This window comes from Monodelphis domestica, chromosome 2 (assembly GCF_027887165.1).
Source record: "Monodelphis domestica isolate mMonDom1 chromosome 2, mMonDom1.pri, whole genome shotgun sequence".
Classification (NCBI taxonomy): Eukaryota; Metazoa; Chordata; class Mammalia; order Didelphimorphia; family Didelphidae; genus Monodelphis; species Monodelphis domestica.
The window spans coordinates 238650049-238794227 of record NC_077228.1 but is presented as its reverse complement, the minus strand read 5'-3'; the positions used below and the strand labels follow the sequence as shown (position 1 = coordinate 238794227).

At 39.4% G+C, this 144179-nt stretch overlaps 1 protein-coding gene and 1 long non-coding RNA gene across 3 annotated transcripts; one reads left to right on the top strand and one right to left on the bottom strand.

Moving 5' to 3' along the window:
• Positions 1 to 11916: 11916 nt before the first annotated feature.
• Positions 11917 to 34438, top strand: BIRC5 (baculoviral IAP repeat containing 5). Its single transcript, XM_001380392.5, has 4 exons — positions 11917 to 12094; positions 25443 to 25552; positions 28465 to 28582; positions 31491 to 34438. Exons 1-4 carry the CDS (start codon positions 11960 to 11962, stop codon positions 31578 to 31580), a joined length of 453 nt encoding a protein of 150 aa, XP_001380429.1. The 5' UTR covers positions 11917 to 11959; the 3' UTR covers positions 31581 to 34438.
• Positions 34439 to 45208: 10770 nt separating this feature from the next.
• Positions 45209 to 121315, bottom strand: LOC103102752 (uncharacterized). Of its 2 annotated transcripts, XR_008916456.1 has the most exons (6): positions 121225 to 121315; positions 83188 to 83278; positions 78503 to 78636; positions 48037 to 48135; positions 46373 to 46482; positions 45209 to 45345 (listed from the first exon to the last, which is right to left on the bottom strand). It is a non-coding gene; the product is annotated as an uncharacterized LOC103102752 (long non-coding RNA). The 2 variants fall into 2 exon arrangements; XR_001628146.2 differs by lacking the exon at positions 45209 to 45345 and having other exon boundaries at positions 46245 to 46482.
• Positions 121316 to 144179: the final 22864 nt, after the last annotated feature.

The following is a 144179-nucleotide window of genomic DNA, read 5'->3' as shown; positions in this document are numbered from 1 at the left end:
AAACCTTTTTAATTTAATTAATCAAAATTATTCATTTTACATTTTATCATATTCTCTATTTCTTCCTTGTTCTTAAAATCTTTCCTTTCCCATAGATCTGACAGGCACATTATTCTATGTTCACCTAATTTATAGTTTCCTTCTTTATATTTAGTTCATTTACCCATTCTATATTTATCTTAGTATAGGGTGTGAGATGTTGATCTAAACCAAATTTCTCCCATACTGTTTTCCAATTTTCCCAGCAGTTTTTATCAAAAAATGGATTTTTGTCCCAAAAGCTGGGATCTTTGGGTTTATCGTACACCATCTTGCTGAGGCTATTTACCCCAAGACTATTCCATTGATCCTCCCTGCTGTCTCTTAGCCAATACCATATTATTTTGATGATCACTACTTTATACTACAGTTTGAGATCTGGTACTGTTAGGCCCCATCTTTGACATTTTTTTCATCAATTCCCTTGATATTCTTATCTTTTGTTCTTCCAAATGGACTTTGTTATAATTTTTTCTAATTCTATTAAAAAGTTTCATGGTAGTTTGATAGGTATGGTGCTGAGTAAGTAAATTAATTTGGGTAGGACTGTCATTTTTATTACATTAGCTTGTCCTACCCATGAGCAATTAATGTTTTCCCAGTTGTTTAGATCTAGTTTTAATTGTGTGGATAGTGTTTTGTAGTCGTGTTCATATAATTCCTATGTTTGTCTTGGCAAATAGATTCCTAAATATTTTATATTGTCTAGGGTGGTTTTAAATGGAATTTCTCTTTCTAACTCTCGCTGCTGAGTTGTCTTGGAAATATAGAGAAATGCTGATGAATTAATGTGTGTTTACTACGTATCCTGCAACTTTGCTAAAGTAGTTGATTATTTCCACTAGCTTTTTAGTTGATTCTCTAGTATTCTTTAAGTAGACCACCATTATCATCTGCAAAGAGTGATAGTTTAATATCCTCACTGCCTACTTTAATTTCTTTTTCTTCAAGCCAAAAACCCAAATAAACAAGTTAAAAATCGGATGCTTTCATCTGCATCCTGACTCCAATAGTTCTTTCTCTGGAAGTGGATAGCATTCTTTGTCTTAAGACCCTCAGAATTGTCCTGGATCATTGTATTGCTAAGAGTAGCTAAGTCTAGCACAGTTGATCATTCTACAATATTGCAGTCACTGTATACATTGTTCTCCTGGTTCTGCTTATTTCCTTCTGCATCAGTTCATATAGGTCTTTCCAGCTCTTTCTGAAATCATTCTGTGTAGAATGAGAAATTAGTGTGCTATTCTCAAGTTATTAAAAGTTGTTAATATCTAAAAGTTGGTGTATACTGTGAATCTTTGGATTCAATACCAGCACATATTGATTCAGATAGAGGAAGTCATTTTACTGATTCTGTCCTAAATCAGATATATTCTTGCTTGGGAATAACTCCCAAATTTCATGTTCCATATCATCCCCAGAGCTCAGGACAAGTTGAGAGGATGAACAAAGAACTTAAAACTATGATTGGAAAATTATGCACTGAGACACATTTAAAATGGCCTGAAATTCTTCCTCTGGCCCTATTTTAACTAGAGGAGACCTACATATCTCACCATTTGAGATGCTTTTTGGACATCCGCCTATACAGGCTAAACCTTTTTCCCCTGCATATACCTCAGTATTAGGGAGAGATACTACTATTGCTTCCTATATACAGGAATTACAGCACAAACTGCATGAACTTCATGAATCCGGAGCTGCAGTACAAGCCGGACCACTAGATTTTTCTCTGCATGATCTGAATACAGGAGATAAAGTGTATATTAAAAATTTCAAGCGTACTAAAGCAACTCAGCCTTCATGGGAAGGACCATTCCAAATATTGTTAACTACTCCAACATCCATAAAGATTGGAGAAAAAGAATCTTGGATTCATTGCTCATATGTGAAGAAAGCATCTTCTGTTGAGACTGATTGACTGTATCTTATCATATGCATTGGAGATAATAATCCATAGACAAATGGATGATGTTTTTTGAGAACACATTGAATTACTGATTTTTTCCTTATTTTTATTATTGCTTTTCTTTATTTTGATTAGAATATTTGATTTTTCCTCATTTCTTGTACTAAAGGTACATATAATTAATATTAATATTATTTTTCTACAGTAATAGAAGTTTAATACATATATATTCTTGCTGTAATGTCAATGCACACCCAAAAGCTTTAAGCTATGGGAACCTGCCATTTATTGATAAAATATTATGGGACTGTGATTAATGTTTATGTATCTGATTCCAGAAAAAGGGATAAAACATAAGGAGCACAGACTTAACCTGAAAAGTGCCAAAAAGAGCACACAGGAAATTAGTGTGAGACTCAAGGTTGCGACGCTTGACATATGTTAAGTCGTAGGACTTCCTTGTATCTACACTCTTTGTGAAATACTCATACAAATACGAAGTTTGACTATCATGTTGGCTCCCTATATCCCTGAGAATGTCAAAATTCAGACAAAAATCAGACGCTTCCCTATCAAAATAGAATTTTAGTTCCTTTTCTTCTTATATTATGGCAACTTCCTGTAGTCTTGGCTACAAATGGCTACGTGAAATATTACTGCATTCTGTCCTACAGACTTGTGGATAAAAATTACTTTAAATTGGACCTATACAAGGGCCTATTTTGAATTTTTTTCCTTATGTTTTTGATTATTTTCTATTCTTTTGATAAACGACTCAAATGCCCCCATAACTCAGCATTGCATTCTGAGTTGAACTGTATGGTTTTTAACACCTACTTCGGGGGGGATTGTATTTTAATTTAAAATCTAAGAATTTTGATTTTTTTGTTTGAGATTGTATTTTTATGAAAATCCAAGAATTTTGATTTTGTTCAAGAAAATATCTTCAAGAAAGAAGCTTGAAACTCCTAAATCCAGAGAATGAATTGTTGCAGAAAGATGCCGGAAAACCTACACTACATCAATAAGATCAAGAATGAACTTTGGATATGGTTGATTGAACTGAACTTTGATTGAACATTTTTTGTAAATGTACACATTTATGCCAAAAGGGACTGCCCCTAATTTGGCTTTCTGTCAATGCGCCTAGCAAAACATTGGTTTTGCTTTCTTTCTTTTCTATTTCCTCCCTCACTATTCTAATTTCCTCTTAGAAAATTGAATATTGTGTATATCTATAGTTAGAAGTGCATTTAGAACTACAAGATGATTATGTTAAATGATCAATGGAGAGACTAGTCTCCCAATGATCAGCAGGGGGGATTGTGAATCTTGAAATTTCTCAGACTTGTGAATGTTAAAAAATTCCCCATTGGGGAATTTTTCATTGGGATAATTCCCTATTAGGAACCATTCCCCATCTAAAATGTGAGAACTCTACTTAGATCAGAAATGTGAAGACCTCTACTCCACCCGTACTTAAGACTGCTTTAGGGGAGAAAACTCCTTGCTGAACAATGAAAAATACTTACACCCATACTTAAGCCATGCCTATTTTTAGAATTAATTACAAAGGGGTGTGCTAAGTACCTATAAGGGTCAGGCAACTTGTGAACTTAAAAGGAGCAAAGAGGAAAAATCTTACACAGAGATTCTAACCTACTCAGGTGTGGATTACTAAAAGGATTAATCTACTCAGGTTTGAATTCAGAATGGGCTGTCCTTTGGAAAACGTCTACTGTGATTGGTAGATGGAAGAACTTAGGGGAGGTAACATAGGAGAAAACCCACTATATAAGAAAAAGGACAGACTGTTGAGAGAGTTCTCTTGAGATATACAAGCTCTTGAGAGACAATCTCTAAGGAGGTCTTTCAAGGAAGGCTGACTCTGGCTGGAACTCCCTCTGGGGACACTCTGTCCCCCTGAATCCTTGCTTGAACAGATCTTATGGTGAGTGATTAGGACTGACTGATCTTTTTTTTTTTAAGGGCTTAGGCCTGGGTTGGCCAGGGCTGCCTGGGCCTGTCTATTCTTTTCTCATTTATTTCCTTTTTCTCTCTCTCTTTCTTTGATTCCTCATTGTATTATTAATTAAAAATCTCTATAAAACCCAGTTGATGGGTATATTCATAATTGGGAATATTTCCCTGGCGACCACCTTAAATATTTGATTTAAAACAAGACACTGTGGTGAAAACATATTTCCTGCAGTCATAATTTACTCACCCACTCTTATATCTGTCATAATGTATATCTTCCACTACTTTATTCACTACAGTTTATAACATCAACCATTTTAAATATCACAGTTTATGACATCCAACTCTTTTAAATGTTACAGTTTATGGCTGACCACTATTTTAAATGCCACAATACCCCTCACCCCATTCTTTCCAAAGCTTTGCAGCTTTAAGGGAGCCTGCCTAGTGTTATGATAGGATTTGGGGTGAGGAAAGAACAAGAGGGAACATATAAAATAAATTAAGATTTATTTGTTTGGGAAGGGTAGGAAGGAACAAGGGTTTAGGAGTAAACTCTACTTATACTTAACGTAAAAGCTAATATATATAGAATAACTAAACTATTTTATTAAGCTAAGCATTAACTTTCCAATATCCGAGACTCACACCAGGAGTCCAATCAAATGGGCCAGGATCTTCAGTTGGTTGATATCCAAGCAGGTCCAGAGATCTTCTTACTGATGCTGTCAGCAGCCAGATCCAAAAACCTCTTTCCTCTGTTGATCTCAGGAGAAAAATCTTCCTCAAGCCTTATGTACTTCCAGGATAGAGAAGACTGAGATAAAGACCACTGTTGGGCATAGAATCTTTTCCTAAGATCTCTAGCCTTAGGCTTCCATGGGACCCTTAGTCACAAGCTCCTGTCAATCATTCTCTGAGGTTTGCATCTCTCAGTTTTGGCAAACCTTTCATCCTTCATCACATTCCCCCCTTTTGCACAAATCAATAATTGTGTTGGAAACACTATTTTTGCATTTGTGCACAATCTAAAATACTTACCAATTACCTAAACTAAGAAATCTACCCAAAATAACAAGCAACCTACACTCAGCTTTCTTATTCTAACTAATACTAACCTTTCCAGGGAATTTTAACAAGGAAAAGGGAAAAGGAAAACAAATTAAATAATGAACAAATACAAATGTCAAACAGAAGCAAAATCAAAACAGCAAATAACATCAAACAAAAGATGAACATAACATAACTTCCATGCAAACATCAAATTTAAAATACTCTTATCAGCTAATACAGAACATTGTACTACTATTGCAGTACATTTACATTAAACTTAGAGACATTTTTTGAAAATTACAATAAATACAACACTGCATAAGTTTTACAATGAAAATCAAACCAAACATTAAACTCACTTATGCAAATACATGTAACACTAGATATAAGTGAGCTATGTACATATATACATATATACATATAATATATACACGTATGCTATACGTATGCACATGTGTACACTTATGTATTGTAAACCTTAAAATTTCTTAGACTTATAAATGTTGGAAATTTCACCATTGGGAAATTTCATACTTGAAAAATTTCCTATTGATAGTGGGAACTCTATTGGAATGTGAACCCCATTGGCATGGGAGGTTCCTCCTCCTCCCTTCTTAAGATTACTTTAGGACAGAAACCTTTTGCTGAACAATGGAAAGGGCTTTGACCTATGCTTAAGCATAGAACAGGAATTTCTTTGAGTCATGATTGATTTTAGAATTGATACAATAGAGATACTTGGAATGACAGAACCAGGTCTTGGAAAATACAATTTCCACCCCACTCAGCCCTAACAGGATTTAGGAAGGGCTGCAGCAAAGGATCAAGATTTAATTATTGAGAATATGACCTTCAACAGACATGTGCAAAGCCACAGACCTCTGGGCGGTCCTGGGTTAAGCTAGAGCCACCATTGGCACAGGGAAGACATGGACAGTGATTGGTAGATGTGAGAACTGAGGGGAGGGAACTTGGATGGTTTCCTTAAAGATAGAGGGGTCTGAGGACTGAGGGGGGTTGGTTGGAGAGGTTTTTGGTCTGAGAGGTGGTGCTTTGAGAGTTGGCTCTGAAGGAAGCTGGAGGTGGAGGCCCCTGAGACTGTTTCTCCATTTTGGTCACGTGAGTAATAGGGACTGATCTCCTTTCTTTGCCCCAGCTATCTAAGGGCTTGGGCCTTTTGGCCCAGCCTAAACAGAAGGGGTATTTAAGCCCTATTCCCTTCTCTCCCCTTTTTCTCTCCCTCTCTCTCTCTATCTCTAATTCCTTTCTTCCTCCTGTTTGTAATTAAACTCTATAGAAGGTTGACCGCTGACTTGAGTTTTCATTTAGGAATTACATAGCTGAATTCCTTGGCGACCTTAAATTAATATATATCAGTCTTTTAAAGTGATTTCCTTGTCACAGTATATTTCATATTTATACATAGTTTACATATATACATATACTATAATACAATTAATTTACAATTCTATTATATACCCTATTTACATATATTTACATATTTACAATTTTGTTTGATATGTGATATATACTGTTTGTGTTGTGTATGATATAAAAGTCAGTATCTAATTTTCTTATCTTTTCTTACTTAATTTTATCTAACTAATCTCTATCTTCAAAATACTTCTCTTAACTAAATTTCAATACCTAAACTAAATATAAGTATGTAACTACATTTTTTTTTAGTAAATAACATATCTATAGCTAATCATAACACTGTTAGTACCATAACTATACATTGTTTCACTCATTTAAGTAGTGATTCAATGTAACCTAACAATGTTTATGTTTTGTGTTTATGTTTTATTATGTTGTGGAATTGCCCCAGGTAGGAGTCCCAGACTGATGATCTAAATTTTAAGAACCAATCTTGAGTAAGTACCCTTTTGCCTTAAGAGGACTCTCCTATTGTTTTTTTTTTGGGGGGGGGGATTGTATTTTTGTTTTGGGATTATTGAAGTTTCTAACAGGAGGTCAAGCCCAATGGTTTGATGTAACCTCTCCCCAGCCCCTCGTAGATAATTCAGTCCTGAACTTGTATCTGTCTTCAACTTCCTGGTCACTTCTTTAAAATACTGATTTCTTTGGATGTATCCAGTTTCTTGAAGATGTTAATGTAAACCTCAAAATTTCTCAGACTTATGAATGTTAGGGGTTTCCCCCATTGGGGAATCTTCTACTTAAAAAAATTCCCTAGCAGATGGTGAGAACTCTACTTGAGTGTGGGGGCTCCTAGCTATGGGAGTGTCCCTGCTCCACCCTACTTACGACTGCTTTAGGACAGAAAACTGTTTGCTAAACAATGAAAGTACTTTGATCCATGCTTATGGAAGGGACAGGAAGTTCTTTGAGTCATGACTGTTTTAGAATTGATACAATGGGATACTAAGTACCTATAAAGGTGAGGCAACTTGTAAACTATTTAAACCTAGAAGGGTGATAACTTATTCAGAGGTTTTTTCTTAATGAAATTTGTCGACACAGCAGCATTTTTTCCTGACTTACTAAAGAGATTAAAACTACTCAGCTGTGAATTCAAAATGGGCGGTTCTTTAGAAACATCTACAGTGATTGGTAGATGTAAGGACTTAGGGGAGGTGACAGAGGAGATTTTGCCCTTAAAAATAAGAGCTCAGAGAAGAGCAAAGATACTGGATTTCTGACTCTCATTCTGGAGGAGAGCTCCTTAAGAATCTCCTCTGAGGGACTCTGTCCCTCTGGGGTAGGAGCTCTGGAGGCCCTTGAGAGAGGCCCTTTGAAACAATCTCTGGCTGGAAGACTCTTTGAGGAAGGATGCTGGCCTGGTGTCACTAGTATCCTTGTTTAGTCAGACCTTGTGGTGAGTGTTAAAAAACTGATTTCTCTTTTAAGACTCAGGTCTAGGCCATATTGGCCTGAGGCCCTTCATACTTATTCCTTTCTTACTCTCTCTCTTTCTTTGATTACTCATTGTATTGTTAATTAAAAATCTTTATAAAACCCAATTGACTTGGGTATTTGAATAATTGGGAATATTTCCCTGGTGACCGCCTTATATTTGTTTTTAAAATCCAAGACACTGTAGTGAAACATATTTCTGCAGTAAAAATTTACTCACCCTCTCTTATATCTATCACAATTTATATCTTCCACTATTTTTAATCACTACAGTTTAAGACCTCAACCATTTTAAATCTCACATTAATAAGCTTAAATGTGTTCATCATGAAGTCATTGTAAAACTATTCAACACTCTGTCTCCAACTATTGTAAAATGTTATAATCCCATCTGGGAGACTTAATTGGATCAATATTCTCCTATTAGTAAGGATTTTTCTGTGAATTTTTGGGCATTCAGCTTGGGTCACAATTTGAGACAGTGTCCCTCTGCAATCCCTTGGAACGTCTGTCTTGGGTCTTTGAACTAAGACAATGCCCCTTCCTCCCCATCTCTCTCTCTCAATAAAGCCTTATATTTTAAATGATTGATTTCCACAGTCATATATTTTTTAATAAGTGGTAAAAGAGGATTAGATTAACTTTGAAATTTCCAAGGTCCCCTCAATTTCCATCCCACACAATCCTGTTGATCATTCCTTATAGTACAATAGTATTCCACTATCATCATATACCACAATTTGTTCAGCCATTCACCAATTGACGGTCAACCCTTCAATTTCCAATTCTTGGCCACCACAAAAAGAGCAGCTATAAGTACTTCTAACCCCACCCCCTTTTAAAAAATCACTTTGGGATACAGACTACTTAGTAGTGGTTTTACTGGATCAAAAGATATGTTTTGTTTTATAGCCCTTTGGACAGAGCTCCAAATTGTCTACTAGAATGGTTGGATCAGTTCATAACTCCACCAGCAGTGTATTGGTGTCCCAATTTTGCCACATCCCCTCCAATATTTATCGCTTTTCTTTAGAGTCATATTGGCCAATCTGATAGGTATGAGGGGTGGCTCCGTTGTTTTGATTTGCATTTTTCTAATCAAGAGTAATTTGAAACATTTTATATTATTATCCATAGCTTTGATTTCCTCATCTGAAAACTTAAACTGATATAAAAACTCAAGAGAAAAAAGAAATTGGAAGGAAAATAACTAGCTGAGAAAAGAAAGTAAAAATCTTATCTAAGTAACAGACTCCCTGAAAACTAGAATAAAACTAGAATAGAAGTAGATAGAATAGAATACAAAAGTAGAATAGATCAGTGACTTCAGCAAGAAATATTAGGGAAAGAAATTTTTAAATTGAAAAAATTTGAATAAAAGTACCAAAAACAACTGACCTGCAAAACAGCAAAGAAGAGATAATTTAAGAATCACTGGATTCAAAATAAGGGGAGTGCCACCTATGAAGCACAGTGGATAGAAAACCAGACCTGGAGTCTGGAGAACCTCAGTTCAAATTTGGCTTCAGATACTACTTAGCTGGTGTGTCCCTGATATGTGGAGTAGAAATTAAGGGGAACCTGGAAATTTCAAAGTTCACCCTCTTATATCACTTATTAAAAATATATGGCAGAGGAAATTAATAATTTAAAATGTAATATTTTATTGAGAGAGGGAGCAGGAAGGGGCACTGCCTCAAGTTATTGACCCAAGACAAAATGCCCAAAAATTCACAGAAAAATCCCTTACTTATAGGAGAATACTGATGCAATCAAGTCTCCCAGAAGGGATTATAACATTTTTATAATAGTTGGAGACAATGTCGAATAGTTTTATAATGACTTAACAATGAACACATTCAACCTAAAATCTTCAAGAAATTGGAGAATTGCTTCACTATGGATACATCCAAGCAAATCAAAACCACGCAGAGCCAAAGGCTCTGGCACTCTGGCAACAGTATCTCTGAGAGGATAACTGCTAGATCATCCTTAGAAGCACAATAGAATTTGGGGAACTTCTATACCTCCTGGGAAACTGGGGACAGAGAAGTATAATTTTTTTATCTTTATAAATGGCTACAAAGAAATGAGAAGTCCCAGACAGGATTATTATGAAGAAACTGATGCATTACAATGGATACAAAAGGGAAAGATCCAGCCAAGGGCTGGGCTATTTGAGAAAGGTCTTTGTTACAATGGGAGAAACTACCAGGACAAAAGGGTATTTAACATTTGATTAGGTTTGCTAGACCTTAAGGTCTATTGTTCAGTCTGAAACCCATGAGTCTGAGACCTCCCTTGGGGGAATTCTCTTGGGACCAGGGCAAACTTGGGGCCTCCAGATTTCAAGGTGACAATTCATATCTCTTAGAACCAAAGGGGAAAGTGAAGATAGAAAGAATCCACTGACTACTTGTAAGAAACCTCAAAAGGAACAGTCTCAGGAACATCATAACCCAAATCCAAAGCATCCACATCAATGCAAAAATTACTACAGACATCCAGCAGTTCAAGTACTAAGGAAGCACTATCAGGATCAGATAAGATCTAGTGCTTTCTATTATGAACAAGGGGAGATTGTAGAATATAATATTCCAAAAGGCAAAAGATAGAGGCTTATAACCAAGATAAAATTACAGAGTAAAATAAAACATATATTAATAGACTAGAATTTTCAAACATTTCTGTAGAAAAGACCAGATCTTAGTAGGAATTTTGAAACAAATCTAAAGTAAAATTTATCTGAGTAGTTAGGAAGGGCCATAGGATGATTCAGTGTTAACACCTAATAAAGGGAGGAGAAACAAGTGTTCTTTCAGAACCTTCATACCTTCAAAGGGAATTAAGAAAGTTAAATGAAAAAAGAAGAAGAAGGAGGAGGAGAAGGAGGAGGAGGAGGAGAAGGAGAAAGAGAAGGAGAAGGAGAAGAAGAAAGAAGAAAGACGAAGAAGACGAAGACCACGATGACCTAGGGGAAGGATTCATTTTGCCTGAAGAGGACCAAGAAAGTAATACTCTAAATACTCATCTAAAAAGATGAAATGGGGAGGTAGAACTTGATATTTCTCATAATTATGTAAGAAGTAGGAAACTGTGTAGAATGCAATTTGATGAATCTCACTCAACCAAAATGGACAAAGATGGAAAACATACAATATACCCACTCACTTACATAAAAAGAGTTTAGTGTATCCAACTCAATAGAAAACAAATTTAGCTAGAAAAGAGTTAAGATAGAGGCAATAATCATAGGCAAAACAAACAGTAGGGAGGATTAAAAAAAATCTAAGGGGATACTCATCAATTGAGGAATGACTGAACAAATTGTAGTATGCAATTGTTATGGAATACTTTGTTCTATAAGAAATGTTGAGAGAGATGCTTTTCAGAGAAACCTGGGAACAATTATAGAGAATGATGCAGTGAAGTGAGCAGAACCAACTGTGACTTAGTTACACTGATTAAGACAATCCCAAAGGTTCCATGATGAAAAATTCTCTCCATCTCCAGAGAAAACTGATAAGAAAACTGAGTGTAAACTGAAGTATAACTTCTAAACTGTTTTTTTTTTCCTTTGTGTGTTCTTTTCTTCTCGACATGGCTAATATGGAAATGTTTGCATGACTTCACATGTTTATAATTGATACACAAATATTTAAAAAATATTAAAAGAAATTTTATGTAATTGGGAAATATTTACTGAAATAAAAATATATTTAAAAAGGAACGTTAATGTTTTAAAACGTAATGGGGCAGGAGGAAGGGGGAGGAGAATAACAGCTAATATTATGTAGCCCTTGCTATGTGCTAGGCACTGTGCCAAGTGCTTTGCCATTTTGAAAAATGGGAAGGTGTTATTCACATATACAGCCTATATATCATTTTACTTGCAGTTTTGGGGAGGGGAGAGGAGTGGGAGGGAGAGAACATTGATCTCAAAATATCAGAAAATAATGATTAAAAATTGTAAAATAAAAATAAAACAAGAGACTACAATTCCCAACATGCCTTGCGACGCCGGTCCTCCAGTTCCCAGGAGGCTGTGCACTAAAAAAAGCCTAAGCGCTCCCGGCATGCCACGCGGCGGCTGAATTTGAAATGGTCTGCGTTAGCGGCACAAAAATGAGCGTCCCGCCGCTACCTCCTATGTGGCAGCTCTACCTGCTAGATACCCGCATCTCTACCTTCCAGAACTGGCCTTTTACGGAGGACTGCGCCTGCACACCGGAGCGGGTGAGACGGATGGGCTGGGACGCTGTTCCTTCCAGGCCAGTTAATTCAGGATTCCCTTTACCTCCCCCACTCCCTTCCGCTTCTTTCCCCTCCCCCCCTTCACGCTTCCCCCTTTCACTGCCCCACTTACCTCCCCCCCCCCCCTCTCTCTCTCCGTCTCCGTCTCTCTCTCCCTCCGTCTCCGTCTCCGTCTCCGTCTCCCTCTCCTCTCCTCTCCTCTCCTCTCCTCTTCCTCCACCCAATCCCTCTCCATAGTTCTCCACCCTCTACCACATTCCTCACCTTTCTCCCCACCTCGTCCCTCCCTCCTTTTTTCCTTTCTTTCCTCTCTTGCCCCGCCCCCTCATCTTTTCTCAAAAATCTCACGACTCCATATTTCGGTCCCATTAACTACCCATTTCTCCCACACATTGAGTGTTAAAGAGTGCTTTCTTTGCTCATTGCCAGGTAGTGTGTACTCTGCAATATCACTATTATTACCCCAAGAGAGCAAAGAATGAGGAAAAGGATCCATGTGTACAAAAATATTTATAGTAACTCTTTTTGTGGTGGCAAAAAATTGGTAACCGAGGGAGTGCCCGTCATTTGGGGAAAGTGAACAAGTTATGGTATACAAAATACAATGGAGTACTATTGTGGTATAAGAAATGAGAAAAGGGATGGTTTTGTGAAATGACAAAAGGGATGAGAAGCATCTTGTTTCCCATTAACATCCTCATCTGCAAAAACACATATAGATCTTCCCATAGAAGGCCTTTACTGGTCAGTGTGACTCCTAATCTTGAAAGGTATCTATCATATCTTTCCTAGTAATAGTTAATTGTGTCACAAAGGCTTTCAGGTTTAAGGGATTTGGAGAGTTTTTAATCATTTTAGGAATTACCGAGCTTTTTAATTGGAAGAGACCTTTGATGTCATCTAGTTTAACCCATTCTTTTTGTAAAGAAAAAAGCAGGATCAGATTCCCCCTGATTATATTTATTACATTAATATACTATACTATGTTTCCAGCCTATGAGGTGCTTCATTTCCCCATTTTACAAAATGTTGGGTTTTTTTCCCCCATCCTTTACCTTCCATCTTAGAATACTGTATATTGGTTCTAGGTCAGAAGAGTCATAAGGGCTAAACTACAGAGGTTAAATGATTTGCCCAGGGTCACGCACAACTGGGAAGGGTCTTAGGTCACATTTGAACCCAAGACCTCCCATCTCTAGGCCTGACTCTCAATCAATTGAGCCACTTAGCTGGCTCCCTGTTTCAGTCTGTTTTAAAAAAAAAAAAATTCTTAATAGAATTTATCCATGTGTCCCAACCCCCCCATCACAGAAGGTATCACCTGAGAAACAGATATATTCATACAAGTTATGTCCTTTATGTTTCTGCCTTTCACTTCACTCTCTGGAGGTAACATTCACAATTCTTTGAATATTAGATCTGTAGTTGTATATGGCATTCTCTTGCTTTTATTCATTTTGCTATTCATTATCCCATGCAGCTCTTTGCAATTTTTTAAATTAGCCTTCTATTTCTTAGCCAGTACTAGATAGTTTTGATAATTACTGCTTTATAATACAACTTAAAATCTGATACTGTTAGACCTCCTTCCTTTACATTTTTTAAAATTAACTCTTGATATTCTTAATTTTTTTCTTCCAAATTAATTGTTATAATTTTTTCTAGCTCAAAATACTTTTTTGGTCATTTAATTGGTATGGCATTGAATAAGTAGATTAGTTTTGGTAGAATTGTCTTTTTAATTATGTTGACTCTGCCCCTTCAATAACAATGACTATTTCTGCCGTTATTTAGATCTGACTTTTTTTGCATGTAAAAAGTGTTTTATAATTATGTTCATGTAGTACCTGGGTTTTGGCAGGTATATTCCCAAATATATTATTCAGAGTATCTATTGTTATTTTAAATGAAGCATCTCTATCTCTTCTTGTAGGACTTGTAATATGTAAAAATGCTGATGATTATATTTTATATCCTGCTACTTTGCTAAAATTTTTGATTTGTTTCAACTAATTTTTAGTTGAATCTGTAGGATTTCTCATATATATTATCATGTAATCTGCAAACAGATAGTTTTGTTGACTTTTTGCCCATTGTGATTCCTTCAACTTATTTTTTTCTTATTGTTATTGCTGGCATTTCTAATGCTTATGTTAAATAATATTAGTGACAATGGACATCCTTGTTTCACTCCTGATCTTATTGGAAAGACTTCCAGCTTATTCTTATTACGGATAATACTTGCTGATGGTTTTAAGTAGATGCTTCATATCGTTTTAAGAAAAAAAACATTTATACCTATTCTTTCCAGTGTTTTTACTAGGAATGAGTGTTTTTTCAAAGGCTTTTTCTGCATTTACAGATATATGTTTTTATTTTGTTATTGATAGAATCAATTATGTTGATAATTTTCCTTATATTGAACTATCTCTACATTCCTAGTTTAAATCCTGTTTGGTCACAATGTATAATCTTTGTGTGTGTATAAGCTTCTTTACCTGTTATTTCAAATATTTGTTTAATATTGGAATTAGTTGATTTTTAAATGTTTGATAGAATTCACTTGTAAAAATTCATTTGGTCCAGATGTGGAAGTTCATTTATTGCCTGTTCAGTTTTTTCTTTTAAAATAGGTTTATTTAGATTTTCTATTTCCTTCTCTAATAGTCTAGGCAGTTTATTTTTTGATAAGTATTCTATTTTTCTTCCATTACTAAATTTGTTTGCATACAAATGAGCAAAATGACTCTGAAAAATTGCTTTGATTTCATCATTATTGATGACATAGTCACACTTTTCATCTTTCATGCTAGTGACTTGGTTTTCTTCTCTCTTTTAAAAATCAGATTAACCAATGGCTTATCTATTTTGTTGACCCCCCCCCCCCCCCATAAAACCAACTCCTGGAATTATTTATTAATTCAATGGTTTCTTACCTTCAAGTTTTGTGATCTACAGTTTTTAAGATTTCTAATGTGGCATTTAGTTGGGAATTTAAATTTTTTTCTAGTTTTTTAAATTGCATTCCCAATTCATTGATCTTTTCTTTATTAATATAATATTAATATAAGTATTCAGAGATACAAATTGTCCTCTAACTATTGCTTTTGATGTATCCCGTACCTTTTGATATGGTGTCTTATTATCATTACCTTTAATAAAATTACTTTTGGAGGGGCAACTAGGTGACAGTAGATTGAGAGCCATTTTCTGGAGATGTGAGGTCCTAGGTTCAAATCTGACCATAGATATTTCCTAGCCGTGTGACCCTAGGCAAATCACTTAACCTCCATTCCCTAGCCCTTAGTGCTCTTCTTTCTTGGAATCAATTAATTCTAAGACAGAAAGTAAGAGTTTAAAAAAAAAAAGGGTTTATTTTTTTTTTTTATGATTTGTTCTTTAACCCTCTTATTCTTTAAGATTAAGTTATTTAGTCTTCAGTTAGTTTTACATTTTTTCCCCATGGTCCATTTTAACAATTTTTGTTGTATTATGGTCTAAGAAAGATGCATTTATTATTTTGGCTTTTCTACATTTAACGCTAATGTTTTTGTGCCCTGTTATATGCCATACCGTATCACTGAGTGGTATGACTGAGAAGGTGTACTGGTTCTCTTTAGACATCTATCATATTTAACTTATGTAAGATTCAATTCATCTCATTGATTTCTTTTTGTCTGCCAACTCCACTGGTATCCTTGGACACCTTGGTGCAAGCTCTCACCTTGTTAAGCAATCCTATGGATTAGTCTTGCCCACAAGGTTTGCTGCTTGCTGCCTGTTGATTTTGCTTTGTTCTAGGATGTTCGCACTAGCTGGGGGGACTGGGGTCTGTGAAGTCAAATATGTTCCTAACCTACTGTGCCCATGGCTGCTTATCTTCACTCCTGTCTTATCTGTTTTTTGCTGCTTTTAGTATTGATTCTGTGGAGTTATTTTTGATTATGTTTGTGTGTGGGGTTTCATTGATATGTGGTAAAAATCAACTGACCCTCACTCTGTAAGGGACAACAGAATGTTCCTCAACAGAATGTTCTGGGCAAGGTCCCAGGAATTACAGGCCCCCTGAAGTATGCCAGTAGTCATGTAGTCACCTACCTTTCATGTCTGTCCAAGAGCCCACCTGATATGCCCACCTTTCATGTCTGTCCAACATCACCCACCTGTTATGCTACACTAGCCAACATCATTAACAGAATGTTCCAGGTGTCCCCCATCAAGTAACTCAACTATGACTGCTTTAACCAATATAAACTCCACTCTGCCTCTGCCTTTTTGGAACCCCTTGATTGGGCTCCCCTAGCGTTGCTAGTAATAAACTTCCCCTTGCCTGAATTGCATTGTCTCTGTATGCTCCTTGGGGTGGTCTTCCACTCGGACCCTAACATATGGGGGCTCGTCCAGGATGGAAATGACCCCCTGAGGACCACCAGGACAAGGGAAGTTCTCTCCCAACTTTTGTGGTGAGCTAAGTGTCTGGGCTGTGTACTTGGTTGTTTGACTGTGATTTATGGGGAACAGATCATGGAATTAGAGCATTTGGCTAAATGGTCCAGCTAGCCTCTCTGCCTCAGGATTTATACGAGGGTACCTAAGCTAAGCTCAAATCCGCTAAGTGGTCTTGTTCCACCTGCGTGTGAGTGTGGACCGGTGTCTACCACATTTTCTATATCCCTCGAGGGACCAGGTTGGGAAAACTGGGAAGCGAGTCTATTTAGCTGGATGGAAAGGAAGTCCTGCGAAAGCTTGGAGACAAAGTTGGAACTTCAGGAGGTTAGAGTCCTTCTGCTTCAGGAGGTTAGAGTCCTTCTGACCCCCAGACAATAAGAGGGTGATCAGGGTTAAAGTCCCTGACATATCAAGGTTAGAGTCCTTGATGGTCAGGGTTAGAGTCCCAGGCGGAATTAAATTCCAGGAAGCCCTGTAGTGGACATACTACAGGCACAGACTAAGTAAAAGGGCACTGTGCACTGCAGGCACAGGACAAGTAAAAGGGACACTGGGTCTTTTTTTTTTTTTTAGCAGGACACCAGGGAAGGTGGGCTGGAGCCTTGAGCAAGCTCCAACCCCCAAAAGAGAATTCTTTCTTTGTCTTTTTGTCTGTCTTGTTCTCTTTGTTATCTGTGTCCCCGATCAAATGCCTTATATCCTGACCTGGCAGGACCTGGTCTTGGATCCTCCTCCCTGGGTCCATCCCCTGGTGTTGACCACCAACCCCTCTACCATCCTGGTGGCCAAGGCACTGACCCCAACCCCTCCCATGATTGACCCCCACCCCCGTACATCCCTAGGTTTCCTCTCTTCCCAGGCTTCAGCTACTGGTATAAAACTCTTGGTCGGCAGAAAAGGAGTTAAGCCAAAAACCCAGTGGAGCAATGAGCTGGCCCCCTGCCATGTCCTTTCTGCTCCACTGACACTCAGAGGAGCCCTTCCCCAGCCCCAGGTGTAACCCACTCAGAGCTGGATGGTCTAGATGGTGGGAGCTGGGGTTGTGTGGGCTGAAACGGAAGGACAAGTCCGTGGCCTGTGTGGATTTTTAGGACAATCGGTGGGAGTTTGGGGTTTCTGCCTGGGAAAATCTTCTCTCTCCCTAAGGGTTGGTGAGCCGGGAGAAGAAGGATAACAAGATTTGTCCTGTGCATGGCTGTAGATCCTTGGGTTTCCCTCCCCTCCATCCCGATGCCACCTCTGCCGCCTAACCCCCCTCTGAGAGCAACCCCCTTCTTCCACAATGGCTCTCCCCGTCCAAAAGATTAATTCTAAGGGTTGATACATGCAACTTGGGAGGATTGCTAATGATTTTGATATGGTACAAATGTAATTTTATATATTACTGTTTGTCAGTAAAATGTGAAAAGTTAGCCAGATTTTTATTGAACACAAAAAGTCATGGTTAGAAGTTTGTTTTGTTAGATCTTGCAATGTATAATGGTTTCAGTGAATTTGAGAATTGTCCAAATGTGATTGATAGCCAGGCTGACACAGAGAAGAAATGTTTTATTCTATGAGGACAGAAATTGTACTGGCTACTTAAAAAGATGTAAAAGTCATCCAGAAAGAGTTGTTATGTTGTTGAGAAGAACTTATTCTAGAATTTAAACTTGGGATTTTTCAAATCAGATGTTATTTTAATGTATGTGCTGTCAGAACTAGCAACAAGTACTCATATGACACACAAAAAGTTTTTAAAGTGGTAATCTGTGCATAGGATTTAATAATACCAGTACTGAGCTAAACGGTGTTTTCTTTGACTAAGATTATATGAATCATTTTTAAATGTGCAAAATGCATAGAAAGGAATTTGTGATCTGGAGATGAACATGTATTCAGATACAAATTATGTGTGCATTTGTACTATATTTGTACCACCTAAAAAGGTTAAGGGCTTATGATATGCAAACTGTATGTCCTTAACAAGACAAATTTGAACAGCCTTGAAATCAAGAAGGGCTTGAATTCTAGTGTGAAATAGATACAACAGATTATAAATTGGAATAATGTTGATGGAATTTAATGAGGTATGTGGTAATGTTTTGAGCTACAAGAAATCTAAACTGGAGGTTCTATTCTACTTTAGACAGAGGTTTGAGAGGAGTGCAGGTAAATGCTTTGAACTTCAGTTTGGTTACACATTAGTAGTAGCAGTAGCAGTTGTCTCTTGGTAACTGAGGATGACGGTTGTCTTTGTGTGCTTTCATCTATGATAGATGAGTGTGCACAAAGACACTTGTGCGTGAAGGAGATTTAAGTGGAAAAGTCGATGCACAGAGACAGTCCCACTCTCTCGGCATTGGAAGCCTGGGTCCAGTGGCACGAAAAATCGTTACACCTGGAGACTTTCTCAGCTGCATTGGATGGCCGTGTTGTCTTTTGTGCTCCAACACGCCCTAAGCACTCCACAGTGCTTTGCTGTGTCGCCCTCTCAGCCGTTGAACCTTCTTATTGGTTTCTTCCATCTGTTTGGCCAGCCGAAGCAATCTTCACATGCTGGGTGAGCAAAGCCCTGGTTCACCAGGGGTCGATGACCCAATGGCTACCCTCACAAGGTTTAGCCGGCCTGTCGAAGCCCTTGCCCGGGGTGTGGCTGCTGCCGCATGCTAGCAGCTACTAAGAGCCACAAGTGAGAGCTGGGTGTCAGGTGGGGGTCAGAGGCTGGAGAGCTGCCCTTGGAGGGCATGACAAGCCCTCCGTACCAAAGGTGCTACCCCTCCCTGAGCACCCCATACACCCCATCAGGTTACACACTGAGAGATTACTAAAGGATTTAATCAAAGTTATTTGGAAGTTGTGGAGTTCAAACTATAATCCACTGAGAGTAAATTATCATGAAGAGGGTTTGATGCAATCAAAATTTTAATCTAAGCCCACTTGTTAAAGATGGATGGGACAAGGTTAAAAACTAAGTCAAGTCAAGCAGTCTTGGGATAATTGCCCAGAAGCTATTAACCCCTTCCTTGCCCACAGGAAAGAGAAAGAAGTGCTTATAATTGTTCCAAATTGATACAATTTCTCTGGACAGTTACCCTGAAGTAATTCCTGTATGGTCTTGCCTTAGTCTTTTAGATGGCCTAGGTCCAAGAGATGATACAGCTCTGATTTATATTACTAGGGAGCTACTTAATTCAGCATTCATGTTCTTTATTTCAGGTTTTTTGACTAAAGTGTGATATGTAAATTATTGCCAGAATATGTAAGGATAGCTGCTATAAGGTAGACTCATAGGCTTTAAGGAATCCTTAGGGTAAATGATCAGAAAAGCTTGCTTGAGGTATATGGAAATTTTTATTGGCTGATAAGCAGAATTTCTCTCAGCTGAAATGGGTGAGACTTGTCTTTTAAGGAAGAAGAAGACTTCTGGGATTTAATGGTGACAAAGTGACAAAGTACACAAAGATAGAGAAAGCCCTGGGATGGTTACAGAGGCATATTCTGGGCTCACCTGGAAATGGACCTTGAGTGACACAATGATGGCATGAGCCAGTGATAGCTTTGGCCTAAATGTGAAGCCCTCACTATGTGTCCCCTGGGACATGAGGACATGTTTTCCCTGCCTTTCCTTGGTGACAAATTCCCACAATCAGCACATAATGCAAATTGTAAAATTAAAGTTTCCATTTCCTCAAACAACCTGTTAGGTTAATAATTGAAAATTCTTAAATTGTCAGGGAGCATACTTTGAGAAGTAGGTGAAATTATTCATAGATGGCTTATATTTGTAACCTTAATTTACTCCAGTTGAAGTTTGGATCTTGAGCTTGGAAATATAGCTCAAAGCTTTTTGAATTACCCCAAAATCTGAGATAAAGAAATTCATCTGTATAGTATTGTTATAGATGTTTATAGTTAATGTGTATTTTGCAAAAGGATATTCTTTAACAGAAACACCACATACCAACTCTGCAAACAACTCAGGAATCTGATTTCCTAAAGGGATCTATTACTGTCAGAAGACTTCTGAAGATAGAGTCTGTTGGAGAAGATACCCAAATGCAAATGTGTAATGCCAATTGCTATTAATTTTCTCTGTTTCTATTTGGTGTTCTAGTTTTTGCCCCAGTTCTGGTTTCTACACTTCTATCTTAGGGGATGACTCTCCCCCTTGTGGCCTGTCTGCCAATCAGGGGAAGCAGTTGCTGGACATCCTTCAGATCTCCAAGCAGGTCCCCACCTACCTAGGACCCAGGCATTCACTGAGGACACGCCTCTAAAGACCCTGTGTTTGCAGCCTTTCTCTCCCTGTTAACCTTGGCAACTATTCCAGCCTAAAGACCTGAACATTGCCTATAGTCAATCTCTCTCTCTCTCTTAACATTAGGCAGGGACAACTCTACAACCATTCTCAGCTCTGAAGAAGCTATAGAATACTGAGACCATCCTTTCCCCTAGATATTTGGAGAGAGGGGAGATGACATGGGCATTGTACCCCCAGAAACTCAGGCAGACTATTGTCAGGGAAATTCTTTTGCTCCCTTATATCCTCGTGACTCCTAGAAACAGTAAATACCTTCTCCCACCAGGAGGTGCCCAATGGTTGTGTGCATCCTCAGGTTTGACCCCCTGTGTAGCTCCTTAGACTCAAAGGTTTGGTTTGTGAAGGATCGCATCAACACTGTCCAGCTCATGGTACTAAGGCAACAGTGCCAACCCCCTAAGCTATGTAATAACAATATAGCCATGAATAAGATTCCTCATTATGAACAACCAGAAGTAGGGAATGTTATGTGGTAAAAATCAACTGACCCTCACTCTGTAAGGGACAACAGAATGTTCCTCAACAGAATGTTCTGGGCAAGGTCCCAGGAATTACAGGCCCCCTGAAGTATGCCAGTAGTCATGTAGTCACCTACCTTTCATGTCTGTCCAAGAGCCCACCTGATATGCCCACCTTTCATGTCTGTCCAACATCACCCACCTGTTATGCTACACTAGCCAACATCATTAACAGAATGTTCCAGGTGTCCCCCATCAAGTAACTCAACTATGACTGCTTTAACCAATATAAACTCCACTCTGCCTCTGCCTTTTTGGAACCCCTTGATTGGGCTCCCCTAGCGTTGCTAGTAATAAACTTCCCCTTGCCTGAATTGCATTGTCTCTGTATGCTCCTTGGGGTGGTCTTCCACTCGGACCCTAACATAATGACCTACTCTGCCATCTTCCCATCCTCTCATTTCTTTTTTCATAAAGTGGCAGGTAGGTTGCACAGTGAACCCTGGTTCCACAGACACTAATTGCATGACTGGACAAGTAATTCAGCCTCAAGCAACAACACTTAGTTGGCAGGATTGTTGTGAGGATCAAATGAGATTTTTAAATATATATATGTATATGTATATTTGTTTGTGTGATTATCCTTTGAATATATTGGGGTAGCCATCCGGTCCTCGACCCCTGGTGAACCAGGACTTTGCTCACCCAGCATGTGAAGACTGCTTCGGCGGAACAGACGGAAGAAACCAATGAGAAGGTTCAAAGGCTGACAGGGCGACACAGCAAAGCACTGTGGAGTGCTTAGGGCGTGTTGGAGCACAAAGGACAACACGGCCATCCAATGCAGCTGAGGAAGTCTCCAGGTGTAATAACCTTTCGTGCCACTGGACCCAAGCTTCCAACGCTGAGAGAGTGGGACTGTCTCTGTGCATCGACTTTTCCACTTAAATCTCCTTCACGAACAAGTGTCTTTGTGCACACTCATCTATCCATAGATGAAAACGCACAAAGACAATCGTTATCCTTGTACTACTAATCTGTTCTAGTGATCAAGTTCTCGATTTCTTATTCAATTTTCAGTTGTTTTGATGATTACAGCTTTGTGTAGTATACATAGTTTAAAATCTGGTGCTACTAGGTTCCTTTAAAGATTAAAATCCATATACAATAACTAAATATTATATTATAAAGTTTTATTATTAATAACTAAAGCAAAAGAACTACCTGAATTCGGCCCCTTCACAGGTCAAAGAGGGCGTGGGAGCAGCATACATCCACCTAAATACCAATAATGTGATTTCGCCAATGTGGGGAGATAGGAGAGATTATAGAGAATTTTGGGAAATACTAAGGACTTCTGGGGAATGAAGTCAGAGGTTAAAAATCTCCATTTATATACTCCCTTACTTCCCATTTTTTAAATTGCTTCCCTCAATACTCTTAATTTTTTGTTCTTCCAGATGAAATTTGTTACTTTTTTTATGCTCCTAGCCCATAATAGAGTCTACATAAATGTTAGGTATCTTTATTATTTTTGTTGTTGTTATTGAAAAAGGACACTAAAACATAAAATGGGGTTTTAACCTGAGGTTAAGCTAAAGAGAGCCAAAAAGGGGCTGAGCAAAGAGTAGAACTCGACTCTTATAATTCTTAGTCTAGTTTTCTTCCCTTTATACTGGGATGCTGCTTTCCAGTCCTTTAATTCTTGATACTTTTATGCCTGACCCAGAAAGGGTAATATATTTTCCCATTCTCCATACTCCAAGCCACGGCGCAGCGTGAGATCAGGAAGATCTCAAGACCGATGGTGGGAAAAAAAGGCAGAAGAAATCCAGCATTTTGCTGATATGAAAAACTACAAACAATTTTTCAGTGCCCTCAAGACTGTCTATGGACCATTAAAACCCACCACCACTCCCTTGCTATCCTCTGATGGTGACAGTCTCATAAAAGATAAAAAAGGCATCAGCAACAGGTGGAAAGAACACTTCAGTCAGCTTCTCAACCGACCCTCTTCAGTCGACCAAAGCGCCCTTGACCAGATCCCCCAAAACCGCACCATCGAACAACTTGACGTCCCTCCTTCAATAGAGGAAGTCCAAAAATCCATTAAACAAAGATGGGATCCCAACCGAGGTGTACAAGTCCTTAAATGGAAAGGCGGTCCAGGCATTCCATATAGTGCTGACCAGCATAATATGGGAAGAGGAAGACATGCCCCCAGAACTCAGAGATGCCTCCATCATAGCCCTATACAAGAACAAAGGCTCACAAGCAACCTGTGACAACTACAGAGGCATCTCACTACTCTCCACTTCTGGAAAGATCCTCGCCCATGTTATACTCAACAGACTTCTGTCATCTGTTTCAGAGCAGAACCTGCCTGAATCACAATGTGGCTTCCGACCAGATCGCAGCACTATCGACATGGTCTTCATGGTGAGGCAAATGCAGGAAAAATGCCTTGAGCAGAACCTAAGTCTCTACATTGTCTTCATAGACCTGACAAAGGCATTCGACACAGTGAACAGGGACGCATTGTGGGTGAGCCTCAGCAAGCTCGATTGCCCAGCAAAATTCGTCAAACTGATCCAGCTCTTTCATGTCGACATGACAGGGGAAGTCCTATCTGGTGGAGAGACTTCTGATCGCTTCAACATCTCCAATGGTGTGAAATAAGACTGCCTCCTCACTCCAGTACTATTCAACCTACTCTTCACCCAAGTATTATGACATGCTGTGATGGATCTAGACCTGGGCGTCTACATCAAATATCGGCTGGATGGCTCACTATTCGACCTTCGCCGCCTGACTACAAAAACAAAGACAAAAGAGACTCATCCTGGAAGCTCTCTTTGCAGATGACTGTGCTCTCATGGCCCACCAAGAAAATCATCTCCAAACCATTGTGGACAGGTTCTCTACTGCAACAAAACTGTTTGGCCTCACTATCAGCCTCAGCAAAACAGAGGTGCTGTTCCAACCTGCACCAGGGAGGCCAACTAACCTGCCATGCATTACAATCGACGGCACACAGCTTTCTAACGTCAACACTTTCAAGTACCTGAGCAGCACCATCTCCAACGACGGGTCCCTAGGCCACGAGATCAATGCTAAGATCCAAAAGGCCAGCCAGGCACTTGGGTGGCTGCGCTGCAAAGTCCTCCAACACAGCTGTGTAAGCACTGCAACGAAGCTCAAAATGTACAACGCAGTGGTCCGAAGCTCGCTCCTGTACGGTTGTGAGACATGGACACTGTACGGGAAGCACATGAAACAGCTGGAGCAATTCCACCAACGCTCCCTCCGGTCAATCATGAGGATCTGATGGCAGGACCGAATCACCAACCAGGAAGTCCTTGACAGAGCCAACTCCACCAGCATCGAAGTAATGGTCCTCAAAACCCAGCTATGATGGTCTGGACACGTCATCCGCATGGACCCACAGTGAATACCAAGACAGGTATTCTATGGTGAACTGTCAGCTGGACTCAGGAAACAAGGTCGACCAAAGAAAAGATTCAAGGATCAGCTAAAGTCAAACTTGAAATGGGCTGGCATTACACCAAAGCAACTAGAACTTGCTGCCTCTGTCAGAAGCAGCTGGCGAACCCACATTAACCATGCCACCACCACCTTTGAAGATGAACAACGTCGACATCTTGCCGCTGCGCGTGAATGCTGCCGACACCAGGCCACAACCGCACCTCCCGTTACAACTGGTGTCCCATGCCCCATGTGCCACAAACTTTGTGCCTCAGTCTTTGGACTTCAAAGCCACATGAGGGTACATCAATAGATGATAATGTACAAAGACAATAGTCATTCTTGGTCACCGAGAGACTACCACTATACTATACTCCTAAATCTCAACAAAGAGCTTGATTAGTTTTGGAGCATTTCCAAGAATCAGGAATTCTTTCCTTTCTTATCCTTTTTAGAGTTGGTAAGACATAACCCCTCAGCCCTCCAGAAATATGATACTTTGGGATCTAGTTTATCACTGTGCCCAAAACTAGAAATGAAACCAGTACTCTACTTACTTGGTCTGCCTTTCAGGATATTGTGCATATTGTTTCTCTTTGCTTTCTCAATCATCCTAACCTAATTTCTCTTGTAGATGGCTGAAGCTGGGTTCATCCATTGCCCAAGTGAGAACGAGCCTGATTTAGCCCAGTGCTTCTTCTGTTTCAAGGAACTAGAGGGCTGGGAACCAGAAGATGATCCTATGTAAGTCCTTGTCAGGCTGATTTAGCTTTGATCTGCATCAGAATTATACTCCTTACTCTTACATGTAAACTCTTATTTCGAAATCTTATTTTTATTTTGCAAGTTTCTAACTACATTAGCTAATTACCACTATAGCTTATTTGTGAAATATAAAACTTTCATGAGAAAACATTATCCTTTTTGATTACTCCTTTCTACTCTAGGTTCTTCTTAACCAATTAATATTTCAATCTTATGGCATTAAATATAAAGAAGCTTGATAGTGTATGTTTTATTTATTACTATTCAATCACAATGATATTGTATTAAAATTTTTTGAAGAATCAGGATGTAGTAAGCCTAGAGAAGATTTGAGGGGAAATATGAAAGCAGTCTTTTAAGTATATGAAAAATTGTCATGTGGAAGATCAAATATTTTGAAATGCCTACTATGTGCCAGATACTGTGCTAGGGGGTGGAGATACAAAGACAAAAAAGAAGCAATCCTGTCCTTACAGAGTTTATATTCTGTAGGGGGAGATAGCATATAGATATGCAAGTATATATTTTTTAATTTGTTTTTTTAAATGTTTAAAAAAATTTTTTTTAATGTTTTAATTTGTTTGAGGAGGATACATTGGAAACTGGAGGATTAGGAAAGGCTCAAGTAGCAGGTAGTGTTTGAGTTGAGTTTGGAAGGAAACTAAGGATTGTAAAAGGTGGAACTGAGGGTAGAGTATGTTCTTGGACAAAAACATAGAGATAAGAGATAGAATGTGTGTGTTAGAAATAGCAAGGCTAGTTTGGACTGCAGTCTATGTGCAGTTGATAAGTATGAAATAAAGCTTAAAAGATAGTTTGGAGTCAAGTTGTGAAGAGTTTTTTAAGTGCCAACAGGAGAATTTTTATTTTATTCTACAGGTAATAGAAAAGCCCTGCAATTTCCTGAATGAGGAAGTAATGTGATCGGATTTGTATTTCAGCAATACCACTTAATTGTAGTATCTGCCAATGAATGGCCAGATTTGCCATTCATTCCTTCTTCCTCTTTTTTCCTCTTATTTCTTCTTCCTCTTTCCTTCCTCCTCATTTGAACTCAGGCTCACCTCTTAACTGTTTGACTGCTCATTCTTGGTTATTTTTGCTGGTGATTTGTTTCTCCTCTTGCCCTTGTTTGTATTGAGGAGTGGTGGTAGAGTAGTGTTAGGACTGTCTTCCTCTCCTTTCACTCTAAATATATGCTTCCTTGGTGATCTCTATTCATTTTTTTCATGACATCAATTATCACCTTTATGCATATAACTTCCAAATACTTATTCCCTAGCATTAATCTCTTCCTTGAACTCTCCAATGATTTATTTTTATCTGCTAGACATATCTACCTTCAGGTTCTATCTCCAGCTCTGTAAGCCTCAAACTGAATTAATGTTCTCTCTAAAACCTTCCCTTCCCATTTTGACAATCTTCACAATGATGTGGGTTTAAAATTTTGGAGTTATTTTTAACTCTTTCTAAATGATCCTCATTCTCAACTAATTAAATAAAGCATTAAAATAAAATAAGTTAAAGGGAAGAGAAAAAAAAATAAATGACCCTCATTCACGTTCTATTTATTTTTAACTTTATAGTGTCCATATGTTTCTACTTTCAACACCTTGGTTGACCTCTTCCCTTGAGTATACCAATAGCTTTATTGATAGCCTTGCCTCTAATCTTTCTCTTCTCTTGCTTCCTTCCTTTGCATAGTTCCAAAAATAGTCATTTACATGGCCTTGTCTTCCTTCAATGACTCCTCATCTATAAGGTCGACACAAATTCTTCAGTCTGTTTTTTAAAGATATTCACAATGTCTTTAACCTAGGTTTCCAACCTTTAATTCACTCTATTCCCCTTCATACTCTTTATTCTTTATTCTACCATGTCTGGACTTTTCTCTATTCTTTAGTCATAGTTTGACTCCTTTTGTTTAGTTTAATGCTTATTTGTATAGGCTGCCCCCCATTTCTGGAATGTCCTCTTTCTGTTGTGGGGTGCAGAGGATAAAACCCTGGGGTTCGGGAAGGATACCTTTTGCAAGAATGCAAGACTCCGAAACTTAGTTCAGAAATAAAAAGAGAAATTTATTAATTTGGAAAGTAATGTTGAATCTGGGTAGGAGAGCAGCATAGGTGGAAGCCTGCCTCCTAGGTGGAATAGCATGGATAGAAAAGCTGTCTCCCCCCCCCCCCCCCCCCCAATTCTGGGGATTTTATACTCTTTACAACAATGAGCATGTGACTCGAGCAAGGGGTTGGGGGAAGGTTTGGAAAACAAATGAATGAAGTGTGTCTCTTTGTCCATATCAATTCAATGGGGCAATCAAAGGAGGATGATCTTCAAGGTCAGATATTTTGGGTTGGGAGTCATAAGGGTATAAGGGAGCAAAGGAATTTCTCTGATAATAGTTTGCCTGAATTTTTGGAGGTACAATGCCCATGCTATTTCCACATTTTTGCCTGTTGAAATCCTTTTAAGACAGATACTAATGTGAAGCAATCTGATTTCCTCTACCCCTTCAATAGAAAGTAATCTCTCCCTCCAATTTCTTATAGCATTTTATCTAAATGTTTACTTTGCCTTTATTTCATTCTGCCCACTTATTTATTTTCTCTATTCTCTATTATTTTCCTAGCCCTATTAATTTTTACATACCCCAAGATAAAGGTTTTTATTACCTTGCATCTATCTTCATATTTGGATATTGTTAAGTGCTTACTGTTTATGACATTTGAATATAAATCAGTGTTGGCTACCAAATGTATGGTTTTGGTGAACTTGAGAAGCAGGCTACATAGAATAAGGTATTACTAATAGACTGTAGAATTTGATAGGCTAAACATTACTTTTATATATAGATTGCCTTCTCTTAATGTTATTCTGTATTCATTTTCTAGGTTGGAACATAAAAAGCACTCATCTAGTTGTGCCTTCATTAGCATTAAAAAGAAGATTGAAGATTTAACACTCAATGAATTCCTGAAACTGGACAAAGAAAGAGCCAAAAACAAAATTGTATGTATAATTCAAAAGTAGAATTAAATATGAGCTCATATTTAGCTTCTCTAGGTCCAACTCTACCATACTGTTATTTAAAAAAAAAAAATTTCCTATAGCAGTTGAGTGAATACCTACTCTGTGCCTTGAGAATGTAGACCTATTCCCTGTCCTTAAAGAGCTTCAGTCTTCTTACATATTTTTAAAACTTAGACACCCAGTTGCCTTATAGTGGGGCAGTTACCAGTTATAAAGCCTCTTCTCAAGCAATCTGAACATAAAGCATACATTAAAAAGAACTTCCATGTTGGGAGAAATATTTGAACCATTGTAGTAAAAAAGAACAATGGACAAGGAGTCAGGATCTGACTTCTTAATCTAGACTTTACCACCAACTAGTTGTAACCATGAGTAAACTGAGGAAGAAGAATCTCAGAGAAATTCTCTAAGATAGCAAATATTGCACTAGATGATCTCTAAGAGGCTAATATTTGCTCTAAAATTCCATAATTCTCTAATTTTAATTCATTCATTTTGTATCACCTGTTTGGAGTTTCAAATTCCTCCCCCTCCTTCCCCCTCCAGTAAATGCCAAAAATATATGCTGCTATCAGTAATTGCTTTGCTAGAAGGAGAATAGAAAATAGAGGGAATTATTTAGAAGAGACTACTTGATCTATCTCTTAAAGGAAATAGAGTATTTTGGATTGCTGAAGATGATGGGGAGTGCATTCTGAATGGGAGAAATGACTATGTGCAGTGGCTCAGAGGAAGTAATGAAATTGAATTCCAGGAACAGTGAAGACATTGGTAACTTAGGTCAAGTTGTAAAGATAAGATTGGACATGTAGAATGGAAGTCCTTAAAAAACAGAGTAAAGGATTGTATTAAAATTATAAACATAGTATCATTGAATTGTTTTGACAAAGAATACCACAGTTTGTGAGAAGTCACAATTGGGAGTCTCCTTTTTGAGGCAATGGAAAGAGATGTGGTTGATATAGATAGGCGACAACATGTTAGTGATTCATCCTATTCAAAAAATAGCCTAAAGGTATCAGCTATCTAGAAAAGGAAGTAAGCCATTCATGTATGAAGACTGAATAACAGATGGATTGATTGCCTGTTTACTGCATTGGTAACCATTTATTATTATTATCATTTTTTAAACCCTTACCTTCTGTCTGTCCAGTGTATCTGAGCCTAGATTTGAACCTGGGACCTCCCCTCTTTAGTCCTTGCTTTCAATCCACTGAGCCACTTATCTGCCTTATAGTATATCCATATATTATTATGAGACTTAGATAGATAGACCCTCAGCATTTTGGGTAGAATGGAGAATTTATGGGAAGACTGTGGTTAAGAACTACATCAAGATGAAAGGAGCTGGATGACTTGTATTCTGCATCATTGGGAGGAATATTCATATTGAAAATTTCATAGATCCATTCAGCTATTGATGTTAAAGTAAAATAATTCAGTAAATCCTAAGTACCTGAATAGTCTCTTTTCAGTATTTTTATTGCCCTCAGCTAAGTGAATATGTAAAGAACATCTTTTTAAAGTACTATATATATTTCCGTTTTATTCCCCTAAAAAGGAGCCTACTTCCTCTTCTTCCCCACCCCAGTTGATTTCTGGAAATTTTTTTATTCCTGAATAAAGAGGGAGATTATAAAGTATAATTCTGTACTTGGTGATAAAGTTGTTACAGAGTTAAAGGGAGGTAAAATGTAGGACTGATCTGGGTGATTGGAGATTAGTACCATTTACAGAAATGGGAAATTAGGAAGAATGATAGTACTCATGAGAGTGGATAGGTAGGGTTGGGAAACAGCCAGTGTCTGATTTTCTTTGCCTTGGCTGCATATTCCTTTGTAAAGAAAAGACAGAAGAGTATTGAAGAAGGAAGATTTAGAGATGAACTAGGTTGCTGTAATGAGTAAAGAGGAGGAGGAGGAGTTTTAAGTAGTTGTTGATGGTGGGCATAGTGTTAGATATTTTAGAGTTAAGAATTCAGGCAGGGGGCAGCTAAGTAGCTCTGTGGATTGAGACCCAGGCCTATAGGCAATCAATCCCTCTAGAGCTGCCTAAGCCACTCCCCTCCTTATCCCCATTCTCCTCCAGCATACAAGAGAAGCTGGGTCCAAACTCAGGAGCCTCTTCAACAGTAAGGACAGAGACTTGTAGGCACATAGAGGATTGGTCCATGTTGGTCAGTGCTGGTCAGTCTGGTCAGCACATGGAGCTATTGCTCCTCAAAGGCTACCTTGCTGAGAAATTGTCTCTCCAGTTTTATCCCACCCTCTCATCTCTGCTGCCAGGGCTGCCACAGCAGAAGGGTCATGACCAATCTGAGGTCCTGTATTTAAATGTGGCCTCAGACACTTCTCACTGTGCAACCTTAGGCAAGTCACTTAACCTCCATTACCTACCCCTTATTGTTCTTCTGACTGAGCATGAGTACACAGTATTGATTCTAAGATGGAAGGTAAGAATTTAAAAATAAATGAATTCAGGCAGACAGTGGTTACTTATTGGGTTTCAAAGTTTTAGAAAAGTATTGTTAAGAACAGAAGCCTCACAGCAGGATGGAATTAGGTGATGAGGAAATGGAATGCTCTCCAAATCAAAAAGACTCTTTTAGAAAGATTTCTACTTTATAGTTTTTTACCACCAATGTCTTCCTTGGTAGGCTAACTTGATTTTGTTAATGGGAAAAACTCTAGGCTTCTCCATATTTTAAAAAAAAAATGAAATTGACTAATAGAATCTGAGTTGAAAAAAGTCTTCTCTCCTATTAAACATTGTGTCAATATTTGAATCATTGTCTTCCCCACAGTTCTAGAAAATATTTATTATTTAGCTCCTGAGATATGTCTTAAGCCTTTTGTACCATTATAATACCTTGCTACTTTGTTTCTAGGAAAAGGAGACCTCCCGGAAAAGAACAGAATTTGAAGAGCATGCAAAGGAAGTACGGCATGACATTGAGCAGTTGGCTGCTTTGGAGTGACTTCTCTCTCCTTGATAAATTATCTCACAGCTTAATCATTAATTCTGAGACATATTCTCCAAATATTAGTGTGGAATTCACTTAATGATACCTTTTAACAGGAAAGAACTGTGGGAATTTGACATTAGACTTCATCAGCTGTTTTTTGCTCGAAGATGGCGCCAGTTGCAACTTGATTCCCATAGTATTCTGCTTATGTTTATGGTGTTGGTGGCTTCTATCTTTTTTGAGCTATTTTAAAATTTTTGTATTTTTATATTGCTCCTCCCTGGCCTTGCCAGGGTGAGACCTGGATGAGAAGTAGAAGGGACTAAGCACTGAATCCATTTTTATTCCATTTTTATATTGCTATTCATGACTGATAAACTGTCTCATAGTTATTACTGTTATCTGTAGTATTTATTGTCTGGCTTTCTATCTCTGGATCCTGGAATTTGAGGACTAGAATGGTCTGTGTGTGGGTGAATTTATAATCCCATGGTAATTAAGGATACAGTATTTTTATACCTTGTATTATAATACTTTGGATTTATACTGTACCATTTTTGCATTATACACAAAGTAATTTGAATATTCATTTATCACAATGGTCTTTTGATGGTACTATTGCCTTTGTTTTATCTTATCAGGAGTATGCACGCTTCCAACATAAGACCTGAATGAAATATCACATAACAAAATTTGTACATGATGACATGTGTTTTAAAAATTAGCAGTCTAGTAGCTATTTGTAGTAATATCCATTTTTGGTAATAATACTAGTAAATACATTTTATGTTTCATTTATCTCAAATATAGAGAAATATGCTTTAAAAAAAACATCCCTCTTCCTCTTAGTATTTGTAATCAAGTCTTTTTCAGATAGCTACAGCATTGTAAAAGGTCTAAAGATTGTTGGAAAAGATCTCCTGTTTTCAGGGCAAAGTAAAACTGCTCTTCTGTTCTGCCTTACTTAATTTGTTATAAGATGCTTATTACAATAGAAAAGTCGAATAACCTCTACAAAATCAAATTCCCAAAAGGCCATTCAAACCTTTTCTAGGGTCTTGGCACACTGCTATTCCATTTCCCCCAGAAGAATTCCTGAAATATCTATTACTTTTGTAGGAGTACATCCATGGATGATAGCTGTGGTAGGTAGTATAGAAGAAGGATTCCTCTATGTTATTTTTACGTTTTCAGTAATGTTTAAAACCAAGCAGATCAGTATTTACCTAGCTTTCTAATAGAATATAGAATGTGGTTTCATGGACTTCAACATAGATTAGAACAAATTTTTTCTTTTAAGTCACATTTTTAGATTTGTACTCTACCTCAGTGCCTTGAAGGTCATAAAATTCATGAGTTCTGGACACACTCTTTAAAGCAGCAATATTAACTAACTTTGTGGTAGGTACAAGATTAGAAAAATTCATATACTAGCTCATAATGAAGACAGAAAAAGACTAGTGAACTTGAATCCCTAAGTATGGTATGTTTTCAACTCTTTCTGTGGTGAGTTTTGCTTTCAAGTTAAGCTACTTGCTTGAATCTTTTGTTGTCATTTAGAATGTAGGCCATTTGAGGGAAAGAACTATCTCAACCAGCATCTACCAGAGCATTAGACACAGTAGAAGCTAAATAGATGTTTCTTGAAAGACTACCATTTTAATTTATAGATTGGTAGGGGCTGGGCCCTTAAATAGCTCCTCAGGAAAGATGAGTCAGAAAAAGAATTTAAAGTTTAGATAGATATCCTCAGTTGCTTTGCATATTAAAAGAGAGGATGCAACAGTGGGTATCAGGAACTACACACATTTCCAGTCCTCTATTTTTATAGCATAGAGCATCATTCAAAAAGTTTTGATGTGCTTCATTTTTTTTTCTTTCTGTATTTCTGTATTGTAAATTTTCTAGGACATGACAAACTCTTATGTGAAAATAAGCACATTATTCCAAAGCCTTCTGATAAAGACATAGGCAAATAAATATCTGATGTTTGAAGAGAAAAGCCTTATCTGGCAGAAGTTGCCACTAGTAACAAAACTTACTAAGAGGTCAATGGACCTTGTGCTTATGGTCTAGGAATAGCCTATATGATTTATATTTTTTGGAGGATAACAGAAGCACCTAAGACCTCTCATTGGGTAAGTGTTATAGAGATTTATCTATTTTGAGAAATATTTTGGTCTTAAAGATAAAACAATGCCAACCTTACTTTCTCAATATTTTTCACTTTGCTACCATTTTCTAGAATCATTGTTATCTGAATCAGTTAATGGGAGAAATAATTTGTAATAACATGGGCTTTTCTCAGCATAAATTACCTTGGCTTTTCTATAACAAATTAAAAGGATCAATTTCATTTCACCTATCTCCATGAAGTTAAACTGAAGGTTATATTGTTTCTATGCTCCTGAAGATCCTTGAGGGTAATTTTAATTTTTTCAGAGAAATAAAAGAGAGGACATTTCCTTCCAAATATTACCACAGACCTTTTTTGAGTTTCAAAATCTTTTTCAGGCTTCTATTTGTGGTCCCATCTCAATCTAAATAACCTTTTTCTGATGCTTCAATTGAAACTGTTGATCAGTTCTGGCAAGAGAACTGAATTGGCCGTGGCCTGTTCTATAAGTTTCTGGATTGATTTGTGTTAATGTCATCAGGACTTATTTCCTTATAGAAAATTAATTATGAAAGATGTGTTCTAAGGTAATAAGAAAAAAAAAGAAAAACATCAGTGAAACATGTCAAAAAAATAAAAACAGGCTATATGAGAGAGATTCATGGTTATATACGGAATCATTTTTTCTGTCCTTTATATGTGGAAATATTCATGTTGAGTGTTAAGTTCATAATTAAAAAAGAATTAAAGATTACCCTGTCTTAATTTTGTGCCAGACCTCAGCTTGAGACTGAGGTCATTTTCTTCCCAACTTAGAGGATATTGCTCTTTTTTTCCAGTGGAAGAGGTGGGCAAACATCTTAGTTCCTTTCTCATAGGACTAAATGAAAAAAATATTAAGTGCTTACTGTGTGCCAAACTATGCTACTTAGCACATATTGAGGAGGAGGAAAGTAAGTTCATGGACACAATACAGTAACAGGACATGAAGATGGCTGGAAAGTGACTTGGCGGGGGGGGAGGGGGGGGACTAGTTCTCAGCAAGTTGAGGTGAATGCTCACTAGTCAAGGAACCAGCATCCCAAGGATCTTTTTTTTTTTCTTTTTAAACCCTCACTAACAATTCTAAGAGAGAAAGGCAAAAGCTAGGCAATTGGGGTTGCCAAGATCATACAGTTGAGAAGTGTCTGAGGTCAAATTTGAACCTAGGTCCTCCCAACTCCAGGTCTGGCTCTGTCCATTATGCTGCCTAGCAGTTTTTGTTGCAGGGTTCTAAATGTGAGTTTCAATGAGAGGAAGAGGATGTAATGTAGGTGGCAGATCACAGGGATGGTTGAGAAGTGCCAGTTTGTAAATTGGACAGTTTAGTTTAATAACTAGTTCTTATCAATTGACTTGTTAAGAAAGGGAGTGGGGAAAAAAGGAAAATTATGCCTCATTTTTATTCCTTTTGCAAACTAAGAAATAAGGATATAGTTTCTGGGCTTGACTAACTATATGGTAAAGCTAACTGGAGTTAATGACTTCAGCCTATCTTTCTAGTTTGTAAAAAAATTTCAAAGAAAGTTATTGAACATAATTGATCCTTTTAGCATCTGTTGTGACATAGTAGTAGTCTCTTGGTAACCAAGAATGACGATTGTCTTTGTGTGTTTTCATCTATGGTGTACCCTTATATGACTTTGAAGTCCAAAGACTAAGGTGCAAAGTTTGTGGCACATGGGGCATGGGACACCAGTTGTTACAGGAGGTGCGGTTATGGCCTGGTGTCGGCGTTCACGCGCAGGGGCAAGACGTTGACATCGTTTGTCTTCAAAGGTGGTGGCGGCATGACTGATGTAGATATGCCAGTTGCTTCTGACAGAGGCAGCAAGTTCTAGTTGCTTTGATGTGATGCCAGCCCACTTCAAGTTTGACTTTAGCTGATCCTTGTATCTTTTCTTTGGTCAACCTAGCTTCCTGTGTCCAGCTATCAGTTCACCATAGAATACCTGTCTTCGCTGTGGGTCCATGCGGATGACATGTCCAGACCATCATAGCTGGGTTTTGAGGACCATTACTTCGATGCTGGTGGAGTTGGCTCTGTCAAGGACTTCCTGGTTGGTGATTCGGTCCTGCCATCAGATCCTCATGATTGACTGGAGGGAGCATTGGTGGAATTGCTCCAGCTGTTTCATGTGCTTCCGGTATAGTGTTCATGTTTCACAACCGTACAGGAGCGAGCTTTGGACCACTGCGTTGTACACTTTGAGCTTCGTCGCAGTGCTTACACCTCTGTGTTGGAGGACTTTGCAGCGCAGCCGCCCAAGTACCTGGCTGGCCTTTTGGATCTTAGCATTGATCTCGTGGTCTAGGGACCCGTCGTTGGTGATGGTGCTGCCCAGGTACTTGAAAGTGCTGATGTTGGAAAGCTGCGTGCCGTCGATTGTAATGCATGGCTAGTTCGTTGGCCTCCCTGGTGCGGGTTAGAACAGCATCTCTGTTTTGTTGAGGCTGATGGTCAGGCCAAACAACTTTGTTGTGATTGAGAACCTGTCCACAATGGTTTGGAGATGATTTTCTTGGTGGGCCATGAGAGCACAGTCATCTGCAAAGAGAGCTTCCAGGATGAGTCTCTTTTGTCTTTGTTTTTGTAGTCAGGCGGCAAAGGTTGAATAGTGAGCCATCCAGACGGTATTTGATATAAACGCCCAGATTTAGATCCATCACAGCATGTCATATTACTTGGATGAAGAGTAGGTTGAATAGTACTGGAGCGAGGACGCAGCCTTGTTTCATACCATTGGAGATGTTGAAGCGATCAGAAGTCTCTCCACCAGATAGGATTTCCCCTGTCATGTCGACATGAAAGAGCTGGATCAGTTTGACGAATTTTGCTGGGCAACCGAGCTTGCTGAGGATCACCCACAATGCGTCCCTGTTCACTGTGTCGAATGCCTTTGTCAGGTCTATGAAGACAATGTAGAGACTCAGGTTCTGCTCAAGGCATTTTTCCTGCATTTGCCTCACCATGAAGACCATGTCGATGGTGCTGTGATCTGGTCGGAAGCCACATTGTGATTCAGGCAGGTTCTGCTCTGAAACAGATGACAGAAGTCTGTTGAGTATAACATGGGCGAGGATCTTTCCAGCAGTGGAGTAAGTTGTCACAAGCTGCTCATGAGCCTTTGTTCTTGTATAGGGTTACAATGGAGGCATCTCTGAGTTCTGGGGGCATGTCTTCCTCTTCCCATATGCTGGTCAGCACTATATGGAATGTCTGAAGTTCCTTTCCCTTTAAGGCCTTGTACACCTCGGTTGGGATCCCGTCTTTACCGGGTGCCTTGCCTGTACTCATTTGTTTAATGGCTTTTTGGACTTCTTCTATTGAAGGAGGGACGTCAAGTTGTTCGATGGTGTGGTTTTGGGGGATCTGGTCAAGGGCGCTTTGGTCAACTGAAGAAGGTAGGTTGAGAAGCTGACTGAAGTGTTCTTTCCACCTGTTGCTGATGCCTTTTTTATCTTTTATGAGAGTGTCACCATCAGAGGATAGTAAGGGGGCGGTGGTGGGTTTTAATGGCCCATAGACAGTCTTGAGGGCACTAAAAAATATGTTGTGACATATATTAATGAAATATTTCATTGAATTGGGTCAATGTTATCAACTGCAATTTGTAGATAAGTGCTGAGAGTGGTTCTTTAAGTAATTTGCAGCCCATTATCAACCTAAGTGTTACCCAGTAATTAAAACTCTGCATCATGTTACCTTGGGAACATCAGAATTCGACTCATTCTTAGTTTACAATGCAGTGGCTTTAGTTCCTTTGCAAGTACTAAGCTAACATGATCTAGAACAAATGGAATGAGGGTATTAGGCAGCTGCATAATGAAAATAGTCATCCAATCCCATAGTTGTTTTTTTTTAAAACCCTTACTTTCTGTCAGCATCATTTCTAAGAATGGCAAGGGCTAGGCAATTGTGGTTAAATGACTTGTGAACCCAGGTTCTCTTGATTCCAGGCCTGGTACTCTATCCACTGTACTACCTAGCTGTCCCCAATCCCATAGATAGTTAAGAAAACCTTGCCCCATTGGTGAGCCCCAAATTTCTCAGGAACTTGTATTGCTGCTTCATCTGTCATCTTCATCCATTTGGAAAAAGAACTTAGAGTGGATAGGGAGTCAAGCAGTCTCATTTATATGCTCTTACAGTCTAAACCAGTGATGGTGAACCTTTTAGAGATGGAGTGCCAGGCCCTGCCCTTCCCCGACTGAGTACTGTGCCCCACCCACCCCTTACTCCAGAGGAAGGAAGCACTCCCATTGGGCTGCTGGGCAGATGGGCAGGTAATGTGAAAAAAATGTCATCAGGCACAGTGGAGAGGGGGAGAGGAGTAGCTCCACCTGAGTCCCTCTGCCTTTCTAGTAATGAACTTGGCAGGAGGCACTGTGGCTGTATGCCCACAGCATTCTGTGTGCCATCTTTGGTACCTGTGGGCTCACCATCACTGGTGAGTTCATGTCAGAAGGTGGCACTTGAGCTGAGCCTTGAAGAAATTCTGAATTCTAGAGTAGAGATAAGGGAGAGGATTCCAGGCATGGGAGATAGATAGTGCAAAAGCCCAGAAATGGAGATGAGGTATTAGGTGTGAACAATAGAAAAAAAAGGGCAGGTCTGGCTGTATTGTTTTGTTTGAAAATTAAGTAAATTAGGTTCATATAGTTTTGAGAAGTATAAAAACAAAAAACAGAATTAGGTAGATGGGGAAAATAAAGAAGATTGGTTACAGGGTTGACAGAATCATGGAGGTGAAGATAATGTGATTGGTTAAATCAAAGAAAATGGGCTAGCACTAATGTGGGGCTAGTAACCACCCCTTTCTGTCATTAAGGAATGTTTGATTCATTTATGGGTCCTATCTGCATCTTGAGGACATTGTTAATAGACCAGGGATAGCAGACCTGCTGACTCTTAGGAGGGTTTATGGTAGAGATAGGACTCTCCTTAATTGTACAAGGACAGGCAAAAGTGGACAGTTTGCTTTGTGAAAATATACCAAATCAGCTTATAAGCCTTTAAATATAATAAACATATGTACTGAAATTTTCCCAGGAGTTGAAGCTATAATAGTTTTATCCATTAATTATAACTTTAACTTAGGGAAAATAATTCCTGAGCTTAACTCAAGGACATAGAAAGAGAACTTGAGCAAATATGGAATTATTTACAATATGTAATCAATTAAAACAGAATTAATTATAAAATAGAATTAATTTTAATTTCCCAATGTAGAATTATGAAAGATGGTAATGTGTATTAAAACTGGGCTAGGTTATAAACAGCTCTGAATACCAAACAGACGTTATCTTTGATCTTAGAAGTGACTTGAAGCCTCTGAAGTTTATTGATTAGGGAAATGATGTGGTTAGCTCTCCACTTGATGAAAATCACTTTGGCAGCTGTGTGGAAGATGAATTGGAATGAGGAAAAGCTTGAGGCGGGGAGCAATACATAACTGAAAGTTAATAACTATGATGGTGACTGAGTGGATTGGAAATGTGTACAAAAAAATGCTATGGTTGAAATGAAAATTTTGACTATTGATTGGATATACGAGGTGAGAAGAAGAAATGAAGAATGACTGGTTGTGAAGGATAATAGGAAACCTTAATAACAAAGAAGTTGGGAAGAGATGTGGCTTTGAGGGAAAAGATAATTTCTATTGTATATGATCAGTTTGAGGTGCCTATGAGACATCTTGTTCAAAACATCCATTAGATAGTTAATGATCTAAGACTGGAGCTTATCCAGGATATGCCTGGATAAATAACACTCATCATGGAGATCATTAAACTCATGGGTGCTGAGGAGGTTGCTAAATGAGAGACTGGAGAGATAAAGAGGGCCTAGGACACGACCCTGGAGTATACTCACAGTTTAAAAAAAAAATTATTTTAGTTAATACACATTTATTTCCTCTCCTTATCATCCCCAACCTCAATGGAAAAATTAAAACCCTTATAAGAAATATATATGGCAAAAATATTTCTATGTTGGCTATGTAAAAATATGTCTCATTCTGTTTCTTGAGTCCATCACCTTTCTGTCAGGAGGGGTGACTAGCATTTGTCATTCCTTCTGGAATTACAGTTGGTTAGGTCAAGAGCTCTTAAGTCTTTCAAAGTTGTTTATCTTTACAATATTATTATTACTTTTTTCCCCTAGTGTTTTCTTTTTATTGAAACATGGACTTTTTGTTCCTTTTAAAATAATTTATCTAACTAAAACATTCATCTTGGTAGTTACTATAAAAAAGTAACATATTTACATCTGGAGACCAAAATAGAAACGTAGAAAAAGTGTAAGGATAAATGATAAGGGATAGAGAAAAATGCGCAGACTGTCTTTAAGAGGAAAGGAGGAGAATTTAGACACAAACCCTGGAGAAGATTCTGGATGTAGAGGAGGATCTTGGGAGTTTACTGGGTTTAACAGTCTCTTCTGATTTGGCTTTCGTCTGAGCTGGTAAGGAGGATCTTTGGTTCTGGCATCCCCTGGGAAAAGACTAATCTTGTAGAAAGATTAGGACTTCCTGGATTGGAGAACTGCCTTGGAGACCTTCCTTTCCCTGAAGTACAGAGATCAACCTGTCAGAAACAACTTGGATAAGGTTAAACCCAAGGGTTTTGTCACCTGGGACTTTGGGTTTACCTAGGAAGCCAACGCCAAGCTTTGGATAAGGACTCAGTACATCTGTGAGTGCTGCATCCTCAGCCTTTTAAAGACAATCTGTAGTACATAGTCAGATAGCTTTTTGGGGTCTAGGTAAGATCAGGGAGTGAATAAGAAGGGATTGAGAAGACCAGAAGAGCAAATCCTATGAGGTGGAGCATAGATTGGTAGGACACACAGCTATAGCTGTGTAGATTTAGGACTTTATCATTTCCCTACCCTCAATAAACTCGTTTTTTGTTGTTTTTTGTTTTTTTAATAATTGGGTTGTGCCAATGAAATTGTGCATCGGCTGCGGGAAGAATGCTTGGAGGGGAGGGAGGGAAATAAAGTGAGTATTGTAACCAAAAAAATAAATTAAATTAAATAAATTTAAAAAAAAATAATTGGGTTGTGCTTCACTGACCCTGGGAGGTTTCTAGTTGTCGTCCCCCCCCACCCCCACCCCATTTCCAATCCTTCTAGATCTTTTTCATTAAACTATCTCCTTTTGGAGGTAGTTTTCTCTTTCACAAGCCAACATCTGACCCCCCTCCTACCCCAAACAAAAAACAGAGCCCCCAAGAAACCACCATTACACACCCCAAAGATCACAAAGGATTAGTTTGATGAGCTGCCCACAGTGTAGCACAGAACATTTGAAATTGTACAAGTGAAGGATCAGAAATGCTGAGAAGTTTAACTTTGTTTTTTATCATTAGCAGAAGAGGCTGTGTAGCCTAGAGATGGGAAGTCCTAGGTTCAAATCTGGCCTCAGACACTTCCCAGCTGTGTGACCCTGGGCAAGTCACTTGACCCCCATTGCCTTACCACTCTTCTGCCTTGGAGCCAATACATAGTATTGACTCCAAGATGGAAGGTAAGGGTTAAAAAAAAGAAAAAAGAAGAGGCTGTGTATACTTTGTATGTTCTTCCCATCCTCTCCCTTCTACTTGGGCATGTATTCCTTTCTCAGAAATACTCAGGAGAGGCAGTATGGCCCAGTGGTGCACACTAGAATGGGACAAATGGGAGTAGATATTGGAGGGATCCAGCATCCAATAGGATGAATCCCTTTTAATTCCTTCCCTTTTCTAAAGCCACTGATATAGGAACTTCCTACAGAGCCATTTGAATCTCTGATATCACAAAATGATTTCAGTAGCAAAAACCTTGTTATTACTTTATAAATAGTTCTAGTTCTGTTCATGTTACTCTATCAATTTATGTCTTCCCAGGTTTCTCTGAAACTATTCTTTTTGTCATTCCTTATGATGGAGTAATATTCTATTATTTTCTTGTGCCTTAATTTGTTCAGCCTTTCCCCAATTGATAATTTCCCTTAGTTTCCAGTTCTTTATCTTTGTAAAAAGTGTTGCTAAACATATTTTTGTACATGTGTCCTTTTCCTATTTCTTTGATCTCTTTGGGGTACAGGCTGTTGGGTCAAAGAATATGAACAGTTTAGCAACATTTTTGGCATAATTCCAAAAAAGCTTCAAATTGCTTTCAAGTATGTCTGGACCAATTCATAGTTTTACCAACAGTGGTGTATAATCAATATACCGGTTTTCCTGCAGTCCCTCCAGTATTTTATCATTTTCCTTTTTTTGGTCAACTTTTGCCAGTCTGATGGGTGTGAAGTAGAACCTCAGTCACTTTATCTGCATTTCTCTAATTATTGGTGGTTTGGAGCACTTTTTAATATGGCTATTTTTAGCATGAACTTCTTTATTTAAAAACTAAAAAAAATCCTTTGGCACTTATTAATTGGGAAAGACATTCTTTTTTAAATTAACTTTTTAATTACATTTTGAGTTCTGAGTTGACTTCTCTTTCTCCCAACCTTGCATAACAGAAGAACAACATATATATATGGAACTATACAATATATACTTCCATATATTAGGTCTTTTTCTAGATGTGGATAGCATTTTCTTTATGAGTTCATGTGGTTGATTTGAACTATCATTACTCAGAATAGCTTAGTCATTCACAGTTACTCTTCAAACAATATTGTTATTACTGTATTTCTTCTCATTCTGCATTATTTCATGCAAATTTTTACATGTTTTTCTAGAACCATCCTGCTCATCATTTCTTATAGTATGGTAGTAATCCATAATCATATACCATAGTTTATTTAATAATTCCTCAACTGATGAGCTTCCCCCCAATTTCCACTTTTTTGCCATCTCAAAGAAAACATAGAGGTTCTTTTTCTTTTTTGCTGATCATCTTGTAAATAGACCTAATATTGGTATTTCTGGATCAAAGAAGATATACACAGTCTGATTGACTAATGACAGAAAAAGAAAATGATAAATGTTAGAGGGGGTATGGGAAAATTGAAACATCAGTGCACTATCAGAGTCTGCTTGTTCATATCCTTTGGCCATTTTTCAATTGTGGAATGACTTTTCTTATAAATTTGATTCAGTTGTCTATGTATATGAGACATTAATCTGAGAAACTGACTATAAATTCTGATTTTCTATTTTCCTTATTATCTTTGCTACATTGATTTTATTTGTGCTAAACTTTTTTTATTTTAATGTAATCAAAATTACTCATTTTATATCCCACAATGTTCTTTATCTTTTGTTTATTGATAAATTCTTTATCCATAAATGTGACAGGTTTCATGCTCTTCTAATTTACTTATATTTCTCTTCATGTCTAGGTCACGTATCCATTTTGACCTCATCTTGATAAATGGTTTAAGATATTGGTCTATACTTAGTTTCTTACAGACTGTTTTCCATTTTTCCCAGCAACCTTTACCCAAATAGTGAGAGCAATTCCTATTTTTCTTGAGATTTTGGATACAGCAGTATTGACTTCATTGTCTTCTTTTGAGTTTGTTTTTTGGTCATCTCTATCACCAAAATGACTTTCTATGTTGAGTTTCTTTCACTCTCTCTCTGTCTTTACTCAGTTGCTGGCTTTTTTCTTTTAATCTAAACTACCTCCCCAACAAGCCAAAAAAACCCTGTTAAAATTGGACTCTGTAACTGTGGTGAAGAGAGTAGTGTTCCAAGCTTCAGGTTCTTCATACAGTTGCCTTCAAAGCTAGCTCTGGGAATGTCTCTGCTTTCTGTTCTTCCAAGGTGGTATGATCTAAGGAGAGTTGTATTTAATACTCTACTGGCCTATGCTCTGGTCTTGTGTAAACCACTCTTTTCTGCCTTGGAACTCTGACCAAAGTTCCCTGTTCCCCTGTGACTACAAGCTCTAGTGTGTGCTAGTGCTTCTTCTCACTCTGAGCCCCCAACCCAGGACTCAGACTTGGATCTACATATGGGTAATGTGACCGTCTTGCTCCCAGGGACAACAAAGGGACTCCTGTAATCTCCCTAAATGAGCAGTTGCCCAACCCCATTTACTGTCTGTGTCTGAGAGCTCCAGGAGCCTTTGCTGCTGATCCAGCCACCCCCCCCATGCCCACTGCCGTGGTGGGGCCTGCTTTGGTGTGCGGCTTTGTGCCACCCCCACCTCAGTGTAATAGGACTTTCATTCCAGCTTTCTAAATTGTTTCAGGCTAGCAAATTATTTCACCTTATCCTTTTGTGGGTTATGCTGCTCCAGAATTTGTTCTGAAGTGGTATATACCATAAGTTTTTGGAAGGTAATTTGGTAGAGATGGTCTGTATTCCTTCTCCACCATCTTGCCTCCAATCCCCTAGGTTTCCTCTTAAAAAGAACAAAGACAAACTTCTTCCTTCTGCCCTACAAGAGCCCCAGAAGGTAACATACAGGATTTCTGCAATGGAATGTGATGATGCCAATTTACTATGGGGTGGTTTGCAGAGTTGGTTCTTCTACTTCACAAAATCCTTGTCTACTGTATGCTGGGAACTATACTCTGTGTGTGTATGTGTATGTGTGTGTTAGATGCTAGATTTCTGTATTGCACCCTGAGGTGGACCTTAAAAAGGGTTTGAATTCAGTAGGGAAAGTCACTGAGGCTCAGTTTCTTCATCTACATAACAGAAATATTTGCCCTACCCCTCTCATGGTTCTTAGGACTTAGGGATAGAAGGTACATATTTATCTCATTTGATTATCATAGCAACCCTAAGAGGTAGGTGCTATTATTTCTATTTTATAGATGAGGAAACTTAGGCAGATAAACCTATCTGCCTAATTGACTTGTTTAAGATCAGACAGCTAGTAAGACAAGATTTGAATTTAGGTCTTGCTGACTCCAGGTACAGTACTTTACCCACTGCACCACCATGTAGCCAAGTAAATTCCTTTCACCTCTCCCCTTCTCCAGATTACAGGATGATTGATTTATAACACTAAATTCTTTCATAGCTGGAAGATATGCCCTTCAACCTGTGTTCACTTTAAGTGATTTGCCTAGGTTCATTAAGTTGTCGTGACTTTTGCAGACAGCAGGAAGTCAATAAATGCTATGAACTGATGCTGTACCTTTTTAGGAAAAGAATTTATTTATCCCACAAGATGGGATGCAAAGGGACATCTAAGTGACACGGTGTATAGAGTATCAGATCTGGAGTCAGGAGGACCTGAATTCAAATGTGGCCTCAAACACTTCCTAGCTGTGTGATCCTGGGCAAGTCACTTAATCCAGTTTGCCTTGCTCTTGCCTTTCTGTCTTAGGATTGTTAAAATGATGGACTGAAGAATTCCAGAGCCACCAAACGTCAGAAGTAGAAGGGATTTTTGTGATTATTGACTCCAACTCCCTAAAATATAGCTGAAGAAACTGAAGGCCAGAGATGATAATTTATCTAAGTTTCCACAATGGTTAGTGCCTATCAGGGTAGCCAAGGAAAACTAGAGGACAAGCAGAAACCATAAACATTTTGGAGATTCTTACAGTTTACTTCCACAAACATATATGCATATATTTTTTCTCCCTACTTGTCAAGGTCCAGCTCAAGTTCCATTTCCTTCTCTAACCACTCCAGCCCTATGCAAGACCTCTGCCTCTTGGATTCCTGTGAATGAGTAATTAAAAATAAAGAAATTTAGTGTTTACTATGTTTCAGGCCCTGTGCTAAGTTAACACTTAACAGAATACATATATAAGTTAGAAAATGCCTGACCCCTAAGAGCTTATACACTTATTGGAAAGGACAATACATAAAGAAGATAAGAAACTTCTCAGCATGGTTTAGATAAAGCATCTATTCTAGCTCCCTGGAGGAAGAGGAAAATTGTCATAGTGGTTCCTGAGAAATATATATTAGCCCAACACAATGGGAATCAGCCACTCATGCCCTTAAATTTTTTTTCTTAAATTTTTTATGCCCATACAGTTAATCTCAGTTTTCCTCCCCTTCCTCAAGAGACATTCTATATATAACAAATGCTATTTAAACAAAAAAGGGACAAAAAAATCAACATAACTGATAAATTCATAGAAAAAAATGTATAATGTATAACAATTTGTGAACCCCATCACCACTATGAAAGGGTGGGTTGAGAGTATCCTTTCATAGTTCTTTTTTCAAGTCATACTTGATCTTTGTAACTTTGCTACATTCACTTTCAATTTTGTATATGTATGGATGGTTCTTTCCCTTCGCATTGATGCCAGTATTGTATATATTGTTTTCTTGACTCTATTTACCTATTTATGTGAGTTCACATAAATCTTTCCATGCTTCTCTACATATAAAATTTCTGATAACCAAGTAAAATTCCATTACATTTATATACCACAATTTGTTTACCCATTCCCAACTGATGGGCATCTACTTTGTTTCCAGTTCTCTGCCATCTCAAAAAAAGAACATGTAGGGTACCCTTTATCCTTAAATATTTCAGCATATGTGAGGAATTTCTTCTTATCAATGGCTTCCTTAGGGTATAAATCCAGTAATGAAGTGTCTGATTCAAAGAGTTAGGGACATTTTAGTCACTTTGCATAATTATAAAATGTTTTCTAAAATAGTTGTACTAATTCACAACTCCACCAACAACATTTTCTCAGGAAATCTGGGTGATCACTGTTTGTAGTACTTTAGGTTTGGAACAGGAGGCAGATGATCCTTGATTACTTCTGCTGTGTCCTCAGGAGAAAAATGGGTATCTCAGTCATTTCAACCACCTCCTACCTTGGTCTGTCAGTGCTATTAATGAAAAGAAAAAAAAAGTAGGGAAGAACTACATGGAATAGTGAACATTGAAATGAGTACAACTAAGAGAACATACTCAGTTACAGAAGGTGAAAACATGAAAGTCTTAATTTCTGTGAATATGTTGGTCTCCTGGACAATACCTTCTGTGAATGGGGGCAGGGTGGTTAGGGACCTTGTAAATGGGATTTAAATTATGTAGATATGAAGAAAAGTAAGTTATGCACATAAGAGATTTGTATTTCATTTGTATACAATCTTCTTTTTCTTTGTATATGGAAGTGCTTGTTTTATAATATTTGGGATGAAAAATCAAAGAAAATATTTAAAGAAAAAAAAGAAAAGTAGGGGTACCCTCAATGTTTAGAAGCTGAGGTTAGAAGGTTACCACTAGTATAGGAGTCTTTTTGCTCCTCATAACTATTTCATCTCAATTACCTCTTTAAAATTTCCTGTTCCCCAACTTAACCTTGGTTTATGGCAATTTTGCTCATTCTGGGTAGTGTCCATAAGATATTAGCTGGATTAATTAGAATCTTGACCCCTTAGAGACATTTCCCACAATTCCCCCTCTCCCTTTCATATATATGGGTCATTATGTTGATTTCCTATTTAGTTTTGGTTCTGCATGGGCACAGGGCTCTCGGTTTTTTCCACATGGGGAGCTCAGGCGGTTTGCTTTAGCCTTTGCACTTTTTCCCTTTTACTTCAAGTTAAGTATTTAATAAATATTATTAAATATACTACTTGGAGCATTGAATATTAATTTTAATCTTTATATAGCTTTGAGTCCAAAAGGATCTGCAGTTCCAAGTTGTCAAGATAAAAGATCTAGGAGAAGGAAATGACTTCTCCACCTCTCCCAATTTCATCACACATGCTCCTTGAGCAGCAATCTTGGAGCCTTGGCCAGTGCTGTGTTGGTCTATACTACTATAGGATCAATAAAATGGAAGCAATGGAGATTATTGCCTGGGCCCATGATGGTGGCTACATTCTCAATCCCTGTCACCCTAAAATGGACATTGGGAAAGCAGAAAAACCAGAGAAGTGCCAGGCATAACACTTCTTTTCCTTTACACTCTCAATGGAGTGAAGAAAGACAAGATACTAGTACAAATTTGAATTGGGTATGGGATGTGTAGTTTACTCCTACACATAAAGAAATGCTAAGGATGAAAGGAAGCATCACAGCACATGTTAACAGAATGAGTAGGATTCAATAATTTATAACTATGGTTGCAATGGACTGAAAGTCTAACATTTAAACTTCATTAGAACATAAAACAGTTGCAGAAATGCTAGTTATCCATTTTGTTGTAAAGAATTAGCTTTGCAAAAAGCAAGAAGTAAAAAGATCCTGCAGGGCAATGATAGGGCAAACATTCCAAAGCTCTCAGGAGGTGAGGAACTTCTGAAACACAGAAGAGTTGTGGGCAGTTGGTGGACTTTGGAGGAGTGAGAGCCTGTTTTTCCTCTAGCTGTCAGGATAAACCAGGAAGGTAGCTGTCTGGTTTTTCTGGGTGGATCCAGATAGCCATTGCTTACCTCTCTCTCTGACTGTCCTGATCTTCTTCCTGTTTCTACTGCTGCTGGTACAGAGCAAGTGGATTTCTGCTGTTGCTGGTGACATCTTACTGGATTGCTCTTTGGATCAAAGAAAGGACTCCTGTGTTGTGAGATTTCTTTGGACCCTTTTGTCCTTGCCTCTACCAATACTTCCTTAACTTTAATTAATTAGTTAGTTTAGTATAATTATAGAAAGTTTAGAATTTTAATATCTGGTATGGGTTAGAAGTAAGTTAGTCCCTGATTCCCTTCCCTCCTTTCTTCCCTTAGTTAAATAAACCTTTTATTATATATATATATATATATATGTAGCTAGTTTGAACCCTTCTTTTAACCCACCCTATAACAATTTTCTTTTTTCATTTTACTTTGGCTCTTCACAATTACTCTAAATAGAGCATTTTCTGAATTTTGTGCTCAGGTGCTTCCATGGTCCATCCTCCTGTCTCTTCCAAGGCCACTACCAACTGCTACTGCCAATCTGTGAGTCAGACACTGAACTCGCCTTCCTCTGAAACTTTTAAACTCACCAAATCTGCAGAAATACACCACAGAAAAGAGGCCTCTGTGTAAGCTCATCTAATTGAGTCTTCCATTACCATTCCACCCTACACTCTCTACCCCCTCCTGAAGAGTTGTAAGAGCAGAGTATGCTCCTTGCTCCATGATTCATAGCTGGAAAAGCAGAGTGATGGAAAGGGAGGTTGATCCATTTTGTATATTCACTAAGTCCACTGAGCTCTTCTGCCTCAGTGCCAGTTAGGGGATTTTTTGCATAATCTGCAGTGCAAGAACTTCAGCAATTATTCACACATGGCTTGAAGTAGGCCCCCAAAGCTCCCACATAATTAACTTGAAACAGGCAGATGTCTGCAATTGCTCAATACAACCCAATACTTGTTGAGGGAGAAGTGAATAGCAGTGGCATAAACCTCTGGAATATTGTTATATATGGCCTGTAATCCTGAAGATGTAGCTTGCTTTGTCAGGAGTTAACCTTGAGCTTTAAGGCTCTAAAACCATCCAAAGCTTCATTTCAAAGCACTGTCCCTCATAGTCCTATGTCCATAAACATATGTACTAATAATTTCTAAGTCTAAGAAATGGAAGCTACAAGTCAGGAATAAGGTCTAGTGAGGATAGACCCTGAAGTAAAAGAAAAAAATTTTTTTAAGCAAAAGATAGATCCTGCTGTCAAGGAGGAGACATGTTACCCCACCCCCCCGAAAATATATAGGTTAAATTGGCAGGTATTGCTATGACCCTGTCTGACTTCCTTTTGTCAACATGGAATCTAAAAACCCCAAATTTGTAGCCTAGTAAGATCTGATGAACCCCAAGTTTTAGGACTAGCTTTTAAGTTGGCGATACCAAAGCTTGTACTTGTTCCCTGTTCCCATGAGAATCCACTCTGAAGTTTCAGACCAAATTAAAGACAATCCATTTGAGGTGGAGGCCAAGCCCAAGCCGAGTGACTCTTTTTGTCTCCAGAAACTTCTCCCAGTATACCACACCCTCTTTCTGCAGATCAAACTCAGGCACCTTCAGTTTATTAGACTGATGCGCTGCCTACTGGGCTAAAGAGTCACTGGGCTTATGATTTGCCTCTACCTCAAGTGGATTGTCTTTACCTTAGGGTCCATTATTCTGTCTGAAACTGCTAAGCTGAGATTCTGGAACAGGGAACATGTACAAGTTTTGGGGTCTCCAACTTACAAGCTAGTCCTAAAACTTGGGGTTCATCAGATCTTACTAGGCTACAAATTTGGGGTTTCTAGATTCCATGTTGACACTTCTACTCACTCAGGTCTAAGTATTAGTTGTGGGACAACTCTGGGAGTGAGAGCAAATCCCTGATATAAGGGGTTTTAGAGAAATAGAAGGACGGAGTCAGGGGAACAAGGATATCACATTTTCCCAGAACTCTTTGCTTGGCTGCTTGGAGAAAAGGAGTCTTTCAGACAGGAAGCCAATGTACCACAGAACTCGGAAGTTTTGCCATCTATAGCTCCCACTCTTGGACATTTCTCTCTCATTCTGTATTTTGAGATTTTAAAATCCTAGATAAATGAGGGAAGTGAGTGACATTAGTTTTCAGAGGCTTGGACATGGACTTGTGGCTTTCTTTTTTTTTTTATCCTGGGACTCGTGGATGCTCAAGGAGTCCATGAATATGGAATGGAAAAAATCCCCAACAATTTTATTTTCATATTATCTGTATTTTGACATTTTCTTCAATTACTTAAAAATATGCTCTACAGTTTAAGAGAAGACAAGTCTACAGGAAGCTTTGTTTGAGACGTTCTCCTGCTGGGAGCATATGTAAAGGAAAATGAAATGCAAAAAATAACAAATATATGTGAGATGGAACAATTTGCCAGCAAAAAAAAAAAAGAATCTGTAGGCTTCATCAGATCGTCAGACTATTAAAGAAGTCTGTGATAAAAATGACCAACTCTTTCAGGGAATTCTGGTCCTGAACACATGCACTAAATTCCCACAAGAGGGCAGCAGGGACCTGAATGCCAAGCCAGACTAGAGTATCAGAAGGACAAATGTGAGTGGTGGCTGCCCCCAAGTGCTCCACATGGGAATCAGCCTTTCTGCTGCTCTCCCTCCCCAGGGAATGATGGATGGATGGTTAGACCCAGAATAAGACCCTCTGAATCTCTTCTTCTGCTCTGTAATTGGCAACGTGACAAGTGTCTGCTTCTGATGGGGCCAAGCATCCCATGCAGAACCCCCCAAATTGAGCAGAGTATTTCAAAATCCAACTCAGTCTGATGAGGTGGGTGACTTCTTCCAAATCTATACTACTGGGCTTTGACCAAAAATGTGGAGGGGGATTTCTCCTGGAAAAGGTGCCTGGAAAAGGCATTCTAATGCCCTGGCTTGTCAGCAATATCAGATAGTAGTGAGGGGAAAGGAAGGAGAACATCAGTGAAGCAACTTGGACAGAAGCTCATCAAGTCCCTCCCTCTGTGGTTAATGGGATCCAGAATGGAGAATTCAGGGCTTTAGTTATTCCCAAACTCAAGGCAATCTGTTAGGCACTCAGAGGAGCTGCCTCCCAGCCTGATCAGAATTGAGACTGGCCAGATCAGAACTGAAAGTGAGTACAAAAAGATCCCAGTCTACAAGCCCACGTTCCCCCAGCCTCCTGATGCCAGTTGAAGCAGGAATAAGGAAGGAAGTAGAGTTCAAATGTTATCTCCCCCTCAGAGTCTTCCTGGATCCCTTCCCTTGGGAATGATCCGACCTTTTCAGACTCTTCCATTTTGAAACTCTCTAGAGTACTATCTTGCTGTGTGTAGTTAACTGTATTTATGCCTTACCCTCCTATTATACTGTAAACTCCAGGATGAACTGATCTAAACTGTATATCTACCCCGGTACCCCGCATAGATCTCTACACACAGCAGTACTTAATATGTGTTTGTAGTTGAGAAGAAGCACGGATCTGATCCAGCCCACTGGAACCTATCTCTAATCTCCAAGTGGAGATTTTTTCCTTTTTCTCATGTCAGATTCCTGCAGGAGCACTGCTACCTACTGGAATCCTCCTCATTTCTTACACCCTCCCCTATTCTGGTTTGCCTACCCCTCCTCCACCCCAGTCTCACACCTGTCCTCATTTCCTTTCCCATCAGCTTGCTGCAGGTGGGGCCCTGTGGTTTCTTCCCCACTCCCTTCCCCTCCTGCAAACCGCAGCAAAAACAAATGCAGAGAAAGGGAAGCAGCCACAGCCCTGGGGTGGAGGAGGGGGTGGTGGGTTGGTGGGGAAGTATTATAAAAAAGGTATCAAAGAATGGAATTATTGAGATGGGAAGGGGAAAGCTTCCATCAGATCAAGAATTAGAAGGGAAGAGACAGACCTAGAAAAGGGAGATTTCAGATACTTCCTAGCTATGTGGCCCTGGGCAAGTCACTTAACCCCAGGTACCTAACCCTTATGGGGTGCTCAGGGGAGTGTATGGGGTGCTCAGGGAGGAGTAATATCTTTGGTATGGAGGGCTTGTTTGTGCCCTCCTAGGGCAGCTCTTCAGCCTCTGACCCTCACCTGACACCCAGCTCTCACTTGTGGCTCCCAGTAGCTGCTAGCATGCGGCAGCGGCCACACCCTGGGCAACAGCTTCAACAAGCCGGCCAAACCTTGTGAGGGTAGCCATCAGGTCATAGACCCCTGGTGAACCAGGGCTTTGTTCACCCAGCATGTGAAGACTGCTTCAGCCGAACAGGCGGTAGAAACCAACAAGAAGGTTCAACGGCTGAGATGGCGATGCAGCAAAGCACTGTGGAGTACTTAGGGCGTGTTGGAGCACAAAGGACAACACGGCCATCCAATGCAGCTGAGGAAGTCTCCAGGTATAACGATTTTTCGTGCCACTGGACCCAGGCTTCCAACTCCGAGGGAGTGGGACTGTCTCTGTGCATCGACTTTTCCACTTAAATCTTCATGCACAAGTGTCTTTGTTTTTTTTTTTTTTTTTTTTTTCCTTGAGAACAAGGACTGTTCTTTATTGTTGTTTTTGAACTTTCATTGTCTAGCACAGGTTCCTGAGCATACATCTGTGTGGGGAACTCCTAAAATGAGAATTCCCTTCATTCGTGCAGAAAGGGGCGGGTCTATGAGTAGGTAAATCATTAGGAAGTTGCCTGAGTCTCAGAGAGGGTAAGAGGGTTTGCCCTGAGCCACCCAGCTGTCATCAGAGGTAGGATTTGATTCCAGATCTTCCTGGCTCCAAGTCCAACCTTCTACCTCTATGCCCTGTACATAGTGCTTATTATTGTACATGTAATTAATAAATGTCACATTGAATTAGTCGACTTCCCTGTCCTTGGGAGGTTCTGTGATGGGACCTGGGAGCCCTCGTAGAAACCTCAGAGGGAGATGAGTCTTTGCTCCCATTGCAAAGAAGGAGAGAAATGTCTTCCCATCTTATAAAACTGTATCACAAGTGTCTTTGTGCACAAAAACACACGAAGACAATCGTCATCCTCGGTTCCCGAGAGACTACTACTACTAAAACCCTCTTCTACCTGGGAACTTATCAGTTAAAAAAGGGGGGAGGGGGGGACAAGAGTCCATCTAGTGCAATCCCTTCATTTTACAGATGAAGAAACTGGAACCTAGAGTAATGTGATAGATTGCCCAGGGTAACACAGGTGATAGATAAATAGTAGAGCAGAATCGCAGGACCAAAATGGAACTTAGAGACCTTTTGATCTGACCTGTCCTCTCATTTCAAATCTGCTATACCACAATTCCTCTCATTTTACCCAAATCATCTCTTGACTGGTTATCGTGTACTTATTATAATGATTTTCACATGTTTGGGGGCCCTTTGTTCCAAGGAGATGTACCACTTATTGCTATCTGTGTGAACTTGGGCAAATCATTAAACCTCTGAGAGTCTCAGTTTTCCTTTAAAAAAACCAAACAACTATCCAAAACAATTACTGATATTTTTGTAAAATATGACATATTTTATAAAATATAAAAATATTCTCTAAAAAAATAAAGTGCTTGAATTAGAGGACTTCTAAGTCATTTCCAGGACTAAATCTTTGATCTTATAATTTCCCCATTCCATTATTTCCTAAGAACAAGGATCATACCTTCCACCTTCCATAGGAATCAGGTGGTACAGCTGATTTAATGACAGGCAGCACTGAGGAGGCCTGGAGATGGGATCCCAGATTCAAATTCTGCCTATGTCTTCACTACTCTATGACTTCTTCAGGTAAATTACTTAATTTCTCTGGGCTAGTTTTCTCATTTCCCAGTGTCAGTTGTACTAGATAATCTCTAAAGTCCCTTCAGCTTTAAATCTGTGATCTTAGAGGTAGTGCTACCCTAGAGGCCTCCACGGGTTTGCTCCTCCCAAAAATGTATACCTGTTACACTTTTAAGATTCATCTTTAAAAAATTAATCTATATTTTTTCTCCATCATTTCCTTAAGTTTAGACTATTGTCAATATTCAATCTAGAAACCCCAAACTTGTAGCCTAGTAAGATCTGATGAACCCCAAGTTTTAGGACTAGCTTGTAAATTGGAGACCTCAAAGCTTATATTTGTTCCTGGTTCCTGTGAGAATCCACCCTGAAGAGAATCTCAGGCTAGCAGTTTCAGACTGAATAATGAACCCTAAGGTAAAAGATAATCCCAGTTAGGTGGGACTAAGCAAATTCTAAGTACTCTTTTTGTCTTGGGTAGCCTTCCCCACTGGATTGTATCCTGTCAGTATAGTTTGCACACTCCCATTTCCTTGTAGCTATGGTAATGTCAATCATCTTTCCCTGCGCCCTGGATTCCTCCCCCCCTCCTCCCCCCCATGGTTAGCTTGTGGAACATGGAAACACGGAATAATCCTGTGGAGCACAGACAAAGAGATGGAACTAAGGCTAACAAGGCCTTAATGCTGTGACAAGGGTTTGGTGTCCCCACCCTTTTCTCTCCACAATACCAGAACAAACACAATGTGCAGGATTTCCCATAAGGACAATTTCATCTTTTATGTACTGGAGCTGTGTTGCCTGGGAGTTCTAGCTTAGTTCCCCAAGGAAACTGAGAATAGGGATTGGGGAATTGAAAGCATTTCTTGAAGGCCAAAGGAAAAAAAAAAGGTGTAAAAAGATGCTGGAGTGTGACTCCAATTTAGCTGAATATCAACACACACACATTTCCCATAATAACCTGAAAGACAACCCAGAAGCATCCTGAGGGTTGTAGTTTCCCATGCTCTGCTTAGTTTGCTCTGGGAAGTGGAATTTCTTTCCTTTAATAGCTGCCAATTCCATAGCTCAGAGCATATCTAAAAACCAGCAACTCAGAAGCATTAGATTACCTGTTTTTATAGATGAAAAAATATACTCAGAGGAGGTGAAATGTCTTGCCCAAAGTCACTCCTCTCAGGAAGTGGCCAAACTAAACCCACATCTTATAACTTGGAGTCAAATTGGTTGTCCCAGTTAGGCTTCCATGTTAATGAGGCCAAGGCAGTTCTGAGTTTTATTCTTGTATGAACTAATTTGCTCACTGCTTGAATAGAGGTTTTATTCTGCACTCAGCACAAAACTATCCTTTACTTTTGGAAAACAAAACCAAAAACAAGCCGGAGCAGACATCCTTTGCAGTACAGGAATGTCCCCTCCACTATAAAAAGAATGGTACCTTTTAGTTCATTACCCCTAAAATTTGTTCTCCATCAAGAGCTCTTCTTAGATCAATTCTTTCTGACTTTTGCTGGAGCTGTGCTGCCTAGAAGTTGTAGCTCAGTTTCCTTTGCAGATTTGGAAGTAGGGGATTGGGGAATTGAAAGCCTGTTCATCCCAGAGAGTTAAACATAAAATTATGAGAGTATACTTTGTCTTTTACAGAAGTAGAAACTGATTCTCAAACAAAGCAGTTACACAAAGTCATTCATTTATCTAAATATTTAAATCTTTTATTGCTGTCTTTTTTTAAAATATTGTAATCCCTTCCTGAAATCCAGTCCTCTTCCCCAAATAGAACACTTTGATGTAACACAAAAATAAAAGTAAGGCAAACCCCACTAAAACAGTAAATTTTTTCAGATCCTTATCTTCTGTCTTAGAATCAATGATAAGTATCAGTTCCAAGGCGAAAAAGAGGTCAGGGCTAGGCAATTTGGATTAAATGATTTGTACAGGGTCACACAGCCAGGAAGTATCTGAGGCAAGATTTGAACCCAGGACTGCCAGGCTTTATCCACTGAGCCTCCTAGCTGCCTCAAGACGGACCTTTTCTGACATTCTCAATATCAATGGCAACATTTCTCACCTGTTAGCCCTCGCCCCCCCCCCAAAAAAAATTCATTATTGGGAGGAAGGATATATCATTTGTTCTGCAGGACCTAAGCTGATCATCAGGAAGGTCATTTATATACATGTAACATGCTTTAAAGGAGTTCATTCTTTTGCAGTTAAAAAGGCATCCAGAGGCTAGCTAAGTACCTTGGGATTTGTAGCATGATGCTTTGGAATGCTAAAGGTAAAGAATGCAACGAGAAATTTAAAAGATATCTGGGATAGACAGAGTGATGAGATGGGAAGCTGTTTCAGAAGGCTAAGTGGCAATATGATGGCCATCAGATCCCTGGGGAATGTCCTACAATGTGTGATCCAGGACCAGAAACTGAGCATGAAAGTAAACCTTTGCCCCAGTAATAAAACCAAAACGAAAACCAAAAAAACAGCCCTTTAGATCTAACTTGTCAAACAATCATTCTTTTAAAAACTTTAAAAGTTGATCACTCTTGGTCTTACAGAACAAACGATGGAACATAAATTGCTTCTCTCAATAGTAAAGTAGGGGGGCTAAAGCTGTAGAATGCAGAAATCAATACTGAGAATGCCATATTAAATCACTGTTTTGGTGATTTTGCTTAGCTGTTTTTATTTGTTACAACAGAGATTTCTTTCTTCCTCTCCATCTCTCTGCTCCCTCTTCTACCTTAGTATATGCTTCTGTTTTACTTTGCTAAATGTTTTTCTTTTTTAATTTACTTTTTATCAATTAATAAAAAATATCTTTTCAGTCCCTTTCATTGCCTCTCCCTAAATGAAATGAAAAGAAACAAAATATTTGTAACAAAGTATATCTCAATCTGCACTTTAAGTCCATCACCTCTCTGTCAAAAAGTGGGTAACAGTACAAAAATTCAAGCCATTCTCCAATTGGTAAATGGGCAAGGGACATGAATAGGCAATTTTCAGTTAAAGAAATCCAAACTATTAATAAGCACATGAAAAAGTGTTCTAAATCTCTTACAATCAGAGAGATGCAAATCAAAATAACTCTGAGGAAACACCTCACACCTAGCAGATTGGCTAACATGACAGCAAAGGAAAGTAATGAATGCTGGAGGGGATGTGGCAAAGTGGGAACATTAATTCATTGCTGGTGGAGTTGTGAATTGATCCAACCATTCTGGAGGGCAATTTGGAACTATGCCCAAAGGGCACTAAAAGTCTGTCTGCCTTTTGACCCAGCCATAGCACTGCTGGGTTTGTACCCCAAAGGGATAATAAGAAAAAAGACATGTACAAAAATATTCATAGCTGTGCTCTTTGTGGTGGCAAAAACTTGGAAAAGGAGGGGATGCCCTTCAATTGGGGAATGGCTGAACAAATTGTGGTATATGTTGGTGATAGAATACTATTGTGCTCAAAGGAATAATAAAGTGGAGGAATTCCATGGGGACTGGAACAACCTCCAGGAATTGATGCGGAATGAGAGGAGCAGAACCAGGAGAACATTGTACACAGAGACTGATACCATGGTACAATCGAATGTAAAGGACTTCTCCATTAAGTGGCAATGCAGTGATCCTGAACAAGTAGGAGGAATCTACAAGAAAAACCACTATCCCCATCCAGAGGAAACACTGTGGGAGTAAAAACACTGAAGGAAAACAACTGTTTGAATACATGGATAGAAGGGATATGGTTGGGGATGTAGACTCTAAATGAACCTCGTAGTGCAAACATCAACATGGAAATAGGTTCTGATCAAGGACACAAGTAATACCCAATGAAATTTCATGTTGGCTGGAGAAAGGGTGGGTGGACAAGAGGGAGGGAAATAATGTGATTATTTTAACCAAGAAATAATGTTCTAAATTGACTAAATAAATTAATTCAAATGAAAAAAAAGTGGGTAACAAGGGGAAGCAATCTCAGTGGATAAGAGAGTCAGGTCTGGAGATCTGGGTTCAAACGTGACCTCAGATACTTCCTAGCTGGGCAAGACACTTAACCTCTATTGTCCTTACTTTTCTTCTGCCTTGGAACTAATACTTAGTATTGATTCTAAGATAGAAATAAGTGTTTAAAAAAAAAGTGGGTAACATTTCATTATGAGTCCTCTGGAATTGTGGTTGCCATTGCAACAATCAGAGTTCTTAAGTTTTTCAAAGTTGTCAGTCTTTACAATGTTATAATGATTACATAAATTACTCTCCTGATTCTGCCCACTTCATACAAAACTTTCTGGGTTTCTCTGAAACTATTCCCTTCATCATTTATTACAGTACAATAATATTCCATTATATTCATATAATTTGTTCAGCCCTCCCTAACTGATGAGTATCCCTTTAGTTTCCATATCTTTGTGACCACAATATCTAACTGCAATAGAAAGTCATGCATATTCATCATTTTCCTCTTTTGTTGATCTCTTTGGAGAGATAGTAGTCATATTGCTAGGTCGAAGGGTTAGGCACAATTTAGAAGCATTTTGAGTATAGTACCAGATTGTTTTCCAGAATGGTTAGTTCACAATTCTACCAAAAGTGAATTAATGTATCTGTTTTCCCAGTCAATCCCATATTTATCATCTTCATTTTTTGTCAACTTTCTCAATTTTATGGATGTGAAGTGGAACCTTAGAGTTGCTTTAATTTGCATTTGTCTAATTATGAGTTATTTGAAGCATTTTTTTAAAAATGTGGCTGTTGATTCTTTGGATTTCTTTCTCTAAAAACTGCTTATTCATATCTTTTGACCACACACATTGGAAATTACATATATTCTATTTATATATACACATATGTGTGTGTATGTATGTGTGTATATATATGTATCAAGGCAGGTAAGTAGTTCAGTGGATACAGCACCAGACCTGGAGTAAAGAAGACCTGAGTTCAAGTCAAGTCCCAGACACTTACTCTATGTGACTCTTGGTAAATCACTTAATCTCTTGTTTGTCTTAATCTACTAGAGAAGGAAATGGCAAATTGCTCCAGTATCTTTGTCAAGAAAAACCCCATGCTAGTATTGACATGCTATGATCCACAGGGTCACAAAGAGTTGGGAATGACTGAGCACCAATGTGTGTGTGTAGAGGTTTGCTCAGGATGTAGCATTACCATGAGGTGGCACAGTGTCAGGCTGGGAGTCACAAAGACTCCTGAAATCAAACCTGGTCTCAGGCACTAACTAGCTGTATGACCCTGGGCAAGTTATTTTTCTTTTTGTCTTAGTTTCTTTATCTGTAAAATGTTCTAGAGAAGGAAATGGCAAATCACTCCAGTATTTTTTCAAGCAAACCCCAAATAGGGTCACAGAGTCAGACATGCCTGAAATGACTGAATAACTCACCTAAGTGCCTCTGAGATTCCCCACCACAACTCTATGTGAAACTTATCCTTTATTCAGCTCTCACCTACCTCAAAGGGCTTTATGTTTTTTTACTCTCTTACTTATAAGTAACTTGACTTGGGAACATCTCTTTTGTTTTGGGGACATTCAAATAGGAACAATGTCTCTCTCTCTCATCTGAGCCTGACCTCAAACTGAAAGAGAGAAAATAATTATATTTGTTTATATAGTACTTTAAGGTTTGCAAAGCACTATACATGTTATCTTATTTGATTCTCAAAGCAACCCCAGGAAGTAGGTGCTATTATTTTATGGATGAAGGAACTGAGACAGATAGATTAGATGATTTGCCCAGGGTCACATATCTAATAAGTGTTTGTGGTGAAATTTGAACTCAGATCTTTAAGGATTTCAAGACTATCTACTGTGTTGCTTAGACTCTTATAGCATTACTTTAAAGCAGTGATGGTGAACCTTTTGGAAATAGAGTGCCACACCCCTCTCCCACACAGAGTACCAGGTGTACCTCATCCCCCACCCCCACCCCTTTACCCCATACAGGGGAGGGAGAAAGCACTTTCATTGGGCTGCTAGGCAGAGGGGAAGGTGAAGTAAGGAATGTCCTCAGTAAGTATAGAGAGGGGGAGGGGAGTGGTATGAGTGCTCTGCTCCCTTCCAGCTCTGCCACCTATGAGCTGCTCACCTTATCCCTGTGTCCTCCCATTGTGCTGCTGGGCAGAGGGATGGGGGATGTGAAAAAAATGTCATCAGGCACAGTGGAGAAGGGGAGGGGAACAGCTCCACCTGAGTCCCTCTGAGGGCCTTTCTAGTAATGAACTTGGGGTGGGGGGAGGGTTTGCCCATAGAGAGTGCTCAGTGTGCCATCTTTAGCACCCATGCTATAGGTTTGCCATCACTGCTTTAAAGGGTCAAAATTTCTTCCCAAATATCTCTTGGTGAAAGCATTAATCACATTCCAGAACTTCAATCAGAACCTCCATTACCTGAAGATCCAATATATTAGATTTCACTTCTCTTCCAGGCTTCTTTAGTACCCTCAAGGATTTGGGGAGATATTTAGGCTCCCTGCCAGTGGCTCCAGCTCCCATTAATGGTGTTCCCCCAAGATTAAGAAGAGATACACCTCACTTTAATTCCATTTAGTCACTAAGTTGGATTAACTTTTGCAAAGAAATAAAGTATTTTAGATGGTATTATTAAAGTTACTCCTCTAATACCACTACCTTAGATCATTTTTTATAGAGCACAGTTCCAGTTCCCAGTCCAAAATTCCCTTTGGTCTCCAGTTCCAGAAGCTTAGAGCTTCCCTGCCAAAGCTGGTTAGCTGTAACATCCCACCTGGAATCTTGACTCCAAGGTTGTCCTGACTCACACTTAAAACTGAGAAGGATAACACCGAATAGAAACCAATACCCTCCCCCCCAGACCCAATTTCTGGAGATGAGGTAAAAGAAAGGGAGAACTAGGGCAGGAAATTCTTCTTCTCATCAGTTCAGTTCATGGAGCCCATATTGTGGGCTGGACAAAGTAGGAAAGGAAGCAACTGTGCCAGGTTGGACAGTTTGAAAGGCAAAACCTCTCATTCTATGCAGCTAATCAAAAGAGACTCCCCTCACTCACAGGGTAGTTGAGTACTTCCATGTTATGCAATCTGGGTACCCTCTAAGGGCCTCTGAGAGTACCTCCATGTTGGGTGATCTAGGAATGCCAGGACATATCTCTTTACATACATAAGGATGCAGAGAGGGTACAATCAGAAAATGACCAGTGTTAAGTAAGCCCTGGCTGATTTTGTCTAGCAACAGGAAGGAAAAAGCTCTGTGTCTCCTTCTGTCTCTTCTTCCTCTAACCATACAGAAAGGAAGGTGGAGCCAAGGACTCATACCAGCAATTATCAGGCTTTAAGCTAACCCCATTAGTAGTCAATGAAGAGACTCATAGTGCCAGGCAACTCTAGCAATTCAAACCAGTTAAGAGTCAGCTCTGTTAATCTGTCTACTTTATCAGTTAACAATCTCAGTGAGAAATTCATAAAAAGTTACCAAACTAGTCACTTCCCAAATCAAATATAAAATCCTCTCTTTGGCATTCAAGGCTTTTCATAAATTGTACCCATCTCACCATTCCAGTCTTCAATCCCTTCCCCAATATTCAGGGATCCAGTGGCAATGGCATTGCTTTCCTCATATAAGACAATCTTGGGGACAGCTGGGTGGCTCAGTGGATTGAGAGCCAGGCCCAGAGATGGGAGGTCCTGGGTTCAAATCTGCCCTCAGACACTTCTTGGCTGTGGGCAAGTCACTTAACCCCCATTGTGTGTCCGTGACATTTTTGCTGGTCAGCAGCTTACAAGTCAAAGAGTTACTAAATTACTTCTTAGAACAGCTATTTTTGCCATCTCTTCCAAAAATCAGCTCTTGTAGGAGCATCTAGGTAGCACAGTGGATAGAGTGTCAGGCTTGGAGTCAGGAGGTCCTGTAGCCAGGGTTCAAAACTGGCCTCAGACACTTCCTAGCTGTTTGACCCTGGGAAAGTCACTTCACCCCCCACTGTCTAGCCCTTACTGCTCTTCTGCCATGGAACTAGATGTAAGGTATGGGTTTGAAAAAAAAAAAAGCTAGCATGTATTACACATTTCTTATATGCCAGGCATTGCACTAGATGCTTTTACAAATATTACTTCATTTGATTCTCATAGCAATCCTGAGAGGTAGGTGCTATTATCTCCATTTTATAGTTGAGGAAACTGAGGCAAATGGAGGTGAAGTGACCTTTTCCAAAGTCACATAGCTAGTGTCTGAGGCTAAATTAAAACTCGGGTCTTCCTGACTCCAGGCCCAATTTTCTACCCATTGTACCATCTAGCTGCCTACTACAATATCAAGTGTTATTCTCTTACTACAATTGTAATTGCTTATCTGTGTTAACCCATAGCATCATAAGTTAGTCTGGACACAGGGTGAGAGTGGGTTTAAGCTCTTTTTGTGACCTGCTGACTTTTCTGCCTTTACATGTGAGCTGGTCCATGATCCTTGTTTTCATCACCGCTATAAGGCTACTGGTCTAAACCCAAACTTGTTGAAGGGCGACACTGAATATCAACATTTCCATTATGGGTTGTTTCTAGGAACCTTTGCAGTTGAAGTTCTAGGTATGAAAGGTATGACTTCTGGGTTCAGTCGCCTCCCCATGACTGAAGTGAAGGTACCCCTTGGTGGGGGGCAAAAAATATTGAGTAATAATGTGTGGTGTACTAGTGTGTCTGTAAAGGTTTCAGCCAAACTGTAAAAATAATGGACACTTACACTTTTTCCATTTAGATTCATAGGATTGAGCACAAAAGTGATGATAACTCTCAATTCTAATGATACATATCCCTAATTTCCCCTGAGCTATAATCCCACACCACCAATTCCCTAGTGAACATTTTCAACTGGATGTCCCATAGGTATCTAAAACTCAAAAGTCTCAAAGAGAATTAATTACTAAATTTCATCCCTATTCCAAACTTCTTCATTTCTGTTAAGGGAATCACCATGCTCCCAGTCACCTAGACTTACAATCTCAAACATATCTTTAACTCTCCACTTTCATTCCATATATTTTAATCAGTCACCAAATCTTGTCAATTATAACTTTATAATATCTCTTGTATATGTTCTCTTCTCTTCACTCACACAGACATCATCCTAATTGACTGTTTTTGCCCCTTATCTGATTATGGCCTTATAATTGACTCAAATATTTCCCCATACCTATTCTCCAGACAGCTGCCATAGTGATTTTCTTTTATAAAATTTTTTTAATTAAATTTATTTTTTGTTACACTTTCATTGTGATTTGTCTTTCTCCCTCCCAATCCCGCAGTAGAGAAGAGCAACATTTGATATAGATACATACATGGAACCATACAATATACATACTTCCATATATCAGTTATTTTTCTGTAGGCAGATAGCATTTTCCTTCCTAATTCCTCCATAGTTGCTTTGAATGTTCATATCACTTGAAATAGTTCAGTAATTCACAGTTAGTCTTTGAACGATATTGCTATTGTATAATTTTACTTGATTCTTCTTGTTGCATTCTTCACTACTTCAGGTGAGTCTTTCCACATTTTTCTAAAACCATCCTTTTCAGCATTTTTTACAGAACAGTAATATTCCATCACAATGATGTACCATAACTTTTGGAGCCATTCCTTAGTTCATGAACATCTCCTCGCTTTCCAGTTCTTTGCCATCGAAAGTGATTTTATTAAAGCATAGGTCTGACAGTGTCAGCCCCTCTACTCAGTAAAGTCCAATGGCTTTTTATAACTTAGGATCAAATGCAACCTCCTTTATTTGGCATTTAATGTTCTTCTTCACCAGTTTCCTTCCTACCTTCTTTTTTTTCCTATTTTTTTGAAATTTAGAATTTTTCCATGGTTCCATGATTTATTATCCCCCCTTCCCTCCTCCCTCCTGGAGCTGACAAGCAATTCCACTGGGTTATACATGTGTCATTGTTCAAAACCTATTTCCATGTTATTCATATTTGCAGTAGAGTGATCTTTTAACATCAAAACCCAGTCATATCCCCATCGAATCATGTGATTGATCTTATGTTTTACTTCTGCTTTTCTCTTCCCACAGTTCTTCCTCTGGATGTGGATAGCGTTCTTTTTCATAACTCCCTCAGAATTGTCCTGGGTCGTTGCATTACTGCTAGTAGAGAAGTCCAATACATTCTATTATACCACAGTGTATCAGTCTCTATGTATAATGTCCTCCTGGTTCTGCTCCTTTCGCTCTGTGTCAATTCTTGGAATTCGTTCCAGTTCACCTGGAATTCCTCCAGTTCATTATTCCTTTCAACACAATAATATTCCATCACCATCAGATACCACCATTTGTTCAGCCATTCCTCAACTGATGGACATCCCTTAATTTTCCAATTTTTTGCCACCACAAAGAATGCAGCAGTGGTATGGCTGGGTCAAAGGGTAGACATTCTTTGAAGCCCTTTGCACATAGTTCCAAATTGCCTTCTAGAATGTTTGGACCAATTCACAGTTCCACCAGTAGTGTATTAGTATTCCAGTTTTGCCACATCCTCTCCAACATTTATCACTTTCCTTTGCTGCCATATTGGCCAGTCTGCTAGGTGTAAGGTGGTACCTCAGAGTTGTTTTAATTTGTATTTCTCTAATCTTTTATGTTCTTATTGATGGTTTTGATTTCATCATGTGAAAACTGCCTCTTCATGCCCCTTGACCATTTGTTGATCAGGGAATGGCTTGATTTTTTGTAAAATTGACTTAGTTCCTTATATATTTAGAAAATTAAACCTTTGTCAGAGAGTTTTATAAAAATGTTCTCCCCATTTGTTGCTTTCTTTCTAATTTTGTTTGCATTGGTTTTGTTTCTACAAAATCTTTTTAATTTGATATAATCAAGGTCATTCATCCTTCCTACCTTCTTACACATTCCTTCTTTCCATGCTCTGTGTTGCTTAGTATTCCTTGCACATGATACACCATCTCCCATTTTTGCATTGACTGTCTCCCACGCCTTGAATGTTCTCCCTTCTCACTCCTGCCTCTAAGAATCTGTGACTTTCTCCCAGACTCAGTTCAAGAGCAACCTTATAAAGGAGGCCTTCTTGGTAACCCCAGCAGATATCTTCCTTCTTCACACTGTCTTCCTTTTACTGTATATGTATTTTACATGAATAACATGACTTTGCTAGACTTGCCCAGGTTACCTGAGATGAAAGTACTTTACTTCTGAGAAGACATTCTGTGTTCTACTATATAGGTGGAAGTAGCTTCTTTCCATTGTATGTGTAACTGGAAGAGGATGCCAGACTGAGACAGTCAGAGGCTTCCAGTGGGTTGAAGGTCCTATTCATCAGAAGCATGAGTGCCATGCACTGAACTGTGTAGGGCAAAGTCCACCTCCCTAATCCTTTTTAGGACCTTTGGTCCCAAGAATCAGGCTTGTTTCATTTGTCTTTTTCAATTGTCAAGAGAAGGTGGTGCAGTTCCTGGAGCTTGAGCCATGATGACCTTGGAGGCAGGATTCCAGATGGGATGTTGTTGCCAGCCCAGTAGCAAAACCCTGAGAAGTCAGGGTGCCCATGTAGGGAGCCTTGGAACTTGGTGAACTGTGCTAACTTAATCTTTCACTTTTCCCAGAGAATGAATTGGTGGGTATGGGGTGTAGGGTTGTATGTTTGTTTTTGCTATCCCTTTGGAAAAATATTTTCTGTAAAAGGTAAGTGGTTAAATGGAGCTAGGGTGCAGGGGACCCTTAAACTGAGAAACACAATTGGTGGGAGCTAGAGCCAAAGGGTAGAGAAACTAGACATCCCCCAAACCCCTTTAATGTAATCGGGAACCCTAGGAAGGAGTGAAATGTAACCCAACTGGTCTTCAGGTAGGAAAAGAAACTAGAATAGACATTGTTACAAATGTAACTATTTATATTTGTTGTCTTTCCATGTGAGAAAGTAAACCCCTTGAATGTTTTTGCTTCTTTTTATTATCATAACTTAGCACAGTTCCTGACATATAATTAATGCTTAACAAATGCTTACTGATGGATTGAATAAGGTGTGGTTCATGTCCTCCTCACTATCCTGTATGCATCTAGAGTTGCACTTAGGATGCTTTTATTAATACTACAGAAGATGAGTCTACAAGTTATACTTTTATTCAACTACAAAAAGTGGACATTTGATCAACTTGAGTAAGAGTTTGTAGAACATTAAATTTAAAAGAATAATACTGGTATAGTGATTATTGACTTTTCACCTCTCTGTCTGCCTCTCCTTATGTAAACTTTCTCTTCATCTGCACTGTGTATTCTCTTAGCCCCTTAGTTCTCTCCCAGGTCATCTTCCCTGCACTAGCCACTATCTCCTCTTCTCTCCAACTTGACTCCTTAGTGAACCAATTCAACTCCTCTCTTGAATCCCTAGCCCCTTGTCATATTGCTGAGTATACTCAACCAAGTCTCAGCCTTGGGTCATTCCCACCATTCTTCTCCTTCATACTTACCTATTACTGAACCAAGGTGAAGAAAATGACATGACCATTCTTACTGGATCTTACAGAAAAGAACAAAAGAAACAAGCCTGATTCTTGGGACCAAAGGTCCTAAAAAGGATTAGGGAAGTGGACTTTGCCTCACACAGTTCAGTTTATGGAGCTCATGCTTCCGATGAATAGGACCTTCAACCCACTGGATGTCTCTGACTGTCTCAGTCTGGCATCCTCTTCTAGTTACACATACAATGGAAAGAAGCTATTTCCACCTATATAGTAGAACACAGAATGTCTTCTCATGAGCAGAGTATTTTCATCTCAGGTAACCTGGGCAAGTCTAGCAAAGCCATATTACACATGTAAAATACATATATAGTAAAAGAAAGACAGTATGAAGAAGGAAAACATCTGCTGAGGTTACCAGGAAGACTTCCTATAGAAGGTTGCCCTTGAGCTGAGTCCGGGAGAAAGTCACAAATTCTTAGAGGCAGGAGTGAGAAGGGAGAACATTCAAGGCGTGGGAGACAGTCAATGCAAAAATGGGAGATGGTGTATCATGTGCAAGGAATACTAAGCAATACATGGAAAGGAGCAATGTGTAAGAAGGCAAGAAGGAAATTGGTGGAAAATAACTTTAAATGCCAAATAAAGGAGTTTATATTTGATCCTAGAATGTTTACATAACCTTAACTGAGTCCTCATTGCTTCTGGGCAATACAATACAATATCTTCCTTATCAACTCCTTATCCCACTCTCCAAAGAATTTCTTTTGAAACTTTCATATCTCCTTAACTCTCCTATGACTGCCCTTTCCCCCTCTCAACTCAGAACATTGCCTTATATTTTGGCTAAAAAAAAAATGGAGGGGGAAGCTGGGTGGCTCAGTGGATTAAGAGCCAGGTCTAGAGATGTGTAAAAATTACAATTAATGTACAATAATTTAAAATATTATATTTTAAAAGATTTATTAATGATAATTAGAAATAAAGGTATAAAAAGGTAACAAAATAAAAGCACATGCTCATGGTTAATCTACCTGTTCAAACAGCCCACTCCACCACAGTTGCTGACAGGAAGCAAAGAGCATGAGGCCAGGTTCCCCACCCAATATATCTTCCTGTCTATGTCAGTATGTAATGACAGGAAGTCAGTGGGTTTCTGGGAAATGTAGTTCAAAGGCACAAGATTTCCAGTTACACAGATGGGAGGTCCTGGGTTCAAATCTAGCCTCTGTCACTTCCTAGCTGTGTGACCCTGAGCAAGTCATTTAACCCCCATTGCCTAGCCCTTACCACTCTTCTGCCTTGGAACCAATACACAGTAGTGATTCTAAGACGGAAGGTAAGGGCTTAAATTTTTTTTAATTGGAGTCCATTCACCTTGCACTTCCTCTTCTCTTCCCCATCTCCTACTACTCAAATGTCTTTTGACACTTTCTCCTTCATTCTTGCCTTATTTGATGAAGTGGCCTTATCCTTACTAAAAGAATGCCAGTCTAATTGCCCAATCCTATCTCCTCCAACAGATTGCATCCTCTGTTCATCCTTACTTTTCCATTTTACTTTTTAGAACCCTTACCTAGTGTTTTAGAAACAACACTGTGTATTGGTTCCAAGGCAGACTAATAGTAAGGGCTAGCCAATTCAGGTTAAGTGATTTGACTAGTGTCACATAGCTTGAAAGAATTTGAGGCCAGATTTGAACCCATGAACTTCCATGTCTAGGCCTGGCTCTGTATCCATTGTATCCATTCTTTCGTTTATTTTTTAATCCCTTCTTTTCAACTAGTTCATTTCTTGCTACTTCCAAACATGCCTGTCTCCCCTAACCTGAATAAATCCTCACTTGATTGCTTCATCTCTACTACTAATCATTTTCTCTTCTGCCCTTTGTACCTCACTCCTCAAAAAGGTCATTGACAATAGAAACTTCTATTTTCTTTCCTCTTATTCTCTTCTTAACTCTTTATAATCTGACTTCTGACCTTATCAGTCATCAAGACTGCTCTCTCCAAAGTTGTTAATGATGTCTTTAATTGCCAAATCTATTGGCTTTTTCTCAGTCTTCATTCTCTTACTGCCTTTTTTATCTTTGACTAGATGGCTAGTAGGCATCTTAAGCCCAATATGTACAAAACAGAGCTCATTATCTTTCTTACCTTCTCTATACCATCCTTTCATCCTTCAGCTTCACATCCTGGTTTCCTAATGATCTCAAAGCTTTTGGCAAGCGTGATAATTTCACCTTTGCAACATCTTTCCAATACTTTCTTTCTTCTGTCATTGAAACCATTCTAGTGGGAGTCCTATCTCACACCTGAATTATTGTGAAATACTGGTGGGTCTCCCTACCTCAAATCTCTCCCCATTCCAATACATTCTAAAGTACAGGTCTTATCATGCCATTCCCTTATCAATAAATTCCAGTGGTTTCCTGTTACTTCCAGACACATATACAAAGTGTTATGTTTGGCGTTCAAAGACCTTCATAACTTAATACCTTCTTATCTTTCTAGTCTTTTTATACCTTATTTCCTCTATATATGTATTCTTTAATTTAATTACACTGGCCTCCTACCTATTCCATGAACAAGAAACTGCTTCTCTTGGCTCTGAGCATTCTCCCTAGCTGTCCTCTGTACCTGGAATGTTCACTTTCCTCCATTCTAATTAATGACTTCCCTGGCTTCCTTTAAGTCCCAACTAAAATCCCACCTACTAGAGCAAGTCTTCCCCAATCCTTTTTAATTCCAGGGCCTTCTCTCTATTAATAATTTTCCTGTTTATCTTTTACATAGCTTGCTCTGTGTATATTTGTTTGCATGTTGTCTTCCACATTAGATTGTAAACTCTTTGAGGACAAGGACTGTCTTTTGCCTCTTTTTGTATCCAGAACACTAAGCACAGTGTACTAAGGAGGTACTTAATAAATATTTATTGAAAGGAGGAGTCAAGATGGCAGAATACAGGCAGCATTTAGTTGAATTCTCTCAACATTCCCTTCCAAACAACTTTAAAATAGCTCAACTCAAATTGGAGTGGCAGAACGAATAAAAGGTGAGATTGAGACATTTTTCCAACTTAACACAATTTAGGAGGTTGGCAGGAAAGGTCTGTGACATCAGGGTTGGAGCTAGCTTAGAGTTTGGCAGTAGTATAAACATAGACCTTGAAATTGGCTGCAATGGCAGCAGTGACAGTGATAGCAGGAACAGCAGCAGCAAGAATAGCAGCAGGGAACTTTCAGTGCAGAGATGGCAGACAAGTAGTCAGAAAGAGATTACAGGGCATCCTTTGCTAGCATTGGATATAGTTGGCACTGATTGGCAACTCTATTGCTTATAAACAGTTCTGGGTCATAGTTCTAGAACAGAGAAAAATGTCTATGGGTCATCACCAGGGACCAGGGGTACTGTTCATAGTTCCAAGGCAGAGAGGAGCATTAGCACTTTTGACTTTTGGAGAGCAAGGGACCTGGTTACAGTTCCAGGACTAAGAGAAACTTGCAGTTTTAGGGAGCAGGGACCCTTTCTGGGTAAAGATTAGAATATAGACTAGGAGAGCAGTGACCACATCTATCCCATAATAACACCACTTTGAAAGCACTGAAAATTTACAGGACCCTCTTCCCCCCCCCCCCTTGCTTTAAAAATAGTAGCAGAAAAATCCCTGAAGCTTGGCAAAGTTCCTCCTCACCCCTAGGTGAGCAGAGTCCAAATTTAACATAAAGTTAAAAGTCAAGAAATAGGCTGAGAAAATGAGCACAAAACCAAAAAGAGCTTGACTACAAAAAGCTGATACTGTGCCAGGGAAGAGCAAGACATAAACTCAGAAAAACAATGTGAAAACAGCAACAAGTAAGGCCCCAAGAGAACAAAAAATATAACAAACCACTAATCAGACTGAAGCCCAACAAGAAATAATGGAAGACAAAGAGATAAGAGTCACAGAGAAAAAAATTAGAAAAAGAAATGAGAGTGATACAAGAAAATCATGAAATGATAATTAACATTTTGGTTTTTTAGAAGCGTAAAAATTCATTGAAGAAAAGAGCTTCTTTAGTTCTTCCAAAGCTAGTGTCCAATTCACTGGAGTTTCTTTGTTTTTGCTTGGTGTTCCTTGGTCCTCCTCCATTCCATTTGCTCTTTGTTCATTGCCTGGATAGAAGTTGTGGATTGTAATTTCTTTTTTCTTTTTCTGTTGTTTACTCATATTTTCCCCTTCTTTCCCCCTGTGATTTCCTGTAATCTTGCTCCTTTGATTATTTGCTGGATCTGTGGGTTTGGGCTATTCTGTACTGAAGGGGCTTCTTCTCTGCTCTGCTGATTGGTCAGGTTGCATTGATGGTATTGATGAGCCCTGATTTCAAATCTTCCCCAGCTGGTAGCAGAAGCTGAAAAGGAGCTGGGCTTCCCACCCTGTTATCAAGGTTGTAGCCTGTATTGGTTACAGCCTTCACCCTTGGAGCTTAGTGAGCAGAGCAGTCTGGGGGAGGGGTGTTGGAGACTGAGCTTCTCCACCCTCTGAAGACTTCTTATCTGCTGTATTGGTAAGATTGAGCTAGGGTGGAGTTGATATGCAAAGATGGATGTTTCCTGAGGCCAAAACCTCCTGAGAAGGGGAGGGGGCAGTTAAGATGAAGTATCTTTGCTGCAACTAGGCTGCCTTCTCTATGCTTTTCCTCCAGCTGCTTCCCTGCCACCTGTGTTCAATGCCCTGAACCTGGCACAGCTGTGCCAGCAAGGTACTCCCTCTGGACTAGCACACTTGCCAGCCCAGAGATTCCAGTAACTGCTGTGGGGGAGGTTTACTGAGACCTTCTTTCTTCCTTCCCCTTAAACCCAAGTGTTCTAAAATTCAGGCTGGGGCAGGGGGACACATACCTTTTAAGTTAAGTCTAGCAGGAGAGTTTCCTAGTTCTGTCCTGTCATTAGATTTAGTTTTCAGTCCCCTCGAAGCATTGTGTTTTTGATCAGTGAGGAAGGGTTCTATGGAGGTCTGAAGTTTTGCTGCCTCTAAGCCACCATCTTGACTCTGCCTCCCAAAAAGAGCTTCTTTAAAAAGCAAAATAGGCCAAATAGAAAAGGAGGAACAAAAATTCACTAAAGAAAAGAACTTTTTTTTTTAAGAAAAGAACTTTTTGAAAAGCAGAATTGGCCCAATAGCAAAAGATATATGAAAGCTCACTGAAGAAAATAATTTCTTAAAAATTAATGGACAAGTGGAAGCTAATGACTCCTTGAGACATAAAGAAATAATAAACCAAAGTAAAAAAAATGAAAAAATAAAAGAAAAGTAACATATCTCACTGGAAAAAAATGACTGGAAAATAGATTGAGAAGAGGTTATTTAAAGATTATTGGACTACCAGAAAGCCGTGTTTTAAAAAAATGAAGAGCCTAGATATTGTATTTCAATAAATTGCAAAATAAAACTGCTTTGCTATCTTAGATCCAGAGAGTAAAACAGAAATTTAAAGAATCTACCAATTACTTCCTGAAAAGAGATAAACACACACACACACACACACACACACACACACACCAGATCCTCAGGAATATTATTGCCAAATTCCACAGATCACTGGGTCAAGTAGAAAATACTGTAAGTAATTTTAAAAATCCATTCAGATATTGTGGAGTCACAGTATTACAAAAGATTTAGCAACTTCTACATTATAGGAACTGAGGACTTGGAATATACTGTTTTGGGTATTAGGATTACAAGCAAAAATAACCTACCCAGAAAAACTGAGTATAATTCTAGAGAGGGAAAAATGCATATTTGATACAATAGAAAACTTTCAAGTATTTCTGATGATACCAGAATGGAAAAGAACATCTGAATTTAAATACAAGATTCAAGAGATACATAAAAAGGTAAACATGAAAGTGTAATCACAAGAGGCTCAATAAAATTAAACTATTTACATTCTTATAAGGGAAGGTGATACATGTAACTCCTAAGCATTTTGTCATTGTTAGGGCATTTAGAAGGAGGTAACATAGACAGAGGGCATGTATGAGTCAATTATGTTAGGATAATTTTTTTAAATGAAGGAGTGAGAAAGAGGGATGCACTGGGAGAAGGAGGAAAGGAATAGGGGAAATTTCCTCATATAAAAGAAATGCACAAGGAAGAGCTCTTATAGTAGAGATAGATAATGGCATGTGTGAGTAGTAGATAATGCTTGAAACTCACTCTCACTGGAATTAGTTCAAAGTGGGAATAACATATATACATACTCATTTAGGTAAGAGATATGGAGCATGGGATGGGGAGTGGGATCATAAAAAGGATAGATTAAGGGAGATGGTGATCAGAAACAAAACAGATTTTTGAGGAGGGACAAGATAAAGAGAGAGAGTGGACAAACAAGAAAATAGGATGGAGGGAAATATTCTATTAGTAATCATAACTGCAAATGTGAATGGGATGAAGTCATCCATAAAATGGAAGCAAATGGCAAAATCATTTAGAAATCAGAATCCAACAATACATTGTATTCAAAAGACATACTTGTAACATAAAGATACAAACAGTGTTAAAATAAAGGGTTAGAACAGAATCTATTATGCTTCAGCTAAAATAAAAAAAGGCAAAGGTAGCAATTATGATCTCAGACAAAGAGAAAGCAAAAAAAAATACCTAATTAAAAGAGATAATCAGGGAACTACATTTTGCTGAATGATATCATAGACAATGACATATTTTAAAAAAATTATAGCACATTTCTCTCATAAAGGCCTCACTTCTCAAATACATAGAGAATTGAGTGTGTAAGGGTTAATTTAGTAGGAATTTGACAAAAGTGAGGAGAGCAGTTTGATAAAAACAGTTTAATTTGAGAACAGATAGAAAATAGAAAGGAAGAAGAGAGATTAATACTCTAATACCTTATGACTATACCTAAATGCCTAATCCTAACTAAAATTTCTAAAAACCCTATTCTGTGTTCGAGAACAGGTTCTTCTGCCTAGGCAGATCAAGTCTAAACTACCTACCCTATCTAAGTTTGATTCACTACCTACCTACCTATACTAATAAAATAGCCACCACCTACAATTTCCTTAAATAAGATTTTATACTTCAAATGTCAGTAGTAAAACTCAGAGAAACTCCTGCTCTTTAGGGATCCAGAGGCAAAAGCTCAACTGTCAACTGATTCCTTCCTTATATATCTTCCTTGTCTCCTAGGTAAAGGAATCTTCAGCTCTCTCACAGACACCTATCAGTTCCTACTCTTCCTGCCTCTTAAAGAGACAGAGGAAGAGATGAAGAAAATCCCTTTAACAAGTCAAATATACAAAAATAAGGGCCATTCTCCAGTTGTTAAGTGGTCAAGGGATATGAATAGGTAGTTTTCAAAAGAAGATATCAAATATATTTATAGTCATATTAAAAAAACACTTGAAATGTGTAAAATCTAAAAGTATATCTCAAATAATAAAAACATTATATTTTATGAGGTTTATTAGAGATCATTAGAAATCAAGGAATAAAGAGGATACAAAATAAAAACCATGTGCCCATGACTGATCAGCCAGTTCAAACACCTGCCTTACCACCACCAAGCCCAGGACAGGAAGTAAAGCTCTGGGACCTTCCATGACCCTGGCTAATATCCCCTATCTACAGAAAGTACATAATGATAGGAAGTCAGTGGGCTCCTGGGAAATGTAGTTCTTTTTAGGGTAACAGATTTTCAATTATACAAATAATTATAGATTAGGGAAATGCAAACTAAAGCAATTCTGAGATATCATTTCATACCTACCAAAAATGACAAAAGCTGAGGAAGATGAGGGAATATAGGTACACTAATAAATTGTTGGTGGAATTTTGAACTGGTCCAACCATCCTGGAGAACAATTTCAAAATATAACTGAAGGGCTATAAAACTATATATACCTTTGGACCCAACAGTACTTCAACAAGGCTTGTACCTCAAAGAGCTCAGAGAAAAAGGAAAAGGACTTCTATATGCAAAAATATTCATAGCAGCTCTTTTTGTGGTAACAGAGTTGGAATTTGAGGGCATGCTTATTAGTTGGGTAATGGATGAACAAATTGTGGAATATAATTTTGGTGGAGCATTATTGTGTTATAAGAAATGACGAGGGGGATTGTTCAGAAAAAAACATGGCAAGACCGATATGAACTGATGAAAAGAGAAGTAGAGAGATCATTGTGCACATTGAGAGCAATGTTGTAATGATAATTCATTGTGAATGATTTGGCTAGTTTGATCCATACAATGATCTAAGACAATTCCAAAGAACTTATGATGAAAAAATGCCATCTACCTCCAGAGAATGAACTGATGAACTCTGAGTACAAATCAAAGTATTACTTTTCTCATTTTCTTTAGTTTTCTTGTTTTTGTGTGTGTGTGTGATATGCGTAGTGTGGAAATATGTTTTGCATGATTTCACTTGTATAATTGATATCATTTTGCTTGCCTTCTCAGTGAGTTGAGGAGGGAGAGAATTTGGAACTCAATTTAAAAAGGAAAAATCTTAAAAATAAATAATAAATAAAATAAATAAATGGTTATCGATTGGTTGTTTGACTTGTCTCAGATTTGTTTCTATTTGAACTCCATCTAAAAGATAAGAAAAGGGGCAGCTAAGTTGAATAATAGATAGAGCACTAGGCCTGGAGTCAGGAGGATATGGGTTCAAATCTGACCTTAGACATTTCCTAGCTGTGTGATCCTGAGCAAGTCACTTAACTCCATTTGTCTAGCCCTTGCTCTTATATTTTAGAGTTGTTACAAAGACTAAGAATAAGGATATATATATATATATAGGGGGTAGTTGGGTGGCTCAGTGGATTGAAAGTCAGATCTAGAGACAGGAGATCCTAGGTTCAAATGTGGCTTCAGACACTTCCTAGCTCTGTGACCCTGGGCAAGTCACTTAACACCCATTGCCTAGTCCTTACTGCTCTTCTGGCTTGGAACCAATACACAGTATTAATTCTAAGATGAAAGGTAAGGGTTTAAAGATTTTTTAATTAAAAAGATAAATGTAAGGAAAATCAGATGATAACAATAGTAATCACAGCTGATATTAATATAGGATTTTTAAATTATGAAAAGTGTATTCTATATATGAAGACTCCTGAACTCTTTAAATATAGATTTAGAATAAGATATCTGGCTTCAAATTCCTTCTTTGCCATTATAACTTTGTGTGACCTTGAGCAATCTGTTTTTCTTTTCTGTCTCAGTTTCTTCATCTGTAAAACAAGGAGCTTGGACTACATGAGGTCCCTTCCAACTTAAAATTCATAGTCTCATTTTATTGTTCACTTACATATATTATCTTACTTGATTATTTGCCTTTATATCCCCTAGTGTCTAGCATAGTATCCTGTACATAATAATAATAGCTGATAGTTATTAAACATCCATTTAATTAATAAGGAGATAGTGTGGTTTGTTGGAGAGAACACTGGACTAGGAGTCAGGACTACTGGCTCCTAGTTCCTGCTTTGCCACTGGTATGGTGGCTATGTTACTCTGCTGGCCCCTGTTAAATCACTGATATATAAAATGGTATGTGACTTCAGGTTCCCAAAATACTTGGGGCCAACAAAGCACTGTTCAGTCATTTTTAAAAAAATCCTTACCTTCTATCTTAGAATCAATACTGTGTATTGGTTCCAAGGCAGAAGAGCAGTAAGAACTAGGCAATGGGGATTAAGAGACTTGCCCAGGGTCACACAGTTAGGAAATGTCTGAGGTCAAACTTGAACCCAGGACCTCTCATCTCTGGGCCTGGTTCTCAATCTGCTGAGCCACCTAGCTGCCCTCTCCCCCCCCCCCCCCATGGTAAGCATTTTGCCCTATTCAGTAATTTTTAATTGTGTCTGACTCTTTGTGACTTCATTTGGAGTTTTCTTTTTTTTTTTAAACCCTTACCTTCTGTCTTAGAATCAATACTGGGTATTGGCTCTAAGGCAAAAGAATGGTAACGGCTAGGCAATGGGGGTTAAATGACTTGCCCAGGGTTACATAGTTAGGAAGTGTCTGATACCAGATTTGAATCCAGGATTTCCCATCTCTGGGCCTGATTCTTAATCCACCAAGCCACCCAGCTGCCCCTCATTTGGAGTTTTCTTAGCAAAGATACTGCAGCACTTTGCATTTCCTTTTTCAACTCATTTTACAGATAAGGAAACTGAGGCAAACAGGGTTAAGTGCCTTGCCCAGGGTCACACAACAGGTAAGTTGTCTGAGGTCAGATTTAAGCTCAGGAAGATGTGTCTTCAGTCCCAATACTTTAACCACTTGTGCCATCTAGGTACCTGCATAGGGCCAAGATAGAGCTTTGTTCTTTGGGGTAGATGAGCTTGAACTAGACTTTCCAGAAGGCCAAGCATTAATTTCACCGTGTGCTTGTGTAACATTTAACATGCTGCATTTGCTAACCAGTAAACATACATGTTATCTGGCCTCAGACTCTGACTAGGCTGTAAGTCACCTAACCCCTATTTGCCTTAGATTCTCATCTCTAAGATGGGGACACACTGGAGAAGGAAATGGCAAACTACTTCAGAGTATCTTTGCCAAGAAAACCCCAAGGACAACACTTGGCAACTGAGCAACAATAAACATTAACATTTTCATTAATTTATTTAATTAATTAATTTAGAATATTTTCCCATGGTCACATGATTGATCTTCTTTCCTCCTCCCACTCCCTCCCATAGCCAACATGCAATTCAACTGGGTTTTACATATATCATTGATCAAGACCTATTTCCATATTATTAATATTTGCAATAGAATGACCACTAAGAGTCTACATCCTTAATCATATCCCCATTGAACTATGTGATCAAGGAAATATTTTTCTTCTGTGTTTCTACTCCCACAGTTGTGGGATGTGGATGGTGTTCTTTCTCATAAGTCCCTCAGAATTGTCCTGGATTATTGCATTGCTGCTAATAGAGAAGTCATTACATTTGATTGTGCCACATTGTATCAGTCTCTGTGTTCAATGTTCTGGTTCTGCTCCTTTTGCTCATCCAGTTCACATGAAAATACTCCAGTTCTTTATTCCTTTTAGCACAATAGTATTCCATCACCATCAGATACCACAATTTGTTCAGTCATTCCCCAATCGGAGGGCATCCCCTCATTTTCCTTTTTTTTTTTTTTTTTTGCCACTACAAAGAACGCAGCTACAAATATTTTTGTACAAGACTTTTTCCTCATTATCTCTTTGGGTATGACTGGATCAAAAGGCAGACAGTCTTTTAAGGCCCTTTGGGCATAGTTCCAAATTGCCCTCCAGAATGGTTGGATCAATTCACAATTCCACCAACAATGCATTAGTGTCCCAATTTTGCCACATCCCCTCCAACATTTATTACTTTCCTTTGCTGTCATATTAGTCAATCTGCTAGGTGTGAGATGGTACCTCAGAGTGAACAATAAATATTGCCCCAGGAGATCATTAGCGTCTTAAGGCCAGGTATTTTTTCTTTTTGTTTTTGTTATTGTTTTTGTATCCTCAGTGTATCTACCAAATGGTAGATACTTAATACATATTTCTTTAATTAAGGGGATGTTTTGTGTATTGAATTTCTTTTCATTATTTTTAAAAATTATCACAGAAACCTATTTATCCAATTTAATAGCAAACAGAAATCAGAGAAAGTATACTTTGGAGAATGTATTAGCAAATACAGAGTAAGGAGTCTTCAGAGGCAGGGTAGTACAAGGAAGGGGTTCATTAAGTATATAGATAAAAGACTTGCTGATGGCCAGAAAGCAGGGTGACTAACTGAGCAGAGCAGCATGGGAAATCAGAGCAGTGACCTCTTGGAAAGAAAGAGAGGCCAATACCTCTTGATCTCTAGCATCCCATCTAGACTGTGATGGTGGATCCCAAAGGCTTTAGTACAGTAGGACTAAAGCAAACAATAATTTCTATCTTTTGAGTCCCAGTCAGGCAAGAAACATCCAGCTAGGTAACCTGTGCATAAACCTCTAGGGATTCAAAGAAAGGCAAATTCAAGTGTAGGTGCTCAGTCATCTGGGGGAGACAACATGTAATGAATTAGTGAAACAAAGCTGATTAAGAAGCCCAACTCAAACTCCAATGTGTACAAAGTGTTGGAATTCTTGTGACTTTTGAGATGAGAGGAAATTGGATGGGGATTTGGTTCATTGTTTCCTTTAGGGAGATGGGAGGCAGCCACCATCTGGGAGTGAAAACATTTATTACCTTATTCACTTCCTGGTTTTTACCTTGCTATCCTGTTTCATTCAGTGTCTTTTTGTTTTCATTCGTATGTCATCTGGGTCATTCTGGGAAAGGCATGGCGTGTGGCCTCACAGCTGTGGATTTGAATAGGTGGTGATCCAGAAATAGCCTATTGAACCTGGGAAGTAGAGGAGTCTCAGGGTCAATACTGGGGAACCCAAGGAGGCTCATGCCATCGTAAAATGAGTGACTTGGATCAGATGATCTCTATCATCTTTCCTAGCTTATTGCCATCTAGGAGGTGGATGAACTGAGATCTGGGAGGAAATCTCAAAAGAATTCTGTCTCTTCACTGGTAGTATTTCTTTAGGTCAGTACCTTCCCCAGGGAGAGGAACAAAGGGGAGGGGGGAGAGGGAAAAAGAGAGAGCTTTGAGTCCACCTGAGTGTTGGCTGATTCTCTCTACATACACACCTTGATTCCAGTGAGTGCAAGAGGACATGTCTGGGTGCATGCTTGTGTGAGTGTGTGCCTGAGCACCTGAACATGCACCCACACACAACACACACCCACACCCACACCCACACCCATCCACACACACCCACACATCCCCCCCCAGCCCCCCCCCCCCCCCACACACACACAATGGCAGTTGATTTCATTGTGAATATTCCTGTAATGGTTCTGCAGCTAACAGGAAATCATCAGTACAGCCTCCTCTCTCATTGCTGGGAATATAGGGCCGGCCCCACAGCGATAGAGGGAGGCAACAGATTACAGTTGAAGATAGAGCCTGGAATAGGTCTTGCGGAAGAGGGTAAACAGAAGGGTAGAAATGCCCTTCCCAAACAATAAGGCCAATCAAATGCTTTCTGATAATGCACCCCTCCCCCCTTATTGTATACGTGTGGTGTATTGCATATACTGTGCTGTCAGAACTCTGGGATAAGGTTGGTTTTGTTCAGGGGCTTTCTTTTTTAAGGAAAATTATAAGGACAGGGAGGAATATATTTAGAAATGTATGTGACATAAAAACAAAAGGCATCAACTTTTTTTTGAAAGCTGAAATCAACATCCCACTGCATCCTTTTGACCAAAGATAGAGATTCATTAGTCATTTGACATGATTACAAAATCAGGAACAGGGTAAAGTCTTAGGACCTAGGCTAGGTCTTAAAGTCTTCTTAAATCTGAGTTCACTTATGGTATGGAGCTAATGAGGCCAAGGCCAAGTATCCAAACTTGGCTTTGCTTTACTCTCCTGACAGAAACCTGAGCCTCTCACTTCAGCCAGCTGTAGTTGAAACAATGAGATTGTTTGGGGCAGCTCAGCACAAACCCATTCCCACTCTGGGAAAAGAGCTTAAATCAGGCACTCATATGATCCAAGGCTCACTGATAGCTCATCTCTATATGTGGAAGAGTGGAAGGAAAGAATAGAAGCAGAAGCTGCAGAGCTGGAAGGAGCCTTTGACCCAATTCCCTCATTTTTATAGATGAGGGAAGGGAGGTTCAGAAAAGAGAAATGTCATACAGCTATTGAGCAGTTCACTGGGATTAGAACCCACATCCTGACTTCAAAACGATTTCTATTTTGACGATACCACTTTATCTATTCCTTGAATTCTCCCTAACTTATTCTCCTAGCCTAGCCACTATTTATAGCAATAAGAATCTTACTTAAGCAAGAACACTTAGCCCAGGGTCAAGTGCATAACTGCCTACTCCATGGTCCTGTTCTAGTCCATGCAAGAGACAAAGCCAGAACCTTTGGTCTCATCCTTGACTGGTGGGATTGAGCAGGTTGGGGAAGGGGGGACAGAAAAGCTGTGTTAAGCTTTGGTCCCTTCTCCCAAGGAACAAAAAGTTCTAATAAATTAGGTCTAATAAATTAGATCTAATAAACACCTAATAAAGAAAATCATGTGAGTTTTAGGTGTGATCAGGACTCCAAAGAGAGACTCATGGGAAACTTGGGATAGGGGTTGGGGCCCTGGAGTTTGATTTCAGAGGATTTAAAGGCCAGAAAGAAAGCTCATTGTTTCAGGGGTCCCTTCACCTGTCTGACCAGGTTTGGAATCCTGGAAAATCTATCCAGTGGAATGTCACATTCCCAACCCACTTCTCTCTGTTGGGAAGGAGGAGACTGGTGAGGAGCAGAAAAGAGTTAGCTCTTGGTCTATTCCCCTCCTTCAAGAGGCCTCCCTGAGAGAGTAGAAGATCTGCGGGGAGAGAATATGGATGGGGAAATATCTGTAGAGTCCTCCAGTATCCCTCCATGCTGGGTCTCTGACTAACAGAGCAGTCTGCCTTTACAGTCTTCCCCTCCCTTCCCTTCCCCTCCAGCTGAACCTCCCTGACTCTAGGGAACACAAACAGTGTCTCCAGCCCAGCTGAGTTTCCCATACAGCAAGAGGGCCATATGTTAGGAGTATGACTTTATTTACTCCTCCTTCTTCCAGTAACGTGCCCTCCAACTTCAAGCAGTTTCTGATCAGGCATAGAGACCTCTAATCTCCTGGATCTCATTTACCGGCACTCAGACCAGCTGGCTTCCTGTTACTGAGCTTGGACTAAGCAGCAGGGTAGGGATGGCTCTGTTCTCTCCTCCTTGGGGCCTCCCTGCCTGACCACTAGGGCTGCTGTTCAGGCTTCTTCTTCCAAATGGGATGTATACATGGAGGAGTGTGTGAGGCGGTGCTACCCATCACATCAGGACCTTCTCCCCCAAAGGAATCATAGAACCACAGATTTGAGAGTTGGAAGGGGCCTCAGTGATTTAGTGTGTCCCATATCTGCAAGGAAACACCATTCTGTAATATACCCCACCAGTGGCCTCTGCTTGAAAACCTGCAAAGAGGGGGGAACCTCCACCTCTGGAAGCAGACCAGCCCATTTTTGGACAGCTCTGTTAGGAGCTATTTTTCCAGACATCGAACCTAAATTTGCCTCTTTGCAGTTTCTGCCATTGCTCCAGGGAGACTTAGCCAGGGTGCCAGGCTGATGAGCCTCTAATCCAGGGGTTCATGTTGCTGTTGTTCCTTTGCCTCCCTCCCCCCTTTATAGGCCTGGGGTAAAGAGGGGGGAAATAAGACTTTTCAACTTCTAGATCCACTCTGCAATATACCCTCTCATACCCTGGTGGCAATCCTAACTTGGGTCATAAACTCCAAAGAGACTGCTTCTTCCTTCAACCCTTTCAAGAGACTTAGGGGTACACATAGAAGACAAGATCCTTTAAAGGCAGAGTATAGAGAAAACATTACACAGAATATAAATATGATAGTCAATAGTTTATGGGAGGCTCAAGTGACGCTTAGAAAAATATCTTGTCAACTTGATAGAGTCATCAGAGTTTGATGATGAAAAGACACACTGGTACAGATTAGCTTCACGAGGAGTGTAGCTATAGAGGGTTATGGTAGGAGCTGTATTTGTTTTGCACAGAAGCTCTGGGAATCCTCACTGGGGATGAATGGCCAGGTTGTAGTGCCCCATATCTTATGGATCTCTTTCTCCTTTGCCTTTCATCCCTTCCCCTACTCTTTTTTCCCCTTGGCAACCCTGCCCAGACCTAGGGAATGGACAGTAGTTCTGGAGACTTGTAGATTCAACTGGCTCTTTAAGGGGTGATTTGGAGGTTATTTACCTTTTTTTTTTTTGCCACATGGACTATAAGAGGCCCAGCTTAGGGGAAAAATGGGTAAGAAGTTATCTGAGCTCCTTCTATGTGTAGGAGTGCCTTCCAGGTTGCCATAAGTGATAGTGAAGAGGAATAATGTTTTAGATGCTTTTAACTTTAGAAACTATATTTTTAAAAAATATTTTGTTATTAGTAAAGTTATTTTATTGTACTTTATGGTCCACGAGTATTTCTTTGTATTTTAACCTCTTGCCCCAAGCCAGGACTATTACATTTAATTCTGGCCCAGAATATTTGGAATATTTAGCAGGCATTTTTTTTTTTGTAATAGCCCTGAAATGAAGTTTGTTTGGTATTTTTTAAATGAAGGGAAAAGTGTGTAAAAGAAAGAGAGCCTGAGGTGAGTGAGTGGCTGGGTACAAGCCCCTGGTTTTCTATAACTAAAGCATTATAGAGAATTTATGTGGGAAATGTATTCACTGGGAAAAGGAGAAAACTCCCATTGACCCTGTAGAATTGGCATGATGGATGTTCGAAGACCTTGCTAGAGACAATAAAATTATAGCAGAATTAAGAATTCCATGACGCTTATTGACAGCTTTGAAAAAGCTGCTTTGCTAGCAAGGAGAATAAAGATAGCTTTTCTTTGCATATTGGGCAATTAGAGGCAGAAGTAAATGAGCTTTCATTTTTCAAAAACTGCCTTGAGGGCAGGAAAAGATAAAAGGATCTGGTAATTACACAAGTGAAAAGGGCAATGTGAATGGAGATTGGAACTAATAGGTAACAGGTGGAAGACTGAAGAATGTATTAAACCCTATCCTAAGAATAGAACTATAAAGAAGGAAAATTAGAGGAGGGTTGCTCAAAAGTTGGAAATGAAAAGGGTGGTAAGAGAATCTTGGGTCAGAATACTACTTTTCAGGAAGTGACTCCTTCTGTGGAGGAGTCAGAGGGTAGACAGGCTTTTACTATGGAGGAACTTGGGTGATTGTGGGAGAAATTTAAAACTGTAAGCTCATGAATCATTAAAACAATAGCTAATGAATGTGTATGGGGTTTCAATTTAGAGGTTTTGTTAGTTACCATTGTTCCATTGGCTGAGGGTTTATAGATGATCTGTCTTGCAAAGTCAATTGAATCAACTGAAGGTTTCAGATGAAGACTGGCCTGTGTCCTTTTATAGGTGGATAAAATGGGGAGAGAAGAAAGGAGTGGGGTATAGTTTAGTTCTACATGCTTCATTCCATAAAAATTAATTCCCTTTGAATTCACTGGTGGAGGATAACAAAAGAGTGTTTTTGTATCTTGTGTATGAAATTTTACAGTGATGAGTTTGGTGGATTGGATTATCTTGTCTTCCCATGATCTCCCTCTCCCTTCTTATGATAACCAACCTTCTTTGGAGACAATTAAGTTCTCTCTTTTGGGCAGAGCACTACATGAATGATATCAGGGTTTTGCCATGGATTTTCCATGCCAGACTACCATATAAGCCTTGGCACACCAACTGATGAAGTTTGAGTGGAAGATTGGAGCAGCCCCAGCAGCTTTCTGGGCAAATCAGACTGTCCACTTAAATAGGCAGTCTGAGGATGATGGGAGGAGGCATGATACTGGCTGCCAAGTTAAATGGGCAGAGGGTGATGATATTCTTTCCTATAAGGAACTATGGGTGTGGCTTTTGAGACAGAATGGACAAGATGATTGATCGTTAACCTATGGAAGGGGTGTTAATAAAATTATATTGGAGCATCTGGTACCAGAGCAATAAGGGCCCATCTGCCCTGCCAAATTTTTGGAAATTCCTAAAATACTTTGCCCTCTCTGGTTAATCCCTTACCTTTCCTACTCATTTGAAGCCACCTAATAATCCTGGTACCCGTTTTGAGGGACTGTTGGAATGTGCCTTCCTACAGCAAGGGTTGGGGTTCCCCTGAGGCTTATACTCTTTAACTGCTTAAGGGTTGGGTGAGGGGAGGCAAAGAGGGGACTAGAGACCATATGTCTGAGTCATTGTGGCTTGGAAACTCCCTTCATGATAACTCTGTGTGACTGGTGAACAAAACAGATGGTATCAGTGACTAACAGTAGCTATGGGGCAAGCCCTGGAATAACTGGAGGCCCCGGGACTGGTCTTGTACAGGACTCTGACTTTTTAGCTACCTTAATAGAGATGCCCCAAGCCTGTGATGGGGACTGGTGGTAGTATCAGAGATATTATTTTCTATGCTGTAGGCCTGATGTTTCTAATACTGCTTCTGGCCATCATGATTGCTTTTATATCAGACGACCTACTCTGAGTTGTCCTTGATATTACCCCACACACACTTTTATAGAAAATAATTTAAATTTAATTTTCATTATTTGTATTAAACTTTTCCTCCTGTTGCTAGGGTTAAGATTATTTCAGTGGTAGAAGGTTCTCCTGGACAATTTTGGGGACTTTACCATCAAGGGGTGGGATGTGCTGGCACTAGAGTTGTCAATGAGGAGGAGCATACAGGCTCTCAATGGAACTGCATCCATGACCATACCATGGTCCTACTCAACCTTCTTCCTCTTGCTTACTTCCCTTTCATTGTGTCCTATATGCTGGGTTGTGGCACTAATGGTATAGCTACTAGCCTGGTCTCTTAAGCTGTTTGATTTCTTTGTCACCTGAAATAAAAAGAGGCTCCGACCAAGTGGCAATTGTGTCAAATGTTACATTTGAGCTGGACTATCTTTGGGGAGGATCTTCTTGAATTCCTAACCTAGTATTGTTGCTATGGTGACTATGGAGTCAGAGGGGAGTAACTTTTAAGATTCTTATAACTTTAGAATCTGTATTCTTTTAATTTTTTCTTAGTAGAGTTGTTTTACTGTACTTTATGGTTCACAAGCACCTCATCACATTTTAACTCCTGATCCTGAAACAGTAAACTGACTTAGTTTAGATCTGGTCCAGAATAAAAGATAGCTAATACCTTGAAGGTCCCCTGTATCCCAGACTCCCCTTAGCCCACACCCCCAACTCCATTTCCTACCAAATGGCCGAAAAGACAGTAGAATTCCATGATTCTATATTACTATGAGGTAAACTACAAGGATAAAGTACATTCTCCTATATTTTTGGTTCCTAACAAAGGGGATGCTTTAAAAGGGCTACCCTAAGCTTGGTCACAGGCCTACTAAAGGGCTTTATCTCTTATCTGAGCAATAAGGATAACTCTAGGGGAAATGGGAATATCAATGTCTGGGACCAAAAACTTCCATGTCCAAGTAAAATTTGATGCTGAAGAGACAGACTTTAGTATAGCTATGAGTAACTTAATGGGTAGGCACTGATTGGCTTTTGGGGGACTATTACCAAAGAATTGATATGGGGTAATGCTAGCAGAGAAAAATGGAGCCAAAGTCTGCTCTGGAGAGTTGGAGAGATTATTAGCATATTATAATGTATAATAAATGTGTGAGTATATATGTTGTGGTTGAATTTTTTCTCTCATGTCTGACTCCTGGTGATCTCATTTGAGATTTTCTTGGCAAAGATACTGGATTGCCATTTCCTTTTCCAGCTCATTTTACAGATGAGGAAACTGAGGTAAACAGTTAAATGACTTGTCCTGGATTGAATAGCTAGTAAGTGTGAGGCTGAATTTGAACTCATAAAGATGAATCTTCCTGGTACTATACTACCTAACTGCCTCTGTGTGTGTGTGTGTATGTGTGTGTGAGTGAGTGAGAGAGAGAGAGAGAGAGAGAGAGAGAGAGAGAGAGAGAGAGAGAATTAGAATATATTAGAATATCTGAACTGATCGCTCCTCTCTGATCCAGTAACATGGAGGTGTACCTTGACGTCACAAGCATTTAGGATCATAGATTGGGGATTAGAAGGGACCTCAGCCATCATGTTTTATAACTCCTACATTAGCAGGATAGGAAACTGATGCCCAGAAATTTGAAGTGGCTTCTTTAAGGTGCTCCCGCAGGAAGAAGTGGAACTGGGGGCTTTGGTTCTAAATCCAAGTCCCTTTCTTATATACTGTTTCCTCTAATTTTTAAATCATAGAGAAATGTCTTAAGAAAGTGGAGAGACTGTGAATGATCAATCTAGAGGGAAGGCAGCCAGAAAAGAAGCTAAAAGTGACATCAGAGGTTATCAATCAACAAGTATTACAAGCAGGATATTGTTAGGTGAATAAAGAAATTAAAAAAAAAACATCTTTCCCTCAATGAGTTTATGATATAGATGGAAAGATTTAAATAGCCTTTGTCAGTCATCAAATAACAGAAAAGGGAAAGATCAATGAAAGTTGAAATAGTCAGAGAAGGCTTGAGATGATACAGCATAAAAGAATGAATAAGATTTCCATAAGGAGGGGGAATGAAGTATTTCTGGAAGGGAAAATAGCCAATAGTATGAACATGGGAAAGAGCATGGAGTATGCTCAAGATGGAGGATGTGGGGGTGGGTCATGAGGGAACTGAGAAATTGTTTCTAACAAGCTGAAAGTATGTATTGGGGGGAATAATGGGAAATAAAATTAAGAACATAGATGGGGCCAGAGGACTAGGATGAATTCAGACTTGATAATAATATCTGAAAATTTTATAACATATTGTAATTATAAAATACTTTACATACATTATAATATTATAGATAGTCCTAGCACCACAATTATGATCTTACAGATGCAAAAACGCTTATTAAGTTGCCCAAGTGAATTAAGTCACTCAATCTCTCTGGATCTCAGTTTTCTGATTTGTAAAATGAAAGGGTTAGATTAGATAACCTCCAAATTCCCTTCTAACTCTAGATATATAACCTGTGACTTATGATTTCCACTAAAGAGGGTCTTAGTTTCCTCCTTTGCAGTATTAAAGGTTAGATTCTTTAAGGTTTCTTCTAGCTATGGATCTTATGATTCTAAGGCTCAGAGAGCTTAAGTGTCTTGTCTAAAATTATGCAGATAGTCAGCAGAGCCAATGTTTTGTTGTTTTTTTTTTCTTTTGTGCATCACTCTTTCCATTTTAACATACTACCTCCTTCATGATTCTGGCCATAAGGAGTCATTGTAGGTTCTTGAGCAAGGGAAACATAGGTCAGCATGTTTACCCTCTCAACCTTGGGGAAGAACTGAGTACACCACCTTGAAGTGGTTGGGCCTCTCGTTTTCATTCCCAAAGAAGGAAGTCTACTTGTGACTCATCCCAGAGTCTCACACCCTTGGGAAATCATCAAAGGCATTATACTATAGTTTAAGTTCTTTATTACTTTTGAACTATGGAGAACAACATAGTCATTATTCACCACCTGGTGATCAAAGATGATCCTCCTGTGAGCAGGTTCAAAGGTGAGGAAGATAGCAGGGGCTCAATAGTACTGAAAACAACTGACATTTATATTACACTTTAAAGTTTATAAAATACTTTTATGTCCATTTTCTCATTTGACTTCACAACAATTCTGTGAGCTTTGTACTAGAAATATTATTATCTGGATTTTATAGATGATGAAACAAGGAGATAAGGCCAGTGAGATTAAATTACTTTCCTATGTTCACACAGCTATAGAGGTGAGATTTGAACCTAGGTCTTCCCGAGTTCAAGACTAACATAATAACAGCTTACAAAGTACATGCTGTGACCGCGAAAATGTGGTTTCAAGACTTTGAATTTCCAAAAACTGTAAATATAATTTTAGCATCTTGATTTTATATAAAAAATAAGTGGTCGCCATGGGAAAAAAATCCCAAATTTGAAATACCCAAGTCAGCTGGGTTTTATGGAGATTTTAATTAATACAAATGAAGGAATTAAGGAAAAGGAAAAAGACAGAGCAAGAGGAAATAATAGGAAGGCTAGGGCCTAGGCCTTTCTCCTTAATAGAGAAATTAAGTCAGTCTTTAATAACTCACCACAAGATTTTGTCCCAGGCAAAATTCTAGTGTTCAGAGAGACCCTCCAGTTCAGCTCCTAAACTGAACTATTCTGAACTCCCCCTTGAACTGATTCAGATAGCTCCTTTTAAAGAGAATTTTCTCCTATGTCACCTCCCCTAAGTTTTCACATCTACCAATCACAGTAGATGTTTTCCAAAGGACTGACCATTCTTAATTCACATCTTGTTATCACCTTCTTAATTCACATCTTGTTATCACCTTCTCTGGGTAGACTAAAACTTTGGAGTATTTCACACCTCTTTGCTAAGGTTGTCCCTTGCAAGTTGCCTGACCTTTTAGTGATTAATTTGACCTTCATAGGTACTTAGCACCCTTTTGTATTAGATCTAAAAATAGACCTAGCTTAAGGGCTTTTGGCCTCACTATAAGTATGAGTTAAGTACTTTTTCATTGTTCAGTAAGGAGTTTACAACTTTATCTTCCCCTAACGTATGCCTAAATATGGGTGGAGTAATTTTAAAGTTCCCAATACATTCCTGATCAAGTACCTCCATTGTTTAAATGGGAATAGCCTCAACCAAATCTTTTAAGGTAGAGTTTGAGCAGTTTTAAGATTCACAATGCTTTATAGTTTAAGCTTTCTTCACAACAACCTGTAAAGTAGATAATTCAGTAGATTATCCCCATTTTACAGACAGAGCAACTGAGGTTGGGCAGTTAATTTCTCAACCTTAGATTTAGCTTTCTTACCTTGTCACATAGATAGGACTTAAGATATCTAATTCAAAATTCAGGATACTTACCACCACACTATTTGATCTCCACTAATTAAGCTCTCTATCAGGAAAAGAACTCTTTATGGGGCAGCTAGATGGCTCAGTAGATAGAGAGCTAAGCCTAGAGATAGGAAGTCCTGGGTTCAAATATGACTAAGACACTTCTTAGTTGTCTGACTTAACCCCACCATTGCCTAGCCCTTACCACTTCTTCTGCCTAAGAACCAATATTGGTTCGAAGACAGAATGTGAGAGGATTTTTTAATAAGGATTCTGTTTATTCAAGGCACAAGTATCCAAGACATGACAGAAAACTTCTCCAAACTTATCAAAACAGATGATTATTATCTACTTTTGGTGACTCAATATCATAAATTATATTGTCAGAAGGAACCCAAGAAATAATGCTGAAGATTATGAAGTCTGGGGCACAGGTGGTACTTTCCTTTTGAAAACTTGGCCTCTTACCAGTTTTACTTTATGTCCCTTTCATGAATTCTGTGGTCTAGTCTACCTATTCTTTTGCACAAATGACATTCCATATCCCATTTCCAATTGGTTGCCTTGGCTGTCCCTGAGCTGGAATGCATTCCCTCCTCACCTTTAGTTTTTGGAATCCCTAGTTTCCATCAAGACATTAGATATGTGACCCTGGGCAAGTCATTTAAACTCATTTACCTCAGTTTCCTCATCTGTAAAATGAACTGGAGAAGGAAATAGTCAACCACTCCAATATCTTTGCTAGAAATCTCCAAATGGGGTTAGGAAGTGTGAAGAACAATTAAAACAGCTGAACAACAAGTTTGCTTTAAGAGTCAAATCCAGACTCACTTTGTGGGGTAGGGGAATGGTATTCCCCTTTCCCTTAGGATACCTCTTTCCTCTGATTGGAGAAGATAGATAATGAATGTAGGAGAGCTCCCAGTTCCTCTATTTAAGGAGGAGGCCCAGGGCAGACATTTCATAATTTTTACCTGACTATAGGACTTCAGTATGCTCTGAAAGAGGTGCTCTCCTTCCTTCACCCCTTGTCAGTTTCTTTTTATATGGTCTTTTCCTCCATTAAATTGTGAGATTAAGAGATTTAGAAAAAAAAAATTAGAAAAGATGAAAGAAAAAAAATCAACAACTTAGAACAAAAACTTACTTTTGTACCAGAAATGATGTAGCAAAAATGGTTAATAGGGAGTTACTACTTAAGATAAGGGGAAAGAGTATAAGAACACTGCCAGAACCTTTAAAGAATACAATCACCTGGCAGTTGAATCACTTGGATGCTAAAGGCCTGGTAGATGTAAATGCTGAGCTGTTGTCACTGATATTCAAAAGATCGTGCATAATAGAAGAGGTACCACAAGAACAGAGAATGGTAGCAGCTTGGTGACCCAGTGGATAGAGAGCCAAGCCTAGAAACAAGGGATTCTGGGTTCAAATCTGACCTCAGGATACTTCTTAACTTTGTAATATTCTCCTTCTGGGCAAACAGCTACTAGACTTCATGGCTTATAGGGTTGGGGGAAGAGAAGAGGGGAGAGAGAGAGAGAGAGAGAGAGAGAGAGAGAGAGAGAGAGAGAGAGAGAGAGAGAGAGAGAGAGAGAGAGAGAGAGAGAGAGAGAGAGAGAGAGAAATTCCCTCTTCTTCCTATCCTTCAATATCTCTCATTCCCTAGGGCAGTGATGGTGAAACTTTTAGAGGCCAAGTGTCCACACCAAGTGTACCACACTGTGGTACAATTGAATGTAATGGATTTTTCCATTCTCATTCTACATGTGAGCCCCCTGCTTTACCCCAGACAGGGGAGGAAGGAAGCGCTCCCATTGGACTGCTGGGTAGAGGGGTGGATCATGTGAGAAATGTCCTCAAACATGAGTAGAGAGGGGGAAGGGAACATCCCCTCCAGCACTTTGTGTGCCATAGGTTCGCCAACATGGCCCTAGGCCATGATATTTTTGTTTGTTTAAAAACTTACTTTCTATTGTAGTATCAACTATAAGACAGAAGGAAGGACAAGGGGTTAAGTGACTTGCCCAGGGTCACACAGCTAGAAAGTATCTGAGGTCATATTTGAACCCAGGTTCTCCTAACTCCAGACCTGGCACTATATCAACTGGGCCACCTAGCTACCCCTGGGACACTGGTGTTAAAACTTTTAGAAATGGAGTATTGGGCCCCACCCCACTCCACATACTGGGTATGCCCTGCCCTGCCCCACTTATCCCACATAGGGGAGAAAGCTCTCTGATTGGGCTGTTGGACAGAGAATGAAGTGAGGAATGTCCTCATTGAGCGTAGAGACAGGGAGGGGAGTGACATGAGCACTCTGCTCTTCTCCAGCTCTGCCACCTGTGAGCCACTTATCTTATCCCCTGTGTGCTCCCATTGGGCTACTGGGCAGAGTGAAAAATGTCATAAGGAACTGTTAAGGAGGGAGGAGCAGCTCCACCCAAGTCTCTCTGCCTTTCTAGTAATGAACTCTGGGTGTAGGAGATGAGGACGGAGGGCAAACACATGCCAAAAGAGCTTGCTGCATGTCATCTTTGGCACCTGTGCCATAGGTTCGCCATCACTGCCCTAGGACGTAGCTTTTTAAAACCCCCAGAAATGAAGCTACTCTGTTTGTTTAGTTAATAGTTCCAATGGGAGGGCTAATGATTTTCCCAGGTCACAAAGTGTCTAATGACTTCCCATCTCTAGGCCTGGATCTCTAGCCACTGAACTTCCTAATTGTTCACCTCCATTTTATTCTAATCAGAGAGATATTCACATTTTATAAAAGGATCACCTGGTTTAACCACATTTTTACAGTTCATATAGGATCACCACCTATGATTTGAATCCATGAATGATGAGGATCATATTTGCTTCCTCTTCCAGAGGCAAATTTGATATCAGGAAAAGCTTCCTCACAATTGGAACTATCCAAAAATGGAATGGGCTGCTTGGGGTCTGGAAAATCAGTCCCTTTCTTAGAAAATCTTTTTTAAAATTTATTTAGAATATTTTCCCATGGTTACATGATTCATGACCCCCCCCCCCCACACACACACACACTCACACTCCTGCCCCATCCTGAAGCTGACAAGCAGTTCCACTGGGTTATAAATGTATACATGTTCACAACCTATTTCCATATTATTCATATTTGCAGTGGAGTGTTAGAAACATATTTAGGGTTAGAAACGAATTTAGGGTTAGAAACACATTTAGGGTTAGGGTTAGGGTTAGAGTTAATCACATCCTTATCACACTATGTGATCAATCACATTTTTTCTATTCCATTTCTGATCCCACAGTTCTTTCTCTGGATGTGGATAGTGTGATTTTTAAATCTCCATCTTTCTTGGTCTAGCACCCAAAAATTGTGCACACCCACACTACACAGGCATGTCAATGACAAATCAGAAATAACTAATTACCCACCTGGACTGTCCAAAGCCAAGCTTGAGCCACCATTGGCACATGTAAGGCGCAGGAAGCGAGGTAGAGAACAGCCTCTGGAGTTCACTCACTTCCTGTGGACAGGGCTAGGCACCAGTTCGTGAATTCATTCACTTCCTATGGACAGGGATAGGCACCAGTTCGTTCTAGGAGCTTGAGCAGGGAGGAGACCCGCAGGCAGCATTCCTTCAGATCGGTCACATGAGTCAAGGACTGGTTCCCTTCTCTGCCTTGGCCTTCTAAGGCCTGAACTCCCTCTGGCTCTGCCAGAAGGTTGAGTTAATCTCTTTCCTTGTCCCCTTCTTTCCTTCTCTCTCTCTCCTTCTTTCTTACTCCCATTGAAATAAAAGTGCCATAAAACTCCATTCTGACTTGAGTGTTTCATTTAGGAATTTCATAAGTGAATTCCTTGGTGACCTTAAATTAATATATATCAGTCTTTAAAAGTGATTTCAGAGAGACTTCCGATCAAGATGGCGGCTTGAGGCAGCAAAAGTTCAGACCTCTGAAAACCCTTCCTTACTGATCACAAACTGAATGCTCCTAGGGCACCGAAATTCAAAGTGAACAACAGGACAGACCCGGGGAACCCTCCTTCTGGACTTGGATCAAAAGGTATGCCCCCCAAAAGCCAGAATCCTAGATCACTCGGATCTAAGGGGAAGGCAGAAGGAAGGTCCCAGGACTCATCCCCCCAACCCAGAGCGCTGAGCCTGTGGCAGCAGTGGGAACCTCAAGGCTGGCAAAAGGGCCTCAGGCTGGCTATTCTGAAGGGAGCACCTTGAAAGCAACCTGAGCCAGTCTCGGGGGTGCCCAACACAGACGGCAGGGAAACAGAGAGAGACGGGGGGAGCCTGTAGCCCCCTGGCTGGGTCCTTCCATCTGAGTGTCACCGGAGACTCAACTCACATCCAGACCAACCCAGCTGAACTTAATCCCATCAGGAGCCCTCAGAGCTCAGGGACACCAAGACCCCTCTCCCCTTAGAGTGCAGGGTCTTCTGAAAGAACAGAAACCTCAGGGCTAGCAAAGGCACTGAGGTACCTTGCGGACAATACTGTGCCAGGCTCAGAGCATGGAAGTAAGGCAGTGGAGAAGCAACTGGAGGGAACTGAGAGCAGTAACACCTGAAATGCCAGCAGGCAGGGGAGGGAAGACCCTGGGCCTCCTCGGGAAGATAGAGCAGCTGAGGAGAATGGACAATTTGCCTGGGGCTAAAGCCTCGGATCATCAGACAGATACACTAAGAGCCAGTGCTCCTCACTCAGATAGAGATGACAAATAGTACAGAAGTACAAAAGCCTCCAAACACCAAGAAAAGCAAGAAGAAGGGGGTGACTTTGGACACATTTTATGGAGCAAAAATACAAAATACAGAGGAGATAGAAGAGGAAACACAAGCAAATGCTCTGAAACCCTCCAAAGGAAATGGAAACTCTCCACAAACTCTTGAAGAATTTAAATTGGAAATGATCAAAAAGATGGAAGCCTTCTGGAAGGAAAAGAGGGAAATAATGCAAAAGGAACTCAACAATATGAAGCATGAAAAAACGCAACTACAGAAACAGCTTGACCAAACTGAAAAGGAAAACCAGGCTTTAAAGATCAGAATCAGGCAACTGGAAGACAATGATCTTGCAAAAGAGCAAGAATTAATAAAGCAAAGCCAAAAGACCAAGAAATTAGAAGAGAACATAAAATATCTCACTGACAAGGTGATAGACCTGGAAAATAGAGGAAAGAGAGACAATCTGAGAATAATTGGCCTACCAGAAAAGCCAGAAATAAATAGTAATCTCAACATTATAATATAAGATATCATCAAAGAAAACTGCCCAGAAATTCTAGAACAAGGGGGCAATAGAGGCATTGAAAGAGTTCACAGAACACCCTCTATACTAAATCTCCAAAAGACAACTCGCAGGAATGCAATTGCCAAATTCCAAAGCATCCAAGCAAAAGAAAATATCTTACAAGAAGCCAGAAAAAGACAATGTAGATATAAAGAAATGCCAATCAGGGTCACACAAGACCTTGCAATTTCCACTTTGAATGGCCGTAAGACATGGAACATGATTTTCAGAAAGGTAAGAGAGCTGGGTCTTCAACCAAGGATCAGCTATCCATCAAAACTGACTATATACTTCCAGGGGAAAGTATGGGCATTCAACAAAATAGAAGATTTCCAAGTTTTTGCAAAGAACAGACCAGAGCTCTGTGGAAAGTTCGATATCAAAAAACAAAGAGCATGGAATACCTGAAAAGGTAAATATGAAGGAAAGGGAAAAAGAGAAAAATGTTATCTTTTTCTCTTACTCAAACTCTCTTCTATAAGGACTACATTTATATCAATCTATATATATTAATATGTGGGGAAAATGTAATGTATAACTCTCAAAAATTATATGCATAATTAGAGTAGTAAGAAGATTCACACATAGGGAACATTTGGGGCATCAAGATGATATGTAGAAAGGGGGGGATAGAAAGGAAAAGGGAGGGGGGGAATCATTGATGGTACAAAGATATACTCCAAGAAATGGTGGGGGGGACTAAATAGAATAATCTTTCTCACACAAAGATACACATGGGAAGGGGAAAGAAAACTCCTATAAGAAGGAGAGGAAGAGAGTTTTTACTTAAACCTTACTCTCAGTGAAATCAACTCTGAGAGGGAAGAGCATCCAGATCCATTGGGATCTTGAATTCTATCTTATCAAACAGGGTAAGGGAGAAGGGAAAACCAAGGAGGGTAGGGGGAGAGGGAACACAAAAAGGGAGAGAAGGAGAGGGAGGAGGGGGAGGGAAGAAAAAGGGAGGGGCTAGAAAGGGAAACATATCAAGGGAGGGGACTAGGGGGACTGATTTAAAGTAAATCACTGACTTAAAAGGTTATAGCTAAAGAAGAAAGGTCAGAAGTAGGGGAAGATATCAAAATTCCAGGGAGTCCACAAGTGACAATCATAACTTTGAATGTGCATGGGATGAACTCACCCATAAAACGTAGATGAATAGCAGAATGGATTAGAATCCAAAACCCTACCATATGTTGCCTTCAAGAAACACACATGAGGCGGGTAGACACCCACAAGGTCAGAATTAAAGGATGGAGTAAGACCTTCTGGGCCTCAACTGATAGAAAGAAGGCAGGAGTTGCAATCATGATATCTGACAAAGCCAAAGCAAAAATAAACCTGATTAAAAGGGATAGGGAAGGTAACTCTATTTTGTTAAAAGGGATGTTAGATAATGAGGAAATATCACTAATGAATATGTATGCACCAAATAGTATAACCCCCAAATTTCTAATGGAGAAACTAGGAGAATTGAAGGAAGAAGTAGACAGTAAAAACATATTAGTGGGAGATTTGAACCAACCATTATCAAATTTAGATAAATCAAATAAAAAAATAAATAAGAAAGAGGTAAAAGAAGTGAATGAAATCTTAGAAAAATTAGAGTTAATAGACATATGGAGAAAAATAAATAGGGACTAAAAGGAATATACCTTCTTCTCAGCACCACATGGCACATTCACAAAAATTGACCATACTCTAGGTCACAGAAACATGGCATACAAATGCAGAAAAGCAGAAATAATAAATGCAGCCTTTTCAGATCACAAGGCAATAAAAATAATGATCAGTAAGGGTACATGGAAAACCAAATCAAAAATTAACTGGAATTTAAATAATATGATACTCCAAAATCGGTTAGTTAGAGAACAAATCATAGAAACAATTAATAATTTCATTGAGGAAAATGACAATGGCGAGACATCCTTTCAAACCTTATGGGATGCAGCCAAAGCAGTAATCAGAGGTAAATTCATATCACTGAGTGCATATATTAACAAACTAGGGAGGGCAGAGATCAGTGAATTGGAAATGCAAATAAAAAAACTTGAAAGTGAACAAATTAAAAACCCCCAGAAGAAAACCAAACTAGAGATCCTAAAAATTAAGGGAGAAATTAATAAAATCAAAAGTTATAGAACTATTAAACTAATAAATAAGACTAGAAGCTGGTACTTTGAAAAAACAAACAAAATAGATAAAGTACTGGTCAATCTAATTAAAAAAAGGAAAGAAGAAAAGCAAATTAACAGCATCAAAGATGAAAAGGGGGACATCACCTCCAATGAAGAGGAAATTAAGGTAATCATTAAAAATTACTTTGCCCAATTATATGGCAATAAATATACCAATCTAGGTGATATGGACGAATATATACAAAAATACAAACTGCCTAGACTAACAGAAGAAGAAATAGAATTCTTAAATAATCCCATATCAGAAAATGAAATCCAACAAGCCATCAAAGAACTCCCTAAGAAAAAATCCCCAGGGCCTGATGGATTCACAAGTGAATTCTATCAAACATTCAAAGAACAGTTAATTCCAATACTATACAAACTATTTGACATAATAAGCAAAGAGGGAGTTCTACCAAACTCCTTTTATGACACAAACATGGTACTGATTCCAAAACCAGGCAGGTCAAAAACAGAGAAGGAAAATTATAGACCAATCTCCCTATTGAATATAGATGCAAAAATCTTAAATAGGATACTAGCAAAAAGACTCCAGCAAATGATCAGAAGGGTCATCCACCATGATCAAGTAGGATTTATACCAGGGATGCAGGGCTGGTTCAATATTAGGAAAACCATCCACATAATTGACCACATCAACAAGCAAACCAACAAAAATCCCATGATTATTTCATAGACGCAGAAAAAGCCTTTGATAAAATATAACACCCATTCCTATTAAAAACACTGGAAAGCATAGGAATAGAAGGGTCTTTCCTAAAAATAAGAAACAGTATATATCTAAAACCATCAGCTAATATCATCTGCAATGGGGCTAAACTAGATGCATTCCCAATAAGATCAGGAGTGAAACAAGAATGCCCATTATCACCTCTACTATTTGACATTGTACTAGAAACACTAACAGTAGCAATTACAGAATAAAAAGAAATTGAAGGCATTAAAATAGGCAAGGAGGAGACCAAGTTATCAATCTTTGCAGATGACATGATGGTCTACTTAAAGAATCCTAGAGATTCAACCAAAAAGCTAATTGAAATAATCAACAACTTTAGCAAAGTTGCAGGATACAAAATAAGCCCGCATAAGTCATCAGCATTTCTATATATTTCCAACACAGCTCAGCAGCTTAAACTAGAAAGAGAAATCCCATTCACAATTACCTTAGATAAAATAAAATACCTAGGAATCTATCTCCCGAGACAAACACAGGAACTATATGAACAGAACTACAAAACACTCTCCACACAACTAAAACTAGACTTGAGCAATCAGACAAACATTAACTGCTCATGGGTAGGACGAGCCAATATAATAAAAATGAACATCCTACACAAACTTATTCATCTATTTAGTGCCGTACCCATTGAACTTCCAAAAAATTTCTTTACTGATTTAGAAAAAACCATAACAAAGTTCATTTGGAAGAACAAAGGATCAAGGATATCCAGGGAAATAATGAAAAAAAATACAAAGGAAGGGGGCCTTGCAATCCCAGATCTCAAACTATATTACAAAGCAGCAGTCGTCAAAACAATTTGGTACTGGCTAAGGGACAGAAAGGAGGATCAGTGGAATAGACTTGGGGCAAGTGACCTCAGCAAGACAGTATATGATAAACCCAAAGATCCCAGCTTTTGGGACAAAAACCCACTATTCGATAAAAACTGCTGGGAAAATTGGAAGGCAGTGTGGGAGAGACTAGGTTTGGATCAACACCTCACACCCTACACCAAGATAAATACAAAATGGGTGAATGACTTGAACATAAAGAAAGAAACTATAAGTAAATTAGGCAAACACAGACTAGTATACATGGCAGACCTTTGGGAAGGGAAAGTCTTTAAAACCAAGCAAGACTTAGAGTCACAAAATGTAAAATAAATAATTTTGACTACATCAAATTAAAAAGCTTTTGTACAAAGAAAACCAATATAACTAAAATCAGAAGGGAAGCAACAAATTGGGAAACAATCTTCATAAAAACCTCTCAAAGGTTTAATTACTCAAATTTACAAAGAGCTAAATTAATTGTACAAAAAATCAAGCCATTCTCCAATTGATAAATGGGCAAGGGACATGAATAGGCAATTTTCAGTCAAAGAAATCAAAACTATTAATAAGCACATGAAAAAGTGTTCTTAATCTCTTGTAATCAGAGAGATGCAAATCAAAATAACTCTGAGGAAACACCTCACACCTAGCATATTGGCTAACATGACAGCAAAGGAAAGTAGTGAATGCTGGAGGGGATGTGGCAAAGTAGGGACATTAATTCATTGCTGGTGGGGTTGTGAATTGATCCAACCATTCTGGAGGGCAATTTGGAACTATGCTCAAAGGGCAATAAAAGACTGTCTGCCCTTTGATCCAGCCATAGTACTGCTGGGTTTGTACCCCAAAGAGATAATAAGGAAAAAGACTTGTACAAGAATATTCATAGCTGCACTCTTTATGGTTATCAAAAATTGGAAAATGAGGGGATGCCTTTCAATTGGGGAATGGCTGAACAAAGGGTGGTATATGTTGGTGATGGAATACTATTGTGCTAAAAGGAATAATAAAGTGGAAGAAATCCATGAAGACTAGAACAACCTCCAGGAAGTGATGCAGAGCGAGAGGAGCAGAACCAGGAGGACATTGTACACAGAGACAAACACACTGTGGTACAATCGAACATAATGGAATTCTCCATTAGTGTCAATGCAATGTCCCTGAACAATCTGCAGGGATCTAGGAGAAAAAACACTATCCATAAGCAGAGGACAAACTGTGGGAGTAAAAACACCAAGGAAAAGCAACTGCTTGACTACAGGGGTTAAGGGGACATGTCTGAGGAGAGACTCTAAATGAACACTCTAATGCAAATACCAACAACATGGAAATGGGTTTGAATCAAGAACACATGTGAAACCCAGTGGAATCATGCATCGGCTATGGGGAGGGGGGGAGGAAAAGAAAATGATCTTTGTCTCCAATGAATAATGTTTTGAAATGACCAAATAAAATATTGTTCAAATCTGAAAAAAAAAAAGTGATTTCGTTATCACAGTTTTGGTGACCATGAAAGTTTATCGAGTCCCCTCAATAAATTTCCTGAACTTTCTTGCCTATTGCTCTACTTTCTCCTCACTCAGTCAGTCCTTTTTTTACCAGCTAACTCAGCTTAAAGACACAGCTGTCAGAACAGGTGAGTATAAAACACTTTTTCTCTCTTCTTTTTTCTCCTTAAGGTAAATTGGAATCAGCAGTTTTGTTTTTTTTTCCTTTTAATCTTAAGGGACAGCTTGGTGACTCAGTGGATTGAGAGCCAGGCCTAGAAATGGAAGGTCCCAGGTTCAAACCTGACCTCAGATACTTCCCAGCTGTGTGACTCTGATAGCTAGATAGATAGCTAAATCTAATTAGCTGACCCTTGCTGATTAGCAGCGAGGAAACTCTGAAAAAATGGAGCCCTTGCTTCAATCTCTCGCAACAAAAACAGCTGAGTACAGCTAGTAAGCCAACTTAAAGCCTATTTTCCTATTTCCTGGCCTCTCTAGTTTTAAAAATTTAAGTGGGCTTTGCTCAAAGAAAATAGCACATGGTCTTAGCAGTTTTAGCCTGAGGGCTAAAGAAAGATTGCTAGGGACTTCTCCCATAAAACGCTTTTGAAAAGGAATCCTAGCTCCACCCTTTGTTTACGGTCTTTTCACTTGTAATCTCTCCCAAAAGAGTCCTTTTCAAAAAGCCTAGGCCTTCAGGCATAGGGCATGTCTTGCCTCTGCTTTTACTTGTGACCCCTCCCAGACCTTTAAAAGGCCTAACCTAAGAGAAAAGAAAGAAGAATTTACAACAGAATAGGCCCTTGGCAGTAGGCAGTAAGGAGAGCCACCTACTGACAAAAGGAAAAAGTTATAGGCGACTTAGTAATTGACTTAAAAAAAAAATGTGGATGCAACCTGTATGTGATTTAGTTAAGAATTGGCTTGTGAGGGGGCAGCTGGGTAGCTCAGTGGATTGAGAGCCAGGGCTAGAGACGGGAGGTCCTAGGTTCAAATCCGGCCTCAGCCACTTCCTAGCTGTGTGACCCTGGGCAAGTCACTTGACCCCCATTTGTTGACTCCAAGACGGAAGGTAGGGGTTTAAAAAAAAAAAAAAAGAATTGGCTTGTGAACTCCATAACCAAGTTTATGGAATTACTAGTAGGTGTTTCTATAGGATGGCTCTTCTCAGAGACTCTATGGCGATATGTGAGCTCTGCACTCCTTTTCCTTGGCATTGTAATTCTAGGAGCTATAATATCATATCTCATTTACTCTAAGAGAGCCCTGTAAGATACCATACATAAGATAGACACAAATAGGATTATGTCCGTCTCCCCCTCAAGACCATGTTTCCCAAACAAACCAAGAGCTTGTTCCTTCTATTACTCAACAAATTGAGGAACAAAATACTTTTATTAATCAAAGATTTGCAGAACAGGATGAGCTTATGGAGGAAAAATAGGGAGAAATCAAAGCTTTTCTGCAAAACATTAAAAGAGACTTAAGGGCATCCCACAATAGGAGTGATTTATCTCTCCATTCTCCATCATTATCAGATTCCCTGTCCCACCGTGCCCTACACAATTTGGGTCCCAGTTCACAAATAGCAGCCCCCTTGGACCAACCAGCTCCTCCCCTTCCTGACCAACCATTTCCTCCCCCCAGCCCATGCCTCTTGCCCCTCAACCCTAGCCCTGCCCACAGTTCCTGCTGCCCATCCTGCCCCCTTAGTCCCATCCCCTCCCCGGGCCCATGCCTCCTACCCTGTCCCCTCAGCCCTCCCTCCTGCTCCCCCTGCTCCCTCGGCTGACCAACCAGCAGCTCCCCTGCCCCCTGTTCCTGCACCATGTCCTGCCCCCACAGGCCTGCCCCCTATATATCCTGCCCCCTGTCTCCCCCCTCAGCCCCAGTCCTCCCACCCATGCCTTTCATGTTGCCCCCTCAGTCCTCCCCCCCACTCATGTTCCCATCCCCAACCCCCATGCCCTGACACCCAACCATCCCAACCCTTTCCCTTCTCTTACCTGCCCTATTGAAAACGGAGCAAGAAGCCTAGAAACAGGAACACTAGATAATTTGGATAGAAGTTTATTTCCATGAGGGAAGTACCCACCTTTAATAAAGATGGGAACTTGGTGTCTGTAAGACACTATACACCTTTTAAACCTGACGATTTACAAAAATTCAAGCAAAATGTTCCATCATTTGAGGCAGAACCAATATTACTTATAGAATAATTAGAGAATATATTCAGAATCTTTGACCCCTCTTGGTTGGATGTGGAAAATTTGTTAGATACATTTCTGACAAAGAGAGAGAGAAATAATGTCATCTCTCTAGCTAATCAGAAAAGAGGTAAAGGAGCACACTATTGGCCAACTGTAGATCCACACTGGAACCCCAATGTTGCACAAGATCACACAAAACTAGCCCTGGCCAGAGAAGCATTATTGAAAGCCATGAGAGCTTGCTCTGATAGACCTGAAACATGGGAAAAATTTGAACTGTCCCAACAGGAAATTGATGAGACCCCCTCCCACTTTATGGACAGACTTATTGACATAGGAACTACATATATAGACCTTGATTTGACCAGAGAAAAGGCCATTAAACATATACACAGGCAATTTGTTAAGAATTGTTGTTCAGTAGTAAAAGACTACTTTAAAACTAGTTGTCCTGTTTGGGACTCTATGGATCTCGAAGAACTAAGGAAAGTATCAACCTATGTTTATAAGGGTCATGCAAAAAGACCAGAGACTCACAATAAGTCAGTGAATGACTTAATGAAAGACATTGAAAGGCTACAGTAACAATTGAAAAATAAGGGAGAGACCATAGCCCCTTTGCAGGAATCCACAGATAAATCTTTAATATGCCTTTTCTGTGGGAAGAGAGGCCATGCAATGATGATCTGTAGGAGCTGGCTAAGGGAAAAAAGAAATAATAGCAACTTTAGGAATAATAACTATAGGAACCACAATGCCAATCAAAATAATGACAGTGCTCCAAATGCGAAAAATGATAATACCCAACACAATACCCAACAACAATATATAAGGAATGGAGCTCAACCAAGCTACACTCAGGGTGAATACCCCCAACAACATGGAGGATCCCAAAAAACTGCCCAAGCATCTTTATGAAGGTGTGAAGGGGGGGGGTGAGGGCCTTGGAATAAAAGAATGAAACCTTTGATTTTCCAGACCCTGATATTTTAATACCAATAATCCCAATACATTCCCCCCCAAATAGTAAAGAACCTCATGTCATTTTAAAGGTGGGAAATTCATACTATGACTGTCTTTTGGACACTGGAGCATCTAGGTCAGTTTTGGTAAGTAAACCAGATGGAAAATGTGATTCTATTGGCTCCCTAAATGTAGTAGGTATATCAGGAACACTGTTAAAGGTCCCAAAACTTTCTCCTCACATGGTATGCTTGGGACCCCTAACTGTTGAACATTCTTTTCTTTTAATGCCTGGATCCCCCACAAACTTTATGGGGAGAGATTTACTATGCAAATTATAAGCCACAATAATGTGCTCCCCAGATGGCTCTCTGTCCTTAGATGTGCCCAAGTAATCCTTAAATTTACTCCCTGTACTTCTCTCAGAGACCCAGGAAGCAAAAGAACCTCCCACCTTTGAAATACCGACAGATATACCAGAGGTGGGCTGGATTTAGTTTTCATTTGCACAGGAACAGCTGATTTAAGTAAGCCTACATCAGTAGAAGATGTGGCCCAAAGAGACTCCGGTATCCTCTCTCCAAGGAGGCAACAGAGGGCATTACCCCAATAATAAACTCATTAATTGACCAGGGAATAATATTCCCTTGTAAATCGGAAAATAACATGCCCTTCCTCCCCTTTAAAAAACCAAAAAGGGGGCCCGATGGCAAGCACCTCTATAGATTTGTACAGGACTTGAGGGCTATGAACAATCACGTTATAAAGAGACACTCTGTAGTTTCCAACATCAATACTGTTATTTCCTCTATTCCTAGCACAGCTACATACTCTACAGTAGTGGACTTGTGCTCAGCCTTCTTTTCCATACCCATATATGAGAACTCCAGGCATATTTTTGCTTTCACCTGGAATGGCTCTAAATTCTCCTGGACCCGTCTGCCACAAGGTTATGTAGAGAGCTCGAGCTTATTTGCACAAATTTTGAGCCAAGATACAGATAATATAAAATTTAAAAACAGCAAATTAATAAAATACATAGATGATCTACTCTTGGCTTCCACAGATGCAGAAGCATGTCAGGAAGATAGTAAACCCCTTCTTTTGGAATTGCACAAAAGAGGACATAAGATCTCGAAGGATAAAGTTCAGTGGTGTCTCCCCCAAAGTAGAATATTTGGGGTTCATTCTGACAGCTGGTGCCCATTCTAGTCTCCCAAGCGAATCGAGAATATTCAAAAATTGAGTGCTCCTACCATTAAGAAACAGTTAAGAGCAATTCTGGGAGCAACAGTGTTTTGCAGGGAATGGATCCCTTGCTATGGGGAAATTACCAAGCCCCTTATAGCAGTAACAAGAGATTCAGTCCCTGAACCACTTAAACTAGAGCCAGAACACCTGTCAGCTCTGTCAGACCTAAAACAGGCTATCCTGTCTGCCCCTGCTCTAGGCATCCTAGATTACAACAAGCCATTTACTTTGTATGTACATGAGCAAAGAAGAGTGGCTTCAGCTGTTTTAACTCGGACTTTGGGGCCTTCTCAACCCCCAGTTGCTTATTATTCAGCCCAGCTGGACCCAATAGCTTCAGGAGCACCACCATGTCTTAAAGGTGTGGCTGCTACAGTTTACTAGTGACAAAAACCATTGATCTAGTATTAGGATGCCCATTAATAATTATGTGCCCACATGAGGTAGAAGCATTGTTGCTAAGATAGAGAACACAGGCATTTTCTGATCAGTGAATTACAAGGTATGAAATAACCTTGCTAAGCAATGAAAATATTACTGTAAAACGTTGTACAACCCTTAATCCTGCCAGCATGCTTCCAGATTTGCCAACTTCAGGAGAACCATTACACAGTTGTGAAACACTAGTATCCATGGCAGAAAAGCCTCGGGATGATCTTGTGGACACTTCCTTAAAAAACTCAGACCTGGTCTTATTTACTGATGGTTCCTCTTTTATGAGGGATGGCATATGCTACACTGGAGCTGCCGTAGTCACAGAATTTGCCACTGAGTAGTCAGCTTCACTGCCCTCTAACGCTCAAGGGGCAGAACTCATAGCTCTAAAACATGCCTGTATAATTGCCAAGGGAAAAAAGGCAACAATTTTTATGGATTCTAGATATGCTTTGGGCATTTGTCACTCAGTTGGGATGCTATGGCTCCAGAGAGGATTTTTAACCTCAGCTGGAAAATCCATAGCTAATGCAGAAATTATTAATGAAGTTCTTTCTGCTCTCCAGCTGCCTGAAGCCCTAGCTGTAGGTCATTGCTCTGCCCATACAGGTGGCACTGACCCTGTCTCTAGGTCAAAGGTTCTCAACCTTTCTAATGCCGTGACCCCGCAATACAGTTCCTCATGTTGCGGTGACCCCAAGCCAAAAAAATTATTTTGGTGGCTACTTCAAAACTGTAATTTTGCTACAAACCAAACATAATTTAAACATAGTGATTAATCACAAAAACAATATTTAATTATATGTTGAGAAATATTAATCCAGCAGGAGGCAGCCTGAGCGCTGGGGTGGGAGGTAAGTCCTGCCTGGGGAAGGGGTCCGCAGATGCTGCCTTCTTCTTCCTGTTGTCTCCCTCCAGCTCGAGCTGAGGCTTCACTTTGCTGGGGTTACTTGGCTCTGTTATCTGCTCCAGGAGTTATCTGCTCCAGGACTCGTTCTTAACCCCTCCTGGGCCAACGCCTGGGTGCTCTCTCTGGGTCTCTGTTTGAGTCCAGTCTCCAGGCAACAGGGTAAATCCATTGCCCCTCATAGGGGGAGGGCGGCTGATAGGTAACTAATATTAGTACAATGTGTGGGCAGCAGGGTCCCCATTCTTTCCGAGATCTTGTAAAGTAGCAGGATTTCTCAACAGCTAAAGACATCGGAAATATATATTTTCCGATGGCTTTAGGTGACCCCTGTGTTTTGGTCATTTGATCCTCGTTGGGGTTGTGACCCACAGGTTGAGAATAGCTCCTCTAGGGGAAATGACTGAGCAGATGCTGCTGCAAAGCTAGCAGCCATAGAAGGGCCTGAACTAATTTTAACATTAACAACCACTGATGACTTAAAATTTATCACTTTCCTATAATGAAAAGTGGAAAAATGGAAACAAAAATTCAAAGTGAAACAGATCAATGGAGTATGGGTATCACCTGAAGGAAAACCCCTGCTCCCTAGAAGTTTCTTTCACCAAATTTGCCAATCTGTTCATAATAATGGCCACTTTGGTACCCAGGGCATCGTGGACTCTGTTAAGAGAGTATGGATAGCCCCTGGTATAACTACCATAGCCGCTAAAGTGTGTTCAGCCGACTCTACCTGCCAAGCATATAACCAACATGCCTTTCGTGGAAAAGCCTTTGGTGGGCGTCCTCTGGTTTACATACCTTTTGAGCACCTGCCAAAGGCTGGACAATACAAATTTTGTCTGGTCATAGTAGACCAACTGACCAGATGGCCAGAAGCATTTCCTACAGCCCGAGCCATAGCGGCTTTTGTTGCTAAGGTGCTTTTAAAAGAAATCATTCCTTGCTTTGGCCTGCCAGCACATATTGATTCCAACAGGGGAAGTCATTTTACAGATTCTGTTCTAAATCAGATTCTGTTCTAAATTCTTGCTTGTGGATAACTCCCAAATTCCATGTTCCATATTATCCCCAGAGCTCAGGCCAAGTTTAAAGGATGAATAAAGAACTTAAAACTATGATTGGCAAATTATGCACTGAGACCCATTTAAAATGTCCTGAAATTCTCCCTCTGGCCCTATTTTATCTTAGAAGCAGGCCTAGAGGAGAACTACATATCTCACCATTTGAGATGCTTTTTCAACATCCGCCTAATCAGGCTAAACCTTTTTCCCCGGCATATATATCGTTATTAGGGGGAGATACTACTATTGCTTCCTATATACAGGAATTACAGCACAAACTGCGTGAACTACATGAATACAGATTTGCAGTACAAGCTGGACCACTAGACTTCTCACTTCACGACCTGAACCCAGGAGACAACGTATATATAAAGAACTTCCAGCATACGGGAGTAACTCAGCCTTCCTGGGAAGGACAATTCCAAATATTGTTAACTACTCCAACATCTATAAAGGTTGGAGAAAAGGACTCTTGGATTCATTGCTCACATGTAAAGAGAGCATCTTCTATTGAGACTGATTGACTGTATCCTATATATGCATTGGAGATAATTACCTGTTGACAAGTGGAACTGTTTTGTTTTTTTTTAACACATTGATTTCCTGAAATTATATATTTTTTGCTTTTTTCTTTACTTTATTATTTTTTTCTTTTAAAAATATTTTATTTTTCCCTTTTCTCATTTCAAGGTACATACAATCAATATTAATTTTTATTCTACAATAATATTAGTTTAAATATATATATTTGCTATATTGTTAATACATACCCAAACAGCTTTAGACTGTGGGAACCTGCCATTTATTGATAATTGTTATGGTACTGTGATTAATGTTTGTGTCTGATTCTAGGAAACGGGATCAAAAAGGAGCACAGAGATAACCTGAATAATGCCAAAAGAGCTCACAGGTCTACAAATCAAAAACCAATCCAGGTAGGATTGATGCACTTCTAAACGAATACTAAGGACTTGAACCGAGTGTGAGACTCGAGGTTGAGATGCTTGACATACATTAAGACGTAGGCCTTCCTTGTATACACACTCTTTGTGAAAATACTTACAGACAAGTACCAAAGGTTGGCTATCATCCTGGCTCCCTCTATCCCTGAGAATGAGGATAAAATCAGACCAGGGAATGACAATTCCCTATTAAAATAAAAATCTGGTCCTTTTCATTCTCCTATAGTATGGCAACTTCCTGTAGCCTTGGCTGCAAATGGGTAAGTGAAAATTACTGCATTCTATCCTATAGGCTTGTGGGATTAGAAATTACTTAACTGGACCCTAATACAGGGGTCTGTGAGAAATTTATTCTTGCTTTCTCAAAAATTTTTATACATAGATTTTGATATTTTGATACTGATTTTGAATTCTTCTTTATAATAAATGTAAATATGTATAGGCATATATATAAAGGGTTTAAATTTTTTCCCTTAATTTTTCCCTTTTTATTTTGTTTTTGTTTTTTAATTTTGTTTTCATTTTTGTTATTGTTTTTCTTTTGAATTAACTCACGCACCTCCATAACTAAACCTTGAATCCTCAGCTGGACTGAGTATTTTTTCAACACTTTCTTCAGGGGGGATTATATTTTCATAAAATCCAAGATTTAAATTTTGTTCAAAATAGATCTTCAGAGAAGAAGCTAACTGAATCCAGAGAATGAACTGTTTGCAGAAAGATACCTAAACCTTTACACTACAGGAAGATCCAGAATGAACCTTGGGGTGCAGTTGATTGAACATTTATTTTGAATGTACACTCTTATGCCAAAGGGGACTTCCCCCTAATTGGCTTTTGTCAATGCGCCAAGCAAAACATTGGTTTTGCTGTCTCTCTCTCTCTCCTCTATTTCCCCTTATCTACAACTATTATAGTTTTCCTCTTAGAGGGTTAAATTTTGTATACATTTGCAGTTAGAATTTTTTGGGTGCAGGATGCTTATGTTTAGTGATCAATTGGGGAGACTAGTCCCCCAATCATCATCAGGGGGGAATTGTGATTTTTAAATCTCTATCTTGCTTGGTCTAGCACCCAAAAATTGTGCATACTCACACTACACGGGCATGTGCTAGTCAATGACAAATCAGAAATAACTAATTGCCCACCTGGGCTGTCCAAAGCCAAGCTTGAGCCACCTTTGGCACATGTGAGGCACAGGAAGTGAGGTAGAGAACAGCCTCTGGAGTTCACTCACTTCCTATGGATAGGGCTAGGCACCAGTTCGTTCTAGGAGCTTGAGCAGGGAGGAGACCCACAGGCAGCTTTCCTTCAGATCGGTCACATGAGTCAAGGACTGGTTCCCTTCTCTGCCTTGGCCTTCTAAGGCCTGAACTCCCTCTGGCTCTGCCAGAAGGTTGAGTTAATCTCTTTCCTTGTCCCCTTCTTTCCTTCTCTCTCTCTCCTTCTTTCTTACTCCCGTTGTAATTAAACTGCCATAAAACTCCATTCTGACTTGAGTGTTTCATTTAGGAATTTCATAAGTGAATTCCTTGGCGACCTTAAATTAATATATATCAGTCTTTAAAAGTGATTTCACTATCACAATAGCATCCTTTCTCCTAAATTCATCTGGATTATCCTGGATCATTGCATTGCTACTGGTAGAAAACTCTATTACATTTGATTGTGCCACAGTGTATCAGTCTCTGTGTATAAGATTCTCTTGGTTCTGCTCCTTTCACTCTGCATCAGTCCTAGAGGTTTTTCCATTTCACATGGAATTCCTCTAGTTCATTATTCCTTTCAGAACAATAGTATTCCATCACAAACAGATACAACAATTTGTTCAGCCATTCCCCAATCTATGGACACCCCCTCATTTTTCATTTACCATTTTTTTGCCACCACAAAGAGAGTGGCTATAAATATTTTTGTACAAGACTTTTTCCTTATTATCTCTTTGGGATACAAAACTAGCAGTGGTATGGCTTGATCAAAGGGTAGGCATAAGCCCTTTGTGCATAGTTCCAAATTGCCTTCCAGAACGGTTAGATCAATTCACAACTCCACCAACAATGCATTAGTGTCCCAATTTTGCCACAACCCCTCAATATTTATCACTTTCCTTTGCTGCCAGTCTGTTAGGTGTGAAGTGTTACTTCAGAGTTGTTTTGATTTGCATTTTTTTTAATCAGGAGGGATTTAGGACACTTTTTCATGTGCTCATTGATAGTTTTGATTTCATCCTGTGAAAATTGCTTGTTTATGTCCCTTGATCATTTGTCAATTGGGGAATGACTTTTCTTAGAAAATCTTTAAGCAAAGTCTGAATGATTACTTACCAGGTGTGTCACAATGGGGATTCCTCTCAGGTTTGTATTGAACTAGATGGCCACTGAGGTACCTTACAATTATCAAATTATGTGACTCCATTGTAATGGAGGGTATCGAGGTGGCAAAGTAGATAGAATGCCAAGCTTGAAGTTATGAAAACTCATCTTCCTGAGTTCAAATCTGGCCTCAGACACTTACTAGCTGTGTTACCTTGAGCAAGTCATTTAACCCCAATTGCCTCAGTTTCCTCATCTATAAAATGAGTTGGAGAAGGAAATGGCAAACTACTCCAGTATCTTTGCCAAGAAAACCTCAGACTATAAAGAATGATGAACTGCTTGATTTCTATAAGAACTGGAAAGACCTACATGAACTGATGTAGAGTGAAATAAACAGAACTAGAACATTAAACATGGTAACTGGAACATTATAGGTGATCAGATGATCAGCTTTGCTACTAAAAGCAATGCAATGATCCAGGACAATTCTGAGGGACTTATGAGAAAAAATGCTATCCACATCTAGAGGAAGAACTATGGGAATAGAAGAAATCCAGAAGAAAACAAACATGATTTATCACTTGTTTATATGGGTATATGATTTGGGGTTTTGGTTTTAAAAGATTACTCTTTACAAAAATGAACAATATGGAAATAGGATTTAATTGATAATATATGTATAACCCAGTGAAATTGCTTGTCAACTCCAGGAGTGGGGAGGGGAAAAGGGAGGGAGACAACAAAAATCATGTAACCATGGAAAAAATATAAAAATAGAAATAAAATGCCAAAAAAAATTAAACTATGTTAAAAAAAAAGAAAGAAAACCTCAGATGGAGTCATGAAAAGACTGAAACAGTGGAATGACAAGGAAGGAGGCAGTGATTACTGGTCAATAAGGATTCATATCTTAAATCATTCAGAAAACAGTCAGCAAGAGTTATTTTAAAAATTAAATGTTATTTTAACACCTTCTCTTCCTCTTCCCCCACTGAGAAAGCAAAAAAAAGAAAAACACAAAACCTCTATTATAAACATGAACAGATGGAGCAGTTAGGTGGTTCAGTGAAAAGAGAGTCAAGTTTGGTGATAGGAGGTCCTTGGTTAAAATCTGGCCTCAGACACTTCCTAGCTGTGTGACCCTGGGCAAATCACTTACAGGGAATTGCTTAGCTCTTACTGTTCTTCTGCCTTGGAAGAACTGTCCATTCTGTCCATTCTTAGAAGGTAAGGACTGAAAAAACCCATATACAGTTTTTGAACCATATTCAAAAAAACAAAAAACTCATTTCAATATACATTCTGAGTCCATCAGAGAGATTGTCTATGATCATTGTGTTGATCAAACCAACAAACATTTATTAAGTGTCTTCTATCTCTGTGCTTGGTCCTGTGCTAGGCAATGCAAATTCCAAGGAAAGCAAAAACAGTCCCTGAGCAGGAAGAGCTCCCAGTCTAATGAGGGGAGTCAACATGCAAAGAACTCTGTAAAAACAACATAAATGCAAGGTAACTTGGAAATAAGAGAAAGAGAGCCCTAGCAGAAAATTGATTCTAACTGGAATTTTAAGCAAGTCAGAGAAGTCAGGAGGCAGAAATGAGAAGGGACAGCATGACACACTTATAGGATAGCCAGTGTATATACAAAAAGTCAAGTTTCTTGTTTGAGGAATGCCATTTCAGGGAAAGGTGTAAGAAGCCTGGAAAGGTAAAAAGGGGACATGCTATAAAGGACTTTGAATCCCAAACAGAGCTTTTAAAATTTGACCCTGGATAAAATATTTAATACAGTTTATTTAATACAGGGATTATATGGTCAGATCTGCACTTTAGAAAAAATAATTTTATAGGCAAGTAAAGAAAATACTGACATTGTAAGAATCTTGAGATGACTATCCAGATGGGAGAGGATAAGGGCCTACAGATTAGCAGTGTCAGATGAAAGGAGTGTGTACAAGAAATGTTATGAGGCAATGAAGGCAGTCATTTGTCGAATTGGACAGAATACTGGGCTGGAGTTACAAAGACAAGTTCAAATCCATCCTAAGACTCTGTGGCTCTGGGCTAATTATTTAACATCTGTCTGTTTCAGTTTCCTCAACTGTAAAATGGGAATAATGATAGTACCTCCCAGAGTTGTGAGGATTAAATGAGAATATTTTTAAAGTGCTTAGCATAATACCTGGAACATAGTAAGCCCTAGATAAATGCTTATTTCCTTCCGACAACGTCAGAAATAACAGGACTTGGCAACAGATTGGGTATGGGAAATGAGACAGAGTCAAGGATGACACCTAGGTTGTGAGCCTAGATAATTATGATAGTGGTAGCCTTGATAGGCAAGTTTGAAGAGGGAAAAGGATTTTTTTGGGGGGAGGCAGAGAGGGGTTGGTGATGAGCTTTATTTTGGATATATTTAGTTTAAGATGTCTACAAGACATTCAATTCAAGATGTTCAATGGGCAGTTGGAGATATAAGTTGGGATGTTAGGAGAGAGCTTAGGAATGGATGAATAAGTAGACCTGAGAATCATCTGATGATAGTTGAATCTGTGGTTGCCAATAAAATCCAGTGAAATAATAGAGAGGAAGAAGAAGGTCTGGGCCAGATCCCTCCAGAGAAATAAATAACACTGAAGCCCTGTGGTTGTAGACTTATACATTTCCTTAGCCATGTGTGTTCCTGTGTGTGTGCCTCATTATCACTTAAGTTCATACCCACTCTTTCCCCCAGGGACGCTGTATTTGTTGGAGAGTGTATCACAGATTTTTAAGGGAAATAGGAATAGGGACTGTCTTTTGTCTTTATTTCCTCATTGCTTAGCATAGTTCCTGGCACATTGCAGGTGCTTAATAAATGTTTATTAGCTGACTAACGAAAGTGATGTTCTTATTATGCCATTTTAATAAATATATTCGCTAAAGAAATGAATCTATTCCTTCATTAGTAAGGGATAGCACACCAGTGGGGGCTCATAAACTGGTGTTAGGAGAAAGTACTCACAGGGTTACCCTGAACTTAGTAATAACTACACCTCTGAGGATCCAATCTTCAAGTGCCTGAGAATCCACGGCAGGTAATAAAGAGAAAACTTGGGATTCCAGTGGCTGAGATCATTGGAATGGTTAGACAACCAGAGGATCCGGTATGGTGGCCGAGATAAAATATAAAGTATATTTTTTTCAAATAGGGAGGGAGTCCCAGGACAATTACCTAGTTCTCAGACCTGACAACCTAGATACTTGTTTCACCCGCTTTAGAGAGATCATCTTGCCTTTTAGGCAGCTTGCTTAAACTGAGAGCGGTCCCTAAAGTATAGGTATAAATCAGAGAGAACCCACCAGAGTAAATAGGAGAGAGACTAAAAATAGCTTTTTGCCCAGAGATAGGTGAGAGGGCTTCCCTCCTCACCACCTAAGGCAGCTCATTTTTCCCTTTGGGAAAATATAGGTTTTATAACAGGGGACAGAGATACCTCCCCAAGGAGAGGTCCATCATTCCTCCCCTTTTCTCTGATCTCCTCCCCCTAAAGGGGCCTCTCAAAGCCCTATCTGGGCCCCAAGCAGGCAGCTGTTCCCGGAATACGTTTTTTTAAACTTTTTTTTGTTGGCGAATATATATGTGACCTTAATTATTTATATGCAGCACTTATCTCCCCCAAATGTTTTATCTGGATTTGGCAGATCAAATCTGCAGATGGGAGGTGGGGAGTGCATAAGCAGCAAATGAGGGTGGGGTGGGAGGGGTGGAGCCCAGGAGGCTTTTCCCTAAACACAACTAGGCTTGACATCTTTATTATGGGGAGGAACCTCGGATCAATAAGCCCAGCATTGAGTCAGCTTAACTGTTTCAGTGATTGGCTGAGGGTTGGAAACTGGTTCCCAACCACCAACCAAACTGGGAAAGAAACCAGTTTGTGTTATGGGAGCTGCTGCTATTCCCTGTCAGGAGGGGGTGTTATAGAACCTAATGTGGCTATAGATCTTTGTCCCTCCCTGTCCTTCAGGAAGAGCTCCTAGAATGATAAGGGGTTGGGACTGATTTGAGGGAGGAGCCAGAATCCCCCCACTTTTTTTGGAGGGAGTGCTTTAAAGGCTTAGTTCCCTCAAAGGATAGGGTCCATTGGGTTATATCACTTTAGGAGAAGTATCATCTGATTTTATAAGAAATCTTAACATTTGCCTTTTTTTTCTCTTGGCTTTCCTGATTCTTGATCTCAAAGAATGGTGAGAGAGAAGGTAGAAGGAGTAGAGTAGATGAATATGGAAATAGGTTTCTTGGGGCCCCAATATGGAATGCTCTGGGCTCCAGCTAAAAGGTTTCTTCCTCGGTTCTCTATTCTACACCTATACCCAGGATGTCCTTTCACCTCATATTTAAAAGATCATAAATAAGATTTTAGAAGCCATTAAATCTAATCTCCACATTTTACAGTTGAGGAAACTGAGGTAAAAGAACTGCTCACTGACTTGCTCATAATCACACAGCTAGCAAGTTTCTCAGTATTTGGAATCAGGTGTTCCTGCCTCAAAATATAGTATATTACCTGCTTCACAGAGAAGCTGAACTCTTAGGTGATCCCTGAGAGATTTTTCACCCCTCTGGGTCCTGTAAACTGTATCTCTCTCTCTCTCTCTCTCTCTCTCTCTCTCTCTCTCTCTCTCTCTCTCTCTCTCTCTCTTTCTCTCTCTCTCTGTTAGGAAAATGAGAGGAATGCTCTGCCCCCCTCTGCCAGCTGCCGCTGTAACCAGATCCACAACCAGAAAGGAACAAGCCCAGTGAGAAGAGTGTGATGAAATCATCAGAAGACACCAGTGTTTCTGTAGCATCTGTGATCTCTGCAGAGGGAATGATGAGAGACTTGCCAGGATTTTAAGTTTGGGTAGCTAGGTAAAGTCTTTCAGGGTTTTAAAGAAGGGCAGGGGTAATCTGTGATAGTATCCCCAGTGTCCTCTAAAGGAGTTCTTGGGTCCTTGGGGATGCTAAGGACTCTCTTCTGAGGCCCTCTTTCCTCTTCCTAACATTTCCAAATCTCTTCTTGATGAGTTGCCCAATTGCCCTGCCCATTAAAGTGTGTGTGTGTGTGTGTGTGTGTGTGTGAGAGAGAGAGAGAGAGACAGAGAGAGAGACAGAGACAGAGAGAGACAGAGAGAGACAGAGAGAGACAGAGAGAGACAGAGACAGAGACAGAGACAGAGACAGAGACAGAGACAGAGAGAGTTGTGATGGCTTCATTCCCCCTGGATTAGGGTTTGGTAGGGATGAGATTTTAGGTTTAAGAAGGAGATTCTAGATTTGGAAGTTTTGGGAGGCCATTTCTGTGCCTCCATAATGACACCCCTTCAACTATCCTAACATGACAAACATCTCTTCTGACTTTAACACACTTCTAAGAAATCCTACCAACTCTTTTTGATAGCAAGTCCATTTCGGGTAGTTCACAGTGTCAGGAGGGCATGGGGGAGGTGAATGTGTGGAGAAAAGATGGGGTTGAGAGAAGTTGGAAGGCTCAGAAACCTCTGGAACAAGATGAAGCAAGATGAAGGCCAGGAGAGGGGTGCTATATGGAGTTGCTAGTCAGCCTGAGTCTCTCAAGGAGATAAGGGACCCCATGGAGACCACCTCAGGGTTCCCTTGCCCTCCCTTGGGCTCCTGGAGGAATTTACTCCCACCAACCAACCTGTTCCCATGGCCAGGAGTTGCCATGGTGACCCCCCCCCCCCCCATTGACTAGAGCTTTTCCAGTAAAACCACAGCAGAAATCCATACTTCCCGACAGACACGCCCCCTGTCCCCCCCACCCCCACTCCCAGGCTGGCTGTTACAGCTGAGAGACTGGGAGTTAACCCTGTACTTGCTGGTGAGCCTGCAGTTTGGGGAGGGAGTGGAGGAGGGAACACAGCAAGAAGAACACAAAGCTAATTTAGAACTAGTCAGGGGATCCTGGGGTGCAACTGGACAGGCTGTGTCTGCCCTCTTGGCTCACTTCCCTTCCCCCACCATGGAACAACTCTGGGCAAGTCTGACAGTGAAAGTCTGGTTGACTCCAAGATTCTAAATACAGGGGGGCCCTGAGCCATGTCTGCTTGGAGGTGGGTGGGTCTTTGTGATTCCTCTAATTTGGGTCTCAACTCTCTTCTTCTCAGGCTTCCCAATGGGAGCCACTGACCTTGTGTTTCAGGGGACTGGGAACAGGAATCAACCTCTAAGCTGGAACCCTGGACTCATGAGGCAGCATTTCCCCTCCTGCCCACATTGCTGCTTCTGAAGCGTAGGACGGGAAGGATCTGGGCACAAAAGCCCCCACCACCCCTTCCACCAAAAACAAAAAAACAACCTGCCTCTTTTATCTCACATCTTAGGACTATTGGCCCAGGTCCCCAGAATCTCATCCTCATGGCTGTGAGTGTAAGACTGAGCCCTAGGTCTGGGTTTTGGGTCCCCCACCAAACAACAATCAGTTCTGAGAATTTTGATCCTCAATCCAAAAGGTTCCACCCCTTAAAGCCCAAATAGACTCAGATGCCTCAGTATAGGAATGGTGCCATGGGGAGGAGGAGAAGAAGAGGATCTTTTGCTGCTTGCACTTTTCCAGTTAGTACTAGAGGAAACTCTCTTGAAACTGCACAGTGGCCTGGCTTCCTGAAGATAATAATAGCATTTACATAGTGTTTTAGGGTTTTCAAAGTGCTTTACATGGGTTTCCACATTTAATTTTTACAACAACCCTAGAAGGAAGACGCTATTATTCCCATTTTGCAGATGAAGATACCATAACTGAAAGGTTAAAAGTGACTTGGCCAGTGTCCTAAAGCAAGTAAGTGTGTGAAGCAGGATTTAAATTCAAATAACCCTGAATTTTCAGAACATAATTATTTTTTCTGTAATAGGCAGATGAGGCTGGGAAAGGGGTTGTCAAGAAAGAAAGAAAGAAAGAAAGAAAGAAAGAAAGAAAGAAAGAAAGAAAGAAAGAAAGAAAGAAAGAAAGAAAGAAAGAAAGAAAGAAAGAAAGAAAGAAAGAAAGAAAGAAAGAAAGAAAGAAAGAAAGAAAAAAGAAAGAAAGAAAGGAAGGAAGGAAGGAAGGAAGAGATTCTGGTAACCCTGATTCTGAGGCAGCTAGGTGTCTCAGTGGATTGAGTTCTGGCCCTAGAGCAGTGATTGGCAACCTTTTGAGCCTGGTGTGTCAAAATTTGCCCAAAAACTGAGCATAATTCCAGTGGTGTGTCACTTCAAGAAAAAAAAAAAAGTCCTTCTTAGAATGTGGCTCCATACTTCTCTGTATGCGGCCTCATACAGCCACGTGTCATCATAAATGGCTATGCTGACACATGTGTCATAGGTTCCCATTACAGTCCTAGAGTCCAGGGTCTAAGAAGATTTGAATTTAAATCCAACCTCAGATACTTAACTGTGTGGCCCTGGGCAAATCATTTAATCATTGCCTTGGAGGCAGCTAGGTGGCTCCATCGATAGAGCACTGGTTTTGGTGTGAGGAAGATCTGAGTTCAAATGTGATCCCAGATACTTCCTAACTATGTGACTCTGGGCAAGTCACTTAACCCCAGTTGCCTAGCCTTTATGTAATATATGGCCAGTCATTTTCCTCTCTTATACTTACCACTTTTTTGCCTTGGAATAGACACTTTGTATCCATTCCAAGACAGAAGATAATGGTTTAAAAAAATCAACTAACCAATCAATAGCTCTCCAATATTAATCAATCACTTGCTGATCTTTCCTTAACATTAATTAACCAATTAATAATAATTAACTTTTATCAGGGATATTTACTGATAAGATATGGAAGTAGGCAAACTATAATGCCCAATTGAGGAACACACTCTTCTCTACCACCTTGGTTGCTAAGGAGATTGGGTTCAAACTTACAGCTAACACTACACAAAAACATCCCTCCCTTGACTCCCTATATACACACAATTAACTTCTGTATGTGGCATGGTATCTCAGCTGCCAGACTAGTTCACTGTTGGGCTATATCAAACAGACTACTCTCTTTCAGGGCTGGCTCCTCACCAGACTTGTCTATTATGGCTACTGGCAGACTCTCCTACTGACTTTAGTTGCTGGACTTCTAATAGCTCTTTTGAAACCAAAGATCATCTGTCATATCTGACTACTCATTCACCTATGATCAGGAAAGAAGAGAATACAACAAAGCATGACTTCATGGGGAGATGAGACAGCTGGTGGCAACCTTTACCTAGACACCTTACAGCACTTCTGTAAGTCTCTGTAAGAAAGAATTTGTCCACTCTAGCTCAATGGTCAATTAAAAAAGGCTTCCCCCCTCCCAATTTTCACACAACAATCCAATAAGAAACACTTAGAGAATATCTATACATTCTTTGAAGTGGAGAGGGAAAGAACCCCCTCTATCATGCAGGTTTCCCAATCTTTTGTGTGATGCAGCAGGCCAAAACACATTTCTAGGGACTGGGTCCTCATTGGGTTAGATACTTCTGAGATCCATTAAGGCTTAAAACGCCAACAACTTGATTCAGAACAAAGATAAGATATGGACACAAAGTTATTATTTTCTACCTATCTTGCTCCCATTTCCTGTCTTTGTTTATATACATAAACAAAGACATATATATATATATAAGTATATATATTTGTCAGCAATAAAGTACTTTGCCTTTGATCGTGTATTTTGGCTCAAGAAAAACCTTCCTAAAAAATGAGGGGATGCCTTCTGATTGGGGAATGGCTGAACAAATTATGGTATCTGTTAGTGATGGAATACTATTGTGCTGAAAGGAATAATGAACTGGAGGGATTCCATGTGAACTGGAATGACCTCCAGGAATTGATGCAGAGTAAAAGGAGCAGAACCAGGAGAACATTATACACAGAGACTGATACACTGTGACACAATTGAATGTAATGGACTCCTCTACTAGTAGCAATGTAATGATCCAGAACAATTCTGAGGGGTTTATGAGAAAGAACGCTATCCACATTCAGAGGAAAAACTGTGGGAGTAGAAATACAGAAGAAAAACAAAGGCTTGATCACATGGGTCTATGGGGATATGATTGGGGATATAGACTCTAAATGATCAACCTAGTGCAAATATCAATAATATGGAAATAGGTCTTGATCAACGACAAATGTAAACTCCATGGAATTGTATCGGCTTACGGGAGGGGGGTCGTGGGAAGAGAAGAAAAGAACATGATTCTTATAACCATGGAAAAATATTCTAAATTAAATAATTAAATAAAATTTTCCAACAAAAAAGAAAAAAAAAGCAAAACCTTCCTCTCCACCATAATCACCAAAAGAAGAATTTGGTCTTCTGGCAAATTATATATGGTGCATATGAAAACTTTTGAGTGTATCATAAGCAACATCAATTGAAAAATAACAAATATTTATTACACTGCACACATAGATACCTAATAAATGCCATTTATTATAAGAACCATAGGCAATTAGCCTTAGCATATGAAATTATTATAATACCTATTAATGACATGTGAAATTATGATATTGATTTGACTAAGGACAAAAATCTAATGCAAAACACATAGCATCTCATGACAGTTATGTTATGACCAAGTATATAGGTCATATATCAAAATATATCCATAAATCCATATAGCTATAAAATATTGTAAGATTAAAATTAATAGCTAATAACTCCAAGTATTATAATTTATAAAGTTTATTAATAATCACTTGAAGTAGAAAAAATACAAGAATAAAAGTAAAAGCCTGAGTAAAGCCATGTGAGAAAAATTCTCCTGTCTGGGACTCATCCTATCTCCACAAACCATGATCAGGGGAAAAGAGAGTGAGAGGGCAGAGCTACACAAAACTTATATACTCTCTATATTAGCATCTAATGAGAATGAACATGGGAAGTTGGAAAGAGAGTTCCTGGGGAGCAAATTTCTAATTATATAATATGTAATTTTTATAAATATAACAAAATCACACCAAAGCAGTAAAAGTATAATTAAACATATATATGTAAATATATATATAGCACATAATATATCCTCCAATTATATATACAAAGCCCAAACGGTTGGCACAAATTAGCTTTATTTGACTACATGGGTAACTATTCCCATTTCTTCTACTGCATCCTGTATGAGTCTGGTCACTATCCTAATCAGCTTGGCATTTCTAATGTGACCTGGGATTGTGAATGTCTCAGGGTTCCTGTTAGTATCCTCGGCCCTCCTAGCCAATGTATGATATACATAGCAGAATTTCCAGGCGTGGTTGCCCTTGGATCCCCAGGTGTAACTTGAGAATTAGTAAAGAAAAGGGCTGCCTCTAGGTTCAGCCCTGCTCTCCTATCTGAATAGAGACCCCCTGGGTCTGAGAGAGACTTGATGAGAGACTCTGATCTTCTAGTGGCTAGCCAATACCAACTTGCAATTTATCTAACCTATTTAATGATAGTAGACTTTCTGCTACTGGTGAGAGGCCCCCTTTTCTAAATCTACTTGTCTCCTTTCTTCCTGTAGATAAGGTAATCTCACTCTCTTTCCAATAGGTAATAGGTTGTATATTGTCTTGATATTGCTCCAAACCACTCTCCAGGACTACCTTGTAGAAAGGCAAGTTGACAGATCTTTCCACTACTTAGAATGAGATAGATTTCCATTAATTTGTTAGCAACACACTAAGATTTCTTAGCAGAACTTTATCACCTTGTTTATCAATAGACTCCAACATCATACTTGTTTTTTTAATATTTAACATCTTATTTTTCTCAATTACATGTAATAATAATTTTTAGCATATGTTTTCTGAAATTATGAGATAATACTTATTTTAATAAAGAGTTTTTCTGAGCTAAGGCTCTGGTCATGAGTAATCTTTGTGTCCTCTCTTTTCTGAGACTCCACATAACAGGTCTCAAGGAGGTAAATTTGATTTTTGCCTTAAAGAGCTGCAGCTATGGTGTATGGCCTGATTGTATTACTCCTACTAAAATTGTAATTCTAGTTAGCTTTTTGTACTGGCTTCTAGATCTCCAGTATGTCTGACAATGTGTGACTGAGATGCTTAGACTGTGGGTCTTTCTGAGGATGTTTAAGGTTTGGTTTAAAGTATGGCTTGTTTTAAGACTTCCTTAATTCATGTCAGAGTCCAAACCTCCTAAGGTTTTGCCTGGTCAGAGTGGATTCCTGCAAGGAAGCCATATTTACAGAAATTCTTGGCCCATAAGACCTTAGAAACTGTTGAAGTTCTCTTATTCCTTAAATAGTTATTATTTATTATTCTTGGGGGGATATGCTTATGAATTAAATGGTTAGTCATTACTAGGACATGGCTTATATTTTTCCTCTCTCCCTCCAGAGATTAAAAAAGGTATACACACAAACTCCCACAACTCATTATAACTGACAGTCCCTTAGGATGCCATACAATTTAGTATCACTGTTCTATGAACCCACACAGCATCATCTTATACTTCATATAAATATCTGCTGCCATTTTGTTTCAGTGAAATCTGGTTCTTACTAGCTCAGGTTGCCTCTCTTGCATCAAGTGTCTAAAATCATCATCAGTGAAAAACCTTGGATGGCACCAACTCCTTCCTGATACTGTGTGTGTGATCAACCCCAAACTTCGTGGCACAGCTGCAACTTCTGCATTGTTTCAATAATATTTTTAGGGACAGGTCTGACACTGGCTCCTTTTTAATTTGGGCTCAGTGTTGGGATTAAATGAGACACTTGTAGGTAATTGAACAGCTAAGCAAAAAGCAGCTTATTCCTAATAAGGCAAGGCTATGCCACCAGGGCCCAGGGGCACTTAGTTTCCATACCTGTGGTCCCCTCTTCTCTATTTGGAAGCAGGGTGTGATGACTTTCAGGCATCTGTCACATCAGAAGGGTCCAGGCCCCATGTGGGCAGGATCTTTTATGACCCTAGGTGACTAGAAATCACTGACATAGCCAGAAAACAACCGGAAGCTCCATCACAATGAGCATTGCCTCATACCTGGGCCAATCAAGTCATGACTTTGTTGCCTTTTCCTAACCTGAGCTTACAAGGATGATACTTTTTTTTTTAACCCTTATCTTCCATCTTAGAATTAGTATGATCTATTGGTTTCAAGGCTAAGATTGTCTTTTCTGTTTGTTCCCTTTATCTAAGCAATACCAAAGAAAGCCCTCTCTCTTACTGGCTTAGCATGCCAATGAATTTGAGTCAGAACAAACAATAAACTGAAAAACTTGTTTTGATTCTGAATCTTGGTCCTAGGGAACTCTGTCTTCACATAAAAGAAAGCTCTCTAGAGCTGAGATCTTTAACCTTGACTCCACAAACTTGTTTTTTAGATATTTTGATAACATTTGGAACTATGCCTAAAGAGCTAAAAAACTGCATACCCTTTGATACTATAATACCACTACTAGATCTATATCCCAAAGAAATGATTAAAAAATGGAAAAGGACCTACTTGTACAAAAATATTTTTAGCAGCTCTTTTTGTAGAGGCAAAGAATTGGAAATTGAAGGAATGTGTATCAATTGGGGAATGGCTGAACAAATGTACATGTCGGTAATAGAAGACTATTGTGCTCTAAGAAATGATAAACAAGATTATTTCAGAAAAAGTTGGAAAGATCTGCATGAACTGATACAGGATGAAATAAACAGAACCATGAGAACATTATATACAGTAACAGCAATATTATACAGTCCTCAACTGTAAAAGCTTGGCTACTCTTAGCAATATAATGATCTGGAGCAATCCTGAAAGACTTATGATCCACCTCCAGAAAAAGAATGGTTGGAGTTGGATAGACATAGATCAAAGCATACTATCTTTCATATCAGTGTATTTATGGTTTTATTTTGGGGTTTTATATTTGTATATTTGCTCTCATAATATGACCAATATAGAAGTATGTTTCATGTGAAATAAAAATGTAAAAATATTTTGATAACTGCATTTCATAATTACTGTTCCTTGTAATCAATGTGATTTTACATGTAACACAAGTTTTTACAAAGGAATATTTATTAACAAAATGTGTTTACAAATATGCAAATTTACTTCCCCAATATTCAAGAGGCATAACTCCCCAAGTTCCTTGGACCACTTTAGTCCTTTTGAGGAAGGAGATTAGGCTTATTTCTATAGAGAACAGTCCTAGTTCTGTCGGGGACCAGCCCCTTACGACCCCTAAGAGGGAAAGGGGGAGAGAGAGAAGGAAAGCACGGACAGCTCTCACATGGTATGCAAAGAGAAGTCGTTTATTGAGGAAAAAGCATGGTATATATATACTGTGGCTAGGAGGAAATAAGGGTAGGAGGAATGTAGGCACATTTGGTGTCAGAGGGGCCCAGGGGGAGGGGGTTTTACAATCTTTACTGACATCTGGAACTAGTTAGGGAAGACATCCTGTTTTAAGGGAGGAAGGGAGGCATGTTATGTTTGCACTATTTCTTGTCTGTTGTCAGGTTCTATACATAGTTCCAAATCAAAATCTCACAGTGGGTTTAGAGTCCCAGGCACCCTTGCCTCTCAGGGTTTCATTCAGGCCAGTTTGGGGGTTTTGGTTTTGTATAAGTGTGCTCTTATATGTATGGTTCTTTGATCACCAAGGCTGGAACTCCCAGTCCATAAGGATCACTTCTTGCATCTAAAACTAAGAATGAACTACAGAGAAGAAAAACAAATACCTCTAGTCCCATTCTTCTGAGCTAAAGTAAAAGAAAGGTAAGCAGGAGGAGTCCTTTTCCTTCTTAGGGGCTTAGCTAATGGTGTACACTCTGGACAGAAGCTAGGAGTCACTGAAAAAGATCAAAGCTGAAAAGAATATCCACATCCAGAGAAAGAACTGTGGGAGTAGAAACACAGAAGAAAAACAATTGCTTGATCACATGGTTAGGTGGGGATATGATTGGGGATGTAGACTCTAAATGATCACCCTAGTGCAATTATCAATAATAAGGAAGTAGGTCTTGATCAATGATATATGTAAAACCCAGTGAAATTGCATGTCGGCTATTGGGGGGGGGGAGGAGGGAAGGGAAAGAACATGAATCATGTAACCATGGAAAAATATTCTAAATTAATTAATTAAATTAAAATTTTCAATAAAAAAAAAAGCTGAAAAGAAGTTGGAGAGGGTCAGTGGCTGGGTCTCGCAAGTTTTAATTGTGATTGGCACAGGCCACCCTGACCCATATGGTAAGAGGCACAGTAACCTCAATGCTGGGCAAACTGAGCATACCCAATGGAGACTCAGGTTACATATGTATTTAGAAGTCTTTCTGAGGAGGGTTAACCAGATTACCAAAAAGGTCTTTGACACAAAAAAAGATTAAGAATCCATGCTTCTGGAATTATTAGTTTATTAAGCAGTAGGAGAGTTGGGTCCCTCTGACCGGACTGGGACTTGGTGATATTGGTGAACTACATAGTTGGGATCTTACTGGGAGGTCCATAGATTTCTATTATGTAGACAAGTGTGGACTCCTCTAGATATCTGACCCATTTGAAGAGTTAAGTGAAAGTATGGAGTTGGCATACTTCTTCCATTATGGTATTTACAAATGGAAATGAGCATTAGTTTTCCTTAGACATCTCAGATTTCAGGATCATCAGGTGTGTGGACCATGGAAGAATGGGCTTATTACCCAAATTCAGTGTAATGTTCTAGAGCAGCCAGCTTAGATGGCACTGCTACAACTTGAATGGGTGGGCATCCTGAAGTTCCTGGTGAGCTAGAATATAGATGGGTTGTATGTGGGTTCTAGTTTCCTCAGGAACAAACTAAGTCCCTAGAAAAATATGTTTGTGGAAGAGTATGCCAAATATGAAACAATGTATTAGAGAGCAGCTCAGTGGCTCAGTGGATTAAGAGTCAGGTCTATAAAAGGGAGATTCTTGGTTCAAATCTGACCTCAGATATTTTCCAACTGTGTAACCCTGAGCAAATCACTTAACCTCTATTATCTTATCACTCTTCTGCTGGGACCAATACCCCATATTTTTTTTTCTATAGAAGCAATATGTGATTAATGTAATGGCAGGCAGTATGCACTTCAAGGCAGTTGACTGACTATGTATTGTGGTTATCCACTGAGGGAAACCATCCTGTGAATATACCTTGCCATCAAACTCATAGATGAAGCCTGAAGGAATACAAACCTGTACATCACCCTGAGCACATCAGGGCACATCTGATCCAGTGGTAGCTTGCCTCTGCTCATCAAATTGTAAAGGATGATGCTTGGTCATAGCCAACCTGCAGGCCACCAAACTTGACCTTTACCTTTATGGCTACATTGATGATGCCTCCATCGTAGCCCTATACAAGAACAAAGGCTCACGAGCAGCCTGTGACAACTACAGAGGCATCTCACTACTCTCCACTGCTGGAAAGATCCTCGCCTGTGTTATACTCAACAGACTCCTGTCATCTGTTTCAGAGCAGAACCTGCCCGAATCACAATGTGGCTTCCGACCAGATCACAGCACTATCGACATGGTCTTCACGGTGAGGCAAATGCAGGAAAAATGCCTTGAGCAGAACCTGAGTCTCTACATTGTCTTCATAGACCTGACAAAGGCGTTCGACACAGTGAACAGGGACGCATTGTGGGTGATCCTCAGCAAGCTCGGTTGCCCAGCAAAATTCATCAAACTGATCCAGCTCTTTCATGTCGACATGACAGGGGAAGTCCTATCTGGCGGAGAGACTTCCGATCGTTTCAACATCTCCAATGGTGTGAAACAAGGCTGTGTCCTCGCTCCGGTACTATTCAACCTATTTTTCACCCAAGTATTACGACATGCTGTGATGGATCTAGACCTGGGCGTCTACATCAAATACAGACTGGATGGCTCACTATTTGACCTTCGCCTCCTGACTGCAAAAACAAAGACAACAGAGAGACTCATCCTGGAAGCTCTCTTTGCAGATGACTGTGCTCTCATGGCCCACCAAGAAAATCATCTTCAAACCATTGTGGACAGGTTCTCTACCGCAACAAAACTGTTTGGCCTCACTATCAGCCTCAGCAAAACAGAGGTGCTGTTCCAACCTGCACCAGGGAGGCCAACTAACCAGCCATGCATTACAATCGACGGCACGCAGCTTTCTAACGTCAACACTTTCAAGTACCTGGGCAGCACCATCGCCAACGACGGGTCCCTAGACCACAAGATTGATGCCAGGATCCAAAAGGCCAGCCAGGCACTCGGGCACCTGTGCTCCAAAGTCCTCCAACACCGAGGTGTAAGCACTGTGACGAAGCTCAAAGTGTACAACACAGTGGTCCTCAGCTCGCTCCTGTATGGTTGTGAGACATGGACACTACCGGAAGCACATGAAACAGCTGGAGCAACTCCACCAATGCTCCCTCCAGTCAATCATGAGGATTCGATGGCAGGACCAAATCACCAACCAGGAAGTCCTCAACAGAGCCAACTCCACCAGCATCGAAGTCATGGTCCTCAAAACTCAGCTACGATGGTCTGGACACGTCATCCGCATGGACCCACAGCGAATACCAAGAGAGGTATTCTATGGTGAACTGTCAGCTGGACTCAGGAAACAAGGTCGACCAAAGAAAAGATTCAAGGATCAGCTAAAGTCAAACTTGAAGTGGGCTGGCATTACACCAAAGCAACTAGAACTTGCTGCCTCTGTCAGAAGCAGCTGGCGAACCCACAACCACACCTCCCATAACAACTGGCATTCCATGCCCCATGTGCCACAAACTTTGTGCCTCAGTCTTTGGACTCCAAAGCCACATGAGGGATGAAACTGCACAAAGACAATAGTCATTCTCGATCACCGAGAGACTACTACTACTACTACTGATGATGTCTCAGGTCATGAAATACCTGTCCTTCAGATTCATGAGTAGCAAGGCCCCTTGTGGAAGAATGTACCACTCCTCTTCCTGCCTTTCCTTGTAAAACCCAAGGCAGAGTCCCAGCCTAGCATAACAGACCAGGGTATGAAGTCAGCAAATGGGGCCAGCTACCTGCCCACTGCCCAAGAGAGGGAAGATGGAGCCTATAATTGAATTGGTTGTGTGACCTTAGGCTAGGGTTTTCCCCTCTCTAAGTCTTAATTTCTCTTTCTGTAGAAAGGGGGGAAAGGGGAGAGCACACTTGATTTCATCTACAGACCTTTCTGGTCTCAAGTTGATGAACTATAGAGCCCTGGCTTTAGAGTCAGAGCCCTTGCTTTGGAATCCCAGCCCTGCCACCTACTTCCTGTGTGACTTGAAAAAGATATCTAAATTATAGTTTCCTCATCTGTAAGATGAAGTTAGACAAGTTGATATTGAAGATCTCTTTCAGCTCCCATAATCTGTGATCCTACAATGGGAGTAAGGAAGTCTGGGTGTTTTTTTGTTTTTTGTTTTTGTTTAATTTTTATCTACATTTTATTTCCTTAAAAAATAAAGAGAATCCCTGCTCTAAATGTAACATCTCCTGCTCCCCCTACCCCTCTCGGCGGAATAAACTCCTTCTCCTAGGTGGTAATATTTGATGAGGAATCTGCAATAAAACAGGGAGGCTTCATGGTTATCTGTGGGGTCCATGGGAAGAAGAGGAGGCAAAGGGCAGAGCTGACTGCAGCCTTTCCTAGCCCCTGCTCTATCTCCCATGATCGGTGGAGCCAGTAGGCTACAATAGGTGATCTAATTGTTTTGTCTGTGGCCCAGAATGAATAATTGATAGGTCTTTGAGGAGAATTAATTAATCCACTTATTGACTGCAAATGCTTTGCTAGAGATGATAAAATCTCAGCTGTGCTGTGTACTGGGGTCTGGCATTTAATTTGAGTCCAGGATCAGCTCACTACCAGTAGTTGGGAGAATACTGTATCCACTGTCTTCTTCCAAGGCTGCCCCTGGACTGCTAGGAAGATGGGATCTGGGATAATTTGTACATTCTTTCAGGGTAGGGAAGGGGGAGGCACAGTAGGGGTCCCATTCTGTCTAGTACTTTAACCTAGACCATTAGGTGTGTCAATCTTTTCTGGAGAGAGTCACCCACCCTGGTACATGATCTTGGGAAACTGACTGGGTCTCATTTTCCAAAGTTGTTAAAGAGAAGGGTTTGCTAGGTGATAAAGGCTCACCTTCATATAGCAGTTTAATATTTATAAAATATCAGAGTTTAAAAAAAAATCCTTACCTTCTGTCTTGGAATCATGCTAAGTATACTAGGTATATACAGAAGAGTCTAAAGGGCTAGGTAATTTGGGTTTAAGTGACTTGCTTACTTAGCCACAACAGCTAGGAAGTATCTGAGGTCACATTTGAACCCAGGTCCTCCTGACTCCAGGCATGGCTCTCTATCCACTGTACTACCTCATAGTTTGTTATCTACTCTAGTTTTTTAGTTATTACTTCAATATGAAATAAACAGTGCAAATAACAATAATTATAATAACAGCTCACCTTTATGTATCTTTTGTGACATATAAAGCAGCAAATATACATTATCTCTTTTGAGTTCCACAACACCACAATTGACCCCAATTTGCAAATTGGAAGGAATTGGAGGAAATTGGAAGAAACAGACTTAATGATTTATGATATTACTCAGATTAAATGATTTGCTGATGGTCACACAACTAATAAAGGTGAGATGTGAATATTGATCTTCTCAATTCCAACACCAACACTCTGTCTACTAGACAAGATTTCTTTATCTTCCCCATTTTACAGCTGAGGAAACTGAGCCTTACCAATAGTCCCAAAGTCAAAGAGTATCGGAGTGAGGGTTTAACCTTAGGTAGAAGCCTGGTTTAATATCAAATGCTCTTTCTATTAGACTAGCTCTGAGTTTTCCTCCACCTCTAAAATTCAATGATTTTTTGGGTTCTCTTCTTTTAAATGAGAGGCACTCATAATTCTGGGTTTGCTTGTTGGTCCTTTTTCTAGGAGCTGGTTACATAACAAGGATTAGATTTGGTTCTTCTGTTGTCCCTATAAAGTCAGAGCCAGAAGAATAAGAGGGTTCACTCAGTCCAATTCCTTCATTTTATATAAGAGAGAACTAAGCCTTAGAGAAGGAAAGAAACTTGCCTTGGGTTACACAGGTGTCAAGGGGTAGCAGAATTCAAATTAGTAGTCAGGTACTCTATCTCCCTATCCAATGTTTGTTTCACTACATTATGAAGCAACTATTTATTGAGCAGCAACAGAGTATGTCCCATTGTTTTTCATTGTTATTGCTCAGTTGTCTTAGTCACATCTGACCATTTGTGATCTCCTATGGGGTTTATTGACAAAGAAACTGGAGTGGTTTGTCATTTCCTTCTTCAGCTCATTTTAGAGATGAGAAAACTGAGGCAAACATAGCTAGTAAGTATCTAAGGCCAGACTTGAACTCAGATCTTCCTGATTCTAAACCCAGTACTTTATCCACTGAACCACCTAGTTACCCCATCACTGTTCTAAGGAAATACAAAATGAGCAGAACTCATGGTCTTTCTGGGTGAAAGATGTTGGCAAGTAAGGATACAAGCATGTATTAAAATCTACTGTGTGCCAGGCTCTGTGCTAAACACTTTGCAATATTGTTTGCCTTAGTTCCCACATTCATAAAATGGCGATGATAAAAGAACTTATCTCTCAAGGTTATTGTGAAGACAAAATGACATCATATCTTAGCACATAGTAGGCATTATCTAAATATAATCTATTATTATTATCCTTAAAATAATCCTAGGAGACAGATGCTATTATCATCCTCATTTTATAGATGAGAGAACTAAGGCAAATAATACTATAAAGTACTTAGCACAGTTCTTGGCACATAGATATTATCTATTATGATTATTTACTGTTATTGTTCAGTTGTTTCAGTTGTATCCTACTCTTCCTGAGGTTTTCTTGGTAAAGATCCCAGAGTGATTTGCCATTTTGCCATTGCCTTCTCTAATTCATTTTACAGATGAGGAAACGAGGCAAACAAGATTAAGTAACTTGCCCAGGGTCAGAGGCTAGATTTGAATTCATGAAGATGAATCTTCCTAACTCCAAGCCCAGCACTGTGTCCACTGTGCCACCTACTGTTGTCATCTTCTCTCTTTTTCTTCCTCCTCCTCCTTCTCATCATCATCACAACTCTGAGAGATAGTGCTGCTATTATTTGCATTTCAGTTGAGGAAATAGGAAGACAGAGGTAACCTTGATTTACCTAGGGTCACACAGATTGTACTTGTCTGAAACAGAATTTGAATTCAGATCTTCCTGACTCCAGATCCCGTGCTCTGTCCATTGTACCACCTAACTGCCTCTACTTTTGGGGAAATAAGAGTCATGTATATATAACAACTGAAAGGCAGACTAAGATTCAAGTCAGAATTTAGACAACTGGGAATGTTTAGGTTGAAGAAAAAATTTGGATGGGGGTAGCTAAATGGCTCAATGGATTGAGAGCCAGGGCTAGAGATGGGAGGTACTGGGTTCAAATTTGACCTCAGATACTTCCCAACTGTGTCCTCCTGGGCAAGTCACCATTGCCTAGCTCCACGATAGTAAACCTATGACATGTGTGTCAGCACTGACACGTGTAGCCATTTTCGATGACACATGGCTGCATGCAGGCTCAGGGCGTCTCAGGGCTGGGAGCTGCTCAGGGAGCCGTGCACTGGTGGCCATGCCCTGGCCTAAGGTGGGGAGACTGCTTCATGCTCTGGAGGGGGTGGGGGCAAGTGGCAGGCAGTGTGTGCCAGGCAGCTGGGGCATGTGGGGCTCCCGCGGGAGAGGGAAGGAGGACAGGCAGGCTGGTGGTTGGGTGGGGTGGGACCAGGCCAGCAGAAGATTGGGCAGGGCTCTGGCCCACATGCAATGAGGAGTGCCTGGAACCCATTACCAGACACTTTTAGCACCCTGAAAAATATAGTAATGGCTTTACTCACAATTTTCCCCTCTACATACTTTTGTGAGACCTTATTCTCAGCATTAAATAATAACAAAACCAACAAAAGAGAAACAGATTGACAGATGAAGTTAGTAGCACTTGCTTGGGCTTGAAGTGTACAAAATATCAACCTTCAATTGAAGATTTAGCCAATGAAATTCAGCAACAAAAAGGTCACTAATAGGCAGGTTAGTTAAAGAATTCCCCCTCCCCGTCACTTATCTTAGTTCATGGCACTCCACACAAGTTAAATAATATCAAGACCAACAAAAGAAACCGACTGACAGATGAACAAAGAAGTCACTAAGCAGGTAACTTAAAGAATTAGTTTTTGGTTTATTAAATATAGTTATATATTACAATTATACATTTTTGTTATTTAAACTATAAATATCGTAAAATTACAGTTTTTTTTTCTCAACGTGACACCCCAACCGAGTTATGTTTGGGTTTTTTGGAGAATTTTGACACACCAAGCTTAAAAGACTGCCCATCACTGGCCTAGCTCTTACTGTTCTTCTGCCTTGGAACCAATACATAGTATTGATTCTAATATAGAAGGTAAGGGTTTTAAAAAAAAGAGGACTTGGAATAGAGTGAAGGGGATGTGGAGGATTTGGTAATCCTTTTTAATCTATTTGATTTTAGAGGGTAATGTCTAGAAGCTGGAAATAGGCAAATTTCAGTTTGATTGAAGGAGAGGACCTTCTTAACAATTAGAACTATGTTAAAGCAGAATGGGCTCTTTAGGAGGCAATGGGTCTTCAAGCCAAGGCTAGGTCAGGGACTTTGAAGAGGGCATTTCTTTGTCTAGTAAAGGTTGGAACAGATAGCCTCTGATGAGCATACAGATTATTGATACTACAGGAATTATAATTACGGCCTTCATATTTATAAATTCAGATAATGTCAAAAATGATAATAGAAGAATCATATAATTTTGGAGCTTAGAGAAACTTGAGAAGCCATGTAGATTATCTAGTCCTATATTTTTCAGGCTAAATACCCTGATTTCCTTCTAATTGTTCTCATGTCACATGTTCTCCAGTACATTTGCTCTACCATTTTGGCCTCTGAACACACTTCCTCTGATCTATGTCTTTCCTAAAATGTTAGGAACTGAACCTTGCATTCTAGTTTTGCACAATAAAACTCTCCTTTTTTGTTCTAGACATAATCATGGCATTAGCATGTTTGATTATCATTCCAAAGTCCATTAAAACACCCAGATAATTTTGCTAGAAATGTTGAACATAGGGCAAAAGACAGATTCCTGGGGCCCTCTACCACAGAACCTTTTATACTTTGTCACATTAATGGCTTGATCATTGAACTGGTCTTTGGGTTGGGTCTTTTCAAATCCACCAAGAAGCACTATTATTGAGTTCACATTTCTCCATCTGGTGTAGCAGCTGTGAGAATTTGTTAAGTGATTTGCTTATATCTAAATATACTGTATTTATAGTACCTCCTTTGTCTACTAATTTAATTATACAAATCAGAGTCTTCTCTGTGATTTCAGCCCCAGGATCTGAAAATTAGCTATACGTTAGCGTAGGAAGTTGTCTGAAGCTAAGTAAATTGTTCAGGGACACACAGTTGGTAGAAATTGTAATTGAAAGCAGGTCTTGGGTTCAAATTTGACCTCAAACTCTTCCTGGCTGTACGATCCTGGACAATTTATTTAACCTCAATTGACTAGGCCTTGGAATCAATATGATCTAAGTATGTCTAAGATTCTAAGATGGAACATAATGGTTAAAAAAGTCAAACACTACTACTAGATTAAACCTCTCTTATACTAGTCTAAATTTTTCAGTATCAATCAATTAAAAGCACTAACTATATGCCAATTATTGTTCAGTTGTAACCCTGTGGACGATATGGTCCATGGAGTTTTCTTAGCAAAGATACTGGAGTGGTTTGTCATTTTTCTTCCTCCAGTGTATTAAGGCTTAAAAACTAGAGAGGCGGAGTTATTCTGTTCCCCCCAAAACCAAAGAGCAATAGGCTATATTAGCCCTAGGAAATCCAGAGAGCTACAGGATACTCAACAACTTTATTTTTTTAAAAGAGAGAAAACAAACACAAGTGTGGAGGGTTGGGATAGAACTAAGCCTGGGAAGGAGGAAGAGGAGGTTACAGGGTTATAGTACATTAAGAAAGAGAAGGAGGTCTGTAGGATTCGACAGGGAAGAAACTTCTGCCCAGAAACAAGAGATGTTCCTTAGCAACTCGGAATATAAATGAGGATGTAATTTTGATAACATAGAAGGCAGCCTTGATGTTATCTATAGGGACTCTGGGACAGTTTAGGGCAATTTGAACTATTCTTGTGCAGGAACATTTTCAGGGCATGCGTCATTGTTTTATCAGGTTAATCCTGATGTTTCTCATCAAGATCTAGAAACCAAGGCAATTCTAAATGACACAGAATCATAAGAAACAGTATCACCTTGACAAGGCAGAGGTTAAGTGACTTGCCCAGGGTCACACATGTCAGGTTTGAACTCAGATCTTTCTGATTCCAGTACTCTATCAACACCCTAGAGGTCCCTCTGAAGAATTTTGGTATTAATTGTGAAACATAGGAGAAACTAGACAGGACCATCCAGCATGATGTGCCCAACATCAAAGAAGGCTCTAGGAGCAAAAGAAGAATTAAAAGTATCTCAAAAGAAATGTGAAATGAGCAAATTTAGATATATCTCTAGCTCAAATGTTCAAGCTATTTGTGTCCAAACTGTGGTAGAGCCTTCTGAGAAATAGTTGGACACACTGTAAACTGCCCTGGCATAATGTCATTTCAGTCCTTTTTCATTAAGAAGGACAACAACCAATTAACCAGGCGATGTGCTAAACACTGGGAACACAAAAAACGGAGCAAAAGCCTGCTCTTAAAGCAGCTAGGTGGCTTGATGGTCAGAGAGCCAGACCTGAAAGGGGAAGGACCTGGATTCAAAAGTGAACTCAAATACTTCTTAGCTGTTTGAACCTGGGCAAGTCACTTAACCGTAACCCCACTTACCCAGCAGAAAGCCTGGGAACTGATACTTAGTATAGATTCTAAGACAGAAAGTAAAGGTTTAAAAAAAAACCTGCCCTCAAGGAAATTACATCAGAAAAGAAAATGAGATTAGTTTAGCATGACAGTTCTTGATGAATTCATGCTGGGAACTAATATAGAAAAGGTCACATGATAAACAAATTAGAGTAGCAAAGAAACTATCTTCATATCTATGGGGAAGGGAAACATTCTCGACTAAAACACTGAAAAAAAACACAAGATAAAATGGGTAAAAAAAGTTTTTGCACAAATTAGAAGAGAAATAGATAAACTGGAAAAAAAATCTTTGTAACAAGTTTCTCTGATAAGGTCTCTTATCAAAGATTTAAAAAGAACTGATTCAAATTTATGATACTAAGAGTTATTCTCTTAGGATATGATTGGACAGATTTCAAAGGAAGAAATCCAAGCTAACTGATTTAATTTAATAACATTTACCCATCCTTAGGTCTGAGGAACCTTTTCCAATCTCTAAATTTTAAAATAACATGCATTAAGCACCTACTATGTGCCAAGCATTGCACTATTCTTTAGGAGTCATTGGCCTTAGCCCAAGGGAGAAGGGATTTCCTTGAACCCTGCTGGAATTCTAAAAATGGGAAAGGAAAGTTGCTAGGCCACTGACTCACCAAAGTTCTGGGAGAGAGTTTGTCCTTACCAAGACTCCTTTTCTCTAATGATTCATTTGTTCCCCAGGGGAATTCATGATGATTGTGATTTGTGCTTAAGATCTTTTCCCTGATTTGGGGGAGTTATGAAAATATTTATCAATAAAATCATTTTGGTTTATTTTGAGCCCAGAGTTGGGGAAACCCCAGTTAGAGTTTCCTTCTCTCTTTCTGTGTAAATTACTATAATCTCCCCTCTGCTCTAGAACAAATGAAATATATAAAAACTAATAATGCTAATAAAGCCAACCACAGTTTTATCTTAATACTGTCTTAAAAAATAGACTAAGGGGATAGTGATCTAAAACATAAGTTTCAAAGAAACAGTTTTGGATTCACTCTCAGTGGTAAGGAGAGGGTTTGAAGTTATTGAAGGATGGCTTCAGTCTTTTCTATGATGGCTCTGGATGGTCCACATTTCACCATGGATTCTACCAGCAGCAGTAGTAAATCTGTTCAACTTTGGTGCTTCCTCAATATCCCAAATAGGAGCCTTTTATATAACTCCTTGGTAGACACCAATTAGATTCAGAAACTGTCTCAGAGATGGCGGAGAGGAAGGGAGGTAGCAACAGCATTCAGCTGCTCTGGGCACACATTTTTCACCTGAGATATTTTAGCTTCCCATTCTCAGGAGCATGGAGAGAGAAAGTGAAAAACTTTCCAGGTACAGTGACAGTTCCACAGTTCACGGTGGCTTGTGTAAACAGGTACTGAGAACTTTATATCTGCCACTGATCTACCTCCACTACACTAGAAGGCAAAATTTGATAGCCTTATGCCAAGAAACACGGTAGGCTACTAGTAAGTTTCTGTTCCAAATTAAAATTGCATCCCAAGTTATAGATACAAGATGAATCCAGGTTACCAAAAAAAAAAAAGTCATCAAAAGATCACACACCAGATGTACTCATGGGAGAGCAAATGACAAATTTTTGTAGAGAGAATGTTTTGTACCAACTTTCCTTGTTATGTTCTCTTTAAGCAAATATTCCTAAATGAAAGGGAATTAACTCTGGCTAACTAATTGATGTCAATTGGATCAATGAATGGAGTGCATACTGATGAAGGCTTATGAACATGAATACTGGAAAACTCATTGCCAATCCCTCAGGGTTAGCCTTCAGAATCCTGAGGCAGAAGTAGTGATCTATTCTCTGGAGATCCAACATGCTAGTCCTCTGAGGGTTTGGAAAATGGTGGGGAAGGGAGGGTCTGTCTGGAAAACTATTATCTTAGATTTCAATTCAAGTTTTTTTGACTAATCTATCTAGCACTCTATACGCTTCAAAACTTAACTACCAGTTTTCAGCCTAGCCAATCACCTTATACCTTCCAATTCAATCAGAAAAAGGTGTTCAAACACACTTTTTTTTTTTTAAGGGTGCTAATACCTTATTAACTTGGGATTATATCCTGTGAGCATGCTTCTTGATTTGGGGCATGGGAGAACTAAGTCATATCTCTTCCCCCACTTTCCCATTTCATTATTTCCAGCCTCGGAGGCAACTTTTAAAGTTTCGGTGGGCTAAAGAAGGTCTCATGTTGCTTCTCTCACAAGAGGATCAAAGAATTTGACTCACTTGATAGACTAAGATAGAGGCAAAAGAATGTAGTCATCATTCCCTTATTTTTTTTAGATCTTTCCCTTTAGTCTTAGAATAGATCTGTTCCAAGGCAGAAGATTGATAAGGGGTAGGTAACTGGGGTTAAGTGACTTGTCCAGTGACTAAGTCCACATTTGAACCCAAGTCTTCCCAACCCCAGGCCTGGCTATCCACTGAGTCACCTACCTGTCCTTCATCATTCCCTTTTTAAGATCTACTAAGGTGAGTGACTCTTCTTGTTCACTGGCCAATAAGGAGAATTCTTCATTATTTCAAATTTATTCTTTCAGCATTAAGCCACATCTGTCCCAGAAAGTTGCCAGCTATATTGTAAGGGTCTCCAATTTTTTTTATCATATAACCTATCAAAATCCTTGTATATTTATATTTATTTATAAATTACATACCAACATTTTTGTACTCATATACATTACAGGATACACAAAATAGAAATTAAAAGTTTGAGATAAAGATTAAACAATGTTTTTATTTTATTTATTAATGGTACAAATCCATTTTTTTCTTTCCTAATAAGTTTCTTGACTTGTGAAATGGATTAGATTTAAATCATAGGTACCCAGGAAGTAAAGCAGCTGGTATTGCAGGAATATATTTAGATAGATAAGATCTGGGATCTGGAAAGGGCCATTGTTGAATCTCCAAGGGAGATAATGATTTCCATTCTTGGGGACAATAGCCTGTGACTGAGTGATAACCTCTTCACTCTCTTATTTCCAAAAGGAGTATTGAGTAGAATAAAATCATATTTATTGCAAAAGAGATAGAAGTCTAGGCATATGACGCTCTTTGGGGATTCAGAATAAGAATTACTTTACCTTGTGGCCTTGGGTGGGCTGTTCCACTCCCAGACTGGGAAGGTATTAGTTAGCTTGTTCTTGGCCAGGTTAGTTCTCTGCCACCCAAACAGTTGTTTATCACACACACACACACAAATCACAGATAATAGGCAAGCAGTAAATGTAAATATTAAAAATACATTTAGAATAAAAAAAGATAGAAGCAAGCAGTAAAACAGAAACCAAGGAAGTTCTACACATTAACAAAGATAATGGAATACAAAAGAGTAAATATCCTTCAGAGAACAGCCCAATCTGCCTGGGTAAGTGTTTTACATTCACTAAAAATATTATTAGAATTTTCTTTTAATTGAGAACAATGTGAGTGAATATGATATGTTATGTTCTGAGAAAAAAAAAAACAACTCTAAATGTAGGATAAACTTGTAAATAATAATTGTTAGTCATGGGGCAGCTATGTGGATAGAGAGCCAGGCCCAGAGACAGTAGGTCTTGGGTTTAAATTTGGTCTCAGATACTTTCTAATGGTGTGACCCTGGGCAAGTCATTTAACCTCAATCCTAGGCCTTACTGCTCTTCTGCCTTAGAACCAATACTTAGTATTGATTCTAAAATAGAAAATAAGGGTTTAAAATTGTTATTCAATATTCAGTTAATTTGATAAATGTAGCTAATCAAACCTGGGAATTTTTTAATAGTATTTTTTTTAATTAAAAGGTACCTAATATAGATGAGCAGAGAGGTGGTGCAGTGGACAAAATACCAAACCTGGAGTCAGGAAGATTCATCTTCCTCATTCAAATCTGAATCAGAAACTTATTAGCTGAGTGTGCTTGGGCAAATCATTTAACTCTGTTTGCCTCAGTTTCCTGATATATAAAATGAACTGAAAAGGAAATGACATACCACTCCAGTATCTTTGCTAAAAAAAACCCAAATGGAGTTAGGATGAATGTAAGGTTTAAAATAGGGGTTTTGGCAAAACAAGAGAGCAGCTTTTAATAATTTAAGTTTTAATGAGAATATATTAGAGTTATAAATTAATATTATCCCTTTAAGCCAGAGAAAAGAAAACTTCTAGCAGCTTTTAGTTTAATTAAAATAGAGATAGTAAAATAATAGAGTAAAGGAGGGAAAGATAGAAAAGAGGAAAAAGAGATTACTAATCTTATACCCTATAAATATACCTAAAATTCCTAACACTACCTAAAATTCCTAATAACTACCTTTACCTGTCTTCTGAGAATAGCTTCTTCTTGCCTGGCAAACACCAGGCCTATCTAACCTATACTATCTATAAATGATTCACTAACTACCTAATTCCCTAAAATAATAGATAGCTACCACTCACTTACTCCTTCAATTGATTTTCTATATCAGCCCAACTGTCAGTCGCAAACTGACAGCAGATCCTTGCCTATGAAACTGACTTCCTGCTCTCTAGAGATCCCAGAGGCAAAAAGCCCTTTAAAAGCTAAAGCCAAAAGCCCTCTCAGTAAGCTCAGGCCTGCCTTTATATTCCAGCAACTAAATGCCAATCCACACTACCAGCAACCAACCCCCAAAGGCCAACTCATACCCAAGCAGCCAACTTCCCCACAACTCACAGCCTTAACTGCCATCAACTGACTGACCAATTATCAGCAACTGACTCTCCCAACTGTCAGCAATTCACAGCCTGCATCTGACACTGGCTCAGCAAGGAGCTCCCCAGTATGCTTCCTGTCACAGTGGGCTAGTTAATCCCTACATCACAATGGTAAGAGAACCCCCGTTAAATTAAAGAAACTAAAGAATTCTTTTTTTGCCAAGAAAACCTCAAATGGAGTCAGGAAGAGTCAGACACGACTCAAAAACAATGGAAACCCAATATAGTAATCAAACAATAGGCCATTAGAGGTTGTGAATAAAATGTCATAGAGATAGTTAGATAGTGCTGAGCTTGGAGTCAGAAAGACCTAAGTTCAAATCTGATCTTAGGCATTTACTATCTGCACCTTGGCAAGTCTCAATTTCTGTTTGCCTCAATTTTGTCTGCTATATAAAGAGGATAATAACAGCAACTACCTCTCAGGGTTGCTATGAGGATCAAATGAGATAATATTTGTAAAAAGCACTTAGCATAGTGCATGGCACATGGTAGGTGATATGTAAATGTTCATTCCCTTCCCCTCATTAAAGTCAACAAACACAACTATTCAGCAGGAATCATTTCTCTTTGTGTAGTCAGCACACACAATGCAAAAGTAACATGCAAAAAATGAGTTGTTACTGATTTAAACAGCAGAAATTCATAAATATAAACCCATTCCTTTTTCTTTAAGTAGTTCTGCTTAAAGGATGGTATCCTATATTGAGTTCTTATTCATATTGGGATATGCTAATTATGTTTTGGTATGAGCCTGAAGAATAGTAAAACTAGTTGTGCAGAAAGAGAGTTCTAACAATATTAAGGATGGAAAGGAGTCTACTTGCAAAGGGTTTTAAATGACAGGGTAGTTTATATTTGATGTTTATGGGGAGCTACTGGAGTTTATTCAGTAGTGAAGTGATGTGAACAGACTTGTGCTTTAGGTAAATAATTTTGGTAGTGTATGGAGGATGTATTCAAGTAGGGAGGAACTTGAAGTAGTGAGACCAATTGAGAAGTTATTATAATAGACCAGTGATAAGATGACAAAGACCTAAAATATGGTGGTGGTTTTGTAAATGTAGAGATTTTATTATGCAAGAGATGTTGTAGAGACAGAAATTATAAAATCTGACAATTTATTGTATATGTGGGATGAATGAAAATGAAAAGCTGAAGATGACATCAAGGTTGTGAATGCAGGTGACTGGAAAGTAGGATGCCTTCAATAGAAACAGGAAAGTTTAGGAGTGGGTCCGGGGGAAAAAGATAATATGATGAAACTTGTAATGGCTTGCTCTTCTTGCATGATGCTGCTCCACCCAAAACAAAAAGAGATGTGTATAGAGGTGGAGTTCTTACTCACTTGCCATTACATCATCTACATAATAGAGAAGAGCAATATACTATGGAGAGGATTTTTCTAATGGTACCTACACAGGTACTGCTGAGAGTGATCAGGTTGAAATAAAATAATAATTACCCTCCCTCCCCCATTAGGGACGGTAGCTCTGGTATCCAAGGAGAAAAGCTTCTAGTTTTGGTAGTAGAGAGGAGGGGGAAGAGTAGGGAGGTATCGGATTATAACTGGTGAAAGGTAAGTATGGTTGTCTCATATGTGTAATATGAGGTAATGTGTAAAATGAGGTAAATATGATATGTCTCATCTTCCCACCCTTTAAGTCATTGTTTATGCATTGCTTCAGGTTATGCCATGATCCCCCAGGAGACCTAAAATCCTACTTTGGAGATCATTGAACTACTGAATAAAGCTTGAGCTTCTCTGATTAACATTCAAAGCCCTTCATAAATCAAACAACTAACCAATAAATCAATCAAATGACCTTCTCTTTCTAGCCATATTTCATATTACTCTCTTTTATGCTCCAGATGGATTACTTGTCATTCTTCATAGCTAACCCATGAGTTCTCTCCGATCTTCATATCTTTGCTAATGTAAAGACAGGCTGGTGAGCAGGCATCAGCATGCTTAGCTTCCAAACTTTCCTTTTTCTATTGAAAGCATCCCTCTCTAGAGATATTAAGAAGAGGCTACAAATCCTGCTTCTGAATATGAATGATGGTATATAATGGGAATTTGGTTGTATATTGTTTACCCCACTAGATTTCAAGTTTCTTGAGGGGAAGGACTGTCTTTTGTCTAGTTTTGTATCTCCAGATTGTGAACTTTAGATTACTCTACCCTTCTTAGTCTAACAAAATCAGGAATGTTTACACCCATACTTAAGGATTAAGTATCTAGGAGGATGGCCTATGATAGACATGTGCTAGCAAATGACAAATAAGAAACAGCTGACAGACCCTTGGGCTGTCCTAAGTCAAGCTTAAGCTACCATTGGTACAGGTGAGATGCAGGAAAGTGATGTAAAACTGTCTATATATTTTGTGTCCCTTCCTCTCTCTGTGCTCTTTTGTGGCAGAGAGGTGGCTGGCGGCAGCATGCTGAGCCTTTCGGCATCTTGGCGTGGTGTCAGCTATTGTCTGGTTTTGTGGTGAGTTTTCCTTGATACCATACTGGAGGAAACCTAGTAACCTAGGTGAGGTGTCTTCTCTGAGCTCTCTTGGAGTTTAGGCTGATTTTTCCTCCTTTACCTTCCAAACACTATCCATTTAGAAGCCTCTAATCTTTGGAAGCCTTGTGGCAGAGGACTTTGAACTCCCCCTGGAACAGGCCAGGTGGGAGAAATCCTATACCCTTTCCCTCTTTCTTCTCCTTGATTTCTTCCCTCTATATTGATTAAACCACCATAGATTTTCCAAACTGACTTGGGTATTTTATTTGGGATATTCCCTGGTGACCAAAAATTAAATATAGATTAGGTCACGACCCTAAATAATCCTTACAAGATCTTAGTACAGTGCGTGTACTGTACTAAGTAGGCCCTTGAATTATTTATCAACTGTCTTTCTCCCCAAGTTGGAATATGAATAGATATCCTGTAATTGATTTCAGGCTGTTGACTTTGTGTTGATGCATAAGAGAAATTGGGATTCATTCAAAAAGTAATAATTGGTCAAGGCCAGGCTCTTGGCTCTGACTTGTAAGGATAATTTTATAGTTGTGACTTAAAAATCTAAATTAATTTGGTTGCCAGGGAAAATGCCAAGTAATAAAATACCCAAGTCAGTTGGAAATTATGGTGATTTTAATTAATATAGAGAAAAGGAATTGAGAAGAGAGAGAGAGAGGAAAGAGTTAATTTAAACTGCTCCAGCTCAGGCTGAGCCAGGAAGGAGTTAAAGGCCTTGGCCAAAGTGGCCTCCCTGAGCCCAAGGGAAAGGAAGTCAGTCTTACCCAAGTCACCAGGAGACCATCTCAAGGAAGCTGTCTGAGGGAGCTCCTCCAGGCGGAGTTGTTTACCTGAACTGAACTCCCAGGCTGCTCATATAGACTTCTTTTCTCTTGTGTCCCCTCCCCTAAATTTTCATGTCTACCAATCACAGCAGACGCTTTTCTCTACAACTGCCCATTCTTTAGTTCTCACCTTCTTTGATTAGATTTACTTAACACTTCTTTGTTAAGTTCACCTTTTGTTAGTTACTTCACCTTTTTGTGATTAATTTAACCTTTATAGGTACTTAACATCTTTTTGTATTAAGGTCTAAAAATAGACTTAGCTTAACGTTCTAGCTTCACTATAAGGTGAGAACTAAGTACCTTCATTGTTCAATCAGGAGATTACAACTTTATCTTCCCCTAAAGTATGTCTAAGTAGGGTGGAGTAATGTTAACGTTTATGGTCTCTTTCCAGATTTGTTAGTATCTGAGAAGGAACATGAGTTGTTGAGGTCCTCCAGATAGGTCTCCAGTGGGAAAAAGGTCTTTGGCCCTCTCTTACCTGGAGCTGACATAAAACCAAGAATTCATGTCTCTGTTATAATTTCTGACTCTTGTAAGAATTAAGTTAATATTCCTACCCAGTTATTAACTTTTATGAAGTTTATTAGAAAGGTTAAATAAGACCAAAGTTAAATCTTGCTGCCTTACTCTAAGATCTCAAAGCATGTGCTCCATTATCTTTCTTCCCCCTCACTTCTCTCTCCAGCACTGTGTCCAAGAAGGCAAAGACCCAGAAAGGACCTTCCCCCTCCCTTTTATTGACATATAGCCCATAATGGACACAAACCAGGCGTCACTGTATTATGTGAGGAATGTTGATGGACAGGTCAGGCTACTCAGGAGGGGGAGGGGATAATATCCCCTTGGCACCCTCTTTTGTGTCCATTCTTTTCTGCTTTTAAGTTAAAGAGATTGGAGAAAGTTATGATTTTATGAGCTTTGAAAAGTCAAGAGAGCAAGCCACCTGAGATCAGAGAATATAGACTATGACTAGAGTCATCACTACACTTACATACCTACAATGTTTTCCTTCCCATGATCTTCATTAAAATACTACCTATTCTTTAAACGCTAGCTTGTCAGGACCAGAAAAACATTGTACAAAGTAATAGTAATATTGAAGAATGATCAATTCTAATAGACTTAGCTACTTTCAGCAATACAGTAATCTAGGACCATTCTGTGAAAAGGGAAATACCCTCCCTTTGTTTTCTTTAATGTCATCAATCAGTGACCTTTGAGGTAATCAGTCAGGAACTTGAAAATCCTTTACCATTGATGTGCAAGTACAGATACACCCTCATAGACAGATGCCAGGAAAATTAAGGAACTATGACTGGTTCCTGAGATGTGACATAGGAGAGCTAGTGGGTGGAGAAAACAGCTTATAAATGTATTTTCAGAGGGCTGAACACACATTCTTGGTTGGTGACATTCTTGCTGGAGACACTACTGTGCTGGTGACTCTTTTTGAAGGGAGACACTTTCTCTGGGGACTCTTGCTTAAGAGACTCTTGAGGACTTCTGACTGGAGATAGGACCTGAAGGAGCCTTTGTCTGAGGTGAACTTCATTCCATCAGAACGCAATTAGGGCATTTAGCTAAACTTCTCCTTACCCCTTTCCTACATTTCCTTCTCTTTACTATCTTTACTTCAATTAAACTAAACTGTTAAAGCTACTAAAAGACTCAATTTAATTTTAATTTTAATTATTGCAAGTTGGCAACCTTTAACTATTACAATTCTGAGGGATTAAAGGCAAAGAATGCTCTTCATTTCCAGAGAAAGAACTGTTGGAGTCAGAATGTAGATGAAGCATACACTTTTTCATTTTCACTTATTTGGATTTTTTTGGTTTTGTTTTTCTTTTTTCCCTCTTTCTTAATTGCCTTTTGATGATTCCCTTGAGTGTTGTCCTTGGGCATCAAATTTTCTGTTCAGGTCTGTTTTTTTTTTTTCAAATGCTTGGAATTCTTCTATTTTGTCAAATGTCCATATTTTCCCCTGTAATAATATGGTCAGTTTTTCTGGGTAATTGATTCTTGGTTGTAGACCTAGTTCCCTTGCTTTCTGGAATATCATACTCCATGCCTTTCGGTCCTTCAGTTTGTGACAAGGAAATCACTTTAAAAGACTGATATATATTAATTTAAGGTCGCCAAGGAATTCAGCTATGTAATTCCTAAATGAAAACTCAAGTCAGCAGTCAACCTTTTATGGAGTTTAATTACAAACAGGAGGAAGAAAGGAATTAGAGATAAAGAGAGAGAGGGAGAGAGAAAGGGGAGAGAAGGGAATAGGGCTTAAATACCCCTTCTGTTTAGGCTGGGCCAAAAGGCCCAAGCCCTTAGATAGCTGAGGCAAAGAAAAGAGATCAGTCCCTATCACTCACATGACCAAAATGGAGAAACAGTCTCAGAGGCCCCCACTTTCAGCTTCCTTCAGAGCAAGCTTCTCAGAGCACACACCAACCACACCGACTAAATTCTCCACCCTTCGAGTCTTCAGACCCCCCTATCCTTAAGGAAACCATCCAAGTTCCCTCCCCTCAGTCCTCACATCTACCAATCACCTGTCCCTCAATTTCCCTGTGCCAATGGAGGCTCTAGCTTAACCCAGGACCGCCCAGAGGTCTTCTGGCTTTGCACATGTCTGTTGAAGGTCATATTTTCAAATAATTAAATCTTTGATCCTTTGCTACAGCCCTTTCTAA

What these genes read in the sequence shown, in the direction of transcription:
- BIRC5 (XM_001380392.5), top strand. Translation starts at nt 11,960, where the DNA reads ATGGTCTGCGTTAGCGGCACAAAAATGAGCGTCCCGCCGCTACCTCCT. An exon ending in GCGCCTGCACACCGGAGCGG is followed by an intron (nt 12,095 to 25,442) that starts GTGAGACGGATG and finishes TTTCTCTTGTAG; the next exon opens with ATGGCTGAAGCTGGGTTCAT. An exon ending in AAAGAGCCAAAAACAAAATT is followed by an intron (nt 28,583 to 31,490) that starts GTATGTATAATT and finishes CTTTGTTTCTAG; the next exon opens with GAAAAGGAGACCTCCCGGAA.